The 121896-nt window shown below is 41.8% G+C and overlaps 1 protein-coding gene across 2 annotated transcripts; it reads right to left on the bottom strand.

Annotated features, from left to right (window-relative positions):
* Nucleotides 1–5457: 5457 nt before the first annotated feature.
* On the bottom strand, nt 5458–78716 carry Lgr5 (leucine rich repeat containing G protein-coupled receptor 5). 2 transcript variants are annotated; one of them, XM_028877964.2, is made up of 17 exons: nt 78613–78716; nt 61894–61965; nt 54029–54100; nt 36313–36528; nt 33540–33611; nt 30338–30406; nt 28897–28968; nt 24553–24624; nt 24330–24398; nt 24118–24189; nt 18902–18967; nt 15965–16036; nt 13551–13622; nt 12557–12682; nt 11482–11627; nt 9213–9296; nt 5458–8061 (listed from the first exon to the last, which is right to left on the bottom strand). In XM_028877964.2, exons 1-17 carry the CDS (start codon nt 78675–78677, stop codon nt 6974–6976), a joined length of 2505 nt encoding a protein of 834 aa, XP_028733797.1. In that variant the 5' UTR covers nt 78678–78716; the 3' UTR covers nt 5458–6973. The 2 variants fall into 2 exon arrangements, with proteins under 2 accessions (XP_028733797.1, XP_037052651.1); XM_037196756.1 differs by lacking the exon at nt 24553–24624.
* Nucleotides 78717–121896: the final 43180 nt, after the last annotated feature.

The following is a 121896-nucleotide window of genomic DNA, read 5'->3' as shown; positions in this document are numbered from 1 at the left end:
TCCTTAGTGCTGGGATTAAAAGTGTGCACCATCATGCCCAGCTATATATATTTTTTTGAGGCTATTGTGAGTGGTATTATTTGTCTGATTTTTTTCTTTATATGTATGCTGTTGGTGAATAGGAATCTACTGATTTTTGTGTAATAATTTTGTATTTCACTGCTTTGTTCAAAGTGTTTACCAGCTGCAGAATTTTTTCTGGTGCAGTCTTCAGGGTCTTTTATGTGCGCAGTCATATGATTGGCAATTAAAAATACTTTGATTTCTACTTTTCCTATTTGTATCCTCTTTGTTTCCTTCTAATGTTACTGTAGCTAAGACTTTAAGGACTATATTGAACAGGAGTGAAGCAATCATACATCTTATCTTGTTTCCAATTTTAGTGAAAATGCTTGAGTTTTTCCTTCGTTTAACGTGATTTTGGGGTGTGGCTTGTTGTACATTTGCCTTTATTATGTTGCGATATGTTGCCTGTATCCCTAGATTCACTAGAACCTTTCTTTATCATGAAAAGATATTGTTTTTTTTCAGACCTTTTCTACATATGAGATGATCGTGTTATATTTGTTGATTTACATATGTTGAACCATCCCTTCAACTCTGGGGTGAAGCTGATTTGATCATGGTGGATGACCTTCTTGTTGTGTTCTTGAATTCAGTTTTCAAGTATTCAGTTTTCAAGTATTTTTTTTTGTCTATATTCAGAGAGATTAACCTATAATTCATTTATTTTTTGATTGGGTCTTTAGTTTTGATATCTAGGTAAGGCCAGCTTCATAAAAGTAATTTTAAAGTGTTCCTTTTCTATTTTATGGGATAATTTGAGGAGTACTGGTGTTAATTCCTTTGTGAAGGTCTGGTAGACTTCTGTGCTGAATCCATCTGGCCCTGGGATTTTTGTGGTTGGGAGATTTTAAATTCTTTCTATCTCATTGGTTGTTATGGATCTGTTTAAGTTATTTCCGTTGTCTTGACTTGACTTTACTAGGTCATGTGCATCTAGGAATCCATCCATTCCTTTTTGATTTTCCAGTTTAGTGAAAATATGTTCTTAGGATTCTCTGAATTTCCCCAGTGTCTGTTGTATTTCCCTTTTCATTTCTAATTTTGTTAATTTGGATCTTCATTCTTTTGGTTAATTTGGTAAAACATTTGTCAACCTTTTTAATCTTTTCAAAGAACCAGCTCTTTGTTTCGTTGATCCTTTGTAAACTTTTCCTAGTTGATTAATTTCAGCCTCGATTTTGGTTATTTCTTTCAATCTACTTTTTTTGGGGGGTGTTATTTGTTCTTATCTTTCCAGGCTGTCAAGTGCATCATTAAATTTTCAATTTGAGATCTCTCAGTTTTTTTTTTTTTAATGTGAGCACTTAATACTGTAAATTTTCTTTAAGACCACCTTCATTATGGCCTGTAGGTTTTAGAAGGTGTGTTTTCATTTTCATTTAATCCTAGGAACTTGTGAATTTTTGTATTTCTTCCTTGACCCAATTATCACTCAATGCATGTTGTTTAGTCTCCATGAAGTTGTATACTTTCTGGAGTTTCTATTGTTGATGAAATCTAGTTTTATTTCCCCTGTGGACAGATAGAATGAGAGATATTATTTTAATGTTTTCCTATATTCATTGAATTATTGTTTTGTATCCTAATATGCAGTCAATTTTAGAGAAAGTTACATGGGTTGTGGAAGAATCGTGTATTCTTTGGCATTTGTAGATGTCTGTGAGGTTCATTTGATTTATGATGTCACTTAACTCTTAGTCTTTAGTTAGATTTTATGCAGATGATCTGTCTGTGGTGAGATGGGGGGGGTATTAAAGTTACCCATTGTCACCATGTTGGGGTAAATCTGTTGTTTCAGATCTAATAGTATTTCTTTTATGATATTGTGTTGTACCTGTGTTTGGTGCACACAAGTTTAAAGTTTCATTACCTTGGTGGATTTTTCCTTTAATGAGCATGCAGTGATGCTCCTTATCACTTCTGATTGGTCTGGGTCTGAGGTTTATTTTGTCAGATATTAGTATACCTAAACCTGATCGTTTCTTGGTTTCATTTACTACAATTCTTTTTTCCATCTTCACTCTGCGGTGGTGTCTATTATTGTTCGTGGGGTGTGGTTGTTTTTGGAGACAGGAAAAAAAAATTCTTCTAATCCCATCTAGTAATCTGCTTCTCTTTATCAGGGAATTGAGACTATGATACTAAAAGTTGTTATGGAATGATTTATAGTCATCCCTGCCATTTTTTGTTGTTTTTGGTGTTTTTAGACCTTTTTTCTTCTGGAATTGTTTGCTTTTTCCCTGTAAAGTCTTGGGCGTGTTTGTCCTCATTTTCAGACTGATGCACTCTTTTCGGTAGTCTCCTTAGAGCTGGCTTTGTGCCAAAAATTCCTTTAATATTGTTTTTTTTTTTTTTATCATGGACGCTTTTATTTATCTATTTTTTTTTTTTTATTAAAAGGTCTCACTATGTAAGCCTGGCTGGCCAGGGACTTGTTATGTAGACCAGGCTATCCTTGAAATCTTAACAGTCTGCTGACCTTCAGCCTCCCAAGTGCTGAAATTAAAGGTGTGTGTCATGGTACCCAGCCCACTTGGAGGGTTTTTTCCCCCTCCTCTATAATTTTAATGAATAATTTCGCTGCATGTATTAGTCTGGGTTGACAGTATATGAGCCATTCTGAACTTGGAGTATAATCTTTCCACACCATTCTGGCTTGAAAAGGTTTTGTCAAATAATCAAGCGTTATTCTAATGGGCTGCGTGCGGTTATAAGTGACTTGCGTTGTCACTTTTGCGGCTTTAAATACTCCTTTTATTCTGTGTTTTTAGTACTTCAATGTCATGAGGAGTTTCTTTCCTGGGCTTGCCTATTTGGAGTTTGATAGGCCTGGTTTTTACCTGGATGACCATCTTTTCCTCTGGGTCTGGAAAATTTTCTTGTCTGCGTCTGTGAAAATATTCTCTATGACTTTACTACAATATTCTCCCCCCGCCCATGTCCATAATTCAAAGATTAGGTCTTTTCATACTGTCCCCAGATTCTCCCATATTTTTTTCATGTACTTTTAAAAAAATATATCATTGAATTTTACTGAGTGGTCCAATTCCTTGACTTCTAGCTCTAATTCTTTTTCCAACATGACCCGTTCTATGGGTGAGGCTTTCTACTGAGGTTTTTACATGGTGTATTGAGTTTTTCATTTCTAGCATCATTTTGGTGTGGGTTTTCTTCAGCAATTCTATCTATTGACTTCTTTTTTTCATGACTTGTATCAACTTTCTTATTTCACTCATCTCTTTGTTTTCTTTCCTTTGTCTTTTGAGTTGTTTGAACATTTTGATAATCTTTCTTTGGGATCCATTGGAAGTTCTCTCAGTTTCTTTTGATTAGGTGCCATTATTTTATGGGATTACTCATTTCTGGAATACTCACATTGTCTCCGGTTTTTTATGCTGTTTCTGTTTCTGCAACAGGAATTATGTAAGTGGTGTTCGTTTGTTGCTTGGATTTTTTCTTTCTTTCTTTTGTGTTTTTTATTTTTTAAAATTCAAGTTCCTAGTTTTCTTTTCATGGTGGCATTTACATGTAGTAGAGGACTAAGTCATAGTGCATTGGGATGCCCTTTCCACCTGGGGGACTGGTAGTGAGGGATGGGGAGACTCTATGTCATCTCTTCTTATGAGTGAGGGTCAAGTGGTGTCCTGTGTTAGCTTGGGCCTCCTGTCCGGATCTACAGCTTTTGCTGTGAGTTGTGGAGCTCTCCGAACAGCGGTGGGCTTTTGCCAGCACTAGATCCAGTTCCTACCCTGAGTCCAAAGCCTCTGCTGAAGCCACTGCATCATGTGGAACTTCAATAGTCCTTACCCAAGTTCAGGATTGGTTCCTAACCAGGGTCTGCTGCTTCCAAGAAAGCTTCTGCAAGATATGGAACATGCCCTGTACTCCGAAACTAGAGTCAAATCTGGTCCTCATCCTGGGTCTGCTGCTTCTGCTGAAGCCATTGTGGGACGTGAAACTTGCCACGCTCCAACAGCTTTACCCAATTCAGAATTGGTTCACACTCTGGGTCTATCAGGTGGTTTTTGTTTTTTGTTTTTAAACCGCTGAGCTATCTCTCCAATCTCCAAAGGCACTTTGGAAACCATCAGTTTAAATCACTTACTTTAAACAAGGTTGTTGGTTTTAAAATTTTCTTTTCACTACTGTCCAGCCTAGAATTCTTCACTGTATATCTTTCCTGCTGATCTATTCATCTTTGGAAACGGATTCCAAGTCTTTCTACACTGCCCTATAGTGCAGAACATTTATCAGACACTCAAGAGCAGTGTTGTGTGTGAGGTGTAACTAGTGTTTTGGTAGGAAAGTGTAATGGTATGCGGGGGGGGGGGGGAGGGCTTATTTTTAGCAAGGGTAGATACAAGTGTTTTCCCTTAAAAAGATTACATTATTGACGGTGCTTCCTTGAGCAGGAAAGGCAGGTATGCTGCTAGAACTCGGTGCTAATTTAGATTGTGCAGAAAATAAGTGTCCTGAGAAGAAAGATGAGGGTCCATTCTGTGTCTGTTACCCAGGCTAAAAGGAATGGGATTAAGAGGAACAAGCTGCTATTGTACTCAAAGACTAAGTGTGGACCGCTCGCACAATCCCATTAACTAGGCATACCTGTTAACTAGGTTTGGGATGTAGCATATGGTTAAGTCTGATGGACAAGTGGAAAATAGTGTCAGGAATCCTGGGAATGTGTGTAAACATTGGCTACTTTTAGCAATAATGCTGGTCCTCCATAGTAGAGAACCTAGAGAGGCGTAGTCAGATTCCCATCAAAGCTGCCAGTCTGACACAGAAAATCAACTCCCTTTCTTATGTTTTGGGGAAAGGGAACTGAGCAGAAACAGTGTATTTTATTGTGTATTGGGAGCGCATGTTCTGGGCATGGCCATGAAATGTGTTTCTGTTAAATTTATATTTACAAATTAAATTTATAGAACATGCATGTCCATCCTAAATAATTTAAGATTGGTCTGTTTTTCACACTTCTCCCCACCCCTTATTGGATATACAAATGTTTTTTTTTTTCTTTTGTTACTAAGAAATTTGGAACTAGTGTGGGCTGTAAAATCCAAATCATCGCTGAGGACAATAAATTACACCATAGCTATGACATATCGGCTAGCTAAGGGAAGATAATTCAGAAACTAAAAAGTCTTTTGGGGGGTTGGGATTTAGCTCAGTGGTAGAGCGCTTGCAAGGCCCTGGGTTCGGTCCTCAGCTGGGGAGGGGGGTGGGAATCTTTTGATTTATTCTCAAGAAAAACTTATTTAAGATGAGTCCAATATATCTAAAGGATTAGAGCACAAATATATGGAAGATATACACTAAAATGGAAAACATTAGGAGAAAATGTATGTGTCTGTAACTATCAATCAATAGACTTGGAAAATATTTTTGTTTTGCAAGTCGCACATTTTATTAAAAATTTATTTTGTGCCCAGTAGAAAAGCAAATTTTGAGTCTATTTACAAGCACTATGTATTTACATATATTACATACAATTAATGCACTTAAAGAAAATGGGCAGAGAAACAATATATTTGGAAGAATATGTCACTGTACATGGTTTATTATCGCGTTCTTTTATGTCACTGTATCTTTACTGTAGTAATAAATACAATTCTATATGTACACATCTTATAAAACATCTCATAAATGTATTATTTTTTTTAAAAAAATTCCACATTAAAACATCTGATCAAAATAAAACATGCTTATATAAAAATAAATCTACCCAACAGCCTTTTGGTTTGGGTGCCATGAAGCTAATGTAGGGTCATGGAAGTTAAGAATAAACCCTTTCACTTTTCAAATTGAATAATTTGGATGAAAGCATCTAACACCCATGTTAATACGGAGTAAGCAGAGAAGTCATGTTCTTTATAGCAGGTGGTTGATCCAAAAAAGACACAGCTTAAACCAAGCTAAATAGAAAGACTGATACTTTGCACAGTTCTGTTGAGTCGAAAGTGTCACGAGGCATGTTGCTGGAGCCAGTAGAGACAGGTGTGTGAGGTTACTCAGTGGACTTATGGACGCATGTCCTGCCTGCCTTTGAGCATCTTACAATGCACAACCATTTGAGGCAATGACAAAACATCTCCCCCAAAGCATGCTCCCACTCAGAAACAAATAGAAATCCCACTCTCGATTACCAGGTAGGCTCATTGCTGGTAATGAACTTTCTGAGCTTTGGACAGCAGGAATTTAAAAATGAATCAGGTAAGTCAAATTTTACCTGTACATGATCGCTTTAGGAACAATTTAAGTTAATTTTCCCTTCAAAAAATGTGTAGCCTGTTTTAGTTCACCAACGGAGGAAGCACTGAGTGCTTATTTATAAAACCCAGTATCTTAAATTTATGTACGAATGAGTCAAAATGTCTCAAATTATTCATCCAAGAAACTATTGTCATGGAAAGACCCTTTCTGACAAAAGGACATAAATGTCTCCACATGGCCATTAAAATGAAATCCTGTGGGCAATGTAGCCCATTATAAAAAATCCTTATATCGCTTTATAATATTAACCCTCTTCTGTCTGAGGAATTTGTCAATTTAAATGTACCCACTGTGTCCTTCAATGAATCCTTCACTACCAGTGATTATGCTGGTGAGCTTGAAGATCACACAATTAAAACTAGAGACTTTATTTATTGAAGAGCGTTTCATCTGCTTTTCAGATCTAGGCTCATCTAAGTAACGTGATGGATAGCTGAACAAGTTATACAAGCAGTGTTGAGACTTACACGTCGCTCTCAAGTATCAGTAAGGTATTCGCTTTTCCGTACTAACTTATAGATGTTTACTTGTATTGTAAGCCAGGTTTCAGCTCAGCTCTTCTTAGCTACTGCTCTGATACAAATCTTCTTGCAGGTTTCCAACTTTTGAAAGCGTCCCCCTCACAAATTATCTAGAGGCATGGGACAAAGGCTACTGAAGAAAGGTGACAGCTTTCTGTCATTGGATAAGCCGGTGATGACCCAGAATTGGAAGGCAAGTCATAGGCTATGCTGGCATGCGTAAAGGCCACCAAGGCTTGGGTCGAGTCGCAGGATCGTTTTTCAACATCATCAGAGTTAATGGACAGCAGACTTGGGTGTTTTGATCTCGTCCAGAAATGGGCTTGCTTTCCTAGGCTGCCCATATCCTCCTTAAAGTGGGGGTTGAAGACGATATAGAGAAGGGGATTGAGACATGCAGGCAGTGGGACAATCACTAGGAGTATGAACTTAATTACTTCGGGACTGATGAAAGTGAGGTTTAGCAAAGAGGAGAAGGATAAGAAAGCCACGGGGCAGTACAGGATACAATTGGTGAAGAGCAACAAGGCAATGTGCTTCACCATAGAGCAGTCCCAAAGATTCTCCAGGTCTCCTTTGTCCAAATTGCAGTAGAGCCTGGTGTACGCAATGGTCATTATGAGGAAACAGAGGGAGTTGAGCAAGACGAGAGCCACCATGTAGCCCGTGGTGCTGGGCTCCCCAAAGGGCAAGGGCAGACAGAGTGGGGAGGCATTATACTCGCTGCCTCCCAGCAAGGGGACAGCGGCAATGGTCAGGGCTAACAGGACACACAGCAGAATGACCACCTTCAGGCTAGAAAGGGGAGTTTTCGTTTCAAACTTGGGGGAGCATCTGGCGGAAAAGCCACGTTCCAGGGCTGCCAGAGTGAGCAGGAAAACAGATGATTCTGAAGCAAACATGGACAGGAAACCAACAATTTGGCAACCGACTCCATCTTCCCACCATGCACCGTGTTGCGCAAAGCTACCAAACGTGAACGTGTCCACCATGGCCAGCACAGCACTGGAGACCCCCATGATCATGTTCACCACCGCAATGACCCCAATTAGGAGTTTTATGGAAGAGATGTACAGAGTGGTTCTGAACACTGTTGACGTCACCAAGGCATTACAGGAAAGCGCCAGGACTGCTATGATCCACACTCCGATTCTGATCAGCCAGCTACCGAATAGGTGGTCACAGGGCTTGAAGGGACCTGAGTGTAGAAGGAAGAGAGAGTCCGGATCAGGTTGGGGCGACAGATGTAGCAAACTTGCCAAGAAACGGGGGTCAGTAACAGCCACTGTAACCACAGCGCCCACATGGCTTGCTCCTGTTTCTCAGACTAGTGTGAGGACCACCTTGAAGTTTCCACAGCACTGACCCACTGAGGCCCCAGGTTCTTGTGATCCCAGAAGATATATAGAAAACTAAAAATGGGAGACCTCAGTCCCAAGACATAGCAGCGTGGGCAATGTGAAAAGCCAGATCACCTGGATTTTTCACTGAGACCTTGAGAATAGTTTCTATGGCTCCACAGTCCAAGAAAGAGATTCCTAGGGAAATAGCTCATATGAGATATAGTATGGGTAGCAGGAGTGTGCATTTTATGGAAATCTTAGAGAGCAAGGAACACTTATTTATTGGAAATAAAATATTATTCATTGCCTTTCTTCCACTAAATTACCTACTTTTTTTTTTTTAAGGAATAGGACAACTTAATGAATTCAATTTAATGAATTCAATGTTTTTAAAACTCATCGGTATACTATTTGTTTTCACTTTTTTTTTTTTTTTTTTTTTGTAAAGACAGGGTCTTTCTACATAGTTCTGGCTGTTCTGGAACTATGTAGACCAGGCTGGCCTTGAGCTCAATGAGACCCACCTGCCTATGCCTCCCAAGTGTAGGGTAAGGACTAAAGGTGTGCACGACCATACTCAGCAAGACAGAGTTAAGCATGTTAAACAAACACTTCATTGTTGGGTTAAATTCCCAGACCCTAAATGGTTATTTATAGAGAAGATCTAAATTATTAAAAATGTATTGATTATATAAAGCAAGCCTATGGAGTATTATTCCATGCTAAATAGTAATAGTGCCTTCAAAATCACATATGCCTTTGAGCATATGCCAACTCTTTAGTTTTATTAACCTCAATCAACAGTTCTCCACCTAAGTGTTACTTGCGAATGGAAAATGACCCTAGCGAATGAAGCTTGTTCGTATTTTGTAAGTTCCGGTTGTCAGGCATGGGGACGAGCCATGAGGTGGCAGAGATTTTGCTTCCGGAACGCAGCCACAGTGGTCGACAGCCTCAGCGTCCAAGGGGTCCTTGGATACCGACGCAGTTTTGATGTCTCTCTCACCTGGAGAAGGCGAACACTGCACAGAATGAAGGGCTTTCAGGTCTTCCTCGAAGTCCAGCAGGAAATCTTCAAGGTCGCGCTCATCTGCAGGGATTGAGAAACCCTGGAGTGGTTAGTTCCCTCACGAGGAGAGGCTCGGGCTGCCCGCAAGACAGGAATTGTCACAAAGAGAAATGAAGGCAAGGTCCTTAGAAAGTCCTTTGTTGATGTTCTAGACAATCTGCTCTGGCAGTGTTCCAGCAGCCCTGAGGCTGAGGAGCAAGGGGGCTGTACTCAGGGTTAATACCCAAGTCCTCCGATTCTGCTCTTCCCTGGAGCTTGTGATGGTCCTAAATTGCAGACCCAAATCCATGCTAGGAACCACAGTTTATCCAGTTTTCCAAGGACCGGGGATGCTGCTCAGTGGTAGAATATTTGCTTAGCATGCTCAAGGGCCTAGGTTTGATCTCTAGCACCTCTCAGAAACTTCCTTTAAGATGGGAGAGAGGAGAGGAGAGAACAATTTTCTAACACTATAATAGCTTTGGTACAAATGTTCTAGGCTGCTTCCTCTGACCACAAGATGGGAAATCAGTTTTGACGTTCCTTGAGGGAATTCTGTATAATAAAAAAGTAATAACAAGGTGCTTGGTTTAGAAAACTGTCTTTAAAAAAAATGAATTTTGTGATTTAACACATTTTTTCCCAAAGATGCACATTTTCTTGGTTTTGTATGAGACTTGGGCATCAGCATTTGTGTGTGCCTGTGCGTGCGTGCGTGCTTGTGTGCGTGCGCGCGCGTGTGTGTGTGTGTGTGTGTGTGTGTGTGTGTGTGTGTGTGTGTGAAATTGAGCATGTGGTCACTCAAAGGAACACGTGGATGTCTTAGGGAGGTGTTGGGATACTCAACACCTTCCCTTCGTTATCTTCTGAGACAATGGATCTCACTGAACCCCGGTGCTCACCAGTTCAGCTGGGCTGGCTGATCATTCAGCTCCAGCTGTTTCCTGTGCCTCACAGCACTAAGATTACAGGTACAAGCTGCCACATCCTGCTTTCTTTTTCTTTTTCTTTTTTCCGGAGCTGAGGACCGAACCCAGGGCCTTGTACTTGCTAGGCAAGCACTCTACCACTGAGCTAAATCCCCAACCCGACATCCCGCTTTTTAAAAATGTGGGTGTTGGAGGATCTGAACTCAGAACCTCATGCTTGTGCACCCAACCCTTCACTCACTCAGTTACCTCCCCAGCTCCGGCATCACTATTTTTTTTCAAACCCTTTGGTGTTATTCTAATATACAGGTCATTGTTGAGAATCACTGATCTCCGAAAATAAATTTCATGAGTGACATTAGTGCTATTATGTAGTCCCAGGAGCTGATGTAGTGTCTGAACCATAATAGGCTCTATAGTTTTAAATTTTTAATGTTTAATGAATAAACATAGAAGAGATTAGAGTTGGTGGGGCAGGGACAGGCAAAAACTAAATGAAGAAGAGCAAGACACATGCTGTGTGACCAAAAACCACAAACAGACAAACAAGGCGATTAGTTCTTTCAACTGATAGGCCAGTGGCTAAGTTAAGAAAATGTGCAGACAGGTTGAATTGCACCTTGGAATCAACAAATCACCAAGGCCCTAAGACTGAGAAGCTATTCTTTTAGGCCTTGTGCAAACTGGCAAGGCTGGCAGGGAAGGGAGGGGGTGCCGCCCAAGGCGCCCCTTCATCCCCACAGGTGTGGTGGAGAGACATTGCTTTCTGTTTAAGTAACGTCTTACTGCAAGGAAAGCCAAGGGCTGTACAGACATGATCTCATTTCACCTTCCTGACAGATACCCCTGTGGGGGACTAGAGGAACATGATACAGAATCCGTCAGTTGAGAAACTGAATTCTTAGGCCCTTCTGCTCAAATATGGAGGAATTAAAAATGTCTGTCCACTCACTTCACCCCCTACTTCCTCCAGGCTGGGAAAACAAGCATGTATTTTTTTCTTCCAGTGAAAGAAGGGAAGAAGGATATTTGGGGGGGGGGGCGGATAGGATCCTCTAAAAAAAAGTCTGGAAATGTTGATATAGTAATCACCTCTGAGGACTGTGTATGCTAAGGAGGATCTAATTATAAATAAAAATAGAACAGATGGCAATATGTCTTTTTGAGTCTTTACAATGTAATACTGATTCTCCACTTGCTGGGTGATTACAGGGGGACTCCTGAACTTTTCATGGTTTGTTAGTAAATTTTCAAGATCTTTCTGGCAACAATTTCCTCACCACGACAGCAGTTCTTACCTTGAACTTGAAATAGCCCAGCATCTTTCTTATGAAGGTCGTCCACACTGCTGTTCCCACCTTTATTCCATGGATTAGAAATCTTATAGACATTCTCACACGCTCCAAATGCACAACACTGGTACGCATAGGGCATTTCAATAATCCTTTAAAGAAAAAAAAAAACATACACTTAAAAAAAGATGGGTCATGACATATAATGTCTGCTTTTGGAGTTTAGGCTAAATGGATAATCCAAAATATATGCCATTTGAATAAAGGCATGCATTCTAGTGATATTGGTAACCACAGTTATTAAAATTGATATTTATCATTGTAGAAGCTGAGTGAGGTGATTTAAATGATGGGAATTTTCCATAATAAAATGGTTTAAAAAATGAATGGTAGGAAAATTATGACAACATTATGTTAGGTAACTAAAATATGCCATAAATGTCTATGCATATGTGGATTCTAATAACTTAGATGATGTGAAACATAGCCTAGAAATAAACAACATAAAAATGTTGTTTAAGGTGGCATTTTGAAATATACTTTTTCCTTTTCTGTACTATCTTTTGGGACTTTATTACTTTTTGGGTTTTAAAAACATGCAGACAGTATTGTGGTTCAAGACATATATATGTACACACAAAATCTGTAAACCACTCCTTTATTGCTAATAAGCACAGCAGGTTTTTAAACAGTACTGCTTCCTCAAACAGGCATTAATTTAGTATATTTTATTACAGCACATACACGCTAGATGAATTAAAAATTGTAAACAGGAGTGCAGTAATGTTACAATGTTATTTAATTACACGGCCCAGTATATATCCCATGGATCAATGCTTCTTAAACTCTTTCCATGAACTCTGTGATTCCAGAAAGCATCTTTGAGAGGGAAAGGAAGTGTGGTCAGGAAGACAGTCGCCCACTTCAGGCTTATCCTAACAGTGCCCCAGGGGTGGGGACTCGGGGCATGAAATGCAATTCAAAAGGGTCTCATGACCTCATACATTTAGAAATCACTGTAACATGTCTATTTTTTCGCATGACCACAAATGTATCTTATTAGTTTCAATGACAAACTCACTTGAGCTCTGGGAAGTTTGCAGATGGTATCAGGCTCCGTAAGGCACGATTTCCTGTTAATTTTAAGTGAGTTAAACCATGTAACCCAGTTACAGGGAAAGACGACAGGAGGTTGGATGATAGGTCCCTGCAAAACATCAAACAATTGGCTTTTAGTCGTCTACATTAGCCTGGAATGTTTATGTTTACAAAAGCAGACTAAAGATGCTTCGACTGCTCAATAAAAACCTCCAAGTAGAGTTCTTACCCTTGAATGGTAAAACTAACCACTTTGGTTTGAGTTTCTGATAGCTTTTTCTATTTATAATCAGAACTGGAGCTGGGGAGGCATGCTTTAAATGCATTAAAATTGTTCTACATTTGGCCAGGCGGTGGTGGCGCACTCGTTTAATTCCAACACTTGTGAGGCAGGTGGATCTCTGTAAGTTTGAGGTCAGCCTGGTCTACAGAGTGAGTTCTAAGACAGCCAGGGCTACATAGAGACCAATTTTGAAAAACCAACCAACCAACCAACCAAACAAACAAACAAAAAAACCCAAACCAAAACTGTTGTTCTGTATTTAGCCTCGTTTTGCCAAGTGGGGAATATACATTTATTTGAAAAGTGAGTGGAATGACCAGTGAAAAGTTTCAGGGTCTATTCCCTTTCTCTACTCCCCCTTCTGTCAGAGAAGGAAGAAGAGGGATAGAATAAATGAATTGTCAACTTATTCCATTCTGCCTGATTTCTCAGCAAAACTAGACAATTTCATTTGAATAAGCAGCCCCCCTCACACCCCCGGCTGTCACCCAGATCTTCAGACATCTACTTAAGGGCCCCTATGGCTCTCTGGAAGCTTGGTGTCTTCCCTGGCCAGGGCATAGCTCTAGGCGTGGAGAACACAGAACGCTGTGTGGCTGTGTGTTGGGAGCGACTTCATAAAACTAACATTTTCACTAATAGATGATCACTAATTATTGAAAGACATTCCATAAACAAGAGATGAAATACTCACAGCTTGATTAGAGATGGCAATGTAGAAAATGCATTGGGGTGAATCATGGCAATTTTATTCCAAGCTAAGTTCCTGTTTTTTTTTTTTTTAAAAAGGCAAACGAGAAGATTACGTTAGAAAGAACACATGACTTTTTATCGTATGTATCCAGTCTCTACCCACATTTAATTTCCATTCAAATGAGGAATAGCTAGCTCATCAAAGTGTCCTTCACATAAAGATATTGTGTCATAAAATGACAAAAGATAGAACTTTAAATGAGTCCTGTTTGAAGTAATCAGGTAGATATTTTATTATTAAATTTATTATTATCTCTTTTTGCTAATAAGGTAGACTTTATCACGGATGCAAAATTTTATTCTGGTTTTTCTAAAATGAATGGAGATAGGATGAGGCAAACATCAGAATCTCTTTCTCTGACAAGAGAGCACATTTTAAATTATGAAATGATCCTGGGCACACGGCAAAACTCAACCAACAATGCGTGCCCGTCACCCATCTATGGCAAGCCCTGAAATAGACAGAGGTGTTTTCAAGACAATTCTCAGTAAAAGATGCAGACAAGTGAATCCCCAGCTGGGATCTAAGTAAAATGGGAGAAAACGTATGTTATAAATAAAATCCTTCAAAGCGAGGAAAAGTATTTCATGGAGAAATGAAATCTACTGCCATATATACACGACAAAGTGAAGGGCATTTCGAAGGAATAAAATCACTAGCAAAAACTTCTCCGGGTAATTCATCAGAGACAGGGACTGACGAATTATCAGACAAGTTCATTTTGAACATGAACTACGAATTTAGTCATTCAACTCACTGCCACCCCCACCAACACTTCCTCTCGCCCTTCCTTGGTGTTGGAGATCAAAGCCAGACCTTGCAAACGCTAACAAGGGCTCCTCTACTGAGACTTTGGTTTTTTTTTTTTTAATGTCCAAGACTTTAAGGTAAGTAAGAGTGGAGCATTTGAGAAGATTGGAAGTGATCAGTGTTGGTGTTTCTCAGATTCAGATAAGTGTCTGACACTGGGTTACCTCCCCGAGTTACCTCCAGTGAACTGAATTCATAGCATAGTTGTGTTCTCATTTGAAAGATTTTTAAAGGGAATCTTCCTCTTTTCACAGGAATGTGGAGGCCAGAGTACTATCTCAGGTACCTTTCCACAAATGCCGTCCACCATGTTTTGTTTTTTCTTTTGGTTTTACGAGACAGGGTTTCTCTGTGTAGCTTTGCGCCTTTTCCTGGAACTCACTTGGTAGTTCAGACTGGCCTCGAACTCACGAGATCCGCCTGGCTCTGCCTCCCGAGTGCTGGGATTAAAGGCGTGCGCCACCACCGCCCGGCATCCCCCATGTTTTTTGAAACGGGGTCTCCCACTGACCTCGAGCATATTTCATTGGGCTGGACTGGCTGGGCAGCGAGCCCCAGAGCTCCGCCCATCCCTGCCCTCCACCCCAGGATATCGAGTGTGTGATTGCACCAGGCTTTTCCTGGCGGGTCTAGGAATTGAACTTCCGCCCTCACGCTTGCGTGGCAAACACTTTACAGACTGAAACACTTACAGCATTTTACATCATAAAACAAAATGAAATATTTACATATCGATTGCCGGAGAAACAGAAGCAGTTTCTAGTACGGTTGTCCTGAAACCATAGTAGGTTTGCTAAAATAGATTCCCAGGCTTGCTCTTCAGATAGACGAGGGCACAGAGTGAACATATTTCACTATCAAACCCAGGTGGTCTTTAAATGTTTACACACAGTCACAGCCACAGCCACAGCAGCCTCCCCCACAAGACCAAACCAAAACCAAAACCAAAACCAGCCCCCCCCCCCACCCCCCATACACACACCAAACAGGCAGAGGGACTATGTGTGTTCATTCCATTTGAGTTTAAAGTCTCAGGCTGCAGACAGGACTATTATGCAGGCTTTTGAGCAGTCATCCTCCTTTCTTTTGCAACAAGAGTGCATTTTAGAGGATTTGGTGAATGCATAGTCACCAATTTACTACTCCCGTTTTTAACCTTTTAAAACTTACATTTTGAGAGGGTCTTACCGTGTAGCCCTGGCTAGTCTGGAACCTGTGGTGCACACCAGACTAGTCTCAAACTCACAGAGATCTACTTGCCTCTGCCTTACATGTACTTTGTTTAATTAGAAGTAGTAAATTTGTACCCAGGCATAGTGTGTACATAGATGTACATAGATGTACACACTATGCCTGGGTACAAATTTACTACTTCTAATTTTTTTTCCCCTGGAAATGATGAGAAGCAAAATATTTTTTTTTTTTTTAAACAGGAAAAAAAAGTACAGCGGCACAATGGTAAAAGCACATAGTGGAATAAAAATCCTGGAGGTCCAACAGAGAGAAGCAGTCAGTGCTGTGGGGGTGTGGGAGGTGGTACTCACAGAGATCGGAGGTTAAATAACTGCTGGAATGTGCCACCTTTAATTTCACAGATGTCATTATGCCGCAGGTCGCTGAAAAGAGAGCGTTCCAAAGACCGACATCAGAGTTAATGTTTCCAACAGACTTCAGAGAACTTTTTACACTAGCATTGCATGCTCTTAATCAAAGGGGCAGAGGAAGTGTGAGTATCTCATAGGAAGTGTATCTCATAGGAAGTGTGAGTATCTCGTCGAAAGTGTAACTATCTCATCAGAAGTGTGATTATCTCATCAGAAGTGTGAGTATCTCATAGGAAGTATGAGTATCTCATAGGAAGTGTGACTATCTCATAGGAAGTGTGAGTATCTCAGAGGAGGTGTGACTATCTCATAGGAAGTGTAACTATGTCATAGGAAGTGTGACCATATCATAGGAAGTGTGACTATCATCTCTCAATCAGAAAATTATTTTTTTGTCTAGTAAACAACACTGCATTTTTTTTAACATTCAAATAAATATTGACTCTCGATCAAGGAAGCTGCTTCCCTCAAGAGGGTATAAAGCAATCCACGTACACTGTCATCATTCAGTGGGAAGAATGATGGCTTAGCATGCACAAAGGCCTGGCTCTGTCGCCAGCACTGCATAAACCGAGTGTGATAGTGTGTGCCTGTAAGTCTAGACCCTTGGAAGTGGAAAAAGGAGGCACACAAGTTCAAGGTCATCCTTGGCTCTGAGGCCAGCCTGGGACACATGTGACCCTTTCTCAAAAGACAAAACATCAGGGGCAGTTGTCTTTGAATCTCTACATGTGTGGTCTTGTACATGTACACCTGTCCTCTCTCTCCCCTGACTCTGTCACACACACACACACACACACACACACCCCAAACAAAACAAAACCCCAAACCAACAATGCAAAGAAACACTTGAGGACATGTTTCTTTCTTTCCCTGAGCCCTTACTATATTCATTAAAGGTCTTCAGAAGTGTCAAGTTTATTTTTAATTATGTATCTGTGTATGGGTATGTGCATGTATATGCTGCTGATGCCTCAAGCTGGAGTTACAGGTGGTTGAGAGCTGCCCACTGTGGGTACTGGAGGCCAAGTCTTCTCCTCTGAAAGAGTACTAGGTGCTCTTAACCACAGAGGCATCTCTCCAAACCCTCAGATTTTTACATTTTAGGAAATGAATTCATGTTTTCTTCCTTCATGACCCAAAGGCTGTGAGAGAAAAACTAAGTATGAAATGAAAGGTGGTTGATAAATGGAAGTGTGGCTACAAAGCAAGGTGGCTAATGCTTTGTGGAGGGAGTAGTTTTTTTTTTTTTTTTTTTTTTTTTTTTTTTTTTTTTTTTTTTTGGTTTTTCGAGACGGGGTTTCTCTGTGTAGCTTTGTGCCTTTCCTGGGACTCACTTGGTAGCCCAGGCTGGCCTCGAACTCACAGAGATCCGCCTGCCTCTGCCTCCCGAGTGCTGGGATTAAAGGCATGCGCCACCACCGCCCGGCTGGGAGTAGTTTTAAGAGGAACTCCAAAGTGCATAAGAAGTGTCCATAGCATCTCATGTGACAAACGTGAGTCATCTCCCGTGGAGATGGCTTTCATGAAACAAACCTAAGTGCTGTGGAATTCAAAAGTAGCACCACCCACCGGAAGGGTGAGTTTTGTTGTATTTGAGAAAGAAGAGCACTGAGCCTGTGCGGCACACATCTGTAATCCCAGCACTTGGGAGGCAAAGATAAGAAAGCCCAGGAGGTATGAAACCTGGAAACAACCTAAATGCCTGTCAACTGAAAAATGGATGGAAAAAATGTGGTACATATACACAATGGAGTACTACTCAGCAGAGAAAAACAATGAAAGCATGAAATTTGCAGGCAAATGGATGGAACTAGAAAATATCATCCTGAGTGAGGTAACCCAAACCCAGAAAGACAGTCATGGTATGTACTCACTCATAAGTGGATACTAGATATAAAGCAAAGGACAATCAGACTGCAAACCACAGAACCAGGGAGGCTACACAGCAGGGGGGACCCCAGGATGACTGTGGCTTATATAAGTTTTGGTTTTACTACACTTGATCTTAGCCAAAAGTCCGAGAAGCGATAAGTTTTGGTTTTACTCAATTACTGAGCAAGCCTCAATGAAACATTTCACTATTAGGATAAGAATTTATACTGTATCAAGCTGATAATAGAAAAATAAATAAATTAATTAATTTAAAAAATAAAGATGGCCCAAGAGGAGATCAAGTCCAGCCTGTGCTACATGAGACCTTGTCTGCATGAAAAAGGGAAAGTTTCTTAAGCTCAATCTTGTACATGTACACCTGTCCTCTCTCCCCCTGCCTCTGCCTCTGTCTCTGTCTCTCTGTCTCTGTCTCTCTGTCTCTCTCTCTGTCTCTCTCTCTCTCACACACACACACCCTAAACAAAACAAAACCCAAAACCAACAATACAAAGAAACACTTGAGGACACGTTTCTTTCTCTCCCTGAGCCAGTTTCCTTTGGGAAGAACAAAGGAGAAAAGTGCATCTGTGCACTGACTACTTTATTAATATCACAGTACATGGATGAGACAAGTACTATTTGCCAACTTTCTAGGCACCCTCCACTGTCACATCTCGTGTGTGTAAGAGGACAAATGCCACTGTGTTGCCGGTGAGCCACAGGGTAGAGTAACCAATGACCCTGAAAAGTGGGAGTTTGGACTTCTGACCTTTTTTTTTTTTTTTTGGTTTTTTTCGAGACAGGGTTTCTCTGTGTAGCTTTGCGCCTCTCCTGGAACTCACTTGGTAGCCCAGGCTGGCCTCGAACTCAAAGAGATCCGCCTGCCTCTGCCTCCCGAGTGCTGGGATTAAAGGCGTGCGCCACCACCGCCCGGCCTGACCTTTTTGTTGAGTGACTTAGAGACACACTAAGTAGTAACAATATGATGTTTCAAAGACGTACATTTTCTGAAGTTTTTGGCAGCCTGACAAACTGGGTAAGTCTTCGAGCAGGTTGTAAGACAAATCTCTGAAAAGCAAAAGGCAAGAGAGAGAGAGAAAAATATGTTACACATTAATCTTAAGGAAACACATCCTCCTCTCCTTTTCCCTTAAGATGATATGCCCCTCCAAGGCAAACTCTGGACAATTCCACAGCCCTGACAAGCAGCAGGTAGACACGGGCATTATTGGATTAGGCAATAGGTTCAAATATTTACTGAAATGTAACTATTATACTTCTTTAATTGATTTAAATAATTTACTTAATGAATTTATTTATTTTGTTAGTGACGATCTACAGTATTCTAGCTCTTATCTTACTGAAATGAGGACAGATTAAATTAAATCACTGTGCCCTCGTCTCTGGAAGCTGCTGTTTCTCTACAGCTAACACAAGTCATTGCTGGTTCTTTCCTAATCAACTTAAAAACCAAACCAAACCATTCAAAACCTAGCACTAACTTTGAAATCAATCACCATGAGGAGGGAAAATCAAAGAGAGGTTTCAGCCAAAACTCAACAAATTACAGAATAACAAAACCATCTGGACATATTTATACTATAATACAACTAATCTAAAACAAGCCACGGTAATTTGCAGAAAGTTAAAAAAAAAAAGAAAGAAAACTGGTAGAGTAACGGAGGTTAAAAAAAAATCTTGTCTCATGTTTTAAAAGTTATCAACTAATCAACTAACCATTTTCATGCTTGATTCTAATTCTTAAAACCACCAAAACAACTGGAAAAAACCCAGTAGTATTTCTCTAAGAGGCTTTTCAATTATCCTATCCTTATAATTGATCAATTTATCCTACATTTATTGAATGAATGGGTTTTATATAGGAAGAATTCAATTATTGCTTATAAATAATTCAAATGAAGCTATCTGTGAGTACAAATACTAGAGGTTTGAAAGATTACTCCCTTCCCCCTAAACAAACAAAAAAATAAACTCACTAAAGTGAGCAAATGAAAAGCCTGTATATCTATGCAAAATATACATGTTTAACAATATACCATGTAGTTTTGAAAAGTAGTGACTGTATGAAAATGGACACATATATTATCAAAGATGATAATGATTTGATTCATTCATTTCTTCAGGCTGCTCAGGGAGCCTGATATTTCCTATGTTTATATTGTGCAGCCCAGGCAGGTGTTGAACTTGGGATCTTTACTTCCTCAGTCTCCGCAGTAACTGGGATTACAGGCGGAAACATCAGCCCCTCCCACCCCAGGCTTCTCATTCTCACATATATCTTAGTGGGGAGTATACAAAACCTCCTACCAGGACATAGTATTGCATTTCGTCCACCTCTTATGTAATGATTTCAGGGTTGATGTGTACCAAGCATTTTATGTTTAGAGGCACTGTGTTTATAGCTTTACTTGATTTAAATCTTGTGATCACTGACAGACAGTGACATTGTGGGTGATAATAAACACACTGAAATCTCATATGTTAATGGGGAAAAAAAACCAACAACACAGGATCGTAGCTCTCACACCAATGCTTCTAAAAGTCCCTCTAGTAGAGATCAAGGTCCTGGGTTCTGGTATCAAAATATATGAGTTTCTCTTGGTTCATATGGTAGCCTGAGCACTGATGGATTTTTTTTCTTTCTGGTTTTCTTCTTAGAAGATACCTGCCTTGTCTATCTTTCAGGAATGTCATGAGGAACAAATGAATATTGTGGGTGGAGCTTTGAAAACGGCAAGATAATATCATTAATGTATTTGTGTATCTACACGCATTCAAGTTCCCACAAGAAGGAACAGGATCTTTTCTGCTTGTTTACTTGCTTGAGACAGACTTATTATGCAGCCCAGATTTCTTTGGAGTTTCTCTGTAGCCCAAACTGGCCTCCAACTTGTGGCCCTTTTCCATGTCTTTCCTTAATGCTGAGACTATGGGTATGGGCTACCATGGCTGGCTTAAAATATAATGTCTTGGAGCTGGAAAGATGGCTCATTAAAGTGACCGTGACACACAGGTAAGGCAGGAGAATTCCTGGAGTTTCTATCTAGCCAACAATTTTTGTTTAGTGAGGAGACTTTGTCTCAGAAAACTAAGATGGAGGGGTTGGCAAGATGTCTCAGTGGGGAAAGGTGGTTGCCCCTGAATGCACATTAGAGAGAATTGGCTGTCACAAGTTGTCCTTTAATCTTTATATATACATATTAGGTGGCACACACATGCGCACATGTATGCCTGTTGTGGAATGTTGTTCTGTATGTTGTGAATGTGTGTTGCTCTGATTTGGTTGATAAATAAAACGCTGATTGGCCAGGTAGGAAGTATAGCTGGAATAAGTAGACAAGGAGAATTCTGGGAAGAGGAAGGCTGAGTCAGGAGATGCCAGCCAGACACAGAGGAAGCAAGATGTGAAGGCAGAACTGAGAAAAGGTACCAAGCCACATGGCTAAACACAGATAAGAATTATGGGTTAATTTAAGTGTAAGAGCTAGTCAGTAATAAGCCTGAGCAAATGACCATACAGTTTGTAAATAATAAGCCTCTGTGTGTTTACTTGGGTCTGAGTGGCTGTGAGACTGGTGGGTGAGAGAGATTTGTCCTGACTGTGGGCCAGGCGGGATACAGGAAAACTTCAGCTACACATGCCTACACAAATGCATAAATATAAAAAAATTTAAAAAACATAAGATGGAGAATGATTGAGAGAAACACCTGGTTTGACCTCTGGAATCTATATGCATGTGCATATGCAAATACCACACACCCCAAAGAAGCAATATTTTGCATATTGTGGTGGTATTGCGTTCCCCAAAATATTGTGTACCCTAATAAATTTATCTGAGGTCAGGAACAGAACAGCCACTAGATACAGAGGCTAGAAAATGGTGGCACTCACGCCTTTAATCCTAGCATTCCAGAGGCAGAAATCCATCTGGGATCCCTGTGAGTTCAAGGCCACATTGGAAAGAGCCAGGCATGGTGACTCACGCTTTTAATCCCAAGAAGTGAGCCTTTAATCCCAGGGAGTGGTGGTAGAAAGTAGAAAGGTATATAAGGCGTGAGGACCAGGAGCTAGAAACATTTTGGCTGGTCAAGCATTTGGCTGGTTAAGCTTTCAGGCTTCTAGCAGCACAGTTCAGCTGAGAGCCATTCGGATATGAGGACACAGAGGCTTCCAGTCTGAGGAAACAAGATCAGCTGAGAAGTTGGCCAGGTGAGGTCAGCTGTGGCTTGTTCTGTCTCTCTGACCATCCAGCATTTCACCCCAATAACTGGCCCCGGGTTTGATTTTATTAATAAGACTCTCTAAGATTCCTGCGACAGCATATGAAAAGGATGGAAGAGTTAACACTGACCGAGCACCTACCATGTCCTAAACTCTGCTCTAAGGGTTTGACATGTAGTCATTTAATCCTTAGGGTTACCATCTGAAGGAAGTGTGGCTCTTTCGCTTTAAAGACTGGGAAACTGAATGCCCCAGAAGGGAAAAGAACATGCTGAAGATAACGTGCGGCTCTCTAGGGAACTTGTAGTTAAACCAGGAAACCATGCTCTGGAGCCTCTGCTCCTAATTGGTTTCCCAAGTGACCTTCGGGCACCTATGTGGCTTGGGACCTGGCTGTTGACTGTCAGTTCCCAATGCAGCATGGACGAGATGGACACAGTTTAAACCCTGACTCCCTCCTTACCAGCTACAGTATGTGAAACCCCTCTTACGGCATGGACCCATGTCAGTCAGGAAAATCGGTAAGCAGCGGACAATAGATGGTTTTTTTTTTTTTTAAAGCATTTCTTTTGATTTATTTATTTATTATGTATACAGTGTTCTGTCCATATGTATGTCCGCAGGACAGAATAGGGTACCAGATCTCATTACAGATGGTTGCGAGCCACCATGTGGATGCTGGGAATTGAACTCAGGACCTCTAGAAGAGCAGCCAGTGCTCTTAACTTCTGAGCCGTCTCTCCAGCCCAATAGATGGTTTTGGGTACCCTCTACTAGTTTCATTAAGAGATGGAAGTAGTGGACTGGAGAAATGATTCAGTGGTTAAGAGCACCTGTTGCTCTTGGTGAGGACCAATATTCGAGGTTGTCACCTGACCCCAATATGGGTGCTGGAACATTAGTCTAACAACACTTAGGCACGTGAACATGCGCACACAAGATAGAAGTACACAAAAAATTGTGATGCTTTCTTGCAGTGAGACTTGAATAAATATATCCCAGAGTCTCAATTCCTTTGTCTGTAGCTGCACTTCATGGGGAAATGGAGGCTATAAGGACAAAGCTTGCTTTACATGCCTTCCTTCAGACACGTGTGAGTGACAAAAACTCCCGGCTGCTTCTACTGCACACCATGTCACTGAACATCTGCAGTGACCGGGTAGCCTGGGGACGACGAGGAAGGGCAGAGCCATGCTGCAGACAATCCCATCCTACATAGCACCTGCATTAGGCTGGTTCTGCTACTAAGAGGAGCCTATGCTGAGATGACAGGTGGCTGACCGTGATAGGCATCTATTCCACAAAAGAAGATCCATTTTATGAGAGAGCGAGGGCCCTTTAATAATAGTCCCAACAATGCTTGAGAGAACCAGAGGGTTGGGTGGAGTGAACAGAAAAACCAAAGCAGAATGTCAAAACGAGGCTATTCAAATCCCCATAATCTACTTCTTAGGAAACCTGGGAAAGGCGGGGGCAAAATGAGATTTGAGTCAATAGGAATAACATTCAAGCTGATTGACTACCAGATGAAACATTAGAACCCACTATCCATAGCTGCACCAAAGAATGTTTAGTCTCCCTATCGAGGTCATTGCCTGTTTGATAATTTTATTTTTGACATTAATGTTAGGCTGTTGATCCATTATGCTATTTTGTTCCATTCTGAGAAACCTTTAGAAGAGGAAATGCAGTTTCCCTGGCTTGTTCACATTCATTTTCTGAAGGGAAATGCATGCCAACTACAACTCTTACGGGCAGCTGTTTGTACTTGAAAACAAAGATACGCTATCACGGCTACCAGGGTTATGGCTGGGAGCCTGGTCCAAAGGAGGCAAAAGAGGGACTATGACCTTCTGGAGACCTGCAAGGAAAGAACTTTCTCCCATTTCCAATGACTGTTGAGATACTGTCTGCCATTTTGCCCCTAAATGGAAGTTGTCTGTTTATACAACATTATTGCCTTACTGATACATACAGCACTTGGAGATTAGGTAACTGATCACAGACGGTTTGGGGAAGAGATGAGATCTTTGCTCCAGTTAAAGTCCTGTTAAAACACAAGCCAGACATAATTCTTTCATTCCCACATCATACAGTGACATGTTTTGATTCACGGATGTTGAGGTTGATCAGTCCCAAAGTGAATGCATGTTGTGGGCGAAGCTAAGGGTCTACTCAAATACTCACAGACTTTCCAGATTGCCAGTTCCAGTTAAGTCAGGAAATTCAGTAATTTGTGAGGCACCATTCAAAGTCCTAGGAGAAATATGTGAGTGTTATACAGAGAAGATTCTAGAATGGGGTCCTTTTTACTACGATTTTTTTTTTTTCAAGCAGTAGCATTCATTTGGTCTTTGCATCAATACTACAGGTTGGGTGGTGGTGACATTTAAGAGAAATAGACACTTACAGGGTTCTTAGTTCAGGTAAATGTTGAAAAGCAGATATTCCAACAAATTGGATGGGATTGTCATAGAAATGTCTGAAAAATCCAAATACCAATGTGTTATAATAAAGCTGATGGCCAAGAGCATATGCTTCAACAAATATACTAAAAGCGCAGTTGTTGCTTTCACTGGTTGTTTCTACTGATTACTTCACATCCCCAACACTCAGCTCCGAGTGAACATCTCACATTTTACACTTCTGTGATATTTACTTGTTTGTTTATTTGGTGTGCGTAGCATGCACTCCAATGCATGCCCTGGGGTATGCGTGGAGGTCAGAGGATGCGTTGTGAATGTGAGCTCCCAGCATCCAACTCAAGTTGTTAGGCTAAACCTGCTGAACCATCTCAGTAGCTCGCTTTAGGAGATTTGGGGTAAGGAATCTTTATAAAATTTAAAGAGAAGGGACTTGGGGTGGGATTTAGAATGAAGTAGAATGACAATGTGTGAAGATGTCATGACAAAACCCACACTGTGTATGCTAACCCACAAGATTAATCAAAAAGAAAAAAATTAAAATTTGGACAGCAGGGCTGGTATGAATGATAGTTACTAAGTAGAGTAGCCCATGAACTGACTAACTGTACTTAAAGATTTTGTCTGCCTCCACCACCAAGTACTCAGTAACAAAACATAACTTGTAATTCAGTCTACCATCTGTCTGTCCATCTGTCCGTCTATCTATCTATCTATCTATCTATCCATCTATCTACCTACCTACTTACCTATCTATAGGTCTGTCTGTCTATGTATCAATCTATGTATCTATCTTTTTTTTTTTTTTTTTTTTTTTTTGATTTTTCGAGACAGGGTTTCTCTGCGTAGCTTTGCGCCTTTCCTGGAGCTCACTTGGTAGCCCAGGCTGGCCTCGAACTCACAGAGATCCGCCTGGCTCTGCCTCCCGAGTGCTGGGATTAAAGGCGTGCGCCACCACCGCCTGGCTTTGTATCTATCTTTGTATCTATCATCTATCTATCTATGTACCAATATATCATTTATACTTAACTATCTCTATCTGCATATTTATCTCTTTCTCTCTCTGTCTCTATGTATCTATCATCTATCAATCCATCCATGTACCAATATATCATCCATATTTACCTATCTCTATCTGCCTATCTATCTCTCTGCCTATCTATTTCTCTGCCTATCTATCTATCTATCTATCTACTATCTATCTATCTATCTATCTATCTATCTATCTATCTATCTATCATCTTTATGTCTATGGAAGGTTCTATCTGTTGGTTGAATATAATTACCATAACACCTACAAAGAACTCTTCATATTATTGAGAAGAAGTGATATACTCTGGGGTTTATCTAAAGTAAGAAGTTTCTTGAATTAGTCATGACTCTAAAATGTGAGACATTATTAAAACTTAAAGAACATTTTGTATTATAGACTTTAATGTAATAAAAAATATAGTTCAACTGCTTTGTCGATGGAGCCCCACACAGATTTCTTAGCTGAGGCCTTGGGATAGTCAATTGAGTACAACAAATCTTTAATCGGTGTCGACTCTGCTCAAACTGTGAAGAAGACACTGCAGAGATTTAAAGATTTGTTCGTTACAGAAACTGCCATTGGGAATTATTCTAAATGCTGGAGGCTGAAGAGGAATATGATAAAATATTCCTGCCTACAGGAGCTTAGAATCTGATGAGACTAAGACAAATAACAGCACACCAGCCGCCTTCTATTTGACAAAGCGATTGATCTGTACAACAACTTGGATCTACGGCGTAGATACTATTTTCTTCATGCTCAGGTGAGAAAATTGAGCTTCAGATCTCCAGGAAATTCATTATCACCTAGATCCTCAATTTAAGCTGCGATAATAATGAGCTTGGTCATGGGACTTGTGTCCCAACTGGAAACGCTAATGCAGGTGCAACATCTCACATAGTTGGTGACCTAGCACATCTAAGCGCTCTGGGATTCGGCCACTTTTCCTTTCTTCTCTCTTAGGATTAGACAATTGTTAAAAGAACTGCCATGGGGGTGGGGGAAATTTGGGTTGGATGTGATCAAGATACATTTCATACGTGCATGGATTTTTCAAAGAATCAGTGAAACAATCAGAAAAGCGTGACAACTGGAATAGAGGCATTATGGTTTATAATGGAGCCTTCCTCACAGCACACCTTTCTTGGGTCTGTCATATACTTATATGCACATAATTACATTCACACACTTGTGCAAATATACATACACTGGACAGGAATGGATATGTGTGCTTGCATGGGAAAGGCAGAAATATCACAGCTACAAATAAAAAACTCTGAGGGGTCTCTGGAGGAAACCCTCCCATTTGCTGAGGGAAGGGTAAAAAAAATTATGAAATAATTTTTTGAAATACATATGAAAGAATTCCGATCACCTTAGTGCAGGGATGGAATCTCTATGTTGTACAAACACAGCTTGGGCAGCCGGGTTACGGCATGGTTGTGGAGAGCTTTGGCGAAGTAGGTTAGGAACGTTGGCTGTGGAAGACTATGAATGTCAGGCAAGGAGTTTGTATTTAATCTAAACAGGCAGTCCTGGATGTCTGCTTCGTAGTGACACAGTGGCAGGAAAGATGCTGTTTCGAGCGTCCCTGGCGACTTCGGAGGGACAGGGAGACCCGCCTCAACTACACTGGTACACTTCAAGAAGTAACGGCTAACGGAGGAGATGGGGGAGTGGTAAAAAAGAGGGCATTGGGTTGGCGACTGCCGAGGTAGAAATGAAGGCTGGGTCACCAGCTAACAGGGCTTGGAGTCAGACATACTTAGAGGTGACTATGACGGAAAGGTTGGCGGTGATGAGAGCTGGAAACGCCTGCGTGAGCAAAGCGGGAGGATGAGGAGAAAGCGGGCAGCCTCGTGGTAAAGGGGAGAGGCCTCCAAAGACTGCCAGGGCTGTCACTCACGATGCATTAACATGCCAAAAGAGCGATTAAGCACCAGTCCCGGGGCCTCAGGCAAAGAGCAGCAAAGCCCATGCAATTCCCTGATCTTTTAAGATGTAAATGCTCTCTAATGAGGACTAATGTTTATTCGGCAACAGGATCCAAAGCCCTTAGTGTGCCAAAATATTGCCAGGACGTTTCAGAGGTGATGAATGGTTTTGTTTGTATGTGAGTTAGCTGCCCCGCTCCCCACAGTTGCCTAGGCTAATTGGGGCTCTGGCCACATGGTCTCAGAAAGCCTCTCTCTCTCAAGTTAGCACTGGAGGTACCCCTGACAAGCATGGTTGCCTTTACCCACCTTCTCTATGATAGATCTGAGACCCATCACTAAGGCCAATACAATTTCCTAAACCTACCTTGGTTTAGGTAGGTTTTTTTTTTTTCTTAGATAAAAGACAGATATCTTTTATCTAAAAAAAAAAAAAAAACCTAATAATTACACATTGTTATTTTCTTACTGTTGATACATAATAAATGTTCTATCTGTGTTAAGTGTGAAGCAAAATTATTGGTACTTTGTGATTATAAATTTATTGTATTTGCCAGGCAACAGCGGTGCACGCCTTTAATCCCAGCACTCGGGAGGTAGAGCCAGGTGGGTCTCTGTGAGTTCGAGGCCAGCCTGGTCTACAGAGCAAGATCCAGGACAGGCACCAAAACTACACAGAGAAACCCTGTCTCAAACAAAACAAAACAAAACAAACAAACAAACAAAAAACCAAAACAAAACAAAAAAAAAGAAAAAAGAAAAATTTATAATATATTAAGTCCTTATAGTTCCCATTCTAGAATACACACACCTTTCTGGAATTAGACCCTACTTTTGTTTAAATGTGACTCAAGGCTGGGGCTTGTTTACAGATAGACAGAGAACATTAAACAGTATTCAACTCCCACAGCCAGCAATTTAAATCAGAGGTAAATTGTTTGCCAAGACCCTCTTTTTGTATATAATACTTTATTTTTCTAGAGTACTGGGGTTGAATTCCTGAATGACTAAGAGGCCTGCCATTGGAAGCTCTAAAATCAGGTTTATTCTTTGCAAAATACAGGTAACCAAAACCACTTTTAGCTGTGGCGTGTGACGTGGCATCTGAAGAGGGCAGCTGTAAGGCAACAGATTCCTCAGATCCTGAAAGATCACCCTTTAGTATCACAGTGTTTAGTTGAAATCTGATGAACTATATCAACGAAACCTGATGTACTATATCACTCCTGTACAGATTTTTGCATGGACTGAGACAAAACCGAGGCAAATTAATTAGCATTAATTGCATTCTATTTAAGTGTGCAATATATTTAGAACTGTTACATGTCAGGAAGTTGGAGTAAAAAGAGCCAATAGGCACTTACATTGTGATAAGAGAAGGGTTGCCTATGAATGCTTTCTCAGGTATTGACCTGATGTTGTTGCTGTGGAATCCTCTAGAAAGAGAGAAAAATAATTATAGAAAGTCACGTGTGTGTCTCTGTGTGTATGTGTATATATGTGTGTGTGTGGGGGGGGGCAGGGGGATTACTTAACAGCTCTCTTTGCCCTACCATGTAACTACAGTCAGCATCTTTAGAAACCAGTGTATAGGTAATTCCTCCCTGCTTTGTGAACCGTGTGTGTCCTCATTCACCGCAGAGGAGCAAAGGAAATCACAAGCTCTCACCTTGAAAGGGGAAGAGAGGCTCTGCAAATCCCGACCGTGCTTTACGGAAACGGGACATGGCGTTATAAAAGGAAAACCCTTTTGTTGATATCCACTAGAGAACTGTTGTGTAACAGCTTGAGTGCAGTGCGAGCTATCTTTGGAGAGAGGATTAGGATTACTCTCTGTCTGAAGCCAGAGAAGGGAAAATTGACTTAAGCTGCAGTGAAGTAGAGATTTCAGGAAGCTCCTTACAAGGAAAATGTTTAGTGAGTCTGTAATAATAAATCGATTACCCCTGCCAGGGCAAATACCATCTGAATGGCAGAGAGCAGAGTCAAGGGTCTTTGAGTGCTGTATGACCTGTGGTTGTTTGAGGTGTGGGTTAGGAATGCCTTCCTCTGTCAATACACTACCCAGCCAATACACATGTCTCTCTGAGGCCAAGCCCACGAAGGCTTTTTCCTTATAAACAAGTTACTCTATCTATCTGTCTGCTTTGTGGAAATAAGGTCCCAGGCTTATATAATTTTTTTCAAGAGCTAGGACAGTACTTACCAAGGCTATTTGTCTTTTTAGATAAAAGGAAAAGCTAATAAAAATTTATCATTCAAAACACAATATATGCAGCCATGGTTGAAAATGAGTTTACCTTTAGTGAAATTGTGCTTAGAAAATTAAGTAAAATTAAATAAGGGTCACCCAGCATTTAAGATGCATGTAATAGGATATATGAGATGGTATCTATTACTATACAAGGGACACATAATTTTATTCATACAATTCTATATTTATGTAACTCAGAAATTTCTAGATTCATAGAAATGTTTAATAAATAACAAAATTCTACTATAGTTGTATTACAAATATACAAAGAATATAAATGGTACTAGATACATATCACTTAGGAAAAATGGAAGTATATAGGTTATATAGATATAAAATATATGTTTTTATATACAAATAAGAAAGGCCACTTATAAGTTCGAAAATTATGATTTTTTGGTTATGAAAATCAATTAAAATATACTTCAAGTGTGCTAAACTATTATTTATATAAACCTGAAATATTTCAGCCATTACACATAATTATGCCAATTTTAAAATAAATTTACAAAGAGCAAAAGTTCATTCATTAAACTGGTTTTAATACTTACAGTTCTTTAAGGTTGGAGAGAGTCTTGATTGCAGTGGGGAATTCATCAAGGTTATTATAATTTAAATCTCTAGAAATGAGTAAGTGGTATTTTCAGTATTTCATCTAAAACTTCTATTTCCTCAATTCACAAGTTAAGTATTCCAGTGGACCCCTTATCATAGATGGAAACTCTTTCTCTTTCTCTTTCAGGAGACAGTTTATTGGCTTGCTGCCAGCTAGTACTTTAAAAGCAATGTATTGTATTTTAGCTTGTGCGCATGTGCGAGCATGCACGTGTGCACGCGCGTATGTGTGTGTATGTTCGAGCACCAAGCACGCTTGTAGAAGAGAACAGTTTTGGGGTGCTAGTGTTCTCCTTCCACTGGTAGGTTCCAAGGGTGGAACTCAGCCAATCAGGGGGAGCAGAAAAGACTTTCACCTGCTGAACCATCTCTAGGGCCCTGGCCACCGGTAGTCTGAAAACAGTGGCATTACAATAATCAAGACACCAGTGAACAGAAATTTCAAGCCAAGGATCCTTGGTGGTGGGTCATTTAAAACAGGGAGGGCCCTGCAGCAGTTTTAACTTCCAAGGAGGGGTGATGCTTGCTTGGTCCGTTCTGACCACTTCCTGGTGGAGCTCTTCCTCGGGACCTGGTTCATGGAATTGCCAGCCAAGTGTTTGCATTCTTCAGTCCCGGGACGCATTCGCTTTCTTGTTCCCATTTAGGAAGTAGGACATGAGACCCGCCTTGTGCCTGGCTCCTGTGGAAAGCCTGTGCCTCACTCAGCCTGAAGTCCAGGACAGGACATGTGTTTTTTGGAAAGGTTTATGTGACACACAGGACCCTTCGCAAGGGCATGTAGACTAGAATTTTCCCTGAGTCATAAATGATCAACTCAAGTTGGGTGTTTGTCTTGGTCTGCGAGGCAAAGCTCTGTATTATCCCTCATACACAGAGATGGAAGAGCCAGAGAACCTCAAACCATTAATTTCTCTATGTGTAATGACACAAATGGCTTTTCAATCCCATTACTCACACATGTTTTATAGGCTTACTCCGCCTTCTACCTACATCTTCAGATGAAAAAGGAATTGCTGTCTGGTCCCTGGGAATGACGGATTTCCCAAATGACACAGAAAACTCTTTTGGTAAGGCAATCAGATGTGGTTAGATCCTCCTCAGTAGAAAAGAATCGCTATTTAATTTTAAGAGAAAGATAATTTGACTTGAGTTAGACATGAATCAAGATTTCTACTTGTCTGGCACAAGCCATCCCTAAGCTATTCTGCAGGCAGGAAACTCGTGTCTTTTGTGGACATAAATTTTTCTTCCTGTTTGTAAATCTCTCCAGATGCTCTGTTTTGATTAAACAAGGACCGGACCCTTATAAATTACTTGGCTTTCTAGTCAGGGAAAGGAAGAGGTTGGGAAGAACCAATTTACTGATCCTCTGTAGCCCTGGGCAAAGTGGGGCCAGACAATAAGATTCACAGATTTCTGTCCTGAAATGTTTTTCTCTGCGGTATTTATATGTATTTTTCTGTAAGCCTGGTTCCTTACCTAGGACCAGGGATGGGAAAAGCACTTATGGAAACACCAGTAGAGCTGATTTTTTTTTCTTTTTTGCTCCAATTGTTCTATTTAAAGGGATGAGAAAGTGTCACTTAATGAGAGAGACCTTCTAAATTTTCCCTAGTGGCCGACGGAAACTGTTTTCCCATGCCATCAAGGTCCTGCCTGAATGAGTTCCTCTTTGACACCCGTGGAGAAGTGGAGTGACGGGTTGTTCTGGAAGGAGAGTCATGGGTGCTCACTTGTTAGGAGAAGATCCAGGAGACATGGTCTCTCAGGAAGCAGGTTGATCCAGAACTGTCAGAAACTAAATTGACCATGGGTAAACTGCACGCAAATGAGCAATGCTCCCTAAGGTCATAGAAGACTTGGCTTTGCCATCCCAAGGCCTTGTGTAGTTTATTGTATTTCAGAATTGAACATGGGAAGTGGTTTAGGATATCGCCACAGCTACTTTCTCTCCTTCCACACTCGGAACTTTTGCTGCCTACTACCCATCTGTATTTCACTTCCCCGGCTCAACAGGGCATCAAAGAGTATGTCCTCTACCAGGAGGCAGCTTGTGCTCCAGGTAGATGGTGAGATCTTCTGCCCTGGCTCTGGGATCTAGGGTATGGTCAGTTGACTGGACCCATTTTTATTCAAAGTAACAACAAAAGCTTGAGCTAGTTCTGTTGTTTGTTGAGATGGGGGTTTTGCTATGTTGACTCAGGCTAGTCTCAGACTCTTGGGCTCAAGTGATACTCTGCCTCAGTCTAAAGAATAGATTGAGCCAGGAAGTGGTGGTGCACACCTTTAATACCAGCACTCGGGAGTCAGAGCCAGGTGGATCTCTATGAGTTCGAGGCTAGCCTGGGCTACCAAGTGAGTTCCAGGAAAGGTGCAAAGCTACACAGAGAAACCCTTTCTCAAAAAACAAAAAACAAAAAACAAAAAACAAAAAAAATAGATTGAGACCACAGGTACATGTCACTGTGTCCAGTGGAACCTTTGACCTACTCTTTGAAAGTAGTATCTTGAGATAAACATAGATTTTCAGAATCGGCTTAGAGAAAGGAGGAATTCCCAGTCACACTACAGGCTAAATATGTAGCCTTGGTAAAGTAACTCAGTGGGGCCCAAGATAGAAATTGTTGCTCATTAGGATATTTGTAAAAATTATTCAAACAGTGTACATCAGTGATCAAGTGACATTGCCCCTTGAATTACTTCAGTATGAACCATGTACCTTATGAAGAGCCTGCATCTCAGGGTCTTTGCTCTTTCTTCAGAGGACCCAACTCACACACAACTGGTGATTAGTGCTCCTGGCTCTCTGGGAGGAGAATACACGTTCCTAAGCCAACAGTCACTGCTTACGGAGAACACCTCATTTAGCTTTAATTATTCTCACTAATTTGCCACTCTCAAGAGATTAAAATAGAATCTCAGTTTTATTGTTCAGCTCTGTGGGGTGTGTGTGTGTTGCGTGTCTGTGTGTGTGTGTGTGTGTGTGTGTGTAAGATAAAACCTCTGTAAATATCTGTTGAAAGCTCAGGCAATTAACCAAACCAAACATCAAGTTTGGCTTTAAGGCGGTTTTGATTCCTTCAGAATATTCATGAAAGCACTGGGAAAAGGGAAACAAATAAAAGGTCAACTCACAGAGTCTCCAGGCTGTGGAGCCCATCAAAGCATTTCTTTCCCAGGGAGTGGATTCTATTGTTATGGAGATGCCTGCAAGAAACCATTACCCACAGTCATGAACAGGCACAGAGGCGCACTGCCCAGAGAAAAGTCAGGAACGACGACGTTTTGGATGTTTAAATCCACAGGAAGGTGAAACATGCACTAAAGACAAGGAACGAACATTTTAGAAAAGCCCCTCTGCTGCCTTCACACGTATTGTTGACGACTCCATAGCATAAAGTTTAAGATTAACTTCTGTCTCTGTGTGTGATGATTTGAGTGATTCACATTTTTGTTGTTGTGGCTGTATTTTCCAGTGTGGTTTGCTCATTGCATCTTGGGGACATAGAGTGCTCAGCAGAGTTACTGAGTATCACTGAGGGAGGGGATGGGGTGGATGGAGGGAGGTCACATGGGGACTCAGCTTGTTTTGTGATGACTCCATTCCCAGGATCGGGGCTGCAGGTCGTCAAGAAAGGATTTCAGCTGTAAGGGACTAGAGATCGCACTTTTTCTCCTGCCCAAGACTAGTAATCCTGACAAACTATTAGCGTGGGCAATCATCATCTCAGGCTCAGCTGATAGATCAGGTGTGCCAGAGTCCATGAGAACAGCTGTGTACACAGCTGGAAAGCAGACTAACTCCCAAAGAGGTTTTGGAAAGTGGGTTTAAAGGAGACAAAGTTTAAAAAAAAAAGTACTGAAAAAAAAAAAAAAAAAAAAACCCTCAAAGGCCATAGCCAGCTTCTTCAGGATCGGTGACCTCATATTCATGAGAGGAATCGAGAGCAGATATCTGTTAATATCCTGTTAAATTTCTCTTCTTCTCAGACTAAGATCTTCCTTGTAATAAATACAATTTTGGTTTCAGGTGAGATCTATGTGGCATCTCTTCAGGATCTTTTATATGCAACAGATGAGAGAGAGGATGGAGAGGATAAAAAACAAACACAAAAAAAAACCCCAAGAGCCCTCATGAGGAGTACATGCTACAAAAGAAGAGATGGGCAGTCAGCTGCCATAAATGTAGTGGGCTGGGCTGGCGAAGGCAGAAGAGAGTCAGTGGGTGATTGGGGGTGGGGCGCAAAGTAGCCCCTCTCTATGCTCCCCATTAAGGTTTGTGTCATACATGACCGCCCAAGACCCATCCGCTTAAGGCTTGGCAGCCAGCCCGTGGAGTTACAGCAATGGTGGTGGGTCCTATGTCAGTGGGACCTAGTGGAAGGAAGTGAGGTCATGGAGCCTTGTCCTTGAAGGAGCTATGCCCGCCCCCCCAGCCCTTCCTGTCTCTCCTTCTGCTTCCCAGCTGCTACCAACTGAGCAACGTTGGTCGACCATGTACTGTCGGTCACAATGCTCCGCTTCACCACAGGTCCAGAGCAAGGAGACCACCGGCCATGGACTGAAATTTGAAGGTCAAAGTGCCTTTCTTCCCTATAAGTGGTTAATCTTTTCCTTCCTTCCTTCCTTCCTTCCTTCCTTCCTTCCTTCCTTCCTTCCTTCCTTCCTTCCTCCCTCCCTTCCTCCTTCTCTCCCTTCCTCCGTCTTCCCTCCCCCATTTCCTTCTTTCCTTGACAGGATCTTACTCAGTAGCCTTGTGTGGGCTTGACCCATATAGCTTTGGCTGGCTTTCGAACGCACTTCAGCCTTCTAAACCCTAGGATTACAGGTGTGGGGCACCATGGCCAGCTTTATCTCAAGCGTCTGTCCTGGGGATGGAACGCAGACTAACACATCAAGCGAGCTGATCTTACAATCCTTCAAGCAGCAAGTGCCTTCAAACACCAGCCTTTGATAAACGTCGGCTATTCTCCTAGACACATGCGGCAAACTGTTTTACTGATTAATTTCCAAACCATCTCTCGAGAACCACTTTGATTTTCTAAAACAATGAGATGTGAGAGAGGCACCAGTGGTGGTATATGCCTATGATGCTAACACTTGGGTGGTAGAGGCAGGAGCATCAGGACTTTAAAGACATCCTGGACTGCACAGCACTGTTCAAAGCCAGTCTGCTTGAAACCTTGTTTCAAAAAACCCAAACCAAACCCAAAGAAACCTAGATCTCAAAGAGAAAAATGCAAAGTGGTAGAAATGCAGTATTGCTGTCAAGAGTCAATGCTCTCCTCTCCCTTTCCCTCCCTTTCCTTTCTCCTATCTTTTCCTGTCTTTCATCAGTACTAGGGCTCAAACCCAGGTACTGACTGATGCTAGACACTCTGCCACTGGGCTACATCCCCAGCTTGGGAATGATCGGTCTTCTTTTTCTTTAACAACAACAACAAAAAAAAAACAACAAAAAGTACTTGTCAAGGCTGTGAATGTAGTTCACTGATGAAGTATTAATACTTGTTTAGCTAGCAGTTGTGATGCCTGGTTCCATCCCTAGAATTGCAACAACAACAAAAATCCCATTATTAATATATATTGTTAATAATCACATAATCTTTTAACAAAATTTTTTCATTATTTTTGTGATGATTTCTTTTAAAACGTACAACAGATTCCACTATGGTAGAGGTGCTACTTGATCTTTGTATGCCCAGCAATGTTTATCACTAATCAGGTATTTGATAAATGTTGTAAGTCATTGTCACAATTGGAAGATTGATAAGTCATTCTAGAGAGAGTCTCGGGGTTTTCTCCTCCCTTTAAAATGCCTCCATTCAAGTTTTGAGGTCCAACACTTTAAGATCTCAGAGGGAATTCAGAAACCGTCAAAACAGAGAGCAAAATCAATAAAACTCACAGCACCACCAGGCTGGAGAGGTTTCCAAAGGCAAGGTCTGGTAGATGGTGTATTTTGTTCAGGGCCAAGGTCATGGCTTGCAGTGCTGATAAACTTCTGAAAGCCTGGACAGGGACTTCCGTCAGGGCGTTGTCATCCAGCCACAGGTGCCTCAGGGAGTGCAGGCCACTGAAGCAGCTGGGTGGCACGTAGCTGATGTGGTTGGCATCCAGACGCCTGGAAGAAAGCAAACCAGAATGGCAAACAGTGAAGGCCAGGCAGAGTATGGACTTTGTGCACGTTCATTAGCCACAGCCAAAACAGCCTGCAGAGCTCCAGGCCCCAGACAAACTGGAACGGTTCTCTCTTTGGATCAGCCCTCTTCAGTCTGCTTAAATCCTTAAGCTCTCCTTTTTTTTTTTTTTTTTTAGTTTTTTGAGACATGGTTTCTCTGTTGTTTTGGTGCCTATCCTGGATCTCGCTTTGTAGACCAGGTTGGCCTCCAACTCACAGAGATCCACCTGGCTCTGCCTCCCAAGTGCTGGGAATAAAGGCATGCGCCACCACCGCCCGGCCCTTAACCCCTCCTTAAGGTGCTCTCTCTCCCATCCAGGCTTGTGGGTAACATGCTTTCATGCACGGGAGACGCCCCTCTGAGGTGTAAAATCTCATCCCATTCGGACGCTACAAGGCAAACATTCTCTCACCTCTCATTCCCACGTCAAGCCAAATGACTGTCTTTGCTGCGATCCCAGACTGTTTGGAACAGACTAAGCAGTCGTCTACTAGTTTGTGCCTAAGTGCTAGGAAAAGATTCCTTCAATAGTTGAAAAGAATCAGTAATTTTTGAAAGACTGTTAGATATGCCTCTGGGAAGAGCTTCAAAACTGCTGGCTGTCTTGCTCAGCCTAACCACTTGCCTTGGGCAGATAGTTGTTTTTCTGACATTTTAAGATGAATAATAAAATTAGCAACTTCCCAATGCTTGCTTCCTTTTCCACTTTTTCTTCCGTTCCCTTCCCTTCCCTCCTCTCCTCCCTCTTCCCCTCCCTCTTCCTTCCTTCCTTCCTTCCTTCCTTCCTTCCTTCCTTCCTTCCTTCCTTCCTTCCTTCCTTCCTTCCTTCCTCCCTTCCTTCCTTTTTAAATGGGGAAACTGTTAGGATTCTGCCACCACTCCATCCAGGTGCATGACCACACATGTGCAGTTCAGGAACTAAGCAAGGGGTCTTGCGTCTTACGTCACCCATGTGCTGCGTGAGCGTGCAAATGCACACAGTGGGATCACACAATCAGCACATGTGTGCCATAGCTCCATAAGCCCATACGCAGGGGAATCCTAAAAAGTCGGGCATAGACTCCTCTCTCTCTTCTCTCCTCCCTCCCTCCCCCTCCCTCCTCCTCCTTCCCCTTCCTCCTTCCCTCCCCCTCCCCCACCTCTCTCTCTGCACATGCTTCTTCCCCAGGCCTGGTTCTTCTGTCCCCTGCTTCCTCCTAATAAAGCTCTGATACTGGGCTTTGCCATGTCTCATGACCTTTTCGCCCGGTAACGGTGCCGCCTATCATTTTTAAAACAACAGAAACTCTTCTAAAAATAGGTCTGGTTAATAAGCTGTTGTCACTTCTGAACCAGCAGAGGGAGCGCAGTACATTTATTTCATCATCATTCAAGACAAACGGTAGGTGTCATTTAAGTGACCTGATGTTTCTTATGGAAATCACAAAATTGAGGTGTTTTATGATTTTTTTTTGGGTGGGGGTGAAGTACACGAACAGTGGAACTATTACCCATCAGTCATGTTTCCAACAGTCTTCACTCATTTTTTTTTTTTTAAAAGACTTACATTTGCTTGCATTTTCAAAACTAGAATTAAAAACCAAACCAAACCCCTGCAAGACTTGCATTTTATGCAGCTCGTGTGTTAGGAAGGATTAGAAAACCGTGAGAGGATTTAAAAGAAAATGTTTTGGAAGCATTTAAGACTAAACAGATGCAGGATGCACATGAGAATCGCAAAATAATCCCCGGCACACCAAATTTAAACAGTTTAGAAATAGAGAAAGCCCTCTGTCGTAGAAAGCTAACCTCTCTGGAAAGCGGCTTTCTCACTTTTGGCCACATACATCATTCCAGTCATCCCCCAGTTCCGACTTCTATCCCATGAATGGGAACAAGTGACCCCTGATGGGCCCCGGGCCAAGTTGCAGTAATGATTGCGGTAAGGTCACTTGGAACAAATGTCTGGAGTTGGCCGTCCCTGCTAACACTCCCTCGCTTCTCTAGTAGAACAGCTCATGGTTGTAGGAGTGGAAACACGTCTGTCTCCTCACACGGCAGAGTCCTGTCAACAAATGAACTGGAAATGCTTGGCAAAATTCATCACGGCCTTTCTCCAGCCACGTGCCCGTGATAGGGCACTCTTGTTGGTTGTTTATTCTTTACTCTTTTGGCTTTTTTTGCACTTTGGGGGCCTGCGCCCAGCACCTGAATAAAACACACGTAGAGTCTTATTATTACTTGTGAATGCCCAGCCTTAGCTTGGCTTGTTTCTAGTCAGCTTTTCTTAAACTATCCTCATCTACCTTTTGCCCCTGGGCCTTTACCTTTTCTTCTGTAATCTTTCTTTCTTTTCTTTCTTTCTTTCTTTCTTTCTTTCTTTCTTTCTTTCTTTCTTTCTTTCTTTCTTTCTTTCTTTCTTCCTTCCTTCCTTCCTTCCTTCCTTCCTTCCTTCCTTCCTTCCTTCCTTCCTTCTTTCTTTCTTTCTTTCTTTCTTTCTTTCTTTCTTTCTTTCTTTTGTTTTTTGAGACAGGGTCTCTCTGTAGTTTTGGTGCCTGTCCTGGATCTCACTCTGTAGACCAGCTTGGCCTTGAACTCAGGGATCCGCCTGGCTCTGCCTCCTAAGTGCTGGGATTAAAGGCGTGTACCACTACCGCTCTGCTTGTAATCTTACTTTCATACTTACTCTGTGGCTGGCTGCGTAGCTGGGTGGGTTGGCCCCTTATGTCCTCCTCATTCTTCTTGCCCCTTGACCCCCCTTTTCTCTCTTTTTCTCCTTCTGTTTATTCTCTCTGCCTGCCAGCCTTTCTTCTGCCTTGCTATTGGCCATTCAGCTCTTTACTAGACCAATCAGGTGTTTTAGACAGGCACAGTAACACAGCTTCACAGAGTTAAACAAATAAATGCAACATAAAAAGCACAACACATCTTTATGTCATTAAACAAATGTTCTACAAAGCATAAAAAAATTTAACAAACATCTTAAACTAATATTCCACAACAGGGTACAGCACAATCTCATTAAGGATGAGGAGGTCATCAGTTTTACTTGGTTAGAAGTAAAGCCCATATTTACACTGAATGTAACTACTGCCCTTACTGCACTCTCAATTGTAGCCCACCCTACAGCATGGGACTCTGCATTTTGGTCGGCATATCATCTTTCCATCTTAGTGGCTCGGGCATTGGCATTGCAAGTAGCTCCTAAAAGCTTTGAAAAAGGCAAACCTCAGAGTTCAGTGCAATGTTAGGGAGCTGTAGAAAAGGCTTTTTCAGCATGTAATCACGGGGCTTTTCTTCTTTGATATTTTAAGTTGTGACCAGCAAGGAGTAGCCTGGTATCAGTGCCCTACATGAATACATCCATTATTTATGAATGAGTTCACATATGTATCTATGAATACATTCCTTGGGGCAGGGATCCTCTGAGGATCATCTTTTTCCCCCTCCCAGGAATATTAAAATATGGCCACACTACTGCACAATTTTTTCTGTCTGAAATGAATGTGTCAGAATAATTGCTCATTGTCCTCACATTCTTGATACTAATGAACACTCCCAGGCCTACTAACCCTTGAAACAGACTTTAGGTGTTCTGAGCATATCATTGAAATGTCATTCTATGACACTGTTTCATCATTTAAAAAACTCCCTATATAAAAGTATCACTGGGTAGTGGCCTGGATATGACTGATGTACTTTCTACGGATGTATGAAAGTGTCATAATAAAACCCATTATTTTATAAGTTAATATACACCAATAAAATATATAAAAAAAAGTCCTCCTAAACAATGCCCCTAAATGTAGTGTTTCAGAATTAGTATCTGCCTGGCCTCAGTAGTTCCAGCTTAGTCTAGATACGAGTTTATTGTTTATACTCAAGGGCATTATCTGGTTTAGTTTTCCCTTTCCTGTTTTATTAAAGTATAATAGGCAAATAAAAAATTGAATATATTTACAGGGTGCATTGTAGTGTTTTATTACAAGTATGTAACATAAAGCGATTAAAGAAAACTTATTAACTATTTCCTTTCATATGTTCTTTTAACTTATTAATATGTTTCTTTCTTTCCATACTTCCTTTTCGTTTGTGGTAAGCACGTTTAAGGATGTAATTCCTTAGCAATTTCCAAATATACATTATTATTAATTATCTCCATAACTTATTCATGCTCAGGCCCTTTGTCTTTTAACCAGCCTTTCTATCAACCCCCAGGTCCCTGACAACCATCATTTTGCTCTTTTCTTGATAGCTAATTTAATTTTAAACTACCCCAAGGCTAAACTAGAGTATGGAATTAATGATCTACTCACTTTACAGGTGGTCCTTACAGAACAAGTTTAAGACTGGCAAGGGCACATGTCATGCCCACTCAGTGAGTCAGCAGTGGGGTCATATTGGGCCAATCTGGTCTTTGCAGGCAAGTGGACATTTTTTATTTGTATGCTTGGAAAAAGGCAACATTGAAGCAGAGAAGTATAAGGAAAATATCACTGTGCAGTACAAGAAAGAAAATTCACACATTGGGGATGGTGAGATAGATCAGTGGTTAAGACTTTTGCTGTGAGACCATGAGGACCAGAGTCCATCCGGCAAAGCCATGGTCTGTAACTGCAGCTCCAATGTATCCAAAGTCCCCTTTTGGCACCCTCTGTGTTCACAGAGGCACACATATCTGCAGACAAGCACACACATACTCATGCTGACTTACACACACAACATAAAACCTTATAAAACCCACATATAGGGAATATGGCCCCATTATATATTTGTTATTAGGAGCAACAAAAATAACTATATCACACAGCCCCACTTTCAGAGTGCTTCGTTGTTTATTTTCTATTTCATGTAAGTCACAAAGTGGGTGGTTGTCTGGGGAGTTTAAGACCCGTGAATCAGTGCTGAGATCCCAGCCACGATTGTAACTGTGGGGCCAGGGATATGTCAGTGGACCTTGCCTTTAGCATCTGTCAAATGGGCATCACTTCTCTCATAGTGTTGTGTGATGATAATGGACATAGCACAACAGGACTTTGGCAAGGTTCCATCGCTCTTATTCTCTGAGCAGGGATAGCGTATTTTTTTTTTTTTTTTGTCTTTTGACCACTAAGACATTAAGGGGAAAAAGAGGTAAACTCGGATTCTGTTTTGGCAAATGTCAATTAAAATGAGTACTAGCTTGTCAGCGGATTTCAGTTCTGAGAAGCACAGGCTTCATTTCACATCTCATGTCTAAAATAACTAGCAGGCCCTGACACTATCATTGGTAGAGGTCTTCCTTACTTTTCTGTATTTATTTATTTATTTGTGTGTGTGTGTGTGTGTGTATGTTGGTGTTTGTATATGTGTGCATGTGTGTGTGTATGTGTGTGTGTATATGTGTGTATGTATGTGTATATGTGTGTGTATATGTGTATGTGTGTATATGTGTGTGTATATATGTGTGTGTGTATGTATGTGTATATGTGTGTGTATGTGTGTGTGTGTGTGTGTATAAGTGCAGCATGTATCACAGGATGTGTGTGTAGATCAGAGGACAAATTGTAGGAGACAGTTCTCTTATTATATCCTGTGGGGTCTGGTGATCAAACCCAGTGCATCATGCTTGGCAGCAAGTGCCTTTTCCCTCTGAGCCACCTTGTTGGTCCCTGTTTTTCAGACTTTAGGATTATTGTTCTATCAATGTACACCCATATATACATACATATATGTATGTGTGACTGTACACACAGACACGTAATGAGGTCATGTTTTGTTCATATCACTGAATATAACCCCTTCATTCCAGAGGCCTAGGACAAGTGGGATGTGTAATAGCAAATTCTTGAGCAAGTTCTAGTCATGATCTTGGCATTGTGCATGCATCAAAATGTAACAGATGTAGCCCAGAACTCACGTGCAGTTATGCAGAGCAGAGTGAAATATTTAAAAAGCAGTGGGAATGGCCTTGCTTTAACTCAGATAAGGCCTCTTCATTGTGGTCACTCTGAAATAGAATCTGAAAGGAGATCATTATGCTCCTTATAGTCTTACTGTTTATGATGAAATTACAGATTTTACTTAAAAAATTAAAAAGTGTGTGTGTGTGTGTGTGTGTGTGTGTGTGTGTATGCATGTGTAAATGCCACATGCATGTGAGTGCAAAAAACAGCCAGAAAGGGGTACTGGATTTCATGGAGCTGAAGTTATAGGCAGTTGTGGACTGCCTGATGTGGATGATTGGAATTGAACCCACGACCACCGGAAGAGTCAAGTGCTCTTAACTGATGATTCATCTCTCCAGTTTCTTTAACTCCCACTTCTTTTATCATCGACAACAATGGCCACACCGAATTGGAAATCATGCTGAATTAGAAGCAAAGCTAAGGGCTGGGGATATAGTCCAGTGGTAAGGCATTTGCCTGTACATGGCCCTGAGTTCCATTGCTAGCATTACAAAAATCAACCAACCTGGCAACCAGGCCACCAACCAACCAACAAACCAACCTGGCAACCAGGCAACTACCCAACCACCCAACCAACCAACCTAGCAATCAGGCAACCAATCAATCAACAAACCTGGCAACCAGGCCACCAACCAACCAAAAAACCAGCCAACCAGTTAACCACCAACCAACCAACCAACCAGCTAACCACCAAGCAATCAGCTGCTCAACAGTCAACCAAACAAGCAAGCTACCAACAAATTTAAGTCAAGAGCCCATCCCTAATCAATTCTGAAATGTTGGGACATATTGGTTATTATTTCTTTGGATCAGTTTTCACATTTATAAGGCAGAATTATAATATGTCACAGGATTACTGTGGGAATTAAGTGGAAATGTTTTGGATCTTTAGATTTGTGAGTGACATCATTTTTCTCCCCATAGAAGTCTATTTTTCTTGCAGTTCCTTAATCCATTGTAATTTCACACTTCTCTGTAGGTGAACGCCATGTTTTTGTCCTGTGGACGAACAGACATGGAGACTCTTTTACCCATCACACACCCCTGTGACTGTGCCTTTGGCAGTTCTGCACGCGTTGTTGCTAGTTATAGTAAGTCTTCCATCACAGAGAGCAAGAGGTCCTGAGTAGCAACTACAGAAAGCTGTGTATCACGTGGTGCAAGAACAGAATTCTTTTATGCACGAGTCTCTGCAAAGCCACTTCGAATGAAGTGACTTTGAACGAAGATAAATGGTCTTGTCATGACATATGGGCATATGTCGAAATAACTCAGTTCCTGGAGGAAGGAATTGAGGTTGGGGAGTTCCACCATTGCCAAAGAGATTGAGCAGCTCAGGGTGGGCAGCCAGAGGGGACTGCGTCTTGTGGGATTTGTGTTGCCTTTCCTTACTCCCACATGGTCAAGATGGCTCACCCTGACGGGTTTCAAGAACTTTGAGTCTGCTTGGCTTAACTTTCAGGAGACTTCTGGACCATCTGCCTAGGAGAAATGTCTGATCCTCTCTAACAAATTTTCAAGCCTTAGATGGGAATGTACTGTTGAATGTCCACTCTGACAGCAATTGTGGGGGAGAAACGGGGAGTATTAACAGGGCAAGGGAAGCAAGAAAGCTACGGTGATTCACAATTGATAGCGATCACGTGAGAGCAGGGCTGACCGCCACACTGTTTTATGTAAAATAAAAACAAAGTAGAATGGGGTGCTCATTGTGAGTGTAATCCTGGAATAGCGGGTGTTCTATGTAGCAAAGTGACACAGTGTCAAGCAAAACATCTTTTCTTAACCAGCAATGGCACTCTTTTTCTTCCCATGTGAAGTTTTAATCTTAATGCTCTTAATGCTTTTATGCATAAGGCATTAACTGCTCACATTTCCTCTCTTAAAGAGAAACGTTTTGTGAATCTACTCTGTTCTCCTGAACGGAGCCCTTGATTTATAAGCAGCATTATTGTAGGGATTAGAGACACTATGAGATCACTGCTGCTGTTGTTATTCTTGAAAATGGTCCTTTATCTATCTTCTGTATGACACCTTGCCAACATATCATATAAGCTTGTATCTTTGTTTGAGAATGTCTTTGATGAGCCATTAACTACAAGGAAGAAAGCGTTAGTCAAAAGATAAGCCATTGATCTTGGCTCATTCCATACCAAGATGACCATAATAGTGTCAATTATTAACAGGGACGGCTGAGAGGAAAGAAGGGTCCAAGTGTGAAGACAGTTGCAGCTGTACCATACAGCTTGCAGGGACTCGATAATAAACAGAATTATGGAGCATGGCATTTTCACGACCGGCTTTTACAGAATAGCATTTTTCCCCCATAAATTTCAAAGATTTGACCCAGCACTCTTGTATAGTAGGTACTTTTTTTTTTTTTTTTCACCTTTTGTGAGATCATTTTGAGAAAGGCATGAATAGTTAGGGAACCCCAGTGTTCTGTCTGGTTCACTGACAAACTCCAAGAAACGAAAGCATTCTCAATTATTACTTTACTTTTCTAATAAAACAAAAACCACCTGGCTCTAAATTCATTTTAAAATACAGTTCAATAAAATACACAAATTCTCTGTGACGGTAAAATTTTACTGTTTTGAACCTTTTGTCCTGGAACCGATGGATGACCGCAGTTGAACCTGGCACAAGGTCACTATACTAGTGCCATCAGGATAGAAGTTTATCTATATGAATTTTAACAGATCAATATGATTTAAATGAGTTCTACATGTTATTAGAATTGTTTTTGCTGTTGCTGATCCTATTCTTATATTTGTATGGTATGGTCATAATGTGGGATTTCATCTTTTAATACATTTCCCACAAGGACGGCACATTTCCTACAGCCAATAAAGACGAGCATGCTGGTTCACATAAAGGCTGCAATCACTGAGATGGGAAGTTTCTGCTTCGGTTTTTCCTCCTCCACCTAACCTGGTAACACTGATGTGGCCCCCAGGAGGAGACTCATTGCTTTAGCACATGTCTGAAACGGTAATGCTTCTTTTTTTTCACTCTCTTGCGAAAGAGAGCCTATAGGTTCACTGAAATGCCATAATTTAGAGCCTTGTCCACTGCCTCGGGAGCTGGCTAAAAAGGAGCCAGAGGATCTAAGTCTCTACTTCCCTGGCATTGTTTCTAGTCCTGCTGAAGATGGAGGTGCTCAAGCCTTGAACCTGGTGACAGGCAGGGACTCCTCACTGAGCTGAGCCCCCTTCCCCACTGAAGAATAATAGATTTTAGGTCAAGGTTCATTACGTTGATCATTTCTGGGGACATCACCAGGGCTGTGAATTTTGGGACAAGAAGATGGCTGCTGCCAAAATAACGAGGGCAGTCACTTCTTCAGTTTCATTTTTTCTCTCCAGCAAACAAAGACGCTTTCTGTCAGGGACACATCAGTCTCCCGGGTACCATCCACCAGGACTTGAGACCTAGCGTCTACAGCTGGATCTCGCACTGCTTTCTTGTTAGTTATTCAGTAAGTTCTCGCCATTTATCTTCATCTCTGAGATGAAGTCTCTTATCTCTTCACACCTGCATTATTGCCACAGCTTCTGAGCTGGTCCTTTTGCCTTTGATCTCTTATCTCTTCAATTAATCCTGCAGGCTGCTGCCAGATTAATCTCTCTGAAATCGTCCTCTATGGCATTCCCTTGGTAGGAACCTATGTTCTTCCAAATTACCATTCCTTTAAAATCTAAGCCCTCATTCAAGGCTGTCTATCCACCAGATCTGCTCAAACCTTTCTCCTATTTCTCTGATCTAGTCAAATATTTTTTTTTTCACCTCTTTCCCACAGTAATTCCAGGCTTTGGGTTCATGACCATCTCTTGTGTTTAGAAGTCTCTCTGTGCCTGTCCAAATTTTATAAATCCTCTAAACAGCAGGCTCTTCCCACATACCTACTCTTGAAGTGGGGAGTCCTTAACTAATTGAATGGGAAAACTCATTCAGGTAAGGAGGTCAACTCCAACATCCCTGCAGAAACCACTGGGTTCAACTTAGTGAGATGTGTGGGAAACAGCCATACATAGATTAGAACCTGGAACCAGGAAGATGGGTAAATGCAGGTTATGGCCAAAGTAGGGAACCCAGAACAACTGTCCATAATACCTCTTAGAGTCTGGATCTCCGGTTCATTTTAATAAATAATGCCAGAAGGCTGTCTATGTATCTCTGCCTGGAGATCTAGCACTCAACCAGGCAGGCACGGTTCCAACCTTCATAGAACATTTCAAAAACAGCAGTGAGACCAATTCTCATCATGAAGTGTTAGGGGAAGAGGAAGGCATGGTGGTGGGTGCTAACTAACCTAGCCTTCACCCTGGCTCCTTTAAAGTATAGATCTGGAATTCAAATATCAAGCCACATTTATTTAGTTTTTTTTTTTTTTTCTCCTAAAGCACAAGACTGAAATCCTGATCTGCCCCTCCCTTCATGCCGTCCTCTGCCGGTGGTACTTACCCCAGCTACTGCCTCATTAGCCACACTGTTGGAGAAACTAGAAACTTAGAGATCATTCAAGATACTTTCCCCTCCCCCCTCCTCCTCCCCTCCCCCTCCTCCTCCCCTTCTCCTCCTCCTCCTTCCTCTTCTTCTCATTTTTCTTCTTCCTTCTTCTTTGACAGGGTCCTCACTTTGTAGCCTTGGCTGTCCTGGAACTTACGATGTAGACCAGGCTGCCCTCGAGCTCACAGAGATCTGCCTCCCAGGTGCTGGGATTAAAGGCTTATGCCACCACACCTGGCCTCTTCAAACACTGGAAACGTCATCCTCTTGGTGTTTCTCAAACCCCAATTCCTTTTTCAGTCTTCGGCCCCAACTCTGACAGAAGTTTCCTTTCTCCACCTTGACTTCTTCAATAATGCAGATCTGATCGGATTCCTCCCTGCTAACACCTTCCTGTGGGGTTCCATCTTGCACTAGGCCTGCTATTATCCTTCATGTGCCCCACACGACTTTCACAGAGCCTGGCCCCATCATGCCGTCCAAGGTTGTCCCGAGGTTTACCTCTTCCTCCGAGATCTTGCTTCAGCCACTGGTTTGTTCTGTTTCCTGATAGTATAGGTTTCCTTCCCCCTCACCATAAGCTGCTGCATACGTAGCCCATGTCATAGTGAACTTCCTTTTCTAGCCTTTGTCTGCTTGACTCCTGCCTTGGCCATGGAGGCAAAATTCTCACACATCATCTTCTCCTCTGGAGAGTAGAAATCATTGCAACCTCACAGGCACAAAGGATCAGACAATCAAATGCCTAGAGAAACCCTAACAAGAGCTGGCAGGCTCATATTTTCATATTCTTCTCTTCCACAATTTACTTTACTGTCTGGCAGCATTATGACTCCAGTTCATCTTCCTTCCTTCCTTTCTTTCCTTCCTTCCTTCCTTCCTTCCTTCCTTCCTTCCTTGCTTCCTTCCTTCCTTCCTTCCTTCCTTCCTTCCTTCCTTCCTTCCTTTCTTTTTCTTTCTTTCTTTTCTTTTTTTTTTTTGAGACAGGATTTCTCTGTGTAGTTTTGGTGCCTGTCCGGGATCTCGCTCTGTAGACCAGGCTGGCCTTGAACTCACAGAGATCCGCCCGGCTCTGCCTCCCGAGTGCTGGGATTGAAGGCGTGCGCCACCGCCGCCTGGCACAACTCTCCTTTCTTTGTGTGAAAGTTTGAACACGTACAAGTACACATGGCTGTACTACGTGTGTTTCTACCAAGTCCTCCCCTTCTCCTACCAGTCCACATTCTCCACAGGTAGCTCTTAGAGGGAAGAAAAAGAACCAGGGCAGTGAAATGGGCAGATTTGGGGGTTCTGACCAACTAGACTTCTCTCAAACATACCTCGGTCCTGGGAAAGGCCAATAGTCTGACCATTTTGCCTTCTCAGCACTAAGAAAGGGATAATCCTAGCACCTAACCCATGAGGTTGCTGTGAGCATGAGGCCGGATAGGGACACAAGTGCTTAATAAACGTTGCCTTCTCTCATCAGCATGGTGGTGAGTGAGTTCTGTAGGCTAATTTTTGCCTCTTTACTGTCTCCATTTTCTCCTGCTTTCCTGCGTGCTCCTCCACATTCATCACAGATCCCATCAAGCCTGAAACATTTTTGATGCACTCCCAGGTTGCCTTTCCAAAGTTGACATCCCTTTAGCTTTTCTAAAGATCCCCCTGCTTTAAAAAGTTTATTTGACTTCAAATTTCCTAACACGGATGTTCTCCTTACCTGTCTGATGGGACAGTCATGAACGCATGTATCACAGCCAATGATCTGGCCTAAGAATCTTTCATGCATGGCCTTTGAAGAATAAACAACTCACTTTGTTTCCCATACATGAGGACCCATCCTCCAACCTTAGCTTTTCTTCTTGTAAACATTTTGTAGAAAGAGCCTTTCCTCCGAAAACTACTTACCCTTCATGTTCAGACAGAGGGAAGAAGAAAAAAAAATATTTTTCTTTTAAGAATTCACTCAATGCTCATTTGCATATGGCTCCATGAACTGAACCTTGATAGCGCAACAGACAAAGTCTCTTGCTTCTAGAACTTCCATGTCTACCTCCTATGGTCACCAATCCTAAAGCCACTTTATTTTTAGCCCCCGGATTTTATAATATTACCCTTTTGGTTTGATCTTCTTTTCTTTGGTCTGTTTATACTTCCCTGTCTTGTGTTACTTCCTTCCCATTCTATATCCAGGCTCAGAAACCCAATAGGCTCACCAATGTGAATAAGAGAATAATGCCGCTGTCCTAGGCTTGTTAACGCTCCCCAGAGCTGTGCCCCACCTCTTCCTCCTCTCTGGCTCTTCTAGGCCACTGTCTACAACTATAAACAGAAACAAACTATGGAGAGTTTGGATAATGTTACTGACAGATATTTCATGTGGTCCGGGGGTAGAATTTGTAGCCCTAGAAATGATAGGTGTAGGCAGGTTGATCTTCAGGCAAGAATTTTACATTCAGCTTGGGTTTTAAATATACTCCTGTACCCTGCAGATGAATATTAGTTAACTGGAAAGTAGAGAAAGTAATAAAGATATGCTTGGTTATTCTTTCATTTTCGACTTGGCAACCTATCATTTCTGTGATACATATTTTACACAATTAGCTTTGCTAGTGGAGATTTGGAATGAAAAATCAATGTTTTCAGATAATCCTTTGGCTACTTGGACAAATATGAATGTATAATTTTCCTTGGTTAGCTTAAACTTCATGTATAACTTTGAGATATTTGAAATCCATTACTAGCCGTCACAAATGAGGCAGTCACTATGCATAGATTGATTTCTTAACTAATAAAGGTGAGAGGCATGGGAGAGTTGGGTTTTGGGTTACCATCAGATGACTGTAACTTGACCCTAGTCCTCATATGTCGACAATGCCAAAAGTTTCTGAGTGAAATACAACTCACTGTAAATTCTGATTACATTTCTACTCCCTTCCAAAAATACAGAAAGGAAATTAAGTTACGTTTGATTACATTACAACAATCTCTTCGGTGTCTGGGCAGCCATGGCCATGTCAGAAGTCAAAAGCACACATTGCCCAGGAGTATGTTCTGCTGGCCTCTGGCCCTTTGGCCTCAGCTGCACAGTTTGCAAGCATCAGCAGACAGTTAAAAGAGAACACAAACGTACCTATGTCATTTCGTTAGGAACAAACCAGTTTTTGTTTACGGGGAACAAGTGGAGAATTAGAACCCTTGAAACTTGAGAACAATTTGTCTGGTCCTCACAGCAATGTTACCAGTTGCAATAGATCACGTTTCTTCAACTCCCTCCAAGAAGCCAAGAGTAGATGGGCGGAGCAGAGGTCACAAATGGTCGGTTTTGCCGGTTCTCAATCTTTTGGGTGTGTTGACCGCTCGGTAGGGTAACAGAACACTGAACATTTGAATCACTCATGCATGTTTTGTATACAGATCATCTAGAGTTTTGTTCAAACAGAGATTCTTACTAGTTCAGGCTGAGCTGGGTCCCGGGGTTCTGCATAGCTCACGTGCTGCTGATGTGGCTCTTATAACTTAAATTAACCTGTTTCTCTTTGTCTATGTTTTGACTTAGGGCTTTTCAACCTTTCTTGCATTCTGTATGTCTTACTCGGTGTCTGTCTGGTTGGTGGCTGGATGGCTGGATGGCCCTAGGCGTCTCCCTCTCTTTCTCTCTTCCCTCTCTCTTCTCTCTCCTTTTTTCTCCCCTCTCCAGCCTAGATTCCTCCTCCTACTCATTCTCTCCATCTGCCAGCCCTGCCTATCCCTCTACTGCCTAGCTATTGACCACTCAGCTTTGTATTAGACCAATCCAGTGCCTTAGGCAGGCACGGTAAAACATCAACACATCCTTACATAATTAAACAAAGGCAGCATAAACAAATGCAACACATCTTTACCTAGTTAAAGTAATATTCCACAACAGATTGCATCCTTAGGGTTGAGGTCTGAGTAAGGAATGTCAAACACAGGCTCTTGAGTTTGAATACTGAGTCATTAGATAGTGGCACTGCTTGGGAAGGTTTTGGAACCTTTGGGGGAGGGGGTGGAGCCTTGCTAGAGGAAGTGGGTCACTGGGGTGGGGATTGGGGTTTTATAGTCTTGCCCCACTTCCTGTCCACTCTTTGCATCCTGACTCTGAATGCAATGTGGCCAGATACTTCTCACTCACGTCACGGTGCCCTCTTAGTCATGATGGACTGCGTTTCGATCCCCTCAAACTGTAAGCCAAAATAAATGCTTTCCCCTCTACGCTGCTTCCTGTCAGGTATTAGTCACAGCAGTAAGAAAGTAACTAACACACTCAGGGATTCCGATTTGCATCGTTCTGGGGTGCAGCCAAGGTGTTGGAACTTTCTGGGTGATTTTTTATCAGCAACACTGAAGAGCCTCACGAGTGGGGAGGTATGTACAATGCAATGTTCAGTGAGGTGTACATGTAAAACACAAAGAAAATCTCTATCTCTCTTCCTCCCTCCCTCCCTTTCTCTCTCTGTAGCGTCTCTCTCCTTTCCTTCCTCTCCCTCCCTCCCCTTCTCTCTGTACTCGCTACCCCTCCACCGTGTGTGTGTGTGTGTGTGTGTGTGTGTGTGTGTGTGTGTGTGTTGGGGTTGGGGAAATGGGGGTTAACTTAAGAGAGTAGAATGAAAGAACCACCATATAGTAAAGGGGCTAAGTGATAATCTAAGTCCAAGAAGAGGCTGTGACTTGGTAGAGACCTCCTGGTATTGGCAGGGGAGGAGATGGAGTGTCCCCCGTCCCTGTCCCGCCCCGTCCCCCCCCCCCCCGCACCCATTTTTGCTTTTATTGATGCTGAATCAGTACAAGGTGAATGCTCTTGCATTCCAGGTGGATGATCTGGAGTCAGAACGGAATCAGAAGGAATGTGAGGACTACCAGTCCCACTTTAATCCTTTCCTTTTGGAGCTGTTTAATAGTAGCAAGAGAAAGACAATTTAGCACTGTAAAGCACAGGATAACAATACAATTCGAATGGGGTTTGCTGTCCCCCAGACCTCCAAACCAGGGCAGGGGCACCCTCAATTGGTGCAACATGGTCTGTAGCGCTCGAGTTGAATGTGTTTATGAATCTCTTGTGAGCAGACCCTATTTGCTGGACCAAAGCAGCACAAACAATATCAGCGAGAAAAAGAAGAACACTAGCACACACATTGCCCTTGCCTCATACCTCACACTGATTGTGCTCTGGGCAAAGGGACCCTGTGATCATCCTAGCATAATCCAGCTGACACAACGCAGCGTGAGCCAGGGGCTGAGAACCTGTCTAGACACTTCATTTCGGATGTGACGTCATCCTGGCAAATTAACCCTCGACCTTTTCACAAGGAACATGCATTTATATCATTCACAAGGCTCCGGAAAGTAATTCCTTTGTGAACCAGAAACCAGGAGACACCTGGTGAACAGTAAATATCGGGCCGGTCAGAAACAAAATCTGAACACCTTTATCAGAGAGTCACCACCCAGTTCAAGCGAACAAAAGCTTCATGGTTTTCTCTTTCTCAAAGAGCTCACTTCTGTTTGTGATCTTTCAGCCAATAGGGGATTTCGGTTACAAACTCTTATCCTTCTATCTGCGGCCTGCCTTGCAGCTGTTTAGAAGTCCTATCGGGCGCTGCCATTATCTCGATTTCCATTTAGCCACGAGAGCCCCATGCCCACACAGCCCCACTGGAGACAGTTGGCTTACCCCTGCTTGTGTCGGGTAAAGCTAGCTGAAGCAGGGCAGCGGGACAGTGTCCTGTCATTAAGGAGTGGCTGGCAGAGCAACAGCCTCTCCCCAGCCACAAAGGGGCCCTTGTGGGCTTGTTTATCTATAGGCTGCTGAAAACCTAGGAAGTCACTTTGTTTGACTAGAATAAAAAAGCTTGAAATGATCTCGAGCACAGATTTTCTTTCATTAAAAAGGAAGATCAAAGGACGGAGGTCTCATCCTCAGATCTCACAATCCCCTCCTCTCATGTCACCGCAGTAAAAAAGCATTAAGCAAACTGTATGTAATTATTAACTGATGGATTCCTTACGAAGATTTCCAGCTAGAGCCTGCGGTATTCTCCTGCTTTGTTCACGCATTTATCTTCCTCATCAGTCAAGACTAGAAAGCAGTGCTTTGTTAGACAGATGAGGACCTCCAGCAGAAGTACAATTAAGGAGTCCATGACTCACACGTATATCAGAAATCACGCGACGTGTTGCAATCGCTCAGACGTTCTGATGAGAAGGTGATTTACTCACGCAGCAGTTGAGGCAGAGACTTGCCAAGTAGTTGATTGAGAACAATTACTTCCAACCCAAACCCAAGCTCCCAAACATCTAGCTGGTATGAATGTTCTTCATGGGAGCAATTACTTATGTGTTTATGTGGGTGCTTGGAGAGAAACTCCTGATGGAAAGAAAGGTGTGTGTTCAGAGCAAAAGACATCAACACCACTGCAGGGTGTGTGTGTGTGTGTATGTGTGTGTGATGTCTGTGTGAGGTCTGGGAGGCCATGTATATGGGAACTGTGGGACTGTTTGCGATTATCTATGTGTGTGCAGTGATGGGCAGCTGGTGGTTTGTGCTGTAGCCATGCTTCAGAACGCATGGTAAGTCTTGATTTTGTAATTTGAGGGTGTTGGACAGATATGCAGAGTTTAAAACACTCATCTTCACTTGACTCAGCAAAATTGGATTACAAAGACGCTCTGACGCTTTAAAAATAAAACAAATTAAAGATGCCAGACTATCAGATTGTCCCATCCAATTTTCTAGGTAAAAACTAAGCGTCATTTCTGATTTGAATTCAGAAACAAAACTATTAATGGGAATGGAAGTAGATGTTTGGTTCTGAGACACATAGACGAGGCCTTTGACTGCGGGTGTAATTAAATCCCTGCCCGGATATCTCAACCTCTAGGGCTACAACTCAAGTCCACACAACTCATCAACTCAGGGATCAAACAAAATGGTCTACAGGACATTTAAATGTTCCTTCTCAAATCGAGAGCCGTGTTTTGTAGTTACGACTGTACTTACAGGGATTGGAGACTTCGCAGGTTCTGCAGGGCTTCCGAGGGGACCTGCCTCAGCTGATTATTCTGCAGCATACTGCCCATGGAAACAAGTGGAGAAAGATTATTAAAGAAAAGTCACACTAGACAACCCTAACGCAACAGCGTCAGACACCATTCCAGCTGCCGTCAAAACCTCGGAACGTCAATCAAAGTGTTCGGGAGGATAAATTCCCAAGGGAGTGCAAATAAGAAAGAAAGAATTCCTAAAAACCCAATTATCAATTAAGCCCAGATCTCTAGTCTAGTTCCCTTTGAATGACAGAAGTAGAGCAGGTTATCTTGTGCCCCCAATGAGTTAATTAGAAATTCCTGTTTTTGTTTGTGATATTTCAATGGGAGACGAAACAGTTCAAGAGTTTATAGTACTATAAAGTGCAGTATAAAACTCCCACATGGGCCGGCGGTGGTGGTGCACGCCTTTAATCCCAGCACTCGGGAGGCAGAGGCAGGTTGATCTCTGTGAGTTCTAGGCCAGCCTGGTCTACAAAGTGAGTTCCAGGAAAGGCACAAAACTACACGGAGAAACTCTGTCTCGAAACAACAACAACAAAACAAAACAAAATAAAAAAACCCCAAACTCCCACATGGCTGCTGATTTCTTTTGCAAGCCCTCCTTACTAAATCCATGAAATATAAACCAAGCCGAACATGTCCTGGGTAAGGGTGTAGACACATAACTCCATTTTATCATTTGCATAACAGTACAAAACAGATGATATGAACTGCTTTTGTTAGATACAAGGTGTGATTTCTATAACTTGTTATTTCTTTTCTAGGTCTGTTTAAAATAGCCGCTATTTCATACAGCATCTTCAGGCTTCTCTAAGTATACATCTTTGCTTCTACTGTCTTTTCCCTTCTCCTCTAGTTTTTGATCAGCAAGGCTAAGTGAGAACAGATAAGATGAAGTGGGGGCGGGGTGGGGAAGGAGAACAATTTGTTAGAGACTAGTGACAAATGACAACCTAATTCTCAGATGTTATTTCTGTTTAAGTCTATGTATAGACTTCCTGTCGTTTACCAAGGCTGGATCCTAGATCCACATCGGATGGGGGAAGGATGGCTCTCTGTGACTTTTCTTTTCTTTTTTCTTTATTCGTTTTACATACCAACCACAGATGCCCCTCTCATCCCTCCTTCCACCCCTCCCCCGCCTCTGTGACTTTTCTATAGTTACCTTTGCCTATCACCGCATGGCTTTGGTTTGAAGGTGGGTGGTAGGAGGAGGGCTTCTCTCCTTGACTGAAGGGCTTATACCCGAAAATGAATTTTGTTGAAATGCCTCATGCAGCATTTCAGTGGGTTAAGTATTTTGCAGCACAGAACCCCAACGGCTTATTGATCTTAGGGCCAATGTGTTCAGGGACAATCATCATACATGTTAGAGGCAAGAGATGGCAATAAGATTCCACATCTAAAACAGCCCTAGTCAACCAAGGCTGCTGGCATCTTTATTCTTTATCTTAGTTGACTGGACCACTAGTGCCTTTCTCTTGTCTTACCATAGTCTCTACTCATCCACCTCATGCAAGGCATGGCTCTAAACAAACATGACTTTTATACATTGTCTTTGCGTCCACTTTTGAACTTTATAAAATATTTGAGAGTTTTTACGAGGATAGTGACAAGTCTCTTCTGCTCAGAAATTTGTTGCTTGTGCTGTGGCTTTCAACCTCATTGGATCAGTACTTACCTAATGGCATCACAAAGGAGAAGTAACTATGGAAAAGTAACTTCTAGTAAAATTATTTATTTGACTAAATGCATGGCATTATGTGTGACAATTTGTGGAAGTCTGAATGTAATTGGCCCCCATAAGCTCATAGGGAGTGGCACTATTAGGATGTGTGGCCTTATTGAAGTAGGTGTGGCCTGGTTGGAGGAAAGGTGTCACTGTGGGGGTGGGCTTTGAGGTCTCCTATGCTCAAGCTATGCCTAGTTCAGTTCACTTCTTGTTGCCTGTGGATCAAGATGTGAGACTCTCAGCTCCTTCTCCAGCACCATGTCTGCCTGCATGCCAACACACTCTCAGCCGCCATGTACCACCATGATGATAATGGACAAAACGTCTGAAACTGTAAGCTACCTCATTAAATGTTTTCCTTTATAAAAGTTGCTGTGGTCATGGTGTCTCTTCATAGCCATAGAAACCTTAACTAAGATACATTACCAGGAATCATTTTTAATGAAGGAGTCAGATGCTAGACTCTATATTTATATGTTTAGTTCTTTTTTCCTGAGACAAGATCTTATATAGCCCATATTCATTTCAAACTCATTAGCTGAGGGTGACCTTGAACTTCTGGTCATTCAGCCTCCACCTCCCTAGTGCTAGGATTATAGGCATGCACTACTATACCTGCTTCATGAAGTGCTGGGGATAGAATCCAGGACTTCATGCATGTTAAGCAACCACTTCACAAGCTGAGCTACATCGTTAGCCTGCTGTGGGATGTTCTGTATGTCCTGTGGGAGCCCGTTCTTGGGTTCCTCATGGCTTTTCCCAGCAGGTCCACATAGAGGATGATTAGGACCACGGGTCTGAGTGCAGGTGTCTGAGATGGTCTGCACTTGGCTGTGCTGTGGGATGGTCTGTATGTCAAATTGCTCTGATTGGTCAATAAATAAAACACTGATTGGCCAGTGGCTAGGCAGGAAGTATAGGCGGGACTAACAGAGAGGAGAAAAGAAAGAACAGGAAGGCAGAAGAGACACTGCCAACCACCACCCTGACAAGCAGCAGGAAAAGATACCAGTAAGCCTCGAGCCATGTGGCAAGTTATAGATTTGTGGAAATGGATTAATTTAAGCTATAAGAACAGTTAACAAGAAGCCTGCAACAGCCATACAGTTTGTAAGCAATATAAGTCTCTGTGTTTACTTGGTTGGGTCTGAGCGGCTGTGGGACTGGCGGGTGAGAGAGATTTGTCCTGACTGTGGGTGAGGCAGGAAAACTCTAGCTACATTAGCCCTTGCTTAGAATTTTAATAATAAGGTGTGTGTGTGTGAGAAAAATAACGTGATTGGAAGCCATTTGATACACGACTAGAAACATGGATAGAGTCTAGATGGCCACTAGAATAGAAACTAGTGAAGACATGCAACAACAGAGCATCCTTAGATATTTTAAAGGAAAAAAGGAAACAACCTTTATTAAAATAAAAACAACAGACCCCAAATAAAATACAAGGGTTGCACTTCAGGTGAAGAGCTGTGAAACTCACATATGGGTGTGGGTATCCCCAGGATAAGTCAAACTCATCTCCTATGCCTTAGGACAAGAAACTCTTGAAATGTCCTAAGAATATTTATCCTGTATGTTCAGGTGGAGGTCAGCATTCCTTCTCTAGTACATTGAAAAGCTCTAGAGATTATATCCTTTCATAGGAAATGGGGATTCAAGGTTGATTGGGAACTTGTTTTCTTCAAAGTCGGGCAGTAAACCTTGTTAGGCAATGGAAGAATATGATTTTAAAAGCAACAGGCCATCCCATTAATAATCCATTGAATAATTGCTACAACATGAACTCTGCATGTGTGACCCAGGTAGTTAAAAGGTGATAGTATGAAATATGTATAAAGCAAACTTTGTTAATTAAATCCAATGGGACCCTTTCTCTTTGTTTCATATTTTTCTGCTCATTTAATAGTGATTTCAAAGAAGTTTTACACACACACACACACACACACACACACACACACACACACACACACACAGTCTGTTTTGTGGCTTTTGATATGTTTCTACTGAATAAATGATACTTTAACTTAAATAAATCATTAGAACACCTATAATGCTAGGAATAAAAAAATACAAACTCAATTAATTATTCAATGGTTTTGACAGGATGCATTTAATCCACCTCGATTTCCCTATGAAAATATGACACCATGTTGAACTTCTTATAAAACCTTTCTGCAGAGTTATGCACTAAAGTAGTATTATTGGTTTGCATCTGGTGACAAGGCATATCAGAAGTCAAATGGAATGGTAGATAAAATTGCCTTTATGCTGGGTGATACCCCACATTTTGATCTTTCTGGGTTACAACTGGAGAAAGATGTCCCCACAGACTCTTTCCTCACAGATTACTTTCCTCCAAAGCTCTCCTTGAAATGCTGGCTTATCAACCCCTTGGGGGCTGCCCCTTCATTCCTGGCTTTGGCCACCCGTGTGTCTCTGAGCACACACTGTCCTGTCACTCAGCTGCCAGATTACCTGGAGGGTTAATTTCAAGGTATACTTCCAGATTCAGCTTCTGTTGTTGTTTGTTTGTTTTTTGCTTTTTTTTTTTTTTTCCTACAGGAAAAATCTCTTTCATAGGAAGCCAAGGCTGAACCCTAGACTGGACTGAATGTTCCTAGCCTTTATAGTTGTAGAGCTGATCACATCTCTAGATATGCTTTGTCCAAGAAGCAGAGGTGATATGCTTGTCTGTCTTGATCCCACAATCTGCCACTAGATTATAAAATCTTCAAGTTCATGACTTATATTCCTTGGTCCAGCAGTAATTACTAGCAATAATTTGTTTAATGACTCTTTGAGCACCACAAGCATCGAGCTTTGTTGAATCCCTGATGGAGAAGATAGGAAACATCGGTTGGTAGGAACGGATAAAAAGAGACTCTCAATGACAAATCCATCATTTGTTCCATTCATTTTTTTTTTCTGGTGTAAAGAGTACATTTAGACAGTGAGTCTCAGAGATAGCCTATAACCTCAGCTCATTGCCTGTTGCCGTAATAGAACAAGAAAACCCAAGGATGGGAACTTTATGAAGCAAATAGGTTTATTTAGTTTACAGGCTGAAAGTCCAAGGTTGTTTTCCAGATTTTAGCATCATCTATCCAGAATCTAGTGAGGGATGCAGGAATGGTAACATCACAATGAAGGAATAGACCCCAAAGCGATCATATGGTAAGACAGGAAGCTGAAGGGATCCAGGGGCCAAGCTTGTTCTTTTTTTATAACAATTTCTACTCTGGGGAATTAACCAGGTGAAAACTGTATTAATCCTCTGAGAATGGCCCTTCTAATGACAGAGTGACCTCCCGATAGGCTCCACCCCTTAATGGTTCCACTGTTTTAGCATTACCCTACCAGGACCAAACTTTCCGCACATGAATGTTTGGGGGACAAACTTGAACCGTATCCAAACTACTGCTTCTAGGACTCATTTAAGAAACCAGTTTAGGCCAGTGCTATCTAGAGTGTGTGGGCAAAATGTAGCTCAGGAAGCAGCAAGAGCATGTGCTTAACCATTCTGGGCACATGAAATGTGTTTGCAGGCAGAAACCCATATCAGACACAGACACTTCCTTCACTGAATGGCTAATAGTTATCTGATAAATAAACTTGTAAATGGGTTTTCATCACACAAAATTAAGAAAATGTCGATGTCTAGAGCGTCTGTGTTTTCCCTGTGTCATGAATCAGAATCATCACTCCACAAATGTTTACTGAGTGCATACTGTGAGTCAGGTACTTTTCAACCGGCTGGGATATACCAATGACCGGGACATACTTTGTCTTTGACTTACTGGACATGTGGTGTATTATGAGGAACACTCAGTGGGAAGATGGTGGAATTAGAATTACACAATGGAAAAATCAGGAAATATACATAATATGGTGGTGGGAAAAAAATCATGTATAAAACTTGAGTAGTTCCAACTTCATTAAAAATTTAGGGATTTAAAGTTATATATCCATGCAATTATAATAAGCCACATATATTTAATATCATGTAATTCATTTGTATTCATATTAGATACTTGTATATCAAATAAAATATGATGGCTTGAGATACACCTGTACCCATATATACACACTATCTCATATACTCAATATACAGTTTGTTGAGTGAATTGAGGTAGTTGATTATAGTATAATTTATTCCTTTATATTTTATTTATTTTTAGTTGTCTGTGAATGTGTCTATATGTTTATGAACCTATGGGTTACTGTGGAGAACAAAAGGGGGCCATGGGTTCCTTGCAACTGGAGTTACAGGTGGTTGTGAGCTGCCATGTGGGTGCTGAGATTAAATTCTGGGTCCTCTTTAAGAGCAGCCAGTGTTTTTAACCATAGGAACATCTCTCTAGCCCCTACAATATAATATATTTAACAGCATTCGAATATTTTATTGTACATAACTTGACATGGGGAATCATTTTAGCCATCTTATTTAAACTTGAGTTTCATGATGCATTTTGAATGGTTCAAATATCTTGCTGGATTCATTGAAATATAGGTTCATTGTACACGGTGTTAATACATACAATAAGTTAGCATTAGGGTTGGCAATATGACCCAAAATATTTTTGTTAATAGCACAAATGACCCAAAGAAAAGGCAAGCTAAATCCAGTCATCTAAGAAGACCTAATAATGGTTCTGCTATAGAATTTATTTATTTTTTATTCATCTATTTATTTTACATCCCAGCCACAGCACCCCACCCCAGTTGTTCTCCTTCATTCCCCTAGAATTTAATTTTTCATAAAATATTAAATTGAATTAAACTTTTAAAAACTTACATATATATATATCTTAGGCAATTGAAATGCAATTTTCATTAAGCATATATAAATCAAATGCTTTTTTGGAGTTAACTTTAATCTCAATAAAAAAATAAAATCAAGATATTGTTTTAGGGATAAAATTTAGAGTGACTTGCAACTTTTACTATTTTCTACAAACTTGAACACACTGAAATAAAATTTGGTGGTGGGTACTAGAAGAAGAAGGTGTTTGTGCTGGTTAGTTTTATGTCAAGTGAGAGGAGGGAAATTCAATTAAGAAAACCCCTCCACAAGATCAGACTGTAGACAAGCCTGATTGTCTTAATTAGAGATTGATGTGGGGTGGCTAAGCTTATTGTGGGTGGTGCCACCTTTGGGCTGGTGGTCCTGGGAGCTAGAAGAAAGCAGGCTGAGAAAGCCATGGCAAGCAAGCCAGTAAACAGCACTCTTCCTCTGCATCGGCTCCTGCCTCCAGGTTCCTGCCCTGCTTGAGTTCCTGCCTGGGCTTCTCTCCGTGGGCTGTGATTCAGGATATAAAAGTCAAATAAACCCTTTCCTCCCCAAGCTGCGTTTGGTCATGGTGTTTCAGTACAGCAGTAGTCACCCAAACTAAGAAAGTATCCAACTCTACTGAATTTTAGGACAACAAATTTGGAAGCTGGACAATGAATGCTAAGAAAACATATGTATAAACATACATTTAAAACCTTCCGCTCCTTCTCTCCTACTCTGTCCCCTGTGTAGAACCCAGGGCTTTGAGTATAGTTGGCAAAGGTTGTACCATTGAGCTCCAACCCTAACCCAACATTTCGTAATGAACAGCTGTCCACCTTACTGGGTCGGGCTCCAGGCTTTCTGCCTCTACTCATATACACAAACCTAATATGCTTGAGTGGGTCCTGACTTGGTAGATCATAAGGAAACAAATCTCAAAGCAAGTTTGAAGCTGTGATCTCATGATGGTGGCATCACAGCGAGTTATTCACTCGGGGACCAGAATCTTTAGACATATGCTCCCCAACGACATGACAGGGAGAAAAAAAGGAACATTCTTGCATGTTCGAATAGGTAAGGGGGGTATGTAAAGGCCAACAACTTTAGATATAATGTTAAAGAAGGGGAGAGGAATTGTCACACACAGGTTATAGACAAGTGTAACAAGGATTTACGACACCAGGGGAGGCAGAGAGGGACTTCAATGAGTCACCTCAAAGATCCAAATGGCACCTCATGTTTGCACATTCATTAGCGGTCTTTTGACAGGAAAATCAGAATGATCTCCAGCAACGCTTGGTTTACTTACAGAACTTTAAGACTGTGAAGGCCTGTGAATGCTCCCTTGGGAATGTGTGTCAAAGCATTTCCAGCAAGACGTCTGTGCGTTTCAGTGGAGAGGGGAGAGAGGGAGAGAGAGAAAAAAAATTAGCATATCCTTCAAGTGGAATTCATTTCACTGTTGAAAATGCAATACAACTATGTTCAAACCACATAAGTAACTGTAAAGAACCTTGTTTTCTCATAGTTTGCAAACACTTTAAATTTCCAAAAACAGTGTTGGCAGAAGAGGTGCTTAAGAAAAAAGTGAAATAAATTACTTTAAAATAAATTATTTCCTAGCTACATATGTATCTATTCCTGCCCTTTAAATTTTTTTTTTTTTAAATTTTTCGAGACAGGGTTTCTCTGGGTAGCTTTGCGCCTTTCCTGGGACTCACTTGCTAGCCCAGACTGGCCTCGAACTCACAGAGATCCACCTGCCTCTGCCTCCCGAGTGCTGGGATTAAAGGCGTGCGCCACCACCGCCCGGCCTGCCCTTTAATTTTTTAAACAAAAACTACCACCACATAATAATTTGAAACAAACCTGTGATGTAAAAATGTGACATAACTTTTACTTCCAACATTTATAACATGAAATAATCAAACAAGAATATTTTCAGTGTAATTAGACCAGGATAGAGTCAATTTTTTATTATTGGAAAATAAGAATGTATATTATCACACTCACTTAAACCACTTCCCCTAAACCACAAGAAGAGATAGAGAAGCTTAATTTAACATGCCTTAATTGAATAATACCTTAAACTGGGAGCACAGAGCTCAGAGTGGAATATGCTAACATAAGTGACTTCATGGCAAGTTTTGACATCTTTTCCAAGTAACATTTGAAAAGTTATCTTTGCAATATTTTTTATTGAGAAAAATATGCAAAAAAGGCTAATGAAGTATGTGGCTCCAGTGTTTGATTCTGTATCAATTCAGCAGCCACATCAGAGCCATAGCCTGAGATGTATGTGATATTATCTATCAAGCAGAAAAATTTAGGACAACAAAGTGAGTCAGAAGAGCAGAGTCTCCCAAGGACTTCATCACATCCAAGGGCCAGAACACTTCTAAGCCAAGACAGCCCTGTCCTTCAGTGATGAAGATGTAGGTTAGGGGTAGAGCTGGTCCACTTGACTAGAACACTTTTCCTGAAGGGTCTGATGGCCTCAGACACATCCTCGATATTGTGTTCAAAGGGGGAGACAATTCAGTCACAGAGAGCTAAAGACTTGACTGAAATAAACCAGTCACCATACAACTTTAAATATGTATCCCCTTGCTAAGCCCATTCCACTGACATTAGACCACACATATTCAAAAAGGTAATGCAATTTATCTTATGAATAGAACTGAATGGTATTAGGATTATGAGTATCTGAGGAGTTGGAGAGATGGCTCAGTGGTTAGGTGACTTGTTGCTCTTCTAGAAGACCCGAGTTCAGTACCCAGCACCCACATGGAGTCCCTCACGACTGCCAATAGCTGGTGGAGACTGACACCCTCTCCTGGCCTCCTCTGGTACTGGCATGCATGTGACACACACACACACACACACACACACACACACACACACACACACACACACACACACACGCCAATATAAAACAAAAGACATTTGAAGCCAGGCGTGATGGTTCAGGCATGCAATACTAGTATTTTGGAGGCAGAGGCAGAAGGATCTTAAGTTTGTGTCCAGCCTGGACTAAACAAGACCCTGTCTCAAGCCCCAAACCAACAAAACAGCAACAATCACACCAACACAGAAATAATAACATCAAGAAAAAAAACTGACAAGCATTTGTCCGATTGAAATTACATAGGCCACAATATTTGTAATCCTGATTTTAAGAAGGAATTTAACACCCCCCCCTTTTCTTTTTGTTTTTTTCAAGACAGGGTTTCTCTGTGTAGCTTTGTGCTTTTCCTGGAACTCACTCTGTAGCCCAGGCTGGCCTCGAACTCACAGAGATCCGCCTGCCTCTGCCTCCCAAGTGCTAGGATTAAAGGCGTGCACCACTGCCACCCGGCAAGAAGGAATCTAATAATACAAGGGACTTGGGCTTCTTAAAGGAGCTTTGCCTATCTTTTTCTGTGTATTAATTTGCTTTGAACTGTTAAGTCAGCAGACATCTTTGTGCTTCTTCACTTCAGTAACAATATGAAACGTTTAGACAAGATGCCATCTCAGGACCCTTCCAGGCCCCTGACGCCACTCTTTTGTGTTGTGGTGGTTTGTGCCTCTCTTTCTTCCCTTGACAGATGTAGTCTGTAAGACCTCCATAGCCTGCGTTCTGTACTCCTTCCCTCATGGTCTAAGGAAGTGTTTTTCAAACAGTAAATACATTTTTTTAGGCTCTCATTCTGAAATTAATAGTTAAAATGCAGAATAAAAAAGAGAGTGGATAAATGTTGTTTTGTACCAAATATACTTATGGAAAGGATTAAGGGAAGAAATGTTTCTTTTTAAATAAGCACAGTGAAAAAAAAAATTGAAATCCACTAACCTAACCATGGCAGGAAATCAGAAAATATGTGTTAATCATATGCAATTCAGCTTAATATTTGACCAAGGTGATTCCAAAGGGTTTAAAATTTTTCCTATAAAATAGTTTTATAAGAAACCTTGTGATTTTCCTCTGCCTCACTCCCCAGTTCCTTCCTTCCTTGCTCCCAGTCATTCTGTGTTCATTGATGATCTTTGTGTGGGCAGCTCTGGCCATATGAGTGACTCATTAAAAACTCTTACCAGTTTTCATACCTGGAGGAAACAAGCCTCGGCTGCTTCCACAAATCTCTTTATCCCGAAGCTGAACAGGATCACGAGGCTAGCTCATCACATCTATCCTTTTGCTCCATCTAGAATCATCTTTTTCTGCCCCCTTCTGTCTCTCAAAGCCATCTCCTTTCTGAGACTTCTAATGTCTCTGTTTGAACTCCTTTGGTAGGAGTCTGTGCCTGGATGATGGGTTTTTATAGAATCTACTTTGTGCTGTGCTTGTCATATAACACACAAACCTGGGACTTGGCTTTGTACCTATTCTAGGACTCTCAAATAGTGTTGCAGGCAGAGTGAACTGCCCAAATTGCATTTAACTAATCAGTTTAAATAAAGTCCAATAACTGTCCCCAAGTATTCCTTCCTTTCAGGGTAATTTCCCCTACATAGAGTTTAGAGTTGAACTGTACACATGGACACTTACCTAAAGTCTCATTTTCGTAGCCTTTTTTTTTTTTTTTTGCATCTTCCTGCACTCACATGACTAAGTCAGACTATGTAAAGATGCTACATGCAGCTTCTCCATCACCTCCGAAAAGGAGGTTGCTTGTTCCCAACTTCCTCTATTTCCCCTTTCCTACAGATGCGTCTGGTGAATGAGTATCAGGGTTCGAATGCGAAGACCATTCCATGAAAGGAGAAATGAGAAGAATACAAAGCAGCGAAGTGGACTGAGGAGAAGGCTCAGCAGGTAAAGTCATGGACACATGAGTGCGAGGACCTAAGTTTAACTTCCAGAGGTCACTTAAAGTCAGTGGCAGTAGTGCACATCTGTAATGCCAGTAGCAGGGAGACACGGACAAGGGACTCCCTGAAGATTGATTCAGCAGCAAATAATAAAGAGACCCCGTCTCAAGCACGATGACTCCAGAGGTTGTTTCCCGCCTTCCACACACAAGCACTGCTATGTGCGTGTGCCCACACTCACTCACGTGAATGCACCCCTCCCCCCCCACCCAAAGGAAGGAAGTGACCTCGGTCCCCCAGATGACTTTGTGGAGCTGTGGATCCAAACTGTCCCACAGCCTTGCAGTCGCTTCTGGATGAAGAAGTGGATCGGCATGGACCTGGGTTATCTTCTGCAAACAAGCGGATGATTGGAGGCTTATTTAGCTGGCAAGGAAACGCCACACCTGCCTGCACGCTGGCCTCAAGGAGTCAGGTTCCCAAAGCTGCTCCAGTCGTCCACACTCACTGTCCTCGCTTTCTTTCTCTTTCATCTTTACACTGTTAACTTGCAGTTGGCACACCTGAGCCAGCACAGCGCCCTGTTAGGGCTTCTGGGCTCCTAACAGTCATTTGGAGTTGAGGGGGAAAAAAGTGCCCTTTATCATTCTTCCATACTAGTTTCTTGTAGCCAGCAAGCATTTGTCGGGGGTTTGTTCTGTCCGGGGACTGCTTTGGTGACGCAGTAGTGAATAGGAGACTCATCGAGGTCCCAAACTCATTCTAATGTGAGGGGGAAAGTCATTGGGCCCAATAACAAACAGCATAGCATGATTATTCTCTGAGGGAAGAAGAGCAGTGGTAAAGAGACCAGGAACTGAGGGCTGTGGTCACGGAGGGTGATTATTTTAGATACAGTGGAATAGGAGAGCTTCTCTGCTACGAGGGCATTTCAACAGAGGTCTGAGCCATACTGTGAAGGGGAGATTAGAATGGCGGATACCTGGTGTGGTCTAGATTTCCTTCTGGAGGGTGAGTATGGAGAATGGCCAAGCAGGAGAATGCCAGGGAGTAGGGCAGGAAGCTGCCCAGGGCTACTGCTTCAGTGGCTTTGGAGGACCATTGAGTCAAAGAGTGGTGTGAACGGACCTGTATTTTTGAATGGATACTTCTTGTGGGACTATTCTAAAAGGCTAAGAGTGAGAGCACAGGCCCAGTTAGAACATTCTAGAGCTGGTGTAGCCAACAGTGGAGGTGGCCGGACTTGGTGTAGAAGAAAAAAAGAAACCTGCACTGTGACTATGAATCCATCAGTAGAGTCAAGGTATAAAGTATGTGGTTAAACCAGGAAAAAATGGTGGTGGCACACGCCTTTAATCCCAGCACTTGGGAGGCAGTGCCAGGCAGATCTCTGTGAGTTCGAGGCCAACCTGGTCTACAGAGGGAGATCCAGGACAGGCACCAAAACTGCACAGAGAAACCCTGTCTTGAAAAAACAAAACAAAACAAAACAAAACAAAAAAACAAACAAAAGCCAGGAAAAGCCACATTCTGTCATGATGAGCAGATGGGCACTGCCCACCTGTACTTGATTAGGGATCCAAAGTAATTCTGAACAAGAGTATGAATCTATATGTAATGAGATGCATAGGACACTAAAGAGTTACTTATTGAATCGAGGTACCCAGAGCTGCTTGGCCACCACAGATGGCTTCACTGACCACACTGAAGTGATCAGCAACTGTCACTTCAGTCAGAATACGCCCCTCTCTATTTACAGCCACGTCTTCAGTACAGTTGGGGATTTTTGAATACAGTTTGCAGCGTTGTGCTTACTAATTCTGGTCCCATTTTATTATTTGTTAAATAGGTTGACGGACTTTTGAGACATTGACTTTGGACATGGAAAAAAAAATTAAAAAGTTGTATTCTAACCCAGCCGCAAACCCTTTGATCCACAATGGTGACCTGCTTGCATGATACATTTGGGCAATAGTAGCATAAATGTGGGAGCAACCAACCACTATCTGGTTGTGTGGAAGGCCCACTCCAGGAGATAGAACTCATGCCTACCACTGTTCAGGTTGCCAAGAACCTGATACAAGATAGCCCACGGACCTAGGGGAAAACCAAATACTATTATTTTGCTAAAGGAACACAACAATAAAATGACTCCCAATGACATTCTGCTACACCCATAGGCCAGTGCCTCACTCATCCGGCATCAGAGAAGCTTTCTCCTATAGTAGATGAGAACTAATACACGGACCCACAACTGGAAAATGTGCAGAGCGTGAGAGACCTGGAACAACACTCAGTCCTACATGGGATGTCTTCATCCAGCCTCTTCCCTCAGGACTCAGGGAACTATGAGGAAGAAGAGGTGGAAAGATTGGAAGAGCCAGAGGGGATGGATCACACCAAAGAAACAAGGTCTTCGAAACACAGCAGAATGGGCACACATATGAACTCACAGGGACTGAGGCAGCATGCACAGGGCCATGCCAGATGGGGTCCCAGCACTGAGAAGAGAACTGAACACGAATCCCTATGCCCCCCTCCCCAACCCAGAATCTATTTCCAATTGACAACTGCTTGTAAAGGTAAAAGTAATTTTCTCCCACAGAGTCTCACTGGGTATACGATCCATACTTAAGCTGGGGGGGGGGGGCGATACCCAGTTTTGGATGGCCAATACAAAATGAACTCCATGGTATTTTTGGAGATAATACATTTGTCTCATAATGTTTTGTTTGGCAATTTTTTAACTTTACTTGCTTTTTGCTTATTTATTATAGCTTCCAATTTTGCATTTTTATGTTCTCTCTCTCTCTCTCTCTCTCTCTCTCTCTCTCTCTCTCTCTCTGTGTGTGTGTGTGTGTGTGTGTGTAAATGTATATTTCTTGGTGCTTTGATTTTCATCTGTTTGCTTCATTTTAATTTATTTTATTTTTTGCTCATTTTTTTTTGGAGAGAGATAGGTGGGGTGGTGGAGAGGATCTGGGAGGGAATATGGCAGGGAAAACTGTGATCATATAATATTATGTGATTATAATATGTGAAAAAAAATTAAAAAGATGTATTCTAGTCAGATTAACTTGCCAGGGTAAATATCTTTGGGCTGTGTTTCCTGAAACATCACATAATTTTTTTTCTTCTCTCTCTAGGGATTTCAAATGCCTCAGAGTCTGTATTGAGAACTAATCTCTGAGCAACTGACCTGCGTATTCAGGGCAGTCTGTCCTAAAACAGAGAAATTTATGATGCGCCAGTAGCTGTTTTCTGGGCTAGCTTGAAGGCAGGTCTGTCTTGTTCACAAAAAAAATAATAATAATTTAAGCGAATAATTCTGTTTTTGTTCTTTATCCTGTATGTGTGTGGATGATTTCGGTAACTTGAAAACCTAAAGGCCTCTAAACTACAGGGGAAAACCCCTCGGACTGTGTGTCCACAGTGCATAAGTAGTGAGAATCACATACAAATCCCTCCTTCCCTGTGATGATTGCACTGCGATTCCCAGAGACGCACAAGCCATTGTGCTGAAAGTTGGTCTTTAAAACTCTGTCCCTGGGATTACTATTTTATGATTAAAAAAAAATCTCTTTCATCATCCCTGCTTCTAAAATAAGACAGAACTTAAAAAGAAAAATTTTTGTATCTTTTACTATGATATAAAAATCTCATCCTGAATGAGACTGTATCATGTATGGATGTGCATCGTTCCAGCATTGTTTGTTTTCTTTATTTAACTTCCACAGAAAGGCAGAGAGAACGTTAAATTGCAGAAGCTGTTGGTACGCTACTCTTCTGCCAAATAAAGATGATTTGCTGTTGGAATAACAACATCATTGAGAATGCACAAATATCTTTGAGTCTCTAAAATAACTTGAAAATTTAGAGTCACCGGGATCTTTTGTACTGGGGGTGCTTAAAAGTTTGTAAAAGGGCAGTTGGATTTTTTTTTTTTTTCCTGCCCTGTACATTGGCCTAGAGAGACAGGGAACGTTCTGAATCTCGCACGGGCTGAGTTCTGAGGGTGGACGAGGGTATTTGACTCTGCACTCTGCTTGGTCCCTCTGGAACCATCTGTGCCGTGAACCAGTGCTGTGGATGGGCCCGCTGAACCACACACAGCGTTTTGAGAGTTAAGCAAGGAAGATGCCTGGCACTTCCGTGAACTTCTTGACTTCTACTAATTTCGTTAGCTCCTTCTCCTTTCCCTTTTTGGTTGTTTTTCTTCCCATTAACTTGCTGTGAAAACACTTTCTTTAAAAATCACTTTACTTTTTTGGCCTCCCTTCTCTTATTAAGGGGCAGGGAGGGGAAGGGAGAGGGGGGCAGGAGAGGAGAAAGGAAAAGAAAACTGTATTCTTCCACGAGGGTCTTTTTAAGCAAGGCTCTTCCTGCCTGGCCTGGACCGTTTGATGAACCACGCTGGCCTCACACTTGCTAGAATCTTCTTGCCTCTGCCTCCCTAGAGCTGGGATCACACGTGTGTGTGCCACCACACCTGGAAATGAATGTATTTTTCTACCTTAGATTTGTTTTATATTAGGTGTGCGTTTCTAGTCTGTCCTAATTAATTTCTCTCTCCTTCTTGTTTATTGTAAGATATTTTGATCACGGCGTGTCACTATTTAACATTTTAGAAAGCACTTTTCCCATACTTTAATTCAGATTGGCAAGGGTTCCACACATCCACATTTTGTATATGAGGAAACTGAACCCCGGAGAGGTTTTAATGTAGAGTAGAAAATGCTGTCTCCTGCTTCACAGTGTCACATGCATATTGTATTCTGGTGCTTTCTGTGGAACATGGAAGTTATACCCCAGCCAGGTAACTTAGACAATGAGAGCTGAATGAACACGACAATTCTTGTGACTTAAAAGGAAGACATTTTAACTAAGAAAAGTTTTGCTGGTTCATAGAAATTAGTTTTCCACTTTTAAAATCATACGAGACCTAGAGGGCACATAACCCTATAAATAAATCCTACTTCACTCTAGAAATTGGATGAGTACGGACATCAGGGTTAAATAGCTTCCCCATCCTGAACGTCTGGATGACTTGTAACTACCTCCTGTTTTCTGGTACCATTTCCTCCTTTGTGCTTTCTCCTATACTGGTGGTCGTAGTTCTTTACTACTTCTGATTTCATTTTTATTCCTCTGGGCCATCCCTTACCTGAATATCGACTGTCCAAGTATCATTTAAGTGTGAAATTCCTGCAGATGCTTCTGGGCGCATCTTTGGTAACATTTCTGCAGACAACTCAGAGGTCTTACTTATGAGGATGGCAACACTGTTTCCATTGATTTTCTTGCCAGTAAAGAATAAAATGTCTTCCCAAGTATGTCTTAATAAATCATGATGCTTAAAAGCGGTGATAGCCTCTCTACCAGTTCCCCCAACTCAATCAGCTAAGCACGTTCAGTTGGTCAAAATCAGCCCCAAAGAGCTAAGGACCATGTGTTCACAAACTGTGAATTTACTTTCATTCTTAGGGAGGATAAAGAATATTCAGATTTCAGGGTTCAAGGGCAAAGAATTGTCAAAGGCTAAGACCTCTGGACTGAAGAGGTGAAGCCAGGACAACTGGGAGGTCTTTAATGAGCATAAAGACCCATGCTTTCTTACCCACGGACCAATGGAGTTCAGCGTCAACTCCTCTGTGCAAGCTGCCTTAATCACCTCAGTCCACAGATAGGTTCTCCACAGTCCTGCCTGCAGAGCTTCCTCTTCTGCCCTTTTATGTGTAGTCTATCTGATTAGATGACAGACTCTTAAGGTCAAGAATTATACTGCCTGCACAGAACCAGGAACTCAAAGGTATTTATTACAAACCAACCAACCAACCAACCAACCAACCAACCAACCTACCAAGGTAACTGATTTTGTTTCTAAATATAACCTGCTATAGTTACTTCATATCTGGCACAATGGTTCCAAGATAGTTAGCTATTCTGTAGCCAGATTAGAAACAGTTGAAGGAGATTCCCCTTGTATTACAAATAACATTGAAATCCATGAATCAAGAATCTTTCCAGTAAGCTGCAGACAACACACTGTGGACTTGTAAGGAGTAACTACCATTGTTTTTTTTTAACTAAGTAATTCACAAAGGCTAGGCATTGATGGGGCTATTTAATTATAATTAGACAAAAGACACCATTTATCTACCTTTACAGATGGCAAAGGGGGCCCAAGAGTTTAGATCATGCCAATGCTGGTCAAAAGAACATAAGAAAGAGCTTCCTGGGAATGTGGTTATGGATTATTCTGGTTCTGAACATATTAATGTACTGAGAGGACAGTCGGTGGATGTGGCGCTAGTTGGGGTTATCACAGCGTGACTTAAGCTGAGCAGAATCCCCATCACCTGGGAATTTCCTATACATACATTCTTGATTTTTCTTGTCCCACCCTCCATCTATCTGAAGAACTTCTGTGACAGGGCCCAGAAATGTGTGAAGAACTCTGTAATTCTGATATCACTAGAAACCCTGACCTACAGTAGTAGTCTTCAATCTCGCTGGGCATCCAAATCACCTGGAGAGCATATTAAAGGCAATTTCCTGAGCTCAGTCTCCAAAGTTTCTGGTTTGCTGGTCGGGGAGGGCACATGATTTTGCATTTCCCCAAAGCACAAAGAATATATTTAGGGGAGGATTAAATATGAGATGGTTCAAATGCCACTGTCCAGGGGGCACATACTGAGAACCATACTGAGACTCTGTCAATCAAAACTAAAACCAAAAGAATCTGGCCAAGTAATTTGGGTGTCATATGTACGTAAGGAATATTCTTGAACCTGGCCCCTCCCCATTTTATTGGTCTCCTAAGGGGTCTTCTTGCTTCCATAATTCTTTAGTGCATTTCCACACGGAAATCGGATGCATCTTTTAAAATGAAATCACACTGTCTCACTAGCTGCATGCATGTATACGCTCCTTCCAATGGCTTCTCACTACTTGCACTGAATTCCACACATGGCCTGACGGGCCCTGCAGGATCTGGCCCTTGCTCCTTTGGTCTCACATCTCATGGCTATGATCTGTCCTCTCACAGACACATTGCACTCTGCTATCTCAGGGTCTCGGCTTTCCGTGCTCCTCAAGCTGAAATGTTCTTTCTTAGCTGTAGGACCGACTCCCCCTGCCCAACTCCTGGTATTAGCTTAGATGTCACCTTTTTCTTCCTAGATTTACTTATTTATTTTTAAAATTAAATTTTAATCTCATTGTTCCCCCCCCCCCCCGTTCACTTTCTCCTTCCAATCCCTCTCATATTTCCCCATCTCTCTCTCTCAAATTCTTTTTTTTTTATTTTGTTATTGCTATGTATACAGTCACAGAGATGTATAAATACCCTGTGGATTCCATTTGGCATTGCTTGTATGTCTATGATTTCAGGGATGGCCACGTGGTATTAGGTGACAATTAAGGGGCTCATCCCTATTGAAGATTCCCTGATCTCAGCATTCTTTAGTTGCCTACAGTGTTTTTCTAGGGCTGGGGCCTTTGAGATTTCCCCTTCCATGTATTTTTATTTTCTGTGTATGAGTGTTTTGCCTGCATGTATGTAAGTGTATCCCATGTATGCAGAGCCCATGGAGGCCAGAAGAGGGTGCCAGATCACCTGGAACTGGAGGTACAGGTAGATGTGACCCTTCATGTGGGTGCTGGCAACCAAACCCAAGTCCTCTGCAAGAGCAGCCAATGCTCTTGACGGCCAGGGCATTTGCCTGCCCTAGAGGTCACCTCCTTCTAGAGACTTTTTGTTAACCACCCCTCGTTACTTTTTATCTAAATAATGTATGCAATCTTCACTGTCCTTGTCACAATTAGTGAGTTATCAGTCTCCCCTGCTCAATTTAAATTTCTCAAGGGTAGAGACTTGAATAGCTCATAGCAAGTTTAATGTCTCCCTCTGTGGCTCCCAGAAGCTGCTTCCCCTCCCAATACACACATACTCCACATGTTGACTGGTGGATGTAAAAAACACTAAGAAAAGAAATGACAAAATTAAATAGAGAAATTAGGGTGGACATCTGTATTACGTGGGAGCTGGGGATGGAGGATAAAGGAATGTTACAGCAATACAGAAGCAGAGGCAGCGGGAAAACTTTTTAAGCTGTGTTCTAATTGCCAACAATATACATGCAATGTAAGGTATCTAAGTGTGGATCTCTAGCTAGATGGGGTTGGGTTCTAGGTGGTAGAACTTAAAGACAATTATCAACTCTATGTACACAAAGGACCGAGATAAGGCCTTTCAAAGGGCAGGGCGATTGTTCATGGGCATGGTGTTATTTTCACTTACAAGCAAAACTTAACATATATTATGGTTTACTACAGTTCTTCTTTAAAAAAAAATCTCAAAAGACAGGCGGGGTAGTTCTCACCATTTTCAGTAATGTGGCGAGGGGGTAAAAATAGCAAGCGTGGAATACACTTCAGAATGCTTGGTGGTATCTCTCATTCCAAATTTCATCTGTAATAATAGAGATCTACTATTTATGTAGAGGTTCTTGAAAGCCAACCATAATACAAGCAAACCGTTCCAAGGAACAATGGTAACTTAAAAGCAGACCTCCCTAGAGCCGCTCATGTTTCTCTGTGAGGCGACGATTTGATTCCAATAGCACTAAAATCTGGGAAGATTTTAAGATGCGAGCTGGAAATGAAGACTTAAGAATATTTAAAATGGAAACAACTGCCTGGTGTAATCAGAATTCCAATCTAAGTTTACTCGAACTTGTGGATGCCAGCGACAGACACCATCTGCCATTAGCTCCTGAGGTCTGAGCCATGCTTTGAAGGCCAAACGCGGCAGAATCTTTTGTTTGCCCACAAGGGAAGAACATTAAGTCCTTAGCAGAACAGAGTGAGCGGAGCTGGAGGAAGAAATGTTGAAGCCAAGTGCAGTGATTGCTCAGGCTGTTAAAACTTGGTAAAGAGCAATGTCCCATCACTGCCCATATCTATTAAAGCAGGAAAAAGCTTCTCCTCCACCGACCCCAGGTCCCTGGGTCTCCTGCAAGGTCGGGCTTACGAAACAAGAACAGAAGAGCTAAAATGGTGTTTGTGTTGCACGACAACTCAAAATGTAAGCTGTAGATTGCTCAAGTCCTTTCAACTTCATGTCATTTGGTGCTCAGGGACATCCTGGAAGATGGATAGAGTGGCTTTCGACACTATCACCTAAGGCCTGATGACGTTCAATGCCAGCCACTGGCCCAGCCAGGTCAGAGTGTCCTGGGCTTCTGCATGCAGGTACTGTGTACCTCTATCCAGGAAACAGACTCCATATATTCAGGAAAAGGCTCTTCATTTATCCCCCTCTTTTTAGCACTAACATATCACCGTGAGCAGAATGACTGGCCTGTGCATACCGAGTCACTAGAGCGATGGATGAGGGGTGAACCCCGGCTGTCTGCATTGCTAGCAGTCTATAACACTTAAATGAAGTAAACTAGAGAAACGATGTATTGGACAGTTACAGCAAAGGGGTGGTGATGTGGCTTTGTTAGCAGTGGGTTTTAAAGACTTTTGTGATGGGATTTTCTTGTTGATGCTACCCTACAGTAATCTATTTGGTTATAAAAGAGACAACACTCGTAAGCTGAGTGGAGGACAGCTACTTGGTTAATGATATCTTCTCTGTCACAAAGCTACTCACACACTGATGCCTAACCACCCCTGTCAGCCTGCCTGGATGGCAACTTATGTGCTCAAGGAAGACACTTTATAAACCATGGTGTTAAGTATGTATATTTATGTGTAATGTTATTAACAAAAGTTCTGGGCCTGTCAAATAATGCCAGACTTTCCACTTCCAGACTGTGATGGTGCCTTTCTCAGGGGCAAAGCATACCTCTGAACACCCGAATCCCTAGCTCCTGGATCTACAGCTCTTGCCTTCTTGATCATTCTTTCTCATTCCCCGACACAGACAGACACAGGCACGGGCACATGGCTACATAACCATCATCGAATCTCGGTCTTTTTAACTGAGCTAAAGGTGTTCGACTGAAACATCCTGCACTTCGTACTTCAGTTGATGAGAAGAGCACAGGTGGACCATGCATACAGAGCTCCTTGGTACCCTTCTCCCTTGCAAGCATAGCTCTGAAAAGTCACTTCGAATCTCAGCTGTGCCCTGAGCCACACTCTTAGCTCTGACGTCGACCAACTTCTTTATCTTTCTCCTTATTTTCCTCCATCTTCTGCTAGCTAGAATTGATACTTCCTACCTTTATGGGTTAAGGGGATGGAGTAGGATCATTTACAATGGGCACACTGACCAGTGGAAAGCTATTGTTTTTGCTTTTTAAATTGAACTTATTTTATTTTCATACAGGCATACATACATTTTACGTTGAGCAGATACTTCCCCACCCCAAACCCTCTCTCTGATCATCCCTTCCCACTCCTGTTTGTCCCTGCTTGTTTCTGGGGACAATTTCACCTCTGTTGTCATTTTATAGATACATACTATATATACATACATAGCTTTATGTGACTATATAAAACCTAGGGCTCCAAAATGAGAGAACATATTTGTCTCTCTTTCTGAGCCTGGCTTAATTTGCTTAACATGATTATCTACAGTTGTGTCCACTTTCTTTGTAAATGACAGACCTTCATTTTTTTCGATGGCTAAAAAACATTCCACTGCATATAATTTGCCACATTTTCCTCGTCGACCTCTCTTGGTGGTTGGACATCTGCACTGGTTCTGTTATGTGGTGTGAAAAATGTTGCAAAAAAAAAATGCTGATGTGCATGCAACCATCTCTGTATTATGTTGACTTAGAATCTGTGGGTAAAGACCCAGAATTGGTAGAGCTGGGTCACATGCCAAATCTCGTTTAGTTTTCTGAGAACCTGCCTTGTTGATTTTCAAAGAGTGGACCAGTTTACCTTCCCATCAGTAATGTGTAAGCGTTCTCTTTTGTCTACATCCCCGCCAGCATTTAATGTTGCATCCTTTCCTTTTTTATTCTTTCTGTTTTTATTTTGTATTATTAAAAAACATTCTTTTCTCTCCTTCTTCCCTTAGTCTGAATTTCTCCCCATCAATTATCTTTGGATGAACTGCCCTTGAAACAGAATTAAAATTTACCTCAAGAAGAAAGAGGACTTATTTTGAAGGAGCTAAGTCACCAGGGGAGAGTGGGGGGAGACCACTCTATTAAAAGTCCTTGGGGAAGTGAATTATTTATTGATTCAGTTTGTGGTCTAAAGTTGAGGTATGTGTTGGGGAAGAAAGGAAGCATTGTGGCTTGGGATACTTAAAAGAGGAAATGATACACAATTCTTATCTTAGAAATATGATGGTACAGAGAACTAAATTTTGCAATTTAATTGTGTGTGGGGGAGGAGAATAAGAAAGTTTGGAGTTAAGCAAACAGTTTTGATGTTTGACATTTACTTAAAGTCACCATTACAGGTATGTACACACACACACACACACACACACACACACACACACACACACACACATAAACAGATAATGCTGCTGTGGATGATTCATTCATAAATAAAACACTGGCCAGTAGCCAGGCAGGAAGTATAGGCAGGACTAGCAGAGAGGAGAATTGAGAGAACAGGAAGGTGGAGAGGAGGAGATGCCAGCCTGCCATCCAGGGAGCATGATGTAAAGGCAGCAGGTAAAGCCACGGAACATGTGGCAACATATAGATTAACAGAAATGGACTGAGTATAAGTGTAAGAACTAGACAATGGTAGGCCTGAGTTAATGGCGGAGCAGTTTAAATAGTATAAGCGTCTATATGTTTATTTTATAAGTGGGCTATGGGACTGCCGGGGCTTGTCAGGACCCAGAGAGAAAAACTCTAGCTACATTAATGCTAACATTGAAGAAGCTGCTCTTAAGTGTTTCACTTTGTTATTTTTCAGAACTTTATCATTTATTATGTACAGGCCATGACCCAGACAGTCATGCTCCTAGCTTTTTTTTTTTTTTTTTTTTTTTTTTTGCAGACTAAGTTGCAGCCATGGAAGTGAACCTGAAAGAGCATAGAGAGGCTGAAAGAGGAGTCCATACATAGAATGAATCTATTCTCTAAATGACAAAAGACTTGCTATATAAATTAGTATTTGGATTCCTTACCACAGCCAACTGGTTATATTCAACTTTTTTCTAGCAGTAAGAACAATAGTGTTCTTTAAACTATAACACCATCAAAAAAGAAATAGATAAAGCTCCAGCATGGAAAACTGGGGAACACTATCCTCTTGAAGAAATGATCAATGTCGTGCAATTTGGTTATGACAGAACATTCCACCTCCCATGGTGGATCGTGCGGTGCACCAATGATTCAAATTACTCCTCAAATTGGATCCCGACTTCAGGGTTTGTAAAGGACGCGTTTTCAAAAGAGGTCATTGCCGAAGCAATTCCTTTAATCAACAGTCAGCGGATTTACCCAACTGATGGTGCCAAGCATCCTTCCCAGGGACCATGATGGTGCAGATCTTCCAGCACTCAACAGGGTAAGAGGATCAAATGAATTTGTAAATGCAGATTTTTGGTTTATGCCATTCTTTTTCATCTTCTGGAAAGTGATCACTAGGACTTAATCAAGGTTCCTTTGTGTATCATTAACTAATTTTATCTTTCGCCTTAAAGATTTTTTTTTTTTTTTTTTTAAATAGTGAGTTAAGAAGAGCCCATTCTTAAGTCCTCTGGATTTCATGTTTTCTCTGCTGAAGCCTTGAGGGAAGCTAAATTTAAAAGTAGGGAAACGGTAATTAAAAGTGATTAGGACAAGAAGTTTTGGTGCTATGCAATGTGGACTCAATTCTCCCAGTCACAAGCCGAAGCAAGCAGCAGTTTTGGTTTTCATTATAGCCTTACTTGCTATTTTAATAAACATGAACCAGTATTCAAACTTTTAATACCCTGCTGTTTAACTGTTTCCAGAGAGCCATCCAGCTCCTTTTTTAAAAAGCCCTTGTTTTAAAATTTTAATTTGTTTGGCTCAGTCTCACCTTAGAAAGTTGTAGCCTCATGGTAAACTCTTTTATAAGTTGATTTCCAGAATCGAAGCAATCCACACACACCCCCCCCCCGCCCCACCTCCTAAGTGTTTCCTCATGCGCCAAAGTCATTGGTGCTGACAGCTCCCCATGCCTTGTTTTATCTGGTTCCCACAGAAGTATGAGAGACAAATGCAGGAATGTGTTCAGCATTGACTGGATGCATCCAGACAGCAGTGGTACTTACAGCTCTTCTAGGAAGCGGAGGCTGTGTAGGAGACTACTGGGGGGCAGGTGACTGATGTTGTTCATGCTGAGGTCCCTGGAGGGGGGAAGACAGACAGCATGTGAGGAGCAGGGTTATGCCACCGCAAGGAAATCCAGCTGTTCGGTTCACACATTTCCAAGCAAGACAGTAAAATGAACTCATTCCTCTGCTTGACAAATGAATGGTCATTTTTCCATCTTAAATACATAGCCCGCCAACGTCAGGGGCTCCTTCTCAAATTAAACACTCTATGAGGAGCTTTCATGGGATTCAAGGTTACTGAGCCCATTCATGGGCTTGGTTGCCATTCTTCATGTTTAAAACGATGCTGAGTCGGACAGAAAAGGAAGCAGACTTAACTCAACGTTGCGCCTCGCTTTCCACAATGTGACAAAGAGAAATGTCTTTACCTGGCAACCCTAGAAGGCCAGTTTTCTCGGGGGATTTTTAAGCACCTTGGAAAAACAAATGTTTTGATCCAAAGAAACTTAAAACAAAACGAGACAAAAAGCCTCTTCCCTCTCCGAACTTGCTCCTTTTGCAGCTTCTCAGATTGCATTTAATAAGTGAAATGAACCGTAAAACGAGGGTGTAAGGTGATCCCGCTCTGTCTCACACTTCCTGCTGGGCCTACACAGTAGTTCCTGGCACAGGAAACAGCCAGCCACTTTGGGCGGAACTCAATCCATTTTTGTTTCAAGTGAAAGTCCGTGTAATTAGATTTTATTCTGATTTTTTTTCTTAATTTTTTTTTTATTTCTCTATTTCTTTACTGTCTTGCATGGTGTACACCATCACTGGTTTTTCTGTCTGTATCTCAGAAGCCCAAAGACTGACAGCTGGACAGACTTTAACCAGGACTAACTCAGACTTGGTCTAGTTGTTGCAGATTTGGGTAGGAAGTGACCTTGTCCTATCCTGAGAACAAATGCTGTTAGAACATCAGATCTGGATTCCATACTTAAAGCTCATCTTCAGACTAAGTGTCTTTACAATCTGAATTATTCCTGTGGTTAAAGTGCTCACATCCATTGCAAATGCTCAGCCGAGTAGATATTGATCATGTAGTTGTCTGGTCAAATGTTAGCGTTAACTCGGTGATGCTATGAAGTGAAGAGTTATCTTAAAATTAACCAACAACGGGGTTTGGGAGATAGCTCAGTGGATAAAGCAGTGGTCATGCAAGTGTGAAGACCAGAGTTCAGATCCCCAGTCCCCAAGTAGAAGCCAGGCAGGTATGGCAGCCACTTCTAATCTCAGAACTCTGGAGGCAGAGAGACAAGGGATACCCGGGGTAGGCAGGCTAGCTAGACAAGTTGGACTTGGTGATCTCAGGGTTTGCCACTATACCCTGCCTTGGTATAGTGAAGAGTGATTGAGGAAGATACCCAGTGTCATCCCTCGGACCTCCATATATATGAGCACACGTATGCCTCCACATGTAAATATGCTTACACATGCATGCAACAGCACACACACCTATATGTGCCAAGAAAAAAAAAAGGTCATAAATATGTTCAAGGAAGACAAAATGTCTTGCTAAATGTTTGAGTATGGTAACTTTGGAACTACTGTTAACCCTGACCTCTATTAGTATATAACAATACAGCCAAATACATGCTATAGTCTCATTTTACAACTAAGCACGGCAAAAAGGTAGTGTAAAATATGTCTGTATTCTTTAAAATTGGAATTTCTCAGCCGGGAGGTGGTGGCTCATGCCTTTAATCCCAGCACTTGGGAGGCAGAGGCAGGCGGATCTCTGTGAGTTCAAGGCCAGCCTGGGCTACAGAGTGAGTTCCAGGAAAGTTGCAAAGCTACACAGAGAAACCCTGTCTCGAAAAACCAACAAAACAAAACAAGCAAACAACAACTATATATATATATATATATATATATATATATATATTTATATATATATATATATATATATTTATATAAAAAATTGGAATTTCTCTGAAATTGTCTAGTTAGCCAAAATTAATGAATTTTATTTTGTATGTGTGAGTGTTTACCAAATAGCAGTGTGTTAAACAGATCAATGTGGTTCCTGGATACCTCACAGTGACCCTGTAATCTCTGAAAAGGATTGACAATTCCAGTCATAGTCATAGCTTGTGTGTGTGTGTGTGTGTGTGTGTGTGTGTGTGTGTGTGTGTGATTAGCTGCTTTACACCCTTGCTACCGCCGAAACGACATCTCTGCCATCATGGATTGCACCCTCAAACTGTGACCCCAAAACAATTCCTTCCTTTAATTGCTTTTATCGGTTATTTTCTCACAGCAACAAGAAGAGTAAATAACACACTAACGTCATAGAATTTTTTTTCTAAGGGTTCCTGTGGCTTCCGTATCTTGCCCTTGAAAATTCATTTTTCTCTTACAGCTCTGTTTTTTTTTTCATTTGACAAATCACAATTGGCCACTCACAGTGGTGAGGCTTTATTCAAAGAATACATTGAAAAATAAGCTAAACTGACCAGCAGCTCTTTTGTGTCCCATCATCTCTACTGCTAGGATCCACCCAGTGTTAATTTTACTCTTAAACCCACTTCCGCATCCGGCTCTCCTTGTTCTCGGCTGCTGTGGGTCAGGTCCTTCTTACACTGATCTCTGTCTTTCTATCTGCACCTTTCTGTCCCCCCATTCTAGGCCATCCTCTATACTATGGCCTCAGTAGTCCACTGGGGTCACCACTCCACCCAGATCCACTGCTAGCCAGCCCTCTCCCACAAAAACCTTTCTCTCAAATGGATATCTTGGAAAAGAGACCCCACCCCACCCCCCGATGGCGAGAGAAGAATTATAGAAAAATACTTTCTGGATTTCCAGGTAAGATGGAGGAGAGGGGGTTGCCTTTGTGTGACCCAGCGAAGGTAAGCAGAGTGAGGAAAAGTAGAGTCCAGTTCCAAAAAGAGAAAGAAAGGAAGATCTCCAGAAACTTACAAATGTGACAGGATCCCTAACAAGGTCAGAGAAAACCATGGCGGACAATGGGGGGAAATCTAAGCTGAGCACAGCTCCAGCTGGTTAGCACCCTGGTGGGATAAGTGGATGCAGAAGACTCCCCACAAGCGGTACTATGGATCAAGCCCTTAAAAACAGAATGTATACTAAGAAGTTTCCCACACCAAGTTAGAGGAAATGTCCAACTCAATAGATACACAAATTGAATCACAGAAACACAAGAAATATGAAAAACTAAGGTATCTTATTTAATTTTCCTGTTGTGATAAAGTCTTCTGACAAAAACAACTTGGGTATATTGAGTGTTGATTAGTTTTTTTTTTTTTTTTTTTTTTTTTTTTTTTTTTTTTTTTTTTTTTTTTTTTTTTGTCAACCTAACACAACCTAGAGTCACCTGGGAAAAGGGAATCTCAACTAGGCTCTCTGCACACAGGAGACAGACATGTAGCTTGGTCTGTTTGGGGGGCCCCTGGCAGTGGGATCAGGATCTATCCCCGGGGCATGAGCTGGCTTTTGGGAGCCCATTACTTATGGTGGGACACCTTGCTTAGCTTTGATGCAGGGGGGAGGGGCTCGGTCCTGCCTCAACTGAATGTGCCAGGCTTTGCTGGGAGGCCTTACCCTTTCGGAGGAGGGGAAGGGGGGGTTAGGGAGTGGAAGGCTGCTGGGGGGGGAGCAGGAGGAAGGATGAGAGGGGGACCCGTGGTTGGTATATAAAATGAATAAAAAAAATTCTTAAAGAAAAAAGAGTGTGGGCTTTTGAAACTTCAGAGCCCACCCCCCAGTGACACACCTCCTCCAACAAAGCCACACCTCCTAATCCTTCCCAAACACTTCTACCAACTGGGGACCAAGTATTTAAATACATGAGCCTGTGGGGGCCTTTCCCATTCAAACCACCACAATACTCTCATATCTAGATAGGCAATCCCAATGGAAAAATCAATAAAGAAATGCCAGTTATAAACTATACCATAGGTCAAACAATACCCAGCAGATATTGATTATAATTAATGTTCCATTGTAGCTGGAAGGTTTCTCCAGTCCCACCCAGCCCCATGGTCCTCAGCCACTTCTTAAATAATCACTCAGAAGCTTATATTAAATATAACTGCTCGGCCATTAGCTCAGGCTTATTACTAACTAGCTCTTACATTTAAATTAACCCATAATTCTTATCTATGTTTAGCCACGTGGCTTGGTACTTTTTCTCAGTTCTGCCTTGTCATCTTGCTTCTTTTGTGCCTGGATGGGGACTCCTCACTCCTCCCTTCCTCTTCCTAGCATTCTCCTAGTCTGCTCGCCATGCCTATACTTCTGGCCTGGCTACTGGCCAATCAGTGTTTGTTAAACCAGTGTACAAGAGCATTATCCCACAGCACCCTATCATGTGAAAATTGAATACAAATTCTTCTCAGAAGTTCAGGGAACGATCTCTAAAACAGAATGCATTTTAGGTCACAAAAACTAAAATTATTTCATAAATTTTCCAAATATAAAGAAAGAAGTGGACATCCAAATTTAAGAAGCATTCAGTACCTGTACTGGCTGGTTTTGTGTGTCAACTTGACACAAGCTAGAGTCATCAGAGAGGAAGGAGCCTCAGTTGAGGAAATGCCTCCATGAGATCCAGCTGTAAGGCATTTTCTCAGTTAGTGATCAATGGGGGAGGGCCTAGTCCATTGTGGGTAGGGCTATTCCTGGGCTGCTGGCCCTGGGTTCTATAAGAAAGCAGGCTGAGCAAGTCAAGGGAAGCAAGCCAGTAATCAGCACCCCTCCATGGCCTCTGTATCAGCTCCTGCCTCCAGGTTCCTGTCTTGTCTGAGTTCCAGTCCTGACTTCCTTTGGTGATGAACAGCAATGTGGAAGTATAAACTGAATAAACCCTTTGCTTCTCAACTAGCTTTTTGGTCATGGTGTTTTTTTTTTTTTGTTTTTTTTTTTTTTGTTTTTTTTTTGTTTTTTTTTCCAGCAATAGAAACCCTAACTAAGACAAATTAGGAGTAGGGTATTGTGGTGACAGGCCTGGCCATGTATTTGGGAGGCTTGTGGAAGGACTCTGGAACTTTGGGCTAGAAGAGCCATTGAGTGTTGAGAACTCAGTGGGATGTTCTGTGGGAGCTTGGAAGACAAGAATATTGAGAGCAGTGCAGAGGATGGAGGCCTGGCTTGTGAAATTTCAGAGGGAAGTTTAAAGACTCTATCAGGGCCATTTGTTACTTGGAATTAAAACTTTGTAGTTCTGGTTAGCTGGGGCTGAAGAATCAGCTATGATTAACAAGATACCAGAACTATTAAAGCGAAACTTTTGCTTTACTGGGAAAATTGATGCTGGTCAGCTGGAGTTGAGAATTTAGAGGTGATCAAGAAGAGACCAGCAAGCTGGGCACACCTTTAAACCCAGTATGTAGGAAGCAGGTAGGCAGTCCTCTGTGAGTTCAAGGCCAGCCTGATCTCCAAACAGAGTTCCAGGACAGCAGGGTGTTACATAGAGAAACCTTGTCTCTAAACAAAACAAAAAACCAAAACAACAACAACAAAAAGAGGAGACCAACACCATTGACATGAAATCTTCTGGGATGTGTTTCCTGAGAGTCAGCACACAGAAGCTGTGTTCCAAGTTTGTACCTCACGTTGGCAGCTGGATCTGGCAATGTGTTAGAATCATTTGGTTAGTACTGGTTTTGAAGGTATGGAGAGCATGGGTCCTGTAGAGCAGCTGAGGGTCGGCATTGTGAGAGGCCAGGAGAGGCCATTGATGAAGGTGTATCCTCGGAAGCAGCTGAAGGCCCAGGTCATGAAGAGAAGTTGAGGCCCGGCACCAAGAAGAGAGCCTATGAGAGGCTACTGGTGTGAGCCCAGTTGTAGCAGAGGACCCATCTGTTTTGGAGATGGCAATACTATGGGCCAGTTCAAAGAGTATGTCAGAACCAGCACAACTTTACATCCATCAGTATTTGCTAATGAAACTGGGAACTCTAATAGTTGATGCATGTACATTTATAATTGTTATATCTTCTTGGTGTGTTGTTGAGTGTTTACATAAAAAAAAAAAAAAACAGACACAGAGAAAGCGGCAGAGCCAGAGAGACAGAGAAAGTGAACAACACTCAGACAACAACCTAATGATGCAATTCAAGATTTTTAGAAAAATATTAAGAAGCTAAACCCAAATGTATAAGTAGCAAGAAACAGTAAAGATTGGGATGGAAATTAATAAAATGGGGAGTAAAAGAACAATGAAATTAAAGCCAGTGTTGGTTCTTTTGAAAGACAAACTCTTAGCTAAACTAACTAAAAGAAAAACAGAAAGGAAACAAATTAGCATGATTTGAGTGGATATTGCAAAAAATTCCAATGGAATTCAGAGGACCACTAGGGAATGCCCTGGAAGCATATTCTCAAGAACTGGAAATTCTAGAAAAAATAGATAAATTTCTAGGCATATATGATTTATCAAATTAAGAAGATATAAATAATTTAAATAGATCTACAATAATCAGTGAAATTGAGGCAATAATGAAAATTATCCTCACAAAATAAAAACCCAGGATCAGATGTATTTACTGTTGAATTATATCAAATATTTCTCCCACTGTTCCACAAAATAGGAATGGGTGGCATACTTATTCTAGACAGCCAGTATTACCCTGACCCCAAACCAGAGGAGAATGTAATGAAAAGAAAACTATCGACCAATTTCCTGAGGAATATAGATATAAAACATAACAATAAAGTCCTTACAAATTGTTCAAGAACATAATAAGGTCCTACACTATGACAAAGTTGATTTCATTTTAGGGATGAAAAGTTGGTTTACCATATATAAGCCAATAAATTAGTTCAGCATATAGTCCCAGAGGACAGAAATCATATGATCATTTCACAGCAGAAAAGATCTTCAACATCTCTTCCTGAGAAGCCTTGAAGAAGCCAAGAACAGAAGGAACAAAGCTGAGCCTCATAAAGTCATTGTTACATTAAGTAGGAAGAAACTGAAAACATTTCCCCAAATCCACAACGGGAGACAAGGGTGCCCGCTCTCTCTGCTCATATTCAACAGTGTTTGAAGTTCCATCCTGAACAACATCAGAGAAAGAAACAAAAGCATTAAAAGTAGGAAAGATAGAAGTCAAAGCATCCCCGCTTGCAGACTATATAATCTTGTTCTTAAAAGACCTTAATGACTCCACCAGAAATCTTTTATATCTTATCAACAATTTTAACAATGCAGCAAGATACAAAACCAACATACAGAAATCAGCAGCCTTTTTACACATCACCAATGAGGTTAAGAAAGAAGAAAAAGTTGTACTTATAATAATGTCAAACAATAAACAAACAACAATCAAAGGGTCCACAGAAGTAAACTCAGTCAGTGACAGCTTTCTAACTTTTGACTAAGGTGAAAAATATAAATTGGGAGGAAAAATAGACAGTCTTGTCAACAAACGGTGCTGGGAAAACTAGATCCTCACTGGTAAAAGAATGAAACTAGATCTCTGTCTCTCGCCCTGCATAAAAGTCAATTCAGAATGTCTCAAAGGTTTGAATGTAGGCCCTGAAATGTTGAAACTGACAAAGGAAAACATAGAAAACACTTCAAAACATAGGCACAGGCAAGGACTTTCTGAGAAGTAATCCTAACAGCGCAGGAATTGACACCCAAACTTGACAATGAGATTACATGAAATTCAAAAGCTTTTGTCTAGCAAAGGAAACTATCATCAGAGTCTAAGAGGCAAGCCTACAGAATGGGAAAGATTCTTTGTCCTGTGTGTGTGTGTGTGTGTGTGTGTCTGTGTCTAAGTTAATGTCTAAAGTATACAAAGAAGTGTGAAAATTAAGACACCACTGTTTGAATCAAGTGATAAATGAGTTTAAAAAAAAAAAGCTGAAAAAAAAAACAGTTCCTAAAAGAAGAAATACAAATAACAGATGAATCTTTGAAAAAGTGTTCAATATCCTTAGATATCAAGGAAAAGTGAATTAATACTGCGTTAACTCAGAAGACAGAAAAACAGGAACTGGAGGGTGGGGAAGAGCACACGAAATACTGTGTTTTGGACATGAGATGGCTACTATGCTCATAAACTCCCTGGAGCTATGCCAACTGACATAAGACCCACATGATACCAAGCCAACAACATCAGCAACATTCTCACAGGCAGCAGCAGTAATTTGAAAGAAAAAAAAAATGGAGAAGACATGAAACATGGAGGAGGCTCTGTTTTTGGGGAGGCACCTGGGAGAATGGGAGCAGGGAGATGGGGTGGATCGAATCCAGATGCATTGCTTACGTGCATGATATTGTCAAAGGGTAAATAAAAGATAGTCCACTGAGAAAACTGATTGAGGAGTATACCTCACCCTAGTCAAAATGGCTATCAAGCAGACAGATGCCCATGTGATGAAGGAGGGACCTTTACGTATTATGGGTAGCAATGAGAACTGGTGCAGACCCTATGGACGTTAGCATGGAAGGTCTTCACCATAAGACTCAGCACTACCGCTTCTAAGAACATACTTCTCAGTATATACCCTGAGGACTTCAGATCAACAAACCCCAGAGATCCCTGAAGATCTATTTGCTGTAAGAAATGGAATGAGCTTAGATGCCCATCAGATGGGTGAACAAAGGAAATGTGGTACACACACACACAACGGAATTGTACTCAGCACCAAAGAAAGGAGAAACCATTATATTCAACTGGAGATCACTACATTCAACAAAATAAGCAGTTTAGGAACAAAAAATACCACACATTTTCTCTCCTAGGTGTATTGGATTTAAGCTTACAAACATGCATATATGTATATATATGTATGTATGTGTTGCATAGGCAGGCATAAGCCATGGTACTGGAAAGGCCATCCTGAGAAGGGAGGAAGAGATTTTAAGGTGCGTGCGTGTGTGTGCATGTGTGTGTGTGGGGGTAGTGGAATACATGGGACAAGACAGAAGATGGAGGAGGCAGGTGGTCAGCAAGAGGGGGCTTCAGAGGATGGAGAGGTGGGGGGCAGGAAGAGGGAGTCAGAAGAAACAATACAAAATGGTATCCATGTATAACAGTGTCAGAATGAATATGTTACTTTGTACGCTAACTTAAAAAACAAAGATCTTCCCCTACAGCAGTTGTGGAGAAGGATGAATGACTTGGCCAGTGTGGTTTGGCCCAGAGCTGAGGCCCTGAGGAGGAGGCTCTATGCAGGACCCAGCCTGTATCAACAGCAAAATAGGACATGTGGGACGGCCCTTACTCTCCTGCCTCGGAGCTTCTGCTGGCTCCCAAACTCCGTGAAGCTTAAGCGTTTCAGACTCTTTAGACCTGTCTTAACATATGCTCTCGTCTCCATTTCTGCGTTAATTCTCTTCACCACTCAAGACACCGTCCAACAGACCCCTCTGTTTCTGACACAAACTTCCATCTTTCTAAGTTAATTCTGCATTCCTCGGCCAGTCCTTGGATGCCTGAAGTGTCAAATCCGCGTTCCTGCTGAACAGTTTGGCTCAGATCACCTGGGTCACCATCTAAAGGATGCTCCAAAGTCCTCAGCTCCCATCCTTTGCTGCAGTCTCCTGGCAAAACCCCAGCTCTGGAAAAACACCAGCATTTATTTTCTCTGTGACTATTCCAGGGTACTGAGTGCCACTAGGAAAGATCAACCCACGGACGTACAGAACAGTGTCTATAAAAATTCCTGCTCTCTGTGGGCTTCCAACTGTGCTACACAATCCCGTGTTTTGTTATTGCCCAACTCGCTCCTCTGGGAACCATTTCCCACTTTACGAGTTGCTGCACACCTCTTAATCAACAACCTCTCTCATCATGCCCTGGGGATACCTTCCCTCTTACTTCATGGAAATAACTAGAATTCTTTGGACCACCAAAGATGAAATAGGCCAAATTCTAATTCTCCTTTGTCTCCTGCTTACTATAGCCATACTTCCCTCCTTGCCTGGCCTTTCCCAGGGGTCTTACATACTTTAGTGTGCCGCATACAGTGGCACACTACTCTATGCTATAAATGGAATGCTTGTAACCCTCCCCCAAGGCTGTTCAATCTCTAATCTTCAAGGACAGTGCTTATAGATAGGACATTTTGGAGGTAACCAGGGCATGAGGATGGTGTCCTCCTTATGGAGTTGGTGTCCCGATAAGAACATCCCTGGGGGGGGGGGGTTGTCTCTGTTGTTGGCCATGTGAGGATACAATGGCTTCCTCAAAACTGAGCAAATGTGACTCAACAAGTCCTGGGTCTTGGATTTTCTATCCTCTAGAGCTGGGAGAATTAAATACTTGTTGATAAAGCTATCTATTCTATCATAAATCAGTTAGACTTAAGACCCACTAGAAACACTTCTGTTTTATGTATTTACAGCATCTTCCCTTTCAATATGAGCACGGTCAAGCCTCTTCCACTGTTAACATGAAAGAAAAATGGGGTCTTTTAATCTCACGAGACCACTCTTACTTTGTTTCTGGTTAGTGTTGGCAGTCTGACCCTCTCATTCCATCTCTAGTCCTCAGGATGCAGGTACCCATTCCTCCCCCATAGTGAGGGAAACTGTTCTTGCCAAGGACCGGCCATCTCCATATCGAATTTCCTGAGCACATGACTCATTTGATCTCTTGCACTTGACGTGCCCTTAGTGGAAGATCTATTGGTTTGGAAGTCAACACTCTTAATATTTCCCCAATGTGGCTGTGGACTCATTTGTGGAATTTTCTCCTACCTATTGTGCAAATGTTGATATTGTTTGGAGTTTTTAACCTTCGAGAGCACTCTACCCAGTACTCTCTCCCCCTCCTTCTGTGGTTGGCCAATGTGTTCATGAGCATGCAAGTGTGTGTGTGTGTGTGTGTGTGTGTGTGTGTGTGTGTGTGCGCGCGTGCGTGCGTGTGCGCGCGCACACACACATGCATATGGAGGTCAGGGGTTGAGATCAGGCGTTTCACACATTATTTTTTGTGACAAGGTCTCACATTGAACCAGAAGCTCACTGATTTGGCTATATTGGCTGTTGTGGAATATTTAACTATGTTACATTTGTTTATGCTCTGTGGAACATTACTTTAACTGTGTAAAGATGTGTTACATTTGTTACTTTAACTGTGTAAAGGTGTGCTACTTTTGTTTGTGCTGCGTTTATTTAATTATGAAAAGACATGTTGCTGTTTCACCTTGCTTGCCTAAGGCACCTGATTGGTCTAATAAAAAGCTGAATGGCCAATCGCTAGGTAGGAGAGGGATAGGCGGGGCTGGCGGGCAGAGAGAATAGTAGGAGGAGAATCTGGGCTCCAGAGCAAAGGAGGGAGAAGGAGAGGGACACACGCAGGGCCGGAAGCCAGGCAGCCAAGGCCGGCCAGCCATGAGAAGCAGTAAAAGTAAGATATACAGAAAGGAAGAAAAGGAAAAAGCCCCCAGGCAAAACATAGAGCAAGAGAAGCAGGGTAAGGTATAAGAGCTAGCCAAAAATGAGCCTAAGATAGGGCAAATGTTCATAACTAACAATAAGTCTCTGTGTCATGCATGATTTGAAAGCTGGTTGGTGGCAAAAAAAAAAAAAAAAAAAAAAAAAAAAAAAAAAAAAAAAACAAAAACAACAACAACAAAAAAAACAAACCCGACTACAATTGGCCGGCAAGCACCAGTGATCCTCTCGTTCCCGCCTCCCAGCGCTGGGATTATAAGAAGGCATGCTCTGCACTCAGTTTTCCCATTGATTCTGGAGGATGTGAACTAGGTCCTTAGTAGTTTCCTGTCCACAAAGCCCCAAATGCAGCTCTGCCCCACCCCCCTTTTCTCTCTATGTATATACTCTGTTGCTGGCCCTCACCATCCAAACAGCCTCCCAGGTATATCCTGCCTGCTCTCAGTCTCTTCTCTTCAGGCCACCCTCCAAGTGGCAGCTGGAACAATCTGTGAGCACAGAATTACCCAGACTACCACTCTGCTGAAACCTCTTCATTGATTCTTTTCAACTTTACAAATGACACCTCCATGTCTTAATATTGCATACGAGCTCCATGTGAGACATCTCAATCCTTTACCAACCTTGAATATTAATTCTCATTCAGCTTTCAAGATCTACAAATTGATTGACAACTTTAGTTGTCATAACGGCGTAACTGTTAAGCAAATCAGGAAAACAACAAGGCTAACAATGACGGAGAATATTTTTTTCTTTTTCTTCCTTGGCATTTGCAGTATGATTTCCATGACTTTGGCTTACGGACTTTCATTTTGTCTTTGTAGACTCAGTATCATTTAACTCTCTGCCAGATACCTTTGTTGACAATGAATCCAGGCTGGGGTTGATCCAGCACATTTTAGTGGATTTTTTTTTTTTCAGATTAGCTTACAAAGAAAAGCTGTCCAGCGAAATTCAAAATAAAGGCACAGGCTTTAGTAGCATTTTATAACAAGTAATGACACTTCCGGGTACTTTACCTACAGTATTGTTTGGAACTACAAAAGGATGAATCCTCAAATATTGTTATTGAAGTACAGCACATAGAGTAAAACATGTAAGTCCCTAGTAGTCAGTGGAATGGATTTTCACAGTGTTAACACACCTCATAAAACAGTACAAACACCACAGGTAGAAAGAACAGGGCCAGAGTCTCAGGGGTCACCTCATTCGTCACCACTCACCACTTGCATCCGAAGCAGCCAGGCTCCTAAAGACTCCATAAAAGGAATTCTGCAGTGCATAGTTTTGAGTGTGTTTAAGTTCTTTGCTCATAATTTTTCTTAAAACAAAATTTATCTTCATGTCATGTGTAGCCATAGCTTATTCATTTTCAACATAATGTAACATTTCATTTTGTTATTCTACCACAATTTATTTGTCTATTTGGCTGTTGAAGGACAGAGGTTGTTTTTAGTGAATAGTGTTATGAACAGTGACACTGTAAACATTTTGAACATGTCTTAAAAATATACATTTAGAAGCCAGGCAGTGGTGGCACACACTTTTAATCCCAGCACTCAGGAGGCAGAGGCAGATGGATCTCTGAGTTTAAGGCAAACCTAGTCTATAGAGCAAATTCTAGGACAGCTAAGGCTACACAGAGAAACCCAGTTTTGAGAAACTAAATACACACACATATACACTCTCCCAAATATTTCAACTCTAATGCATCCATTTGTTGTCACAAACATTGATAAGCTTCCTCTTTTCTATTTTGTCATTTTGATAGGTCTACCCTATCTCACTGCAGTTTTCATTCACATTTCCCTAATAGACTTATGTTTTTTTGTGTATGACTTGACCGTCAACATTCTAGGTTTTTTAAAGTTCAGGAAAAACACTTTTTCTTATTTGATGACATTCAAATTGGAGGTGAAACACTTGTTGTTACAAGTAAATCCACACTGAGTTGTAAAAGAGGAGAACGCTCCTCCCTCCGCCAAGGCTACATCTCTTGGTTTTCAAGTTGACAGTGTGATAGTTGCTGTGGGATGATCCTTCTGTATGCTGTGAATATGTACTACTCTCATTGGTTAATAACAAAGCTGTTTGGGCAATAGCAAGGCAGGATAAAGTTAGGCAGAACAATCAAACTGAGGACTGGGATGAAGATGGGTGGAGTTGGGGGAGATTCGAGGCAGCTGCCCAAGAACCAAGATGCCAGAGGACCAGTAGAGCCATGGACCATGTGGCAATACATAGATTAATAGGTATGGGTTAATTTAAATGTAAGCGCTAGTTAGCAATAAGCCCGAGCTATCGACTGAACATTTTATAATTAATATAAGCCTCTGTGTGGTAATTTGGGAAGTAGCTGCCAGGTATTTGGGAACAGGCGGTCGGGATAGAAAGCCCCACCTCCTCTTACAGATATTCTTGATTTGCTTGAAGACCTGAACAATCTTGAGCACGTCATTTGCCATTTCAGTTCTCTCCTCTGCATCCCCAATGGCGATATTAACGACAGTACCCATTTTATAAAGTTGTCATTGAGTCGTTGAGAAAGGATTGTACTGCTGTATGTAGATTACCCCCAACATGGCTTGGCACACTGCATTACATCATTTGCACATATTAGTAAACAGAATCTCTTTTTTTAAGATTCGTTTTTATTTTGTATTATGTGTCTCTGTGTGGATATGTGCATTTGAGCGTTTGCCTGTGGAGGCCAAAGATGCCAGATCTTCAGAGCTGGATATAGGTCATTGTAAGCTGCCTGATATTAGGTGATGTTGTGAACTGAGCTCAGGTCATTCTCTGGAGTGGTACTTGCTCTTCACCAGTGAGCCATCCCTTCAACCCCTGTAGAGGAATCTCATAGAGATTTTTAAAATTATGTCTTTTGCCTGTACTGATATAACAAGTGTAAAGCAGTAAGAGTTCATTAATATTTATAGTTCTCTTGAGGCATTTTTAAAATTATAAGACAATTTACAAAGATTTAGAGTCAGCTGGATTGTGCCTTACTGGCGTCTTATTGAGTGACTATCTTAATATTATTTTTAATGGAAACTTCAAAAAGACTGAGCTTTAAGCCAAAGCACACCTTAACATTTATTTTATTATCATTCTAACAGTAAGGGGTAGAGGTAGTTAATGTGACTGGTTATTAATCTGCCTTACTTACGTCTAATGGGAGAAGGATTAGTTACTGATAGTCACATGTGGGAGATGACTTTTCTAAAAATCTCATGTATTCAGATAGGAGCTGCAAAAATAAGGAAGCAAGCAAACAGGAAACAAGACCAAACCAACCAACCAACCAACCAAACAAACAAACAAAAAACAGCAAAGCAAGTCTCTTTTCAATCCAGAACCAGCAGCATACATTCAGGTGTAAATGTTTTTATACTTTCCTCAGAGGAAGGCCTTAGCCAGAAGAGTAGTATTTACTTGGGCAGATGTGATATGTGTTTTTGTTTTTCCAAATCCATGCCAGCAAATTACCAATGGTGGTCACCATCTACAGCACTGACAAGGACACACAAGAGCAAGTTTGAAACAAGAAAACAGCAACAACAATGACCCCAATGCCTGTCATTCTAGCACTTAGGCAGTTGAGGCAGGGGCATCATAAGTTTGAGGACATTGCGGGCCATGTAGTGAGATGCTCCATATACATGCTGACCATTTGGTGCACTAATTACTACATGGTCAACTTGTTTGTTCTCAAGAATAATTGTTCTCAAGTTTTGAGAATCAAAATTTCTCAAGGGTGACTGTATATTCCCCGAAGCAAATGTAGTGTTGATAAATTCTGAAAATACTGTGCCACTGAGCATGTCATAAAAATCTAAGTTTCTAGGACAGTAGTTCTCAACTTTCCTAATGCTATGACCCTCTAATATGGTTCCTCATGCTGTGGTGACCCCCAACCATAAAATTATTTTCATTGCTACTTCGTAACTGTATTTTCCTATTGTTATAAATATCTGATATTTATGACGGTCTTAGGTGATTCCTGTGAAACTGTCATTCAACCTCAAAGGGGGTTGCAACCCACAGGTTGAGAACCACTGGTCTAGAATATAGATGTTCCATTTCCTCTGTCTTCCTCCTTTCATCTATGTGCATTTTTCTTGGGGAAATCTCATCTAATGTCTTAGTCACTGTTCTGTTGCTGTGAAGAAACATCATGACCAAGGCAACTCTCATAAAAGAAAGCATTTAATTGGGGCTGGCTTACAATTTCAGAGGCCTAGTCCATTATCATCATGAGAGGGAGCATGACCCTAGAGCAGTAGGTAAGAGCTACATCCTGATCCCCAGGCAGAGAAGAAGAGAGGCTGGATCTGGCCTGGGCTTTTGAAAACTCAAAGCCTAGTCCCAGTGACACACTTTCTCCAACAAGACCATACCTACTCCAATAATGCCACACCTTCTAATCCTTTCAAATGGTCTCACTCCTTGGTGACTAAGCATTCAAATATATGAGCCTATGGGGGTCATTCTTATTCAAACCACCACATCTAGCTACATGGAATTAACACTGGGAGCAATCATTACCCTGACATGCAGATCTTCCTTCCAATAGCTTTTTTGAACTTCTCTGTGTGGTTAACAAACCAGCCATCAAAATTCAACATTTTCAAGCAGAACTCAATGTTTTCTTTTTCTTTTTTTTCTTCAAACCAGTTTCTCTTTGTGTTTCCTTGGCATGACTAATATAGCTTTATTCTCTTAATCAACCAATCTAGAAGCCTCAGACTTGGTTTTTCAGATTTCATTCACTCGCATTTAAATGGTTATCAAGTCTATTGATTATATCTCTGATGTGTTTCCAGAATAATAATATACAACATTTAATAATAGCCAAGCACTTTACATACACATATACACATGAACACACACACACACACACACACACACACACACACACACACACACATACACATATAATTTCTGGACAAGGATCCTCTACATGGGTGAAGAAACAGACATGTACCGCTTAAGTAGCTTTTCTAAGCTAGCTGGCCCTTTGCACTGGAATTCATGATATAGTTTCCACTTCTTCTTGCCATAACTCAAATTTAGAGCCTCATATTTGTCTAGTTGTTTCACTCTGTGAAGTTCTGTGGACGTAAAGGGAAAAGTCTCTCTCTGATTTTCTGAGTCTGTTCATGACTTGTGCCATTTCTGGATGATCTGACTTCTTCGTCAGCACTGTTAGAGTGACTCATTATTTAAATCTCTACTCTGGACCATCTAGTCTGCTTCCACTTAGCCTTGGGACATCATTGCCTTGGGACATCATTCCTTGTCTCCACATTACCTTTTTTTTTTTTAAAAAAAAAAATTCTATTGAGACAGGGTCCCCTTACATAGTCAGGTCAGCTTCAAACTCACTCTATGTAGTCTTGGTTGGTCTCAAAGTCACAATCCTCCAACCTCAGCCTCCTGGGTGGTCAGTTACAGGGGTGTGCCATCATTGGTAGCCTGGGTTCTTCTTGAACACAATTTGCGTCCCCTGGCCCACGTCCATTCCAGACTCTGGAGCTGGAGCTGTAACTCTGTGCTATCCGCTTGTCTGAGGTGAAAAGTAAACACAAAGGCTCACCTCACACTACACCTCCACTGTCATATTTTCCCTCTCCCTGGTCTAGCTGAACTTGGTCTAATTTTTTTCCCCTGGAGGATAAGTGAACTAATATTACATGATACCCTTCTTTTTCTTATAATTTATAGAAATTTAAGGCATAAATGTACTTGTATCATGTTTATGGATTGCTGCAAATTTGCCTTTAGGGGTGAAGTAGTGTCAGGACATAGTTGGTCTTATATTCCCAAGAAGCATCTTTGAAACTTAATGGGAAAGAGCTTTTTGTGTGGTACTTGAAAATGAACATCTGAGTCCTAACAAAGACTGTGCTGTAATTCTAATGTAATTCTACTGCTCATTTTAGGTGTACTATGTATTTTCCTTCTGCTTAGAAAAATGAGCAAATAAGCAGCTTTGGAGCTGGGAAAGGATTTTCAACCTTCACACTGCAAGTGACATTATTGACATATGAAACTGGAAGTTTCTTTGTTGTGAGCTGGGTATCCTTTGCATTGTCAAGTGCTTAGCAACATTGCTGGCTCTATATAACTGTGACACTCTTCCCAATGATGAAAGCCCAGCATTTTTTATAGATATTTGTGGGTTGAATTGTCTCCATCTAATATCTGCATATTGAAATTCTAGCTCTGAGTAACTCAGAATGTGACTGTAATTGGAGTCAGGATCTTAAAAACACAATTTAATTAAAACAAAGTAATTGGGCTCTAACTCATTAGGACTGTCATTTGTCATCGATGGGAAACCGTGGCGGAGACATTACAGAAGAGTACTGTTGTTAAGTCATGGAAGGGAACAATGGAAGGAAAGGCCTTCAGAAGAAAGCAACAACTCTGTGGCCATGGATCTTGAACATCTGGCCTCTACAAGTGCAATGCAATCAACCTGTTTCATTAAACCACCCAGCCCATGGCATTTTGTTACAGCAGCCCTGGAGGAACAACAGACATTGCCAGGTAAGTGTCCCCAGGGTAAGTCACCACTGGCTAAGAATCACTAAACTAGAAGACACAAACCACACATAGGGAGCTATTAATTTTGCCTTTTCCAGGACAGAAAAACTAAGTTTCTAAATAGTTTTTTTTTGTTTGTTTGTTCTGATACAGGGAGTATAGAGGATCTTCTCTATTTCTTTTTCACACCATAAATCCTTTCCAAAGATAATTTCATCACTTTATAATTAGATAACAAAAATATAAAATAAAAAGCAGTCCAAAAGGCCATAAAGATATAGATGAGGCTATAAAGATATGATGTATACATAATCTTGGAGTGACTCTGGGGCTATGCCATTGAGTCTCTGTTGGGTAATTCTGAGCTTGTGGTTATACCTAATGACTATAATATTTGAACAGAAAATACCCTACAAACACTTTGAAGAAAACGTCTTCCAAAAGTGCCCATTGTTCATTGAAAGACCTATTTTATTTTATTCAAACAGAAATTATCATTGTATTTCCTATCCTGAACAATAAAGACAGTGCTGAAAATCTCCTAGGCCATAAAATATGACTGTGGGCCTTCCAGGACAACAGGATGAAATCTTTTTGTTTTCTCCATAGTCCATCTGACATTCTGAAACACATGGAAGACCCTTATTTATCATTATCAAAAAAGAGTGGACCTCCTATCTAGCAAGTACTAGTGTCTGGCTTTGATCTAAAACACTGAAAAGTTTATCACATAAAAATTTAGAAAGAGGGCACAGTAGGTTAAGTTTCTGCATCAAAAATATCCCGAAACACAGTAACTCAAAGAAGGTAGTTTGTTTTTCCTTCACTTGATAGTCCCATGTTTAGAAGGAGTGGACTAGTGAGTGGACTATTCATTCTGCTTTGTTCTGAATGAGGACCTCCAAGGATCTTTAGGTTTCTGAGTTACTTTGCCAGTATCTTCAGAATTAAGCCATTTGTTGACACTTTCCACTCAACAGGCCAAGAGAAAGAAGTCCAAGGCAAGAAGTTATATACTTAAGAGAACAGGAAGTTATACATTACTGCTGTGGAATATTAGTGGATGATGTGTTACATTCATTAATGCTGTGGAAATATTTGTTTCATGGTGCAAAGATGTGTTGCATTCTTTTATGTTGCATTTGTTTAGGTGGGGCTGCAAAGCAGAGGGAATAAATAGGAGAAATCTAGGGCAAAGGGAAGGGGGGAGTGAGAAAAGGAGGAGAGGAAGACGGTGGAGGTTAGCCACCAAGCCACATAGCCAGCCATGAAGTAAGAAGGAAAGAAAAATATATAGAATAAAGAAAGGTAAAAAGCCCAGAGGCAAAATGTAAAGAGACACGGGAAAATTTAAGTTAGAAAAACTGGCTAGAAACAAGCCAAGCTAAGGACAGGCATTCATAAGTAAGAATAAGTAACTGCATATTTACTTGGGAGCTGGATGGTGGGCCCCCAAAGAGTTAAAAAAAAAACCCAAACACCTATACATTACCTCTAACTATATTGTCTTGTTTAAAACTTAATCTCCCAGCATATTTGGAGGTATAGGATCTTGAAATACGAGTTTCCATGCTGACCAAATGTGCCCAAATGGTAGAGATCCTATCACTTTGAAGCAGAAGAGATAATGGATATAGAATAATTATTAAATACTGATCTCTGTCATAAATATGACATGGATTTGTGGTGGGAGAATGGTAGCTGGTGAGTGTACACATACATATGATGTGGGCAGAACTTCCAAAGGAAAAGAAATCAATCTTAAGAAGCAGAAAACGTTACATTAAAATGGTTGAATGGTAGGATGTTTGTATAACTTTACAGATGCACATGAATAAAAACAGAACCAGGATTTTTTTTTTTTTAAAGTGGATTTGATCTATGGCATCCTACTTCCTCCCAGGGTTTCTAACAGGGCTTCGGTGCTGAAATCTAGCTATTTTAGGGCTAAATGAATATGAGATAAGGATCTCCAGTGACAGGCCAGACACCAAGTCATTGTTAGCTCCAGTCACCTTTGTGTCTCTGTGTCTATATTTCTCACTTTAAGGTAGAGTGGTAAGGATAAATGAAGTAGGGTGTGAACAGTGCCTGATGCTTGAGGGACTCTTCTCAGCTGCGGGCTGGAGTCTTCTGCATGGTCCAGTCCTTGTCTCTGGGTTAGATTTTTCTCCCTCAGAACTTTTCCATACTGTCTGTATTCCAGCCCCAGCAGACTGCCTTTTATTCTCCCACCGAGTCACAAAGTCAAAACAAAAAGTATATTTCAAATGAATCCTTCCTCAAGGGTTACGCAGAGTCTTGTCCTGAGGTTTTCTGTGTCCAAGATGGCTGCTGTTTTGCAGATCTGAAACACTTCGGGTTAAGTGCCATGAGGGTGTAGGTGTGGGCCCAAGACCGTCTCCCTCTGGTGACACCTGTCAGCTGATGCACATTTGTTCCTCATTGCTGGGTGCTCTTCCGCGGCCTGCACCCGCTCTTGTCTCTCCCCATAGAATTCTTCACAGAGGAGCCACATTAAATTCGAAGACAGAACCAGATAAGCCCTGCACTGCCCAAAATCCTCCGCAAGATGGCTGTTTGCTCTTGGATAGAATTCAGATATCTGAGCGTGACCCAGAAAGCCCCGCAGGAATAACGGATCCCCCTCCACTCTGGTCTGACATGTTCCCCGTGGCTGCTCCATTTTAGTTTTTCCCAGCACCACACAGTCCCTAAATCTCAAGTACTTTCCTTTCTCAGGCCTCTTGCCACACATTCACCTCCATCCAGCGTACTCATCTACACCTACCCTCCCTTGCAGTTGCGGGTCGCGCCCTGTGTTGGCTGGAGTGAGAAAGGCCACCAGAGGCTGGTAGATTTGAAAGCTTGGTCACCAGGAAGCAGCACTATTGGAAAGGATTAGGAGGTGTGGCCTTGTTGGAGTAAGCGAGTCATTGGGGATGGACTGTGAGGTTTGGAAAGCCCATGCCAAACTCAGAGTCTGCCTGTCTGTCTCTCTCCAGTACAGGTTGTAGCTCTCAGCTATTTATTGCTCCAGCACCTGCCTGCATACCGCCATTCTCCTCACCATGATGATAATGGACTAAACCTCTGAAACCGTAAGTCAACCCCAGGTAAATGCTTCCTCTTGTAAGAGTTGACTTGGTCATGCCGTTTCTTCAAGCAACAGAACAGTGACCAAGACATCCCCTTTCTTAAATGGCATTATCCAAGAGAAGTCCTTTTGTTTTCTAGTCTAAAATAGATTGCTTTCTTGTTGTTGTTCCAGGTTCTGCTTTCTCTTTCTTTTTCTTTTCTCTCCTTTTTTTTCAATACAGGGTAGTTTTGGTGCCTGTTCTGGAACTCGCTCTGTAGACCAGGCTGGCCTCGAACTCACAGAGATCCGCCTGGCTCTGCCTCCCGAGTGCTGGGATTAAAGGCGTGCGCCACCGCCGCCCGGCTCAGGTTCCGCTTTCTGCCTCTGTTTGCCTTCACACCCTCTCTCTGATTATTTTCATTTATGATAGCTTTGTGGCCACACCTTTCTCTGCTTCCTGTATTCCTTTCTTAAATGTCAGGCGAGTGTGGTGGCACCAAACGACCGCCTTTTAGCACAGCTTCTAGCCCGTGGCTCAGGAAATACTCCCGAGTGACTGGCGGTGAGATGAGCGTTGTGTCCTCCTTTCTTTTTCTTTCCCTCTCTTATTTCTAGGAAGTTGATTTTGAATCGCTGTTCTGGGAGTCTTGAAGGATAGTACAGCAGATGTACTGGAGAATATTGGCACTGTCCTGAGTGCTTCCTTGACATCCTGACTAAAAGGCACTTTTTGCATTTGCTATACATGCTCATCTTTCTAATCAGAATGATATTAATGGACCTGATTTTTTAAGGAAGGGACATAATAAACTTCACTGACTAATTTTTGAGCAATTTCCTCCTGAATATAGAAGATATGAAAATGCAGCTGTATTTGAAGCTGACAGAACCCAGAGTCCGGTCTTAGTTTTGCTGTTGAATAGTATGTCAGCCTGGATTGGTAGGCCACCATTTCCATAAATAGGAATTTTTTTCTAATAAATGGAAGAATCTTTACAGTTCTTGCCTCAATAATATGAGAAATATGAGTGTAATATTTAAAATGCACAGTCTGGGCTCTTTTGAAGTGTTCAGGATATACTTAGTGAGTATATTTCTACAACGTTTCAAGGACTTTACATTCAAGTAGGAACTGAGAGTTGTAGTTCTCCAAAAGAACAAAATGCTGCAAGACGAGCCTTGAATTATGTTCAACTACCCAAGCTTTGGAGTTAAGCCTTCCTTCCTTCTGAGCTAAGAGAACCTGTAGATACTGTTATTAACTCAAAAGAGGAGAGAGAAAGCTTTCTCCTTCCACAGCGGCACTTGGCAGGAGTGCCATGGGAATAAGTTCCAACTTTAATGCTTGTCCTCTTTTCAGTCTTGGACTGACTGATCAAGTCTTGCTATTTGACTTACAGAAGCCATTTTTTTTTTCTATTTTAACTGAGATTCCAGTAGAAGGAGCAGATTCAGCAAGCAGAGAGGAGAGATTTCCAAAACTCAGATGCGCAGTGAGGAGATCAAATGAATAAGGCCATTTGGAGAGGCATATGAGGCTTCATGTTAGCTACCAAGAATGTGGCTTCCTCACACTTTCCAAAGCATTGATGTTGTAAAAACAATCATCTCCCATTTCTTAATAAAAAATGTTCATTTTTATTCTGACAGTTGTCTCAAGAGCTAGGAAGACACCAATGCCTCTAAGGAAAAAAAAATCCGAAGACATTATTTGTTGTGATTGGTTCAATAAATTACTAGTCTGAAGACAATGTAAATTACAATGTTTAAACTCTTTTAGGAAAGTCTGACTAGATATATAATCAGAACTTTAAAATGTCAATGTGAGCTACATCCACCATATAATTAATTGTTAGTCAAGGGGAGTCGGAGGCAGGGAAGAAGAGAACACTCATACCTTTATAGCAAATTTAACGCAAGGCACTGAAGTGTGAGTCAATAATACATACTCATTATGAAGCTAAAACTCCCGAGAAGACAAGGGATTGGATGCATGACGAGAAGTCAGGCTCACAAAGCTTCTTACAGACGAAAAGGTAAGAAGCAAGAAGCTGTGCCAACTCATGAAAATCACCAGTAATGGCTGCTTATTTGTCAGCTTCAGTTGCTCTAGGGTCGGGCTGTGCACAGCTGGGTGGTTGTTGGTGGCACCCCCCCCCACCCCCCCCACCCCCCGGGGCCGTTAGTGGAGTATGTTATCAAGGCTGATAAGATTGTTATCCAGCAATATAACAGTCTGTAAGTTTAAATGTGTGGTCTAATAATGTGAAACTTTGTGTTCTTTTATTTCTTGTTTTAAAAGTAATTTGTGTGTGTGTGTGTGTGTGTGTGTGTGTGTGTGTGTGTGTGTGTGTTTGCACATATGTGCACAGGTGCCACATTGGGCTCCTGGAGGTCAGAGGACAGAGGACAACTCTCTCTTCTGCCACCTTGTGGGGTCTTGGGTATTGAACTCAGGTCATCAGACCTATATACCAAGTTCCTTTATCCACTGAGCCATCTCACTGGACCCTTTTATTTCTTTAAATTAAAATTTTATTTTAGTTTAAAGTGGTACACACATATATATATAAAATGTAAATATATATAGATATAGATTTTATCTATATAGATCCGTAGATTAAAATACAATATATATTATAGTACATGTGATAGTATATATAAACTGATAAATTAATATTAAAAAGGAATTATAAGACTTATAATAAAAAATTAAAAACAAAAATTAAAGTCTTAGTGTCAACCTTCTTCCTCTGATTCCCACCACAAGGAGGCAACCATTTTTACCTGGTCACCTTTAGGGGGTCCCTCTGCTTCAGTCTCTAAGTCTGCAGTCTCCTACCAGGATAATTGTGCTGGATATTTGGCTAGAGAGGAGACGGTTGCCGACTGTGGGAACTAAAGGTTAACTTCATCTGCTTCCTTTCAATGGTCTTCCTAATGGGACCCTGGCCCCAGAAAGTACAATATCTAAGGTTTCACAGCAGAAACTGGACTGTTTGTTGACTTACTCCAGGCCATTTTTCTCTGCTAAGCCATTTTACAAATTTGTTAACACATCCTGTCCATTCTAATTTTCTTTTCCATTCTCTTTGTTTTTGTTGGTTTATGCTTTTTATTTATTTTTTCTGCTACTCGAGACACATCTGCTATTTTTTTTTTCTATTTCTTAAGCTGGAACCACATGCCAGTCATTCAAATATCTCCTTGTTTTAGGTATAATGTTTTATTTTCCCAATCCATGCCAGCTTGATTAAAAATAGCCACAGTATATTTATTCTATGACTTTGCCCCTATTTATACTTAGGAACTTCAATTTCCAACAGAATTCCTTTCCCAAATCACTCTGCAAACTCCAGGCTTGGCCAGGAGGACTCATCTACGTGTCAAGAACTAGTTCCTTTGACCATGCTGTGGGTTCGGTACCCTCTTTCCTGTCCTAACTTGTGATGATGAATCAAGATGCTATTAATGACCCACCCATCAGTCAACTATTCTAGACACTTAACTCAGGCTCTTTCCACTTGCCATCAAGAAGAATCCAGGACTCTATCGGTGTCTCCATGGTCAATGCCAGAGCTACTACTCTTGATCACAACTCCTTCTGTAAAGCACCATTGCTTTTAGAAACTACTCAGAAGACCACAGGGTCCCTCTACATAGATGAGCTCTTATGAGGTCCAGCTTGAGATACACAGTAGCCACCGGGGGGGGGGGGGTGTTAAGGAAATGTGCCCAGGATGATCTCACACGTGAGACTGAAGAACTTGTCTTTAATTCGTGTCCACAAAACTGTCAACACATCGTCATTAGTTGGGGAGAGGTTCCTTGGAAGAGATGGCGTTTTAGTAGCTTTACAAGGAGAATAGTAAGAGAAGGTGGGGTTTTAGAAAGAGTTTGGGCAACTTCCCTGCTCCCTCCCCAGCCCAAACTGACCTGGCTGGCTTGATGGTGTCTAATTATCCTAACCTGTATTTGATCCCCAGAACCCATGTAAAGATAAAGAGAACCAACTCCGCAAAGTTGTCTTCTGACCTTTACGTGAGGGCCACGCACATGTACCCACCACATCATGCACAAACATACATGATAACAATAAAATTTAAAAAAAAATTAAAAAGAGTAAAACCTTCATTAGAGAAACCCTCGATATCATTTTGCAACACAATGGCAAATTTTTTATCCTATTAGAATCTCCACACCAGTTGTCACAGTCTGAACATTTCAGGGAGTAAAATGTCCAAGGAGGAAATGAGATGTACAGAATAAAGGTCCTCATTTTCTAAGTCAGGTAAGGCCGCCAAAATTGCCTTCAGTCCTGCAGTGCGGTCATCCCATAAAACATCTCCTACAGTCTCTCACAGGCCTCAACCGGTTGGCAATTAATCTCTTCTTCCATCAAACTTGCTAACAAGTTTCTTTCCACTTTGTCTTCAACAATTCACCGCCACTTTCCTACCGTTAGAGTTCTGAGAGGCGCCGACACTTGAGCTGGGTCTTGATGGGCTGTGCTGGCTGGGATCAAGGGAGGAGCAAACTGGGAAGGGCCCTTCTCTTAGAACAGCGTGCACGAGGGCACCGAAACATGTGAGAGCAGGCTGCTTTCCAGAAACTGCAGTTCAGTTGGCACAGTTGAATGGAAGTGATTTTGTTGCAACATGACCCATTGTGAGCACCCAACCCCCTCCCCAGGAAAAACTTCAAGGGTCAGAGCTAGCCCAAGCTGGCCTTTCTTGTCATGGTACAGTGCTCAGGCTCTTCTGGAGGGTCTTGGAGCCTCTTTGAGACATTAAGTAGGGAAAAGACATCGTCTTTGGATTTAGTAAACACTTTGGAAGCTTTTCTTTTTCCTTTCTTTCCTTTCCTCCCTTCCTGCCCCCCCTTATAAAAGGAATACTTTTTTTTTATTTTGGAGATTATCTATATTTTAGACATATTTATCTATATTCTCTTGATAGTGAACATTATGGAATTCCTAGTCATTTTGTGCACCTTGGACATTAGCTTTAAGTTAGGCACACCGGCAGCCTTTAAAGGGAACAATTCTTCATATATCTTTTCTTTTTGTGGTTGAGCAATCTTTTTAGATGCATTCTTTGGAGACTTAAACGTGAATTCTCAGATTAGCTGTAAGAAACTTCTTGAACCATACTTTCAAGTTCAATTAGTCATAGATCAGAACATTGATGTGGACAAATTAAAACAGAAGCCCCAACACTCTCTTTCCTAATACCACCTGTGTCTGCCTTGAGCCGCCAAGAGGGTCTTTTGCATCCAAACACCCCAAAGGCAATTCAGTCTCCTCTGGCTAATGCTCAAGATTTGAAGCAACTCTGAGCTAGGATTAACTTTTCCTCGTTTTCCAAGCTCAAGCACTACACAATTCACTTTTTATCAGCTCAGTTCCTGTAGATGATCAGTTGCCATGTTCCTAATATTTTTTTAACATCCTCTGGAAAAAACAGAACAAAACCCTATAGCTTAAAGTTAAGCAAATTGAGTTTCTCTTATTTTGTCTTGTGAAATTATACACGGGCAAGGCATACTATAGAGTATATCAACGTGTTCCTTTGTATTATTTTTGATTCAGGATAATACTTTAAGAGATTTCCCAAAGTGAACTAAATGCCCAGTGATAAACCTTAACTATCAATGCAAACAATTACGTAATGTGTTCACTGGGCTTAAGACATATGTCTATCTGTAGGTATAGATTTTCCACCCGGAGGAAGCTTACCTCTCAAAATGTCTAAATATTTTCAATGTTGAAATTTCACATTGAAACACTTTTAAATTTTATTCTACTATTTACTATCTTCTAAAAAGAGAACTTAAAATTATCTTGCTCAGCATACAGACATCAGTACCTGCCCTGGACCATTCAAAACGACTAAGTGATGTCTACAGGATTCTTTGTTCGCACTTACAGGTAGTTTTTGTGTGATATTTTGATGATTACTTGAAATTCTTTCTCTGCTGCTATTGGTTGGGCTTTTACTTGGTAAGTCTTGCAGCTACCAATGAGAAGTGAAAGATGGATTTTTCTTTGTATTTGATCTGTATTTGACTGTTCTGCACATCAGCAAACTGACTTTCACTTTTTAATGACTACAAATGAATACAGAATATTACTTCAGGGTCTAATGATACATAGACAACTGCTTTATGATTCATTTATTTCATATGTAACAGCAAGACAAGTAATCTGGCTAGCAGAATTGTCATATTTTATAATTAAGTATGAATTAACGTATCACTCCAAATTGTCCTTTTTTAAAAATAATTACATTTATTGTGTTTGTGTACACACACACACACACACACACATGCCACAGTTGCCTGTGACGGCCAAAGGACAACTTCCAGAGGTTGGTTCTCTTCTACCCATGAAGGCCCTGGGGCTCAAACTCAGGTTGGCAGGCTCCTTTACCTGCTGAGCCACTTCCTCAACCCTTGTCCTTTATTCTCAACTAACTCTTAATCACACACTAAAACAGATTATTCAGAAAGGAGAGTGGAAATTAATGACCCCCCCCCAAAAAAAGCTATTCATTTTCCAGCCTCTTCTGAAAATTCAGATTGCCATTGCTAACTCATGGGAGGTCATTCAGCACATGAGTAATGAACATTTTTATACAGTTGGAATGCGTCTTGTGACTTCAACAATATCTCACTCATCCGTTTACTTGTTTGCTTAACTAACATTATATGGAGAGCTTTTCATACGTCAGACATGATAAATACTGGGAAAAGAAGAGACAATAAAAAACATGTTACTGCTACATTCCTTCAAACTAGATTATAATCTCCTTGAGAGGGAGAGACTTAGTGAGAATTAAGCACTAAACTCTGACTGTATCCATCTATGAATTATTTACGACACACGAGATGGGGGCCGATCTACAGTGCACGAGATACTCGTGAGAGACTTTCACCGGAAGCTGTAAAGCGTGCACCCAGATGTTCCAAGTGAACTCAGCTGCTCACTGAGGATTACTTTCGCATTGTCCTTTTTGATCAGACAATGGGCTTCACATAGTCAGCTCGTGCTGTGGTATGCATGTGCCATGTGCACCGTATTTTTTCCCCTACTGACTGAAATGATTCAAGTCACAGGCAACAACAGGCTCTTCTTTAGCAGCACCTTCTTTTCCCCCTCCACTTTATAATGCTAGTGTTGAGAGATGAGGATCACACCTTGGGGTACAGACCTCCCAGGATTATCCTTTTCTTGGTTGTTTTTGTTTAAGAGCATTCTCCAGACAAAGGCTCTGCTTCTTTTCCATTTCAAAAGAGTATTTCTTATTGTAAAATCTCAGACCAGTCAGGGGGGCTGGTGGATATAGGAAATGTGTTTTAATAAGGGAAGCATTATGGAGCCCATCATAGCCTCAGGCAGTTCTGGGTGTGTGTCTGTATTTGTTGAGCATGTACGTGGGCACACTTATGTAGACACAGCCCAGTGTATAGAAGAGAAAACTGACCTGGGGAATCAGGTGGTCTCAGTTCTGCCATGCATTAAACATGAACACTTGAGCAAGTTATTTTCTATAAACTAGTGCTAACACTACTCCTGGAGGATTGTGTTGAGATAGATTTAATATAATCTACTCATAAGTTGATGCCGAGGATTAATGGCATCATGCTAGCTGTGTACACTCTATATTTATGTATGTATGCATTTTATTATGTGTTTTATATATAGTTTGCACAGGACAGCATGGGCACAGGAGACCACTTCCTGAATAGAACACCAGCAGCACAGACACTGAGATCGACAATTAATAAATGGGACCTCCTGAAACTGAGAAGCTTCTGTAAGACAAAGGACACGGTCAATAAGACAAAATGGCAGCCCACAGAATGGGAAAAGATTTTCACCAACCTCACATCTGACAGAGGGCTGATCTCACCTCTGTTTTTAACAGGGGGAAACAGAAGCACAATGAAATTAATTATCTTATGCATGATTACTAAATAGTAAATTATAGAGGATTCAAAACCAAGCAATATTGCTTAGAGGTTTCACTCTTTCACAGAAAAAGGTTTAACTGAGAAATCATGCACAGACACGACTAATCCACTTATTTAAAGTATGAAAATCATTGAGTTTTCATAGGTACAGAGTTGTTTTGGTCAACATAAAAATCTAACATTACAAGATCTTCACCTCCAAATGGAGCTCAGTGTCCATGGTAGCACTAATTAACACTCTCCCACCTCCAACGCCAATCTTTGGAAGGAATCTGATCCATACATCTGTCTGTTCTCTACACTTCGTGTAAGTAGAATCACACATAAGATTTGTTGATGTTAGATGCTCTGTTGTGGAATATTATTTTAACTATGTAAACCTGTGTTACATTTGTTTATGCTGTGGACTATTACTTGTTTTTGTTTTTGTTTTTCGAGACAGGGTTTCTCTGTGTAGTTTTGGTGCCTTTCTTGGATCTCACTCTGTAGCCCAGGCTGGCCTTGAACTCACAGAGATCCGCCTGGCTCTGCCTCCTGAGTGCTGGGATTAAAGGTGTGCACCACCACCTATGTGAAATATTACTTTAATCGTGTAAAAGTGGGTTACTTTTGTTTAGGCTGCATTTGTGTAATGACGGAAGGATGTGTGTTTAATGATGTAAAGATGTGTGGCATCTGTTTCCACCTTGCCTGCTTAAGGCACCTGAGTGGTCTAATAAAGAGCTGAACGGCCAATAGGCAGGAAAGGGATGGGCAGGGCTGGCAGGCAGAAAGAATAAACAGGAGGAGGAATCTAGGCCTGAACGAAGGAGAAGGAGGAGGAGGAAGGAGGAGAGAAAAAAGAGAAAGAGAGGGACGTGCCCAGGGCCAGAAGCCAGGCAGCCATCAGCCAGCCAGACACAAGAAGCAGTGAAGGTAAGATAAACAGAAGAAAAGTAAAAAGCTCCAAGGCAAAAGGCAGATAAAGAGAAGCAGGTTAACTTAAGTTAAAAGAGCTAGCCGGAAACGAGCCTAAGCTAGGCCAAGCATTCAAAACTAATAAGTCTCTGTGTCATGATTTGGGCGCTGGTTGGTGGCCTAAAAGAAAATGTCTGGTATAAAGCTTAAGTCCTTTTTGCTGCAGAATAGCATCCCACTGCATGGTTATATTAAAACTGAGTTACTCATTCATCAACTTGTGGACATTTGAGCACATTGTTCTCATATTTTGACAGAGTCTTTATTCTTATCAATGAATAGAAACTGAACTAGTCATAAATAATTTACTATGCGCTAAATTTTTTACACTTTGACATCTCTGACCATTTGTCTCTCTGATTAAAACACACACACACACACACACACACACACACACACACATACACACACATAAATAAAACTCATTAACCCACCACTTACTGAAAACTACATGCCAGGCAGGTGTGGTAGCGACCTGAACAAATTTCCTGTCCTTGTAGAGTTTCCAGAATAGCAGGAAAAAGGTCATTTAAAAGTCACAAGAGAGGTAAGCGTGCTAACCAAGGCACAGCCCAGATGATATGTGAACTCAGTGAGTGGTGAGGGCCCTACTCTGATGAAGGGCAGCGTGGGGAGGGTGGGTAAATTTACCGGCCAGGCTGGCGTTGTCAAGGGGTGGCCTTGGCTGGCTCTTAGCGGGTGAAGAGGAATGCCCTCGGTGGACAATGGCATGAAAGACAGCCTGGCAACAGGGAGAACATCTGAGCCACTGGGGAGCCCGGTGTGTGCTGGGACTCACAGAGCAGGGCGTTAAGCTGATCTGCACATTGGGGTGGGAACAAGATTACGTCAGGATTTAGAAACTGCGAAAGGAGAGTGGTGGACTTTTGCTGATTGTTCTGTGCCTTTTAACTGCTTGTTTTCCTAGAGAAGAGTAGTGTTTGATTATTTTGTGTTAAAAATGAATTTCTGGCACACACCTGTAATCCTAGTACTTAGAAGTGGATGCAGGAGATTTGGTAGTAGGAGGATAGCCTGGGCTACGTGGTGAAGCTTTAGTGTAAGGATGTAGTTCAGTGATAAAATGCTTGTTTAGCAAGCCCAAGGCTCTAGGTTCAATACATGGTGGGAACACAAACATACGCACACACACTCACACTCACACACACTGCACACGCAAGAGAGTGCATACATGTAGACATACATATGTGTGTGTGTGTGTGTGTGTGTGTGTGTACATATATATGCTATTGCTGAGAAATAAAATGACCCCAAAGGCTCATGCATTGAAGGTGGGTAAGTGATGATTTGATCATGAGTGCTGTGCCATCACTAATAGATTAATGTCCTGATGGATTTATAGTATGATGACCCCACTGGGAGGTGGGGTCTAATGGGGGAAGTGGACCACTAGGGTATTCCATGCAAAGGAAGACCTTGTTCTCCAGCCTCCTCTGAACTTGCTTTCTACTTGGTGTTTGCTCTACCATATACTCCGAACCAGGATACTTCACCTCCCAGAAGCAACAGAGCTAAATGACCATGAATAGGAACCTTTAAAACTGTGAGCCAAAATAAATTATTGTCTCCTCACTGCAGCAACACATTGTGATATATAGATCTATAATAATCCAAAGCACCTAGTGAGGTTGAATAAAATGGGAAACGTCTGTCATTACCTATAAATGACAAACCAATGTTATCTGTCATAAAGAGGGAAACAGAATTATCTACAGTGGTGAGACCAAACAGATTTCTCAGATTTCTAGTTTGATATGCCAAATCAAGCTAAGCCTGAAGCTAGTTCTCCCTGTGATCGGAGATGCTGGTGTGTCTAAGAGAGGCGAGGAAAGACTTATTTGCCTTGTGGAGACGTTCTCATTGATAAAGCCAGAAGGGCCAAAAGGGAATTGGAACTGTACTGTACCGTGATGTTTCAAATTTCACGACTCGGTACTAAGATCTCTGTGGATGTTAGTATTGTGGATACAGCAAAGAATCAGTTAAGGTTTTAACATCACCCCTGGTGGTGGCCTGGGGGAGGAACAGGGGGAGAGGCCACCCACAGGGAGCCTTGCCAATAATCCAGGTGAGAAAGCAGGCGCGGAAAGGGCCCGATGTGCTGGGACTTGTGCCTTGCAAAAACCCTGCCTTCTTGTGTGGCATCGGATCTTTAATTGTTACCGAGGCGGCTAAGGGGAGCATTTCTTCCAGGGTTTGGGGGAGGAGTGGCCGACAGATGTGGGCTGAGAAGCGGCCCTAAGCCTTCATGTGTTTATCCACTCAGCTTCCACTCCACTGGAGTTTCTCAGTTTGTCTGCTCTCACTTCACTCCCATCTCTTGCCTCTCCTGGCTTCTTTGTGCCCATGTCGCTTCCGGTCAGATCACCGTCAGCAGCCTAGGGAAATGGGCAATCAAGGCCAGGGCTCTAGAACCCCACAATTCACATAGGGCCTGGGGCAATGGGGACCCACAGGCCCACCCAGCACAAAGTGACTCATCTTCCACCTCTTTGGGATCATGGAAGGAGGCACAGGCTCCCTGCTCATGAAATCGCCTCCAGATTTCACTGGTGAGTGCCAGGCGATGACAGAGGATGAGGTGGGAGTAATTTTAACCCTCTTTTACAACCGGAAGCTGTTTTTTAAAACTGCATTTAGACTTTTACTCTATGAAGAGACAGTTGATGTAATCTCTGGGAATTTGTTACTTTACAGACTGGGCAACCCCCCCCCCCCACCACTCCATCCCCAAACAAGACAAAAATACACGGAACAATGAAAGCGGAAAGAAAGTGCTGCTTTTACTAACTGAAATCTGATTCATAGGGTAAGGATGTTGCTCAGTGCCAGAGAACTGGTGACTGCCCTGGCCATGAGCCTCGGTTCAACAACAACTAGCACTACATCAAAACAAAACAAAAAAACCAAAAACTCCAACCAAACAAAAATATGATCAATAACACATGTGAATTGGCAATGATATTGCAGAAATCTAAAATAATCTATATGCCAAAACTAAACTAAAATTAACACCAGACTAAAATATCAAATCTGGGGGAAAAAAACTTTAAAAGGTTCAGATTCCTTATTTGGACAATGTTACATCATAGCTTTAATCCTGGTTGTGGGGGGGGGCACTATTACAACTCCTATATTAACAACAAGATACTGGACAAAAATACCCTGTTTGGATACAACTGTGACGAGAATTTTTGTAATCCTAACAAATCATAATATATCAGTACTGTCTCAACATAGAGGTATATTAAAGGAAGGCCCACTGTCCTCTTTTGAGCCTTGCATTTTTGGAACTCAGTGAAGAAATCACAATAAATAAATAAATAGATACCAGGAAAGAGAACTCACCCACATGCATGCACCTCTCAACCCAAGGCTATCACGAGGATGCTTTGCCAGCATCTTCTATAGTGGGGAGATTTCCTTTAATTCCTTTCAAAAGCATATGGCCGGCTCTGAAAGCTTAAATGGCATTTGTCAACCCTCAGTAAATCTTGAAAATTGTCTCTGCAAATAGGCCAACTCAGAGTTTCAGCTTTTCCCATTCATCTTTGGGTGGGACCAGGGAAGACTTTTTCAGAGCTCAGACAATGCCTTCATTAGCAGGCTCATTCAAGAGAGGAGACTTTAACATTCACCTTGGGTACGGAGTCATTTCTCCGTAGTGTTCACGGGCTGTTATTTCAACTCTGCCATTGTGTGCTAAACAAGACTTTCTTTTCTTTCTTTTTTTCTGTGACAAAGCTTACCGTGGAGGCATTCTTTAGCAAAACACTCCAATCTTGCCTTTCTATTTTTCACAGCTTGTTGTTTTTCCTATCAGATATAATCAGTTCAGAGTGAAGCCTCAGGCCGACAAGTGTGCAACAGTTACAATCTAAAACATATGTCTTATTTGATTTTCTTCCAAGTGCTTCAGTACTTTTGCTTAAGTACATGTACCTGTCTGGGTATTGTCTTCTTTACTAGTTTCTTATTTACAGCACAGTTTCTGTCAATCGATACAGAAACAAATTAAAATAGATGACGATGAAAGTCTTGAAAACAGTGAATGATCAATTTTAAACTTCCCTCAGTGTTTAGCCTATCATATATTAACATTACCTAATGCCCACTGTTCTATGTAACATGTTTAAAAGCATCTCTCTCAGTTCCGAAGAAATCCTAAGAGAATTAATAAGAATTCAGGTTAAGCTCTGTGAAATCTTTGGCATGAATTGGGGGTTAGCAACACAAAGCTCTGGAGCCTCGGGAGTTTAAGCATACCCATTTAGGGATTTCACTAGAGGGCGAGACAGGATCCTCATGAAAAAAAAAAGTAGTTCCTGGGCACAATATTTGGGATTGTGGCAACCAAAATTACTGTCCATGCTGTGGTCGTGTGGCCTGCTAAACTGTGATCAATGTAAATACCAGCTTTAATCAAATCATTTAAAAACATTAAAAATCCTATCCTATAAAATAGGACGAAATATCATTGTAAGACATTTTTGGAAGTCAACAATTATCTATGAGATTACGTGCGGCTAACAAACAGCCCTGGACAGACCCGCCAGACCACTTGGCCTTCCACAGCAAGGTCCTGATCATCAGAGACACGGCTGAAAAGACAACCAGCCGTCCCTGATAGAGATGTTAAAAATGACATCAGAAGAGCTGTGAGGTTGGTAAAGGGCTCGCTTTGTAAGCCTGGGGACCTGAGTTTTATCACGGGAACCCATGGAAAAAGCCCAACATGGCAGCTTGTATTTGCAATGCCAGCGTTGGTAAAATCGAGAAAGGACTCCTGGGGCTCACGGGTCTGCTAGGCCAGCCTATTTGGTGAGTATCAGACCACGAATATGTATTTCATGGACACACACACACACACACACGCACGCACGCACGCACGCACGCACGCACGCACGCACGCACACAATAGCAAGCAAGTCCATATCTTTAGAACCAAGTCCTACAATATTTATTGTCTCCCCAGTTCTTTATATAAAAGTTATTGCAAAAAGTACTTCCACACCGGTATAACGTTGAACAAGACTCTCTCAAATCTACAGTTGCCCTTACTGCACTTAATATAACTTTAAACTTTCCAAAAGACAGTAAAAATGGCCATCATGGTTGATGACCATGGCCAAGCTGACATTTGGAAGGTGTTCATGGAACCTTGGGCATCAGCTTTAGAATTAGCTCTCTATTCAGTTACTTCTTCACTATTCATTACGCTCGAGACCCTGGAAAATTCCTCAACTCTCTGATTTCAGTATTTATGGACTAGAAGCAAACCCTATTGGTTTGCTGTCAGGAATAAATAAGTTAACATATGTGAGGTCTGGCACATCATAAATGGCTATTTTCATTTTCAAAGCTAAATACACATTATTTTCTTTTTGGCCTTCACCAACTTCCAAGTATTCAGCCCCTACCTCAAATAAATATATTGGTAACCCTCATTATCACTCAAGGTCCACTTTAAAGCCAGCTACCATCTCCTTACTTTCAAGGACGAGACCAGTTTTACAAAATAAACAGCTCGCCAAAGAGCCAAAGCTGTGTTCCTAAATCTAGTTTCTTTCAATTTGGAATACCTAAGAACGAGACAACCAGACCTCAAAAATGAAGGAAAGCATCTCAATTTTTCAGTTCATTATAATTTGCCAGACCTCTTTTAGATACAACTTAGAAAAACATAAGACAGGGGACATTATAAATCAGATGTAGAATCTATTCTCTCATTTTGCAGAGACCCCCCCCCCAACTGCTAAATAGTGTGCTCAGGAAGACTCATAGACGCTGAGCATCTTTTTCTATTACCTTCTCAATCTCCAGACAAGTTGATGGTTTTTAAGCTCACCACCCATTTCTCCATCATGCTCTCATCTGATTTAAAAGTGTGAACCCAAAATAGCTTCCCTCCCCTCCCCGATAAAAACCCTCAGTTCTGCACCATCCAATATTTACAAGGAGTCGGAAATGATTTCAAGTTTAGTAAAATGTTTTTGAACTCCATTTAACAGACGAAAATCTTTGTTAAAATGGAATAAGGGGATGTGAAGCCCTTTCAGGGCTGATGGTACAGAAGTAACATAGTTTCATAGTTCCCCTTGCTCCTCCAATTCTCTTGCTGAATCGTAAAGTAGGATTATACTGGTGGTATATTTTATCCTCATTAAAAAATACAAACAGGAAAAACTGTTCTATTCAATGGATAATCCTCATAGCAGTCTGTCTGGATGCTGTAATTCATGACTTTCTACTTCTACATAAAGGCGCAGGAATCATTGGCGAACACCAGCCTTCTAGCTGGTGGCAGCCTGCCAGCCTTCCCAGGTGCACTACTGGCTTAAAAAAAATTATCTCATTCTATTGAGTTCTAAACGTGTGCTAGACATTGTGCAATGGAAAAGGAGTACAGGACAGGTGCAACTCCTGCTTTTTAAGACTCTGGAGCTGAAGCCCCACAAAACATCCTCGCTACCTCCGCCGCCGCCACCACCTCACGGAATTATTTTTACTTAGGTTTTCATGAGTCGTCAGGAAGTGGCCATTTGATAACCTCTTCACTGTGGGTTCCTGCAGGCTGTTTGTTTTCCCATTTCCAGTTAATCAGTTTATGTTACCCGAAGAGGGTGTTCCCGAGCTTCTAATAGAGGAATTAAGAAGCGTGCTTTTCCAGGTGTTAAGTCACAGGGGCTTACCTGGCGGACAAAGGGAATATAAATGCAGGGCGAGAGGAAGTTTATGCAGCTGAATGGGAGATGGGGGTGAGCTACTGTGGAAGCATTCTGGGACTATATACTGTGACCTGCGGAGAACTCTGGGATATGGTATTTTGTTTAAAAAAAAAAAAAAAAGCAGAGGAAGGAAGCCAAAAAACAAATGAATACATGTGGTGAAGATGGAAAGGTACTGGCTATGATGTTTAAGGAGCCCATTAAATAGACAGCGGAGGAGGATTAAAATGTGAAACAATTCCAGGATCTTACTGATGGGAGAGCATTTTTAGAGTAGCATTGACTCCTTGTGAGATGTGAACTCTGATGCCTGTCCCTTCCCACTTGTAGACCCAGTTCTTCTAGACCAGAGGTAGGAGAAGTTATGCTATGCTGTCCAGCTGCCTCCTTTCGGGGTTGAATTTCTCATCCCACAGCTAGAGCTCCCAGAGACTGTCCTGGTTGCTCAAGGTCATACTCTGAGAAGGACAGAGAGCCACACATAGTCAGTCTGAGATTATGGAGGGACACTTCTAAGGGCCACCCCAACCTCAGCATTCCTGGTAGGACTGGATATGATCTCACCTCAGTTCAATGGCGCCTCCTACCCAATCTTGCCCAATCCTGCCTCCACACTCATCTCCCTACACATGAACATTTTTCTGTTCTCAAATCTCCAAATCTAAATCTGTTTCCAGGAAAGGTTTCTTTTATAAGCTACCCTCCTGTCATACTTACTTACTTATTTATTTTTAAGTGACTGGGTCTCATGGATTGCAGGCTGGCCTCACACTTGCTATGCCCTGGGGGACTGCCAGAAGAACCAATCATGTTTCCTGTACTTCCAGAGTATTATTGCGGTTTATGTAGTGCTGGGGTAGGACGCAGGGCTTTGTCTACGCTAAGCAAACAGGCCACCAACAGAGCCGCCGCCCAACTTTCCTGTTTCAAACAGAAATCAAGTGAAAACTAAAAATGAAATTTGAAGAATTTTCAAATTGAATCTCGCTGAAATAAATCGAAATGACATGACATTGGATGTACTTGTTCAAACAACACAAAATGTCCTCCCTGTCTCTAGCCTATTAAAATTCACTTTACTTTGGGCTCGAGACTTATTCCAGTTCTGTGTACTCTAGACTCCTAATTGTAGTCTACATGGTATAATTCTGATTTTCTTAACCCCATTGGGATTTTTCTCTTTTCAATCCTTCTCTGGGTCAGTCTGGAGCCCTCTGACCCAAATGTCTCTAAGTGACATTAAAACCTAGGTAAGGAAATGGGCCGTTAGAATCTACTCTGGTTGGCTCCAACAGCTGTTCAGCTGCATCCTGCGCAATCCAAAGACTTGTGCAAATGGTCCCATCAACAGCCAGGCAAAGATGGAGGAGCTCAGAGCTCACTACCTCTCACTGCTGACCTACTTTGGGACCACAGATTCAACGAAAGGGAAGCCGTGGTCTTCAGTTTTGCACACACTAGTGACTCCACCGGGCTCCTATGGATATTCCCGATCAGATGGTCACACAGATGGCCCTGGTTCAACTAGTTACCTAGCAAAACCAAAAGTTATGAATCTGAGGAAGGAACAGGTATGTGGTTGGTTAACAGGAGCAGGGAGAGGAGATAAGAGAGGGAAGAGAAAAGAGGAAAGAGAATGCATTAAATACATGTATCAAATTACCAAGGAACTAACTTAATTTTTAAAAAACTCAACAATTGATGTGTTGTTAAAAAAAAAAAAAGAAGACTGTGCAATCAGCCATCCTGAACGCCTGTCACCATCCAAGAACAGGCGCACAGGTTTATTTCCAAAGCTACCAAATCAAAGTCTCTGCAGGTGGTACCCGGGAGGGTGACTCTAAGCATACCCTGGTGATTCTGCTATTCTTGATACCATTATGAACCAGTGGGCTGGGGTGCAATATGCAAATGTATTCAAATATTTATGGAAAGTCGCTTCCTCAATTATTAAGTGATAAAATGTGCTGCAACATAATAGCAAGTGAGGTGTTTTTTTTTTTTGATCACGTAAGGTTAACATATAAAGTCACTAATCTAGTTAATAATATAATTAGTATTAAGAAGTTCAAGCTCCACACAGCTTCAGCTACTTTGGCAGGATTTTCTGCAGACTGGTTGGTGGATGAGGAGATCTAACATTATCCGGAACATTTTGGTGAAACGCCATGAAGCCCTGGATAAGGATGCTTGGGTTTGGGAAAATGAACCATGTTTTAGGTATGGTGTATCTTTAATATGGTACAGTGTGGCCAAGGCTGGCCAGAGGAAGACAAAATTGGCCAGTGTGCAAAAGGTTCAGCCGGCGGGGCAGGGAAGAGAGAGGAGAAAATTTTAGAGTCAAAAAATATTTGGCATCAGTGGTAGGACAATTACCCCAGCTATGGAGAGGAGATGGCGCTTGAGGGAAGTCTGGCACAGCTTCCTATGCGGAGGTGGGAATGGAGCCATTGCAGCCAGAGGACAAGAGCGAGGCGGACCGACAGATAAATGGAAATGGGGCCCAATCCAGTTTCCATGTACAATATAGGAAACTTGAATGGAAAATTGCGGAAAAACTGGGTCAGAAAGGTAAACCATCATTAACATTTTAGAGCTAAGTGCTTTAGCTTTAGACAAAAGGCAGTATTTAATTCTTCTGATGAAGAAGATATACTAAGACTATGGATACACAATTACTAAATGACAGCCATTTAGGGACAGGGGAAGCAGGGGGCTTCCAGACTCTCAGGTTCGCTGGTGTCTGTCGTTGGGTCGCAGTTGCGCATGCTCTGAGCCGACTGCAGAAGCAGGGCTCTGCGTTTGTTGTTTCTCGTCCCCGCGTAAGTGATGTAACCCCATCAGCTCTAGAAAGATTAGTTTGGCAGCAGAGTGCGTGTAGAGCGAGAGGGAGTCAAAAAGAAGATCAGAAGGCAAACCAGTCGTGTGCCAGACACAAATGACATACTTTATTAACCCCATTTTACAGATAAGGAAACTGAACTTTGGACTCTGGCCATACCCAGGCCTGACACATTCCAACATGCGTACTATCTGAAGCTGGAACCTTCCACTCACTCTGCCCAGGATTGGGAAGAAGGGATGGGCGGCAGAGTCCGATGTTTCACAGCTAGTTTGGAAGATTGGGGGGTTGGGGGGAGGAGAGAAAGACCATCTGGATCTGGCCATGGGAAATCACTGGTGGCCTTTCAGGAGGGTGATTTCAGTTGAATGTCTGGAGGGGGTGGCAGGCTGGTTTCAAAAGGGATGAAAGAACGAGTGGGTGGTAATCAAGCGGTGGCACCGAGTCTAGCCTGCCTTTCAAGAATGCTGGCAGAGACAGGAAGGAGAAAAACAGGGAAACACTTGGAGGAAATTGCAGAGCAGAGCGACGGCATTTGAGTTTTGAACTGAGGAATCTGCCGTTCCATTTTATCCATATCTGTACGACACCTGAATGTGTCAGGTAGGTCCTGTGCTCAACACCAAGAGACGTGAGGGTGCATAGGTGATGACGGGGAACTCCAGGAACTTAGCGATATTGTCCCCGATGGCGGCACGGCATGTTACCGAGTCTAATACTATTGGAATGACACCAACATTTTTCACCTCACACTTCTAGAAGAGGATTTGGTAAATATCTTCAACTGCGTCCTCCCCCAACACATTGTATGGCACATGCTCGGTAAAAATTTGCAGAAGGAATACGCTATGGGTCCCAGAAGCTAAAGGAGAATGGAGTGACAAATTTAAGATAGGATTTGGAAAGAGGTAGGACATGTCACTTTGGAGACCTGAGAGAGAGGGAGGGTGGGTTCAGATGTCATTGTAAGCCCTGAGATCTAGAAAAAGTGGTCTGTAGACTCCAGTGTACTGTTCAGGTAATCAACTCTACTTTTGTAGAAAATGGAGGGGGTGGTGGTGGTGTAATAAGGATGATTGAAAATAAAGTTACTGTGCAAGGGACATGGAAGAATTGAAATTTGGTGAGTCTGAAAAGTAAGGAAGCCAGTTGTGGGCCCCCCTTTCCACCGGCTCAGGGGCATGCAACATCTGTGTGTTAATTGTGGCTGGGCAATCACGCACAGGTTAAGTTTCCTTATTATTAATCCAGGTCAGTGTTCGCACTAAAATGGCCACTGGATACCTTTTCTCATTTACAGAAGACATATCAGAAAGGGTAAATAGTACCTCTTGAGCATATAATTAACCAGTGACTCCTAAAGATGGGAGTACATAGCCTTCCAGCCTTGGAGAGCTGTGAAGGCCCCATTATTTGAAAAAAAAAAAAAGTTGAATAGGGACCTGGAAACTGAGCAGGGAGAAGTTGTGGCTGGAACTAAGTATTATTAGGTTTAGCCAGATTACTCTGTAAACTTGTGGTGTCTTTCTTTTCAGGAGTGTGTGTGTGTGTGTGTGTGTGTGTGTGTGTGTGTGTGTGTGTAGGAGGGGACATTGGCATGCTTCATGTCAAGTCATTTTGGCTTCATCCAGCAAATCTGAAAATATTTCTGCACACAGAAATGTCCTTCCTGTGTCTTTGCTGCTGTGGATCCAGCCTTCTGGATGACATGCCCCGCTGTATGCTATCTTTCAGTAGCAGGGTGTGGGATTTGAATGTTCCCCATAGGCTCATGCTTGATTGATTCTGGGAAGCGACAGGATACTGAGGATTTGAATGGAATCAACAGATCAATCCCTTGATGAATTCTTAACCTGATGGCATTGCTGGGTGGTAGAATAAGCAAGGAGATGGAGTCTAACTGGATTAAGTAGGTCACCGGGGCATGCATTAGAAAGACACACCTTCTTCAGGGGCCCCTTCTTCTCTCTTCCTCCTTCCTGCCATGAGACACTCTTCCCTACCATGCCTTTCCACCATCAGGCCCTGCCTGCCCATTAACGGCCCAGAGACAATGGAGCCAGCTTGAACTGAAACTTTTCAAAGTGTGGGTCAAATTCATCTTTCCTCCATTCAAGTTGTCTATAGTAGTATTTTTGTCAGTGACCAAAATTGACTAATACACCCTATCTTCCATGAAGCATTTCAGCTTCAAGTTCAGAAGCATTTCCCCTCAAAGTTTCACACATAGCCTGCTTTCTCTTCAGGGTACCAGGGATTCCCCCTCTGAGATACATTTCCTGGCGTTGTAGGCTTTCCTCTGGAAAACTTGGCCTAAGAATCTATGATCCTGTGATTCCTGCAGTCTGCCTACCTGTTAAAGGCACACCATGGAGGTGATGCTGATTCCTCTGCCATCTGGAGAAGTAACCAGGCCCCTTTGGATCATCCTTCAGTGGCCTCTGTGTGTCTAAGTCAGGAAAACACTTTCTTAGGTGGCCTTTGCCAGCAGAGGGTCCTTTAGCATATTCATTCATTCATTCATTCATTCATTCATTCATTCATTCTCTCTCTCTCTCTCTCTCTCTCTCTCTCTCTCTCTCTCTCTCTCTCTCTCGTTTTTTTAGACAGGGTTTCTTTGTATAGCCCAGGTTATCCTGGAACTCACTCTGTAGATTAGTTTGGCCTCGAACTCAGAGATCCACTTGCCTCTGCCTCCTGAGTGCTGGGATTAAAGGTGTGTGCCACCACCACCCAGATAGCATTTTCTCTTGTAAGGAACACATGTAAGGCCTAGGGTGAACAACCCTGGTCAGGAGTGATAAGCAATAGAATGATGTAAGTAAACCACAAATGGAGTAGTGATAAGCCATAAGCTATGTGTGGAAGTAGGGATAAGACTAGAAACCCAGCCAGGAAAGAATATAAAAGATGAAGCCTCAGACCCGACCAACAGAGCTCGTCAGGCCCTCGCGCAGGACGACTCTCCTCCCCCAGAGACGTGAGATCCTGTCCCCAGTGCAGATGTGGCTGACCTGAGGAAGGTTGACTCGAGATCCAGAGGAACAGACATGGAGAGTCCGGACCTGTATACCTGGAGAGGTACTCCTGCTTCCATTTGGAAGACAAGATGAATATTGCTTGTAATCTTACTGTGTGAATAAATGAGTGTTATACCGAGTCTGAATTAAGAGTGATTATTCCTCCCCCATAACCAGGGTATGTGCTCGCTACCTCTTTTTAAAGAAAAGTCTTTCAAATGAATTTCTATTCTTTTACACCCTTCACCAGGTGAGATCTCACCGTCCAATTGCCTTAGCTATTGTTTTAGTGCTGAGTACAATGGCTCCGTATTACTGGTGTTAACCGCTGTACCAACCACAACGGCACTGTCTGCTCATGCGTTGCCCACAGCTGTAAACCCGCACACGGCACTTTCCCTATCCTAGTGCTCAGCCTCCCCTTTGCCCCCGATTCTTCCTGGAAAGCTGGCTCCAAGCATGTCACACCTCTGCACTACTGCCTGTGTCCTAGGCTGTCTTGTAAAAAAAAATAATAATCTCTCGGCCAGATTTTCAGGACATGGGCAGAATGTAGACAAATTCTTTGCCAGAATGCAACAGGACTGCCTCTAGTCCAATTCCCAATAGTAACTGATTTCCCATATGAAACCCGCTGCCGTCTTCAGTTACCTATATTTCTATCTGCATTCTGGTCTTCTATGCGC

Source organism: Peromyscus leucopus, chromosome 18 (genome assembly GCF_004664715.2).
Source record: "Peromyscus leucopus breed LL Stock chromosome 18, UCI_PerLeu_2.1, whole genome shotgun sequence".
Classification (NCBI taxonomy): domain Eukaryota; kingdom Metazoa; phylum Chordata; class Mammalia; order Rodentia; family Cricetidae; genus Peromyscus; species Peromyscus leucopus.
The sequence above is the reverse complement of the archived record's forward strand: the minus strand, read 5'-3'. Positions and strand labels throughout refer to the sequence as shown.

Bases quoted from the DNA above. Each gene is read 5' to 3' on its own strand.
- Lgr5 (XM_028877964.2), bottom strand. From the start codon at position 78,677: ATGAACAACATCAGTCACCTGCCCCCCAGTAGTCTCCTACACAGCCTC. The intron at 30,407-33,539 runs GTGAGTTGACCT...ACTCATTTCTAG, and splicing joins CTCCACAGCCTGGAGACTCT to AGATTTAAATTATAATAACC. The intron at 24,625-28,896 runs GTAAGTGCCTAT...TGGATTTTTCAG, and splicing joins AACCCTTCTCTTATCACAAT to ACATTTCTATGACAATCCCA.